Source organism: Molossus molossus, unplaced genomic scaffold, assembly GCF_014108415.1.
Source record: "Molossus molossus isolate mMolMol1 unplaced genomic scaffold, mMolMol1.p scaffold_m16_p_1, whole genome shotgun sequence".
Taxonomy (NCBI): Eukaryota; Metazoa; Chordata; class Mammalia; order Chiroptera; family Molossidae; genus Molossus; species Molossus molossus.
This window is the reverse complement of record NW_023425344.1, coordinates 57,081,466-57,225,644: the sequence shown is the minus strand read 5'-3', so window position 1 is coordinate 57,225,644 and position 144,179 is coordinate 57,081,466. Positions and strand designations below refer to the sequence as shown.

The 144,179-nt window shown below is 36.1% G+C and overlaps 2 protein-coding genes across 9 annotated transcripts; both read left to right on the top strand.

Moving 5' to 3' along the window:
• Positions 1-29,964: 29,964 nt before the first annotated feature.
• Positions 29,965-31,735, top strand: LOC118626965 (basic proline-rich protein-like). The gene is made up of 2 exons (XM_036257066.1): positions 29,965-30,072; positions 31,232-31,735. The coding sequence occupies exons 1-2, from the start codon at positions 29,965-29,967 to the stop codon at positions 31,733-31,735; spliced, it is 612 nt and encodes a 203-aa protein (XP_036112959.1).
• CNOT6L (CCR4-NOT transcription complex subunit 6 like) lies at positions 31,709-134,882 on the top strand. 8 transcript variants are annotated; one of them, XM_036251562.1, is made up of 13 exons: positions 33,816-33,830; positions 48,479-48,666; positions 66,894-67,015; positions 69,389-69,575; positions 71,307-71,392; positions 86,820-86,909; positions 103,163-103,231; positions 106,398-106,555; positions 109,843-109,997; positions 116,946-117,097; positions 120,401-120,628; positions 123,092-123,294; positions 128,269-134,877. In XM_036251562.1, exons 2-13 carry the CDS (start codon positions 48,596-48,598, stop codon positions 128,479-128,481), a joined length of 1,734 nt encoding a protein of 577 aa, XP_036107455.1. In that variant the 5' UTR covers positions 33,816-33,830; positions 48,479-48,595; the 3' UTR covers positions 128,482-134,877. The 8 variants fall into 8 exon arrangements, with proteins under 8 accessions (XP_036107476.1, XP_036107461.1, XP_036107455.1 ...); XM_036251583.1 differs by lacking the exons at positions 33,816-33,830; positions 48,479-48,666 and adding an exon at positions 31,709-31,731; XM_036251568.1 differs by lacking the exons at positions 33,816-33,830; positions 48,479-48,666 and adding an exon at positions 31,934-32,067.
• The last annotated feature ends 9,297 nt before the right edge of the window (positions 134,883-144,179 follow it).

Sequence of the window (144,179 nt, the reverse complement as noted above, 5' to 3'; positions counted from 1 at the left end):
ACCCGCACAACCCAACCAGGGCTGGGGACAAACTGCAGCCAAGGTACATGCCCTTAGCAGGAACCGAACCTGGGTCTCTCTGGACTGCAGGCCGATGCTTTAACTGCTGAGCCAAACTGGCCAGGGCCCAACATCATACTCAATGGGCAAAAACTAAAAGCATTCCCCTTAAGAATGGGAACAATACAGGGATGTCCACTTTTGTCACTCTTATTTAACATAGTACTGGAAGTCTTACCCACAGCGATTAGACATGAAGAAAAACTAAAGGGGATCCAAATTGGAAAGGAAGAAATGAAACTGTCATTATTTGCAGATGATATGATATTGCACATAGAGAACCCTAAAGACTCCATCAAAAATCTACTAGATTTAATAAATGAATTTGGCAAAGTAGCAGGATACAAAATTAACGTCAAGAAATCAATGGCATTCTTATATACCAATGATGAAATCACAGAAAGAGAAACTAAAAAGACAATCTTATTTACCATCGCAGCAAAAAAAATTAAGATACCTAGGAATAAACTTAACCAAAGAAGTAAAGGACCTCTTCACAGAAAACTACAGGTCATTGAAAAAAGAAATAGAGGAAGATATAAAAAAGGGGAAGCACATACCTTGTTCATGGATTGGAAGAATTAACATCATTAAAATCTCCATACTACCCAAAGCAATCTACAGATTCAAGGCAATCCCCATCAAAATACCAATGACATACTTCACAGAACTAGAACAAACACTCTAAAAGTTTATATGGAACCAAAAAAGACCCCGAATAGCCACAGCCATATTGAAAAAGAAGAACAAAGTAGGAGGGATCATAATACCAGATTTCAGGTTATACTACAAAGCTACTGTAATCAAAACAGCCTGGTACTGGCACAAGAACAGGCAGATAGATCAAGGGAACAGAATAGAGAACCCAGAAATTGACCCAAGACAATATGCTGAATTAATATTTGACAAAAGTGGCAAGAACCTACAGTAGAGTAAAGACAGCCTCTTTAATAAATGATGTTGGGAAAATTGGACAGCTACTTGCAAAAAAAAAATGAAGCTAGACTATCAACTTACACCATACATGAGAATAAACTCCAAATGGATCAAAGACTTAAATGTGATTCATGAATCCATAAAAATCCTAAAAGAAACCGTAGGCAACAAAATTTCAGACATCATGCGCAGCAGAATTTTCACTGATACATCACCTAAGGCAACAGAAACAAATGAAAAAACGAACAAACAGGACTACATCAAACTTAAAACTTTCTGCACAGCAAAAGAAACAACCATCAAAACCGAAAGGGATCCCACTATATGGGAGACCATAATCGCCAATGATGCATCAGATAAGGGGCTAATTTCCAAAATATATAGAGGGCTCATACAACTCAACAAAAGGAAGACAAAGAACCCAATTAAAAAATGGGCAGAAGACACTTCTCCAAACAGGACATATAAATGGCCAAGACACATATGAAGAAATGCTCAACATCATTAATCATCAGAGAGATGCAAATTAAAACAATTATGAGGTATGACCTCACAACTGTCAGAATGGCCGCCATTAACAAATCATCAAACAACAAGTGTTGGTGAGGGTGTGGAGAAAATGGGACTCTAGTACACTGCTGGTGGGAATGCAGACTGGTGCAGCCACTGTGGAAAACACTATGGTGTTACCTCAAAAAGTTAAAATTGAACTGCCATTTGACCCAGTGATCCCACTTCTAGGAATATACCCTAAGAAGCCTGAAACACCAATCAGAAAGAATATATGTACAGCTATGTTCATAGCAGCACTATTTACAATAGCTAAGATCTGGAAACAACCCAAGTGTCCATCAGTAGATGAGTGGATTAAAAGGCTGTGGTAAATGTACACATTGGAATACCATGCAGCTGTAAGAAAGAAAGATCTCTTATCCTTTGAGATGGCATGGAAGGACCTGGAGAGTATTATGCGAAATAAGCGAAGCAGAGAAAAACAAATATCACATGATCTCACTTATTTGTAGAATACAATGAACAAACTGCTGAACAAAATTAACCCAGAGACATAGAGGTGGGGTACAGACTGACAAGCCTCAGAGGAGGGAGGGTTGGGGGAGGAAGAGATAAACCACAGAACTTGCATGCATGTATGCATGACCAATGAACATAGACAACAAAGCTGGGGACGGGGTGGGTGGGGGGGTTGTCAATGGGGGGAAAATTAGAAACATCTGTAACAAAAACAAATTAATAAATAAAAAATAAATAAATTTAAAAAATTAGTCTGTTATATTTGGTCAAGCTAATTTGGTGAGTGTGTGATGTTAGCTGGTATTGATTTCAAAGGCCTTGTAAGGCCCGAGGGCCAGACATTTCCCAACTCTGCATGACTTCTAAGAAATTACTACTGAAAGCAGAAAAATAGAGCAACATACAAGAAACATCATGATCAACAATTTAGTCTATTTTCTGACTATAAAACTCTATATGCCCATGTAAATTGTTCCCGTTTTAGATCAGAAGACTTTCCAACAGGCAGAACAAAACCCAGAGCAAAATTCTAGAGGTATATGAAAGACCTGTTGCATTTATTAAGTGTCTTGGATCAGGCTTTCTTCTCAGTTATATAAATGATTAAATTGATGTTGATATTTCTATTCTAATGCTCTCTTTATGGCACATCTTAGTCTGAAAATGCATAATCTTAAGGATAAAAATATGATAGAATAAGATAGAGATTTTAATTTATATCTTAAATGATCTTACTGAAATTTCTTACTTGATTTTGACATTGTCATACTCCCTGAGTGACAAATATCCTATTCACAAATACCTAGGACATAAAAACAGACTGTTACAGAAATATTTTTTAAAATAAACTTTTGGAAAGAATTTTTTTTGGGGTTACTTAGGGTCTGGTTTCATGTGAAAGGCATAAAACAGAGTTTTTAAACATTTTCTAATTTTCAGTTTGCCTTTCAGTATGGCAGGCTTAAGAGACTCATGCACTTATGAGATTTATGAGACTTAGTCTTATGTGACTTAGACATATGTGAGACTAGTGAAGACTTTTGGAGGAAATACATTATAAAGTCTTTAATGTTTTTTCTTTATTTTTAGTCACTTACATCTAATCCTTCTATTAGAAAACTGTTTCTTTTTTTTTCAATCCTCACCCGAGGACATGTTTACACTTATCTTTATAGCGGGAGGAAGAGAGAGAGAGAGAGAAACATCGATGTGGGAGTGACACATCGATTGGCTGCCACCTGCATGACTCCAACTGGAGCCAGGGACTAATCTCAACCAAGATACATGCCCTTGGCTGGAATCGAACCCATGAGTCCTTGGTCCACAGGCTGACACTCTAACTGCTGAACCAAACCAGCCAGGGCTAGAAAACTCTTTCCGACAAGGGGTTAATATCCCACATATATAAAGAATGCATACAACTCAAAAGAAAAAACAACAACAAACTGATTTAAAAGTGGGCACAGAATCCAAATAGACATTTTTCCCCCAAAGAAAACATAACAGATGGCCAACAGGTACACAAAGGGGCTCAACATCACTACTCATCAAGGAAATGTAAATTCAATACACAAAGAGATATCACTTTACATCTGTTAGAATGGCAATTACCAAAAAAGATGAGAAATAACAAGTGTTGTGGAGGACGTGGAGAAAAGAAAACCCTTGTACACCGTAGGTGGGGATGTAAATTGGTGTAGCCACTGTATAAAACAATATGGAGGTTCCTCAAAACATTAAAAGTAGAACTACCACATTAAAAGTAGCAAAACCACTTCTGAAGAAAACAAAACACCAGCTTGAAAAAATATCTGCACACCCTTGTTGTTGCAGCATTATTTACAGTATCCAAGATATATAGACAACCTACATGTCCATCAATGGATAAATGGGTAAGGAAGTGGTGGTACATATATACAATGAGATGTTACTCAGGCATAAAAAAGAGGAAACCTTACTATTTGTCACAACATGGATGGACCTTGAAGGCATTGTACTACGTGCAATTAAGTCACACAGAGAAAAACAAAAACCATGTGATCTCACTTATATGTGGAATCTAAGAAAACAGAAAAATGAAGCTCATAGATACAGAGGACAGATTGGTGGTTGACAGAGGCAGGGGGCTGCGGAGAGCGAAATGGGTAAAGGTAGTTAAAGAAACAAACTTCTGCCCTGGGTGGTTTGGCTCCGCGATTAGAGTGTCGGCCTGCGGACCAGAGGCCTGGGATCAATTCCCGCTAAGGGCATGTACCTCAGTTGCAGTTTGTCCCCAACCTCTCTCACGTGGATGTCTCTCTCTCTCTCTCTTCCTCCCTCTCTCCCTACTGCTCTATCTGAAGATAAGTGCAAAAATGTCCTCAGGGGAGGATAAATATATATATATATATATATGCATACACACACACATATATATACATATATATATATATACGCATATATATACATACACATACACATATATACACACACAAACTTCCAGTTCTAAAATAAATAAGTCCTGGGGATGTGATGTACAGTATGGTGATTAAAATTAATAACACTCTATCATATATTTATTTTTATTTTTTTTCTATCCTCACCCGAGGACATTTTTTTTGTTCAGGTAGAGTGGGAGGGAGAGAGAGGAACAGAGAGAGAGAGAGAGAGAAACATCAACGTGAAAGGAACACATCGAGTGGCTGCCACCCGCACGACCGACCAGGGCCGGGGACAAAGTGCAACCGAGGTACGTGCCCTTAGCAGGAACAGAACCCGGGTCTCTCAGGACTGCAGGCCGACACTCTAACCGCTGAGCCAAACTGGCCAGGGCTCTATCATATATTTAAAAGTTGCTAAGAAAATAGATTTTAAAAGTTTTTATGACAAGAAAAAGAAAAATGTGTAACTATGTGCAGTAATGGATATTAACTAGACTTATTGTAGTTATCATATTCCAAAATATACATATATCGACTCATTATGTTATACACCTAAAACTAATAAAATGTTATATGTCAGTTATATCACAATAAAAAACTCTAATGATTTCTATTTGTTTACCTTGACTTCAAGAAAGTGTAGCTGCCTCGTGTTTTAATGAGACAATCTTACAAAATTTCATTTGAATAAAGAGATCCTTGTTGCCTGGCTGGTGTGGCTCAGTGGTTGAGCATCAACCCATACGCAAAGAGGTCACTGGTTCAATTCCTGGTCAGGGCACATGCCCAGGTTGTGGGCCCAATCCCCAGTGGGGGGCATGCAGGAGGTGGCTAATCGATGTTCTCTCTCATCGATGTCTCTCTCTCTCTCTCTCTCTCTCTCTCCTTTTTCCTTCCTCTCTCTCAAAAATCAACAAAAAAAATTAAAAACAGAGATCATTGTTATATTCATTTAATAATATAATAACCCCTTAACTCTCTGATATTTTGATAACTGATGTTAATTCATTGACATAGACAATTGGGTTAAGTGTTCTCACTCTAATGCAGTCTCTGAAAAAGAACTCACTAGAGAGCTGTCTTTGGATTCAGTAAAATTATTCGGATCTATAGAATCCATCTCCTGGGTTTCTCCAGCTCCTTCAAGCAGCACCATCTGCATTAGATTTTGCTAAGTCTAAATTCTATATGGTGAAAGTTTAGTGCTACTAGATAACTACATAGATAATCTATACTAATTTTCTACACAAGAGTTTAGTGAATATTATTTCTACAATAAAGACTGTGGTTTAGAAATTTCAGGATAATTAAAACCATATTTAACTGTAAATATAAATAGCCTGATGAAATAATGTATATCATGAAGAGGCAGAATGATTATGTCCTAAAGGTAAGAATGCCTGAATTGGAGTCCTATGCCTGCCATGCATAAGCAGATCTTGTAAATTTGGAGATTTCTTTGGGCATTTTTGAGTTTTTTTATCTGCTAAAAATGATAGTTATAATTTGATTTCTTCAAAACAATGTTGTAAAGATCAAATGAGCTGATTATACATCAAAAAGTTTCATAAAGTGTTATACAAAATCAGAAATATAGTAATAAAATGTTTGTAACAAATTCAAAGTAATATTTCATTGTCTTTCTTTCACCCAAACTGGAGAAAACTGGAGAGGTTTAGAATAGAGATATGATATTATATATATATATATATATATATATATATATATATATATATATGTAAAATATCATATGTGTATATATATATGTGTGTGTGTGTGTTTCATAGCTTGCTGGTATAGTACAGGTAGTCTTGGTTGAGGTTATATATAATAGAGATAAGATATTTTATATATATATATAAAATCTCCTTAGTTAATTAATTTATTTTACTGAAACTTTGCTACATAACTCAGATTTCAGATAACTATATTTATTGTCTCATCTGGTTTTAATAAGGCAATATTGTTCATAGGACAGCATGCACACCTACAAAACTGAAAATGCTTACAAAAAGAGAGAAAGGTAATGAGCTAGGGAACTTCAGACATCCCTGAGATTACACATTAAAGAAAGAGATATTTCTGTCCAGGTCTATCTCTGCCACTAGATTTTTAACTCCTTAAAACAAGATGCCATACCTTATTCATACTTGTATCCCCCAGAGCAACTAGCTAAGTTCCTTGTTCATAGAAGGTACTCAGTGAGTATTGAGTTGAACCTCAACCAAGGCTGCCTATACTATACCAGCAAGCTATGAAATACAGTGATAGGAACAAAACAAGACAAATCTCAGTAAGCATATAGTGGCTAATTTATTCATTCTACAAATTCTTAGTGAGCACTGTGTGCGAGGAAGGCTCTGAGGAGATAGCAATGAATCATGTGTGGTAGGATTCTGTTTTTCTTTACAAAAAGATAATGCAGATCTTCCAAGTTTGGCATTAGGAAAATTTATTGATAATCAGGAGATAGTTGGACCACATGGCCCTGCCTTTCCCCCATGGCTTTTCCTAACCATTGGGATCTTTACATTTAAACTGTCTGACATTGAGACAAACATACTGGGGGGGGAGGGGGGGGGGGGTGCAGCTGGAGGAGGTGCAGATCCTCCTTTTGGCACTGCCCTTGCTTCCTGTAATACAGCTAAAATCGTTTAATATTGGGGGATAAATAAAGGTAAATAAACCTAAATAATAGTATGCATCTGGATAATCTGGGTTGAAGTTATGCTTTGTCTCCAAAGCTCATGTGCTAGGGGGGAAAAACAAAACAAAACAAAACAAAGAGTTCTTGTCTATGTCCTTCCTTCCTGGCTCCCCATTTGCTACCATATGGTGGATCATGGGAGTCATCTAGTCATCTTTAATAGTCATTATTCAAGAGTACATTTTCAAACATTCTGACTTGATCTTTGAAGATCAAATCTCATTTTATATGTATCTTGAACCCACCCACTCAGTAAAACTTTCTTATCCGAGGACTAGCCTCTTTCCTTGGCAATTATCAACAGCAAAGACCTAGTCTTTTACACTGTGTAAGCTTCATGTTCTTTGAAGACATACACACATGTAGCAACAGAATAGATGAGAAAGTTAGTCTATACCATGATGGTACTATACTCCCTAGTTTCTTTTCATTCCTCATAAGGGAAATGGGCTCTGTATCTATTACAATAATCGGAATAACATAAGACAAAGTTTGTTAATTGTATCCAGCTATCTCACCAACCTCCATATATATGTCATGGAGGACCCTATATATACACAAGTTCAAAATTTGAATCTTCAACACTTTGACTCAAAGCTCTCTATGAAGGAAATGGGGTTGTGGGGAAAAGAGTAGGAAGAGAAGCTACTCTTTTCAAATGTCTCCTATGTGCTAGTTCTAGCAATACTGTGAATTTATTATGTAAAAGCATTACAATATATCATAGAGGAAGCAAATTACTTCCACTCTAGTAATGGAGAAAAAAAATATTCCAATAGTGAGAAGGTCTTTCATATCTACTAAAATCATATTTTCAGATGACAAGAGTAGGGGTGAAGGCAACCACCCAGTGGTTTAAAAAGTGAATGTCTGGTGAGGAAGAAGAGGTAATAAACATGTAATAGTATACTCCCTGAACATGCTGGTTCAGGTTAAAAATTCTCAAGCTCCTTTAAAAATTGAATTTGCTCAGTTATATTGAGTCATTCATTCAGAAATAGCCTGAGGGCTGGGACATTAATTAGAACCAACTAAGCAGATCCAAACCTAACACAGATCTCCACTTTAAAAAGCAGGGGGAGGAGGGTGTGGGTAACAGCCTCCTGTTTCTAGAAGAGAATTATTTTAGAAAGATCAAAAAGAAAAGGCAACGATGAATGGAAGCAGCATCAGAAGGTAGGAAAAGAATTAAACAGAAAGAGAATAACTACTCTAAGAAATAATGAAAACTTTATCTGTCAATATTGTTCTGGCTAAGCACATGGACTAAACATCAATAAGACCTGGCTTTGGATCATGATTCCCTTGAAGAAAACCATTTGACATCTTTGAGCCTCAGGTTTCTCATCTGTAATGGGGGAAAATAATAATAATAATACTTACATTTGGTTGGTTATTGTAAAGGTTATATAAGAAAATACAATAAAGTGTCATAGGGACATTGAGAGCTCTTAGTAAAGTGATTCCTATTATGATTATTAAGTGATTTAAGGAGACTGTATCCTTAAATTTAGTGAATAGTTAGTAACCCACTGGTGCCATATTAATTCAATGAAATGCTAAGCAACCTTTAAAATGTATTTTACAACAGTAGTTCTTAACTGTTTTCTGCTCATGGATGAGGGGTGCATTTTGAAAGTTTATAGGGAAGGTTTTTAGACATCAGTTATTCAGAGTGGGAAGTGATACTTGAGATTAATGGACAGAAGTTGGGGACACTAGATATATTAGGATGCTCAGGAAAGTTCTCAACATAAAAGAATGCATACCCATGCTTTCTACATGATTTTCAAGTGTCCCTCTACACATTCATATAGTTTTACATACATGAATGTCTAGAATGTCTAGAAAAACCTGTATAAAAATGATCTGAACCTAGAGCTCAACTCCATTTTACTTAAAACACAATTTTTTTCATGGTTTTAATATAAATTTCCTAGGAATGCAGCTATTACATAAAAAAAAGAAAATAATTTTATTTTGCTTGGAATTTTACTAAAAGTAGTTCACCATTTTGGTAAAATTATGTGACTCGTGGCAATGTCACTTCTATGACAAAGCAACACATCTGTAAATAGGTCTGCTTTTGTAGACATGGCATTTGCATTAAAGTTACAAACACCTAACTTCTTCATCCTGTCCTCTAACAAAGTCATGCCTGAGCATTTTCAGATATTATTTCATTATAAATTGTTTTGCTTTTAATGATTCCATATACTATAGTTAAGGCATTATATTGCTTTTTTTTTTTTTTCCTCACCCGAGGACATTTTTCCATTTTTTTGTCCAGGTAGAGTGGGAGGGAGAGAGAGGAACAGAGAGAGAGAGAAACATCGACGTGAAAGGGACACATCGAGTGGCTGCCACCCACACAACAGACCAGGGCCGGGGACAAACTGCAACAGGGTACGCGCCTTTAGCGGGAACCGAACCAGGGTCTCTCCAGACCGCAGGCCAACGCTCTAACCGCTGAGCCAAACCGGCCAGGGCTATATTGCTTTTTAATAAGTGTTTATATACATACAATATGTTATCTATGCATTTCATGTCAGGATAATAAAGAAAGCATTACAAAATATTTGCTATAAAGGGGAGTGTTGGGTCTGATGGGTTTGAAAACCGTGCTCTAGAATTATATATAATGTCATGGAAATATATTAGCAATATAAGGTCAAGTGGAAAAAGTAAATTTCAAGAATTATCTATTAATCTCATTTTTATAAATATAAACAAAAACCTCAAGAACTCACATTCTTTCCCTTATAATATCTTATGGGATTGCAGTAACCCGACTTAATCCTCTTCTTATGTGCTCTATAGTTGTATGGCTTTTTGTTCAAAGAATTTGTGTGTTTTATTTCAGTTGGAGAATTATGGAAGTGTATTGTTTGAATTCCCAGGAATCAGATGAGAAATGAAATATGGATTCTCATCTTGGCTTTATTATTTAAGCCAAGTCACTTTATTTATTTTAATGGTCTATTTCTTTATCCAAAAAACCTGAAGCTTAACACACATTATCATTAACACAAGATTGACAGCTTTCTGGCTCTCTGATTTGAAAGCGAGACTTTGCTGATTATAGGTACAGGCGATGCTTCCCCAAGCATGCTTCATAGAGCACTGACATGATAGGACATTTATGGGTGTTAGGAGAATAGGGTTCTGTGATCAATGTATCTGAGGAAAGACTGGGTTAAGTTAAATATGTTTCTTTAGGTAAGACATTTCAATTTCCTTGTTAAGCTTAAGAATATTGTGAGTTTTCAAGAGAAGTACAGTGGATAGCATTTCCTGAACGTATTTGACCACAGAATCCCCCCTTTTCCTATAACTGAAAACCTCATGGAAATAGCTTTCTGCATGGCAGGTGTTGGGACACACTGATTTAACAGGATATACATTTACTACAGTGTTTTAGAAAAGCTTTTTTTCCCAAAGGACTGAATCCCCAGGCTTAGTTTTCAGACGTTATAACAAGCAATGGGGACAACAGTTCTGTGTAGTGATTCTCTTGAGTTACCTCATGCAGTGGAATCCTAACTTTTAAGTTCAGGTTGACAGAAAGAAGGAATTGAAAGGTTAACAAAAGAACACACATTAACATGTGTAATGAACATGAGTCATTTTAAAACTAAAGAATGAAAGAGAGGATCTCTTCACAACAAAAGGTCGCTCTACTTTTAAAATTCTGTCCCAAAACACCATGTTTGGTTGGTCTAGTCAATTAAAATAGTTAAATCTGAAATCTGTTTTTACTTGTGCCTGCCTGTATTTTTTACAATACAAATTCATTAGTAATGGGCTATTCAGAATAACAACAAAATATATAACCTTCAAGGAAATGACAGTTTCCCTGTGATTTACCAGGCTGTATATTAGGAAGGGTATATGACAAAAGCCAAGTTTGCCAGGTTTTGATTCTACGAGTGAGTGCTGAACCTCCAGTGTCCTGCAAAATGCTTTCACCCCACACCATCCCTATCTCCTTAGAAAAACAGCACAGTATAGGTACAGAAGAAATGTAATATTGCATAGGGAAAATAAATAGGAAGAAATTAGATGATTTAAAATATTAGAAATATTGTGTTTTCTTGATTATTTTGTGGGTTTATGCCACCAATGTAGATGCACTAAATAAAAAATAAGTACAGTATAATTTTAGAAAGAACACAGATAACATTATTTCTGTTGTAGAATAGAGCATAATTTCTTTAACTACTGATTATTTTAAAGGTCAGCTGATAGAAATTCACCAAATTTGTTTTGTGTGGGTGTATCAGCAGTTGGTATTAGTTTTTTTTTTTTTAAGTGAAAATTTGACATTTAAAAAGTTATTTTAGATTATATAAGTCCCACATTTCAAAATGCAAATTATTTAGTGAGTGGAATATCCAGAAAGAATTTTAATATCTAATTTATTTGCCTTGCCATACAGTGTGTATCTGGGCCAGTTTCCTACACAAGATGGTTTTTTTTTTTTTTTAATCCTCACCCGAGGACATTTTTCCATTTTTTGTTCAGATAGAGAGGGAGGGAGAGAGAGGAAGAGAGAGAGAGAGAGAAACATCGACATGAAAGGGACACATCGAGTGTCTGCCACCCGCGCGACCAACCAGGGCTGGGGACAAACTTCAACCGAGGTACATGCCCTTAGTGGGAACCAAACCCAGGTCTCTCTGGACCACAGGCCAACGCTCTAACTGCTGAGCCAAACCGGCCAGGGCCCTACACAAGATGGTATATAAAAACTAATTGTAGTAACAAAATCGGTAAAAGTTAATCTACTATCAAAATAAAAACCAAACAGCCAAATAATGGGTTCCAAAACAAAGTTAAGGCTTAACAATCATATAAAGTCCTTAAGGGCATAAACAATACTAAAGTCTATATTTTACTAAATAGTTGCTAAGTCTTTTTTTTTTTTTAATTATTTTCATTAATTTATTTTTGTTACAAATTTTTCTCCTTTTTCCCCCATAGACACCCTCCTAAGTCTTTACATGCACAAGTCATTGAGCTAGATTTCTGGAGAGAAAACTGTTATCACTCTAATCCAGGGTCCAAATTCAGTATCATTTACTGTGAGTCAACCCAATATTATTGTGTCTTCTAGTGAGAGGCAACATGACATGTAGAATATACCTATGATGTATTCTAGCCAAAAATGTTTAATTTGAATCCAACAAACCTTTGGATATAACATCCGGTTTATAGAAAGCACAGGGGATTGTGGAACAAACCAAATAATAACACAAGGAAGCAATTAAATCAGAGAATGTGACATTCTCTAGAAAAATTGTTCTGGTTTCTTCAGCAAGTCAGGGTCATAAAATGTATAGTGTTAGAAAATGAAGAGAAACTTAGCCTTGTTAACTGGATGCAATATGTGATCCTGAATGGGAAACTGGCTCAGACAAACCAGCTTTAAAGGACATTTTTGTGTCACTAAGGAATTTTTAAAACTATATTCTGCATTAAGTAAAACAAACATTTACTAAAGTAGATAGATGGACATTATTGGCTAATAAAAGCAAGTTACAAAATGGCATATACAGTATGAGTTCATTTAGTTTAACAAATAGAGAGAGAACCAGAAAGATTACACCACTAGGTGTTAAATACAATGGATACATAATGTTTTTATTTTTGCTTGCTTGTAGTTTCTACAGTGTACAGTCATCCCTCGCCACTTCCCACTTCGACTTGTGTGGCTTCACTCTATCGTGTTTTTTTCAAATATATTCATTAAAAAGTTGATCGAGACAGTAAAAATGATACAGCGCGTGCTCAGTTGTCTGAGTCAATTATACACCCTTGTATTACAATTACAATTAAAATTAAAATTACTGTACGTATGGACTGTAGGTTTATGTATTTGAGCACCCCAGGAATCCTTCAATGCCAGGTGCAACCGCAAGAGTCTGGAATGGATTAACCACAATAAACAAGGGACGACTGTAAATTCATAAATAAAGGACTATTAAGAACAACAACAAAAAAATGGCCTTCAAGGAAATGACAGTTTCTCTGTGACTTACCAGGCTGTATATTAGCAAGGGTATATGACAAAATCCAAGTTTTGCCAGGTCTTGATTCTACTAGTGAATGCTGAACCTCCAGTTTCTAGCAAATGCTTCCACTCCTGTCCTCCTATTCCTCCAGCAGTTATACATTTCTGGGAGTCTTTCACAAGAGTAAACTCTTCTCCTTGTCTCCAAAAGACAGAGAAAAACACTTCAGCTTCTCTCCATAGGGTAGGAAGTGTTGGATGTAACTCTTTCTCTCTTGGGCCCCTTACTCACTAGTGCCCCAGGAAGGAAGAGTGGCTAACCAGATGGGCTAGAGTTTAACATTTACTACAGCACAATTTACCCATGGGTAGGTTGTTTGGTCTCAAATGCAACTCTGCATGCACTTTATTTTTTCACCCCAGATGGAGTAGACTGTGTGTGTAGCTTCAATATGTTAGCTGGATGTTCAATATGTTAGCAGAACCTCCCTAGTGCCTCCCACAATAAGGACATGAACTACCATCCTCTCTGTTTGACCTACAGCTGTCTGTCCACCATTCTCTCTCTTGCTGTTCAAGCTCTTCGCAAGTGAGGGGATAAGCCAGCCAACAGCCATCTTCATTTCTGTGGGAAAAAATCCCTCACTTTGACCTCAGTTCATTAGTGTGCCTAATTTAACAGTCTCTTCAGCATAGCATAGGACATATTTTTAGGGTCTATATACTAAATATCCTTTGTTGATAGGGGAAAATCCCATAAAGATGTACTTGGTTTCTGAACGAAACATAAAAATGCTTCAAATAGAAATTTTAGAGTACATGAAATAACAATTTCTCATGAAGTTGCCAAAATTATGTTACAATGCCTGCTTTCAAAATAACATACCAGGTAGTGAAATCTTGATAAAATGTACTATGTCTTTGCACCTCTTTGCCTCTGTAGGCGCTCCTGTTTCTCTATTGAATGTGCTGATATTTTAATTAAAAAGCATATAATAAAAATAAAAACAAAAAGAAATCCAAAGGTTGAACATCTATATTTTTTGCAAATTTGGAATTTCATGGAAATTTCTCATCTAAAAAATCATCCCCAGAGCAACTAATTATAAGTTTACTAACCGATTTACATATTAGTGTGAGGCCTGGGATAATGTTATATAATATTTCTACGATGTCAATCTCTAGTTCATCCTTGCTACACAGAATTTTAGGTTGCCCTGAAAAACAAGAACCAGAAAAACAAAAGCATATCCTTCTTCAGTGCTTGTAGTATGAAAACACAGTGACATTTGGTATTTTTGGTAGAGCAGTGATGTGGGTCAATCCGTGCATTAACATATAATCTTCTCCTATCCACCAAAAGGATTGGTCAGGTAAAAACATTAATTTAGTTGATCAGACAATTATAGATCCTGCATATAAAGGAAGAAAGAAAAAAGTAAGGTAGGTGGATAGGTTGTTTCTGGGGACTGGATTAGGTTGTGCCATCTGAAAACAAGGCATTGTAGCTGATAATAAAGAAATTCATTAGAGAAAGAGAACCAAAAGAGATATACTTCTTTTGACCATTTTTGTGTCTTATTATAATAACATAATTACGAAACTTAGAGTAACATATAACATTTTCAGTTGTTTATTATTTCTCATAATATTTTCACTTGATTACATTCATCTTTAAGTTGTATAGGGTATGTAATATCCTGTTTTTGATAGATCAGGAAGCTGAGAAATGAAAATCCTGGAAAATTGTCAAAGGTAGCTAATTATTTAATGACTGAATTGATCGTAGAAAACATAATTTCTGCCTCCTTATCCAGTACGAACAGATCTGTGTATTTCCACAGTTTTTTAGGCTATGGCGACCTGGAGATTATTTGTAAAGAGATTACTTAAACACATGCTTTGAGTATTTTCTACTTGTGGTCATGTCTTTTCCTCATGTCATTGTATTTTGTTTTTATCATTTTTTTGCTTGATAAAATATTACAGAAGAAAGCACAGTAGCTGCTCTTTGAAGGTAGCTTTGAAAAAATTGTAATATTAATATAAATCGGCATAAACCTGTATACTTTATTTATTAATTTAATTTAGACAAGAAACATTATCTACTATTGTCAGACTTAACATTTAGTATTTCATTTATTTTTCATGCCAACCCTGGAAGTACACATTATACTTATGTTTCAGATGAATGAAGCCGTTTGCCTGGGGTCATGTAGTAGTGGGTAGTAAGTGGCAGAGCCAGAATTTGTATCCAGATGTCTTACTTGAAAAGCCATAGGATTTCTACTACACAAAGTTTGCGTGTCAGAGTCACTTCTCCCAACGTGCTGTGGGTGCTCAGATGGCCAAGAACATATATCTGATGGGGAAGGGGATCAAGCAAGCCTTCATGAAAGAACAAACATTGGAGCTAGTGCTTGAATGTGCTTGTTTTGATCATGTGGGAATGGAAGGTCAAGTGGAAACCAAAAACAATGTGAACAAAGGTACAGAGAGGGAAAGTCAGTACATGTAGGGAACAAGTTTGGATGACACCTAAGGTGAAAGAAAAAGAAATGTGCTAAGTTTAGCAAGCTGTTTGAGGTTACAGAGATCCTAGAACAAAAGGCAGTAAGAGCCTTTACTAACTACCATTGGCCTATAAGAGGTATAACTATAACACACACACTCCTAAAATTTCAGTGGTATCTGGGATAGAACAATAACTCTCTTCTTAAGTGGAGTTTTTTTCCCCACCTTCAATTTATAAAGAGTAAGGGAACTGTTCTACTCAACAACTCAGATTTTAAATATAGATGGTGTCTGAGATATCTACAAAAACTCTACTGACATTCATTAAGATAGAAAAATACAGTAGATAGACAGAGACATTAAATATTGTTTTTCTAAAAACAGACCATGAAAATTTTATTGAAAGTGTCTTGCTTAGCCCTGGCCAGTTTGGCTCAGCGGTTAGAGCGTCGGCCTGTGGTCCGGAGAGACCTGGGTTCGGTTCCCGCTAAGGGCACGTACTTCCGTTGCAGTTTGTCCCCGGCCCTGGTTGGTCGTGCGGGTGGCAGCCACTCAATGTGTCCCTTCACGTCGATGTTTCTCTCTCTCTCTCCCTCTCCCTTCCTCTCTCTCCCTCCCACTCTATCTGTACAAAAAATGGAAAAATATCCTCGGGTGAGGATAAAAAAAAAAAAATAGAGTGTCTTGCTTAAATTTAGATAAACATAATTATAAGTTTGCTTTGCTAGAGTAAAACTTTTTAAAAAATTTATTTTATTGTTGAGAGTATTATAGATATCCTCCACTTTTTCCCCTTTGCCCCCCGCCACCCATCTCCCACCCCTCCCCAGGTCTTCACTATTATCTGTCCATGTATATATTCATATAAACTCTTTGGTTAATCTCTTCCCCCACTTGCTCCCTTCCCTCTGAGATCTGTCAGTCTGTTTTCATGCTTCCAAGCCTCTGGACCTATTTTGTTCATGAGTTAATTTTGTTTACAAGATTTCACATATAAATGAGATCATATGACATTTGTCGTTCTCTGACTGGTTTATTTTGCTTAGCATAATAATCTCCAGGTCCATCCTTACAGTATCAAAGAATAAGAAATCCTTTTTTTTTTTAAATCTTTATTGTTGAATATATTACAGATGTGTCTCATTTTTCCCCCATTGACCCCCTCCTCCCCAATCCAGCCCCCCTCCCACCATTTCCCACACTGTTGTCTCTGTCCATTGGTTATGCATATAAGTTCTTTGGTTTATTTCTTCTCACCCCCCAACCCCATTCCCTTTGAGGTTTGTCAGTCTAGCAATGAATTTGTACTTCTTAATCCCTTCACCTTTTTCACCTATTCCCCCAACCTCCCTCCCATGTGGCAACCAACAAAATGTTCTCTGTATCTATGAGAATGTTTCTGTTCTACCTGTTCATTTTGTTTGTAGATTCCATTGTCGATAGATATGTATTCATTGCCATTTTGTTTGTTCATACATTTTATCTTTTTCTTCAAAAAGACCCTTCATCATTTCATATAATAACGGTTTGGTGGTGATGAACTCCTTTAACTTTTTCTTGTCTGGGAAACTCTTTGTATGGCCACCAATTCTAAATGACAGCTTTGCAGGATAGAGTAATCTTGGTTGTAGGTTCTTGCTTTTCATCACTCTGAATATTTCTTGTCACTCCCTTCTGGCCTGTAAAGTTTCTTTCGAGAAATCAATTAACAGCCTATGGGAACTAACTGCTTTTCTCTTGCTGCTTTTAAGATTCTCTCTTTGTCTAGAACCTTTTGCATTTTGATGATGATGTGTCTTAGTGTGGGCCTCTTGGGGTTCATCTTGTTTGGGACTGTCTGTGCTTCCTGGACTTGTATATCTGTTTCCTTCACCAAGTTAGGAAAGTTTTCTGCCATTATTGTTTCAAACAGGTTTTCAATTTCTTGTTCTCTCTCTTCTCCTTCTGGCACCCCCAAGATGTGAATGTTGGCACGCTTGAAGTTGTCCCAGAGGCTCCTTACACTATCCTCATTTTTTTTGGATTCTTTTTTCTTTTTGCTGTTCTGATTGGGTGTTTTTTGCTTCCTTGTATTCCAAATCAATGGTTTGCTTCTTGGATTTACGTACTCTACTATTGAATCAGTATAAATTATTCTTTATTTCAGTTAATGCCTCCTTCATTTCTGACTGTGCATCCATCATTTCTGACTGGTCCTTTTTTATGCTCTTGAGGCCCTCACTAAGTTCATTGAGCATCCTTATAAGCAGTATTTTGAACTCAGCATCTGTTAGGTTGCTTATCTCCATTTCCCTTAGTTCCTTTCTTTGGGGTTTTGTTCTGTTCTTTCATTTGGGACCTGTTTCTTTATCTTCTCATTTTGGCTGCCTCCCTGTGTTTGTTTCTGTGTATTACTTAACAAGAGGTATGGGGCTATCTGAGACCAGATGCTGCTTGTTTAAAAGAATTGAGGAAAACCTGAAGCAGGATCCAAGACAGGCCAATCCTATGCTTAAGCAACTGGCAACAGCTTGGGTGGGCCTGAAAATTGGGTGGGGCGGGGCCTCAGGGAATCACCAGGGCAGGGCTACCAGTGTGAGCCAGATATGGCGACTGTCTGCCGCCCCAGGGAAGGGCTCACCAAAAGAACAAAGGCCTCTGACAGCACGTTTGTCCCAGAGAAAGCCCCCTCTCCAGCCCTCGCTCCAGTGCCAAATAGTTAGTTATTCCCTGTATGTCTCTGGTGCCCCTCGAGCTGCCTCCCCTCCAAGCTTAGAGAGAATGAGTCCGATAAGTCCGTGCACGGGCCCTTTAAGGAGCTGCCTGTGGCTCCAGCCGTGTCAGCTTTCCTGAGCTTCAGTTCCTGCTGGTTTTTCCAGCCAGAAGTTATGGGGACTTCTCTTCCTGGCACTGGAACCCTGAGTGGGGCACCGGGTGTGGGACGGGGACCCCTCAGTCCTCAAGGAGGACCTTCCCGGTCGAGGTGTCCTCCTGATTTTTATCTGCCACACGTGGGTGTGGGACCAGCCCATCCTCCTCTGCCCTTCCTACCAGTCTGGATGTGGCTGCTGCTTTAATTCCGTAGTTGTAGGACTTCCATTCAGCTTGATTTCAGGCGGTTTTGAATGATGGTTGTTCTGTAGTTTAGTTGTAACTTTGATGTGGTTGTGGGAGGACGCGATATCGCATTTACCTACTCCGCCATCTTGACTGGAAGTCAGAAATCCTTTTTTTTTTACAGCCACATAGTATTCCATTGTGTAAATGTACCACAGCTTTTTTTCCCACTCAACTACTGATGAGCATTTGCTAGGGTTTAACTTTTGTTAGGAAACTCAATACAATGGCTTCACTCTATTTCTTTAAACTCATCAGCCATCCTATGTTGAAGTACTGGATCATATCTATGCTGCAACTATTCTGAGGCTGCCCAATAGTTTGTGGTGGCAGTGTGTTTAACTAAAACACTATTTTCAGCTTCCCTTTCAGCTAGTTGTATCCTGTCATTAAGTATTGGCCAGTGAAATCTAAGCAAGTATTTTTTTGTGTGTGGGCCTTCCAGTTAAGTGCTTAGTGGTAGTGGTCATTTTTCTTCTGTCAGGAAAATGGATGTGATAGCTGGAATCCATTGGCCCTAATATCTCTGTTAACCTCTTTGGTGCATTTGAACAGACTACAAAGAGCACTCATTCTTGCAGATGGATTAAAAAAAGTTCCTCCTCTGGGCAGATGCAATATATTACACTATACAGATCCCACTCACTTCTTGATCTGGTGCCTTTTTCGGTAAACAAACTGCACAACCATATGAGGTGGCCTGACAGCCATATTGGACGATGAGTCAGGAGAGGAAGCCATGTTCTAAAGATAGCTAAGCTAAAGAGAGAGGAGACAGGTCCCTGCTGACCATGAATGTGCCATATCAGCCCTGAATGGACTATTTCCAGGCTTCTTTCGTGTGAGGGAGAAAGAAAAATATTTTGTCACTGTTATTTCTGATTTCTTTTACAAGCAGCTAATTGCTAGTAAAATAAGAACACATGGTATGTTTTGAAAAGTGCCACTATTAATTACTTAATTAAACAAATATTCATTGAGCATTATGTATCAGATACTCTGAGATATGCCAGGGATAAAGATAGAACTTACAATTTAGGATGTGAAAGACAGATGTGTACTTACATAGATAATTATAGTATACTGTGATATGGTTGTTCAGTTTGCATATTGCACAAAGACATGTGGCCAAGAGCTGAGTGGGGGTTGTGCTTTGACAGACTGTATTCACCCAGAGCAGGGCACTTTTCTAGTACATCACCACAAACAGGATGCCCTTTTTTTTAATCCTCACTCGACATTTTTCCATTTTTTGTTCAGATAGAGTGGGAGGGAAAGAGAGGAAGAGAGAAAGAGAGAGAGAGAGAGAGAAACATCGACGTGAAAGGGACACATCGAGCAGCTGCCACCGCACAACCAACCAGGGCTGGGGACCAACTGCAACTGAGGTACGCGCCACTAGCGGGAACCAAACCTGGGTCTGTCTGGAACGCAGGCTGATGCTCCAACCACTGAGCCAAACTGGCCAGGGCTAGGATGCCCTTTTTTAAAGACTATGATTTGCCCTGACCGGTTTGGTTCAGCGGTTAGAGTGTTGGCCCACGGACCAGAGAGACTTGGGTTCGGTTCCTGCCAAGGGCATGTACCTCGGTTGCAGTTTGTCCCCGGCTCTGGTTGGGGTTGTGTGGGCCACAACCAGCCGATGTGTCTCTCTCACTCACATCACTGTTTCTCTCTCTCTCTTCTTCCCTCTCTCCCTTCTGCTCTATCTGAAGATAAATGCTAAATAAATAAATAAATACTATGTTCAACCAATAATAATGATTTATTGTTGTTTAGTTCAGTAATTTCCAAACTTATTTTATAACAGTTAGCCTTCTTTGAAAAAACCCTCATGTGGTAATTATTCATCTGAATGCTTTGGTTTTAGTGGTCTAATTCAAATTAATTTAGATGTAGGAGAATTTACTAGTTAATTTATTTATACTTATTGTAATAAAGGTGGGTACAGTGTGCTAAGGAAATACACAGGAGGCCTTTTAGGGAAGGCTTCACAAAGGAAGTGATGCTTGAGCTAAATCTTGAAGGATGATTTCAAGAGGACAAAATGGGAAAGAGCATACCATGCTGAGGAAAGAGCATGTACAAAGATATCTAAGAGAGCATGTTATGTTTCATAAATGAGGAGTAGAGAGAAAGGCTGATAGTGAAGTGGCTGCAGGTGGTGATGGTAAGAAAGGCAAATTATTAAAGGACATATATGCTTGTGAAATTAGGTTTTAATTTATAAATTATGGAAAATCATTGAACAATTTTAAAGAGTAGAGTAATATGCATAGAATATGTTTTAGGAGGATGTTGGGATTACACTTTGTAGGGATACATTGATAGACAAAATGCAAGAGTTCAGGCAAGAGGTGACAGGCTAACTTAAGACAGCGCTACATTGAAATGGAGAGAATCAATTAATGAAAATAGTAGGTCAAATTGGTAGATTGTGGTGAGGATGGGAGAGAAAAGTTAAAGATGATTCCTACAATTCTACATTGGGTGATCAGTCATATAACTGCATGACCATTAGCATGGTGGTACAATTTTTAATGAGAGAAAGTTACACAAGGTCAGGAATAGATTGTGGAGGAAAGACAATCAGCTCTGTTTTAGATATACTGATATTGAAATTTATGCAGAATGTCTAGGTGGAGATACCCAGGAGGAAATTGACAATATAGACCTGAATGTGTGGCAAGTGCTCTGAATTGGAGGTGTAGATTTGGAAGTTATAAGCATAAAGATAGTACAAGTATACCTTGGAGATACTGCGAATTCAGTTCCAGACAACTTCAATAAAGTGAGTATCGCAATAAAGCAAGTTGTAATCTTTTTGTTGGTGGAGGGTCTTTCCTTCAATTTGTATCTGTGAAGTGCAATAAAATGGAGTACAATCAAGTAAGGTATGCCTATAGTTGAAATTTGTATATCTGACCATTTAAGACTCAAAGAGTGTGTTAGGGATCAATAAGAAAAACAATGACAGGCTCAAAAAGGAAAAGAGATCTACTACGGCCTCCATGCCATCAAATATCTTCCCACTAAGCAGCCAGTGTCTGAAATTGCCATTGTTGTGATTTATTCCTCTAGGTTAAGGTTGTATCTCTAAGTAATTGCCTCTTAAAAATACCTTTGGGAGAAATAAAATAGACCACATGGTAGTTTAATGAAAAGAACTGAGCTAGGTACCCAGAGATCAATTTCTAACACTGACTTAGCCATTCACTGCCTGGATGATGTTCAGCAAGTCACTTTGCCTTAGGTTCCTCATGCGGAAAATGAGGAAGTAAAACCAGGTGACCTTCAATGTTTGGTAGACTGTGATTCAACCAATATTATCTTACTGGAGTTTAGTTCAGTGATTTTCAAACTTATTTAGCAGCAATTAGCCTTCTTTGAAAGAAGTTTCATGCAGATATACAATGTATTAGGATGTTTGGTTGCAGGTGTCTAACTCCAGTTAGTTTAGATGTAGAAGAGAATTTACTGGTTAATTTACACTGTGTGAAAAGGTGCAGCTAGATCCCATGATGACTAGAATCTGAGACTGGTACATCACCAGAACTTGCTCTCCACGCTTCTCACCTCTGCGTGATAGCTTCATTCTACACAAGGCAGTATGTGGCCACTGACCACTCTCAAGACTTCCTTTTTCCTTCCTTCTTGTCTCAGACTACCACGACGATGGAATAGCCCTTTTCCCCTTTCTTCCCTGAAATCATTCTGGGGAAGAACTCCTCTTGCTTTGGCTTGTGTCATACCACCCACCCTGCAGCCAAGAAGTTGAGGGACTCTCTTGAATTGTAGCTGGCACTAAAATCACATGTTTATAGTACAGGCAGAAATAGTTTCCCCAAAGAAAAGGAAACTTGTACACAGAAAAATGAAAGTTACCAGGCAAACAGATGGTCAATATGTAAAACATGAGGTCCCACCTACATGGTCCCCTCTGTGTACCCTAGGTGGCTTCCGAAGCATACCTTTGAAGGCCCCATGAGGATCCTTGGAATATAGCATTAAAATAATCTATTTTACTGATTGGATAGCATGCCAAGTGCCTGCAAGTCCTTGACAAATGGAAGCACTAGATATTTATTCATGATGGTGGTGCATTAACCTAGTAGAAAATTTCTGGAATACAGGGAAGTGCTAGAAAGAGTGGTGCTGATATTGCTGGAGTCGAGGTGGAGATTCTGAATATTCAGGGATTAAGAGACTAGAGACAGAGAGTGTAGAAAGAGTAGGGCACCAAGATGAACTTTGACTACTTTGCCATTTTATCTAGGACAAACATATCATATGGCACACTATTAATAATGGTGAAAAATGTTTAGATAGTGAGATGACCCTTGTGTCACTCAGTCATTCTAGAGAATGGAACAAAGGGGAGGTTGATGGAAAGAGACTGGATGGACCTGGAAAGGCACAGAGGCAATGAGCAAAGCCACTTTTCTTGGACAAATATACCCATAGTAGGTGGTACCTCAAAAAATATTAGAGCCCAGCTGGTGTGGCTCAGTGGATTGAGGCATCCTATGGGCTGAGAGGTCCCAGTTTGATTCCCAGTCAGGGCACATACCCGGGTTTCGGACTCGATCCCCAGTAGTGGGCATGCAGGAGGTAGCCGATCTATGGTTTTTTTTTATTTATTTATTTATTTATTTATTTAATTTTATCCTCACCCAAGGACATTTTTCCTTTTTTTTTTTTCAGATAGAGCGGGAGGGAGAGAGAGGAAGAGAGAGAGAGAGAAACATCGACGTGAAGGGACACATCGAGTGGCTGCCACCCACACGACCAACCAGGGCCGGGGACAAACTGCAACCGAGGTACGTGCCCTTAGCGGGAACCGAACCCGGGTCTCTCTGTACCGCAGGCCGACGCTCCAACCACTGAGCCAAACCGGCCAGGGCTATGGTTCTTTCTTACATTGATGTTTCTATCTCTCTCTTTTCCTCTCTCCCTAAAAAAATAAATAAAAATACATTTAAAAAATATTAGAAATAAAATAATGGGGATATATATATATAGAGAGAGAGAGGAAGAAGAGTAAGATGAGTAAAAAGTGAGAAGATGGGAAGAAGTGTAGTTCAGTAAAAGGTAGAATATCATTTGGAAGCCTTATTGGGAAGTCTGGGATATAAAAATTCAAGATTATTTTGATTAATACTTAATCAAAAGTTGTACTAATAAATTTCACATAAATTAAATTTAATTATTTTACTAATTATGCCTTACTGAGTAATTTAAATGTGACACTTTTCTTGAAAAGTTACGTACTACTATTATAAAAGTGTATATCAAAATCAGTAAAATAAAATTTTATTCAAATCTTGTCAAATAGTAATAACGTTCTTAAATTTTTAAAAATCTTTGCTTTTTGAGCAAGTTTTTCAAAGGAATTTCAGAAGACAGACAAAGGAAGATAATTATAGGGATCTTATATATCCAGCTACCTGTGCTACCAACAGAAAAAACATGGAGAGATCAGATTTACAAAGATCAAATATTAATTCCTAATCTGGAAAAGACACAGGTTGCTAGAATGTGAAGTATTTTTTTTTTTTAATTCAAAGGGAACCAACCAATTCTGTAATAATACAAATAAACATAAGTGTTGTTTCAGAACAAGTTGTACCTATGTGATCGTGCTATTAAACCAATTAAGTCAAAAAGGCCTTCCTTAAGCCAGAAGTCTTCACTTGGATAAACCACTTCTTTAAAAAGATATTTTCATATTATGTCTTTATTTTTAATCTTAATTAAAAATTGCAATATCGGCCCTGGCTGGTTTGGCTCAGCAGTGGAGTGTTGGCCTGTGGACCAATGAGTCATGGGTTCAATTCTGGCTAAGGGCACATATCTCGGTTGTGGTTCCTCCCTGGCACTGGTCAGGGTCCGGAGGGAGGAAATCCGTCGATGTGTCCCTTTCATGTCGATGTTTCTTTCTCTCCCTCCCACTCTATCTGAAGATAAATAGAAAAACATCTTCAGGTGAGGATTAAAAAAATATTAAAAAACAATCGCAATATCTGACAAACATAAAAAATTTCTATGAAATATGAAAAGCAGGTTAAAATTTTGTTGCTAACATTGATCTACTATAAAACTGCTTTTAAGAAATGGCTTAACTAGAAAGCAAACAAACAAAAACACCCCAGAGCAAGTAGAAGGAAGGAAATAGTAAAGATCAGAGCAGAAATAAATGACATAGAGACCAAAAAATAAAAAAATGAAAAAACTCAAAGGATCAATGGAACAAAGAGCTGGTTTTTCGAAATGATAAATAAGATTGATGGACCCTTAGGTAGACTCACCAAGAAACAAAAAGAGAGAACCCAAAAAAACAAAATCAGAAATGAAAGAGTCTAACAACTGGCACTATAGAAATACAGAAGATCCTTAAAAACTATTATGAATAATTATATGGCAACAAATTCGACAATCTAAGCAAAATGGACCAATTTTTGGAAACACAGTCTCCCAAAACTGGACCAGGAAGAGACAGAAAATTTGAACAGACCAATAACAACTAAGGAAATTGAAGAGGTAATCAAGACTCTCCCAGCAAATAAAAGCCCAGGCCCAGATGGCTTCATGGGGAGTTTTACCAAACATTCAAAAAAGAACTAACACCCATTCTCCTCAAACTATTTCAAAAAATTCAAGAAGAAGGAAGACTTCCAATCTCGTTTTATGCGGCCAGCATAATTCTAATTACAAAACCACAAAAAGAGACTACAAAGAAAGAAAACCACAGGCCATTATCCCTGATGAGCATAGATACCAAAATCTTGAACAAAATACTAGCAAATCGGATCCAGCAACACATCAAAAAAATTATTCACCATGACCAAGTGGGATTCATCCCAGGGATGCAAGGCTGGTACAATATTCGCAAATCAATAGATGTGATACACCAAATAAATAAAATGAAGAATAAAAACCACATAATCATATCAATAGATGCCGAAAAAGCCTTCGATAAAATCCAGCATCCATGTCTGATAAAAACGCTCAGCAATGTGGGATTTGAGGGATCATATTTCGACATAATAAAGGCCGTATATGAAAGACCTACAGCCAACATCATACTCAATGGGCAGAAACTAAAAGCATTTCCTTGCCCTGGCCGGTTTGGTTCAGTGGTTAGAGTGTCAGCCTGCGGTCCAGAGAGACCCTGGTTTGGTTCCCGCTAAAGGGCCCGTACTTTGTTGCAGTTTGTCCCCGGCCCTGGTTGGTCATGTGGGTGGCAGCCACTCGATGTGTCCCTTTCACGTTGATGTTTCTCTCTCCTGTTGATGTTTCTCTCTCCTGTTGATGTTTCTCTCTCCTTCTCTCTTCCTCTCTCTCCCTCCCACTCTATCTGAACAAAAAATGGAAAAATGTCCTTGGGTGAGGATAAAAATAAATAAATAAAAGCATTTCCCTTATGAACAGGAACAAGACAGGAATGCCCACTTTCACCACTCTTATTTAACATAGCACTGGTGGAAGTCGTAGCCATGGCAATCAGACATGAACTAAAAATAAGAGGGATCCAAATTGGAAAGGAGAAAGTGAAACTGTCATTATTTGCAGATGACATGATAGTATACATAGAAAACCCTAAACACTCCATCAAAAACCTACTAGACAATAAATGAATTTGGCAAAGTAGCCCAATACAAAATTAACGTCAAGAAATTTGACGGCATTCCTATACACCAATGATGAACTGACAGAAAGAGAAACTGAAAGAATAATCCCATTTATAATCACGGCAAAAAAATTAAGATACCTAGGAATAAACTTAGCCAAAGAAGTAAAGGACCTCTTCCCAAAAAACTACAGGTCATTGAAAAAAGAAATAGAGGAAGATCTAAAAATGTGGAAGCACATACCTTGTTCATGGATTGGAAGAATTAACATCATTAAAATGTCCATACTACCCAAAGCAATCTATAGATTCAGTGCAATCCCCATCAAAATACCAACGACATATTTCACAGAATTAGAACAAATAATTCAAAAGTTTATAGGGAACCCAAAAAGACCCCGAATAGCCATAGCAATTTTGAAAAAGAAGGACAAAGTAGGTGGGATCACAATACCAGATATCAGGTTATACTACAAAGCTACTGTAATCAAGACAGCCTGGTACTGGCACAAGAACAGGCATAAAGACCAGTGGAACAGAACAGAGAACCCAGAAATGGACCCAAAACATTATGCTCAATTAATATTTGACAAAGGTGGCAAGAGCATACAATGGAGTAAAGACAGCCTCTTTAATAAATGGTGTTGGGAAAATTAGACAGCTACATGCAAAAAAATGAAACTAGGCCATCAACTTAAACCATACACACACAAAAAACTCAAAATGGATAAAAGACTTAAATGTGACCCGTAAATCAATAAAAATCCTAGAAGAAAATGTAGGCAACAAAATTTCAGACATCATACACAGCAGAATTTTCACTGAGACATCACCTAAGGCAACAGAAACAAAGGGAAAAATGAACACGTGGGACTACATCAAACTAAAAAGCTCTGCACAGCAAAAGAAACAACCACCAAAATGAAAAGGCAATCCACTGTATGGGAGAACATCATTGCCAATGATACATCAGATAAGGGGTTAATTTCCCAAATATATAGAGTGCTCATACAACTCCACAAAAGGAAGACAAAGAACCGAATTAAAAAATGGGCAGAGGAGCTGAATAGACACCTCTCCAAACAGGACATACAAATGGCCAAGAGACATATGAAACAAAGCTCAACATCACTAATTATCAGAGAGATGCAAATTAAAACAACAATGAGGTATCACCTCACACCTGTCAGAATGGCTGCCATCAACAAATCATAAAACAACAAGTGTTGGCGAGGGTGTGGAGAAAAGGGGACTCTAGTGTACTGCTGGTGGGAATGCAGACTGGTGCAGCCACTATCGTGTTACCTCAAAAAATTAAAAATTGAATTGCCATTTGACCCAGTGATCCCACTTCTAGAAATATATCCTAAGAAGCCTGAAACACCAATCAGAAAGAATATATGTGCCCCCATGTTCATAGCAGCACTATTTACAATAGCTAAGATTTGGAAACAGCCCAAGTGTCCATTAGTAGACGAATGGATAAAAAAGCTGTGCTATATGTACATAATGGAGTACTATGCAGCTGTCAGGAAGAAAGATCTCTTATCCTTTGAGATGACATGGAGGGACCTGGAAAGTATTATCCTAAGTGAAACAAGCCAAGCAAAAAAAGACAAACACCACATGATCTCACTTATTTGTGAATATAATGAGCATAACAGTCTGAGGAATACGGTAGACCCAGAGATGTGGAAGTAGGGTACAGACTGACAACCCTCAGAAGAGAGGGTGGTGGGGGGAGGGAAGAGATAAACCACAGAACTTATGTGCATGTACGCATAACCAATGGACATGGACCATAAAGCCAGGGATGGGGTGGAGGGGATGGGGATGAGGTCGTCAATGGGGTAAAAAAAGAGAAACATCTGTAACAACAACAACAAAAAGAAATGGCTTTAGTGTTACTCTTTTGTTCAATGTCTTTTGAATTTAGTCTTAGGAGAGAGGTTTTGTTTTTACATCAGTAAAGATTTATTTTTTCAGCATTTGTACAGCACCAAAAACTATTTGAAAATTATTTCTCTAATCTCAATCTCATTGCAAATGTGATATAGTTATAATATGTAAAAGGAATGTTTTCCTTTTGTTTTAGTGAGTCAATTCATTTGCTATTTATTGCATAGAAAACATCCCTGAGAGTAGAGATTAATTAAATTTAACATGTATTTGGCCTAGCTGGTGTGGGTCAGTGGCTGTGCATCAACCCATGCACCAAAAGGTCGCCAGTTCAATTCCCAGTCAGGGGACGAGCCCTGGTTAGGGGCCCAATCCCAAGTGGGGGGCATCAATGTTTCTATCTTTCCCTTTCTCTCTCTGGAATCAATAAAGAAGAAAAAATTTTAAATAATAAATAAATTTAACCTGTATTTGATTGGGCTTTTTAAATTATTATTTATTTTATTTTATTTATTTATTTAATCCTCATCTGAGGACATTTTTGCATTTATCTTCATATAGAGAGGGAGGGAGAGAGGGAGGAAGAGAGAAATATCAATGTGAGAGACACACAGGGGTGGATGCCACTGACATGACACCAACCGGGGCTGGGGACAAACTGCAACAGAGGTATGTTCCCTTAGCGGGAACCGAATCCGGTACTCTCCAGTCCACGGGCCGATGCTCTAACCGCTGAGCCAAAAAAACTGGCCAGGGCTGATTGAACTTTTAATAATAAAATCCTCTATTCTTAACTCTGAATGTCACAATTGCAATTCTTCAACGGATGGTGACTCATTTAGTATTTAAAACTTAAAGGTCAACAATTAATATCCCCTATATAAACCTGAGTTTCAGGAACAGCAAACCTCACCATTTGTTATTACTTAACATCCACAAAGGCTCCCCCTTTTTTTCCTCACCACAGTCACTACTGCTGTAAGTGGTAGGTATTGTACTGTTCAAGTGAAAATGCCAGTGCCATCAGCTTTATCCTCCTGGGCATTATTTTGACTATTAATTTTGTGTTACTTTTATACTTTCTCATCTCTGGTTTGTCCTGTGAATTCCCTTTTTATGTGTCTGCTTCCCCTATGAGTTATTTAGGAATAGGGACTACATTTGCTTATCTTTGTATCTCTGAGGCTAAATACAATGTCTGGAACATAATATACCGTCCATAGATGTTTGTTTATTGTATATAAATGGATAGGAATCTATATAGTTTATAGGTACTTGAAGAAACTTCAATCTGTGAGAATATTCCATCGTCTGACTCATATTTTCCAGGTGTTTATTTCCCTCTTTTCTTCAACATTTGGTAGTATTTCTCCTTGGGAAAGAGTGTTTGTGTGCCAAGGAGAAATGCTGTAGCAAGATGCTGTTGAGGCAGGTTTACTATTCTGGGCTCCTGAAGTGACTTGTTTGGCTTTGTTGCTTACAAAGCCAAAGATAATTATTCACTATATGTCAGCCTAGACTCAAGATAGTTGGGAACGGGTGGGACTTCTTTCAGGATTAATGCCATTTCGCCGCCTATTACGTATGGGGGTGGTGTTGCTAGGGAGATAAATGGAAATTTAACCCAGGTGAAAAACAAACCAGCCTGAGGTCTTTCATGCCCTTAAGGGGCTTCTTCAGCTCCTTCACTCACACTTCCTGTAACAAAGATGAAAGTGGTGCAATTGTTCGTCTGCAGTGGCGAACTCTTTTAACAGCTGATCAGGTTTGTCTAAATGATGATTTGCATTTTTACCGCACCATTTTCCCCAGGAGATGAAGATCTTTTGCATTCAATAATAGGGCCTAAGATTAATTGCAACCCTACACAACGTGCTTAGTGTGCTAAATAACACCCCTGTAGGAAAAAAAGAACTCAAACTGAACACTGCTAATATATCCGTGAGCAACACTGGTAAGTACATAAGCCTGGAGCATGCATTGAGAAATAGATTGTGCAAAATTGCAACAGCAGTATTCTGCCTCTAGAGCTGGTATGATTTGCTTTTGGACTGCTGGTGCTAACAGCTGAATGAAGCTGACCCACAAAAACAAAATTAAACTCTAGAAACTTAAAATGTCTAGGTCATATTCATCAAGTAAACATTAATATGTCTAGTTTACATTTTGATGTTTCTATTCCGCAACCAAAGAAACGTGATTCTAACACGAGAAGGGAGCAATCAGAACACAAACAGGACGTGATTATCGCAGTCACTGGTTCTTTTATTTACCTTTCGCTGTGCCACCTACAAATATTACACGTAAAAAACAAAATACAAAAAAACAAAAACCACTGTAGATGTCAGGAAACATTTCCTTCGGTCCCTTCACCTCACCTGGCTTCTCAGCCACCCAGACCGGCGTTCAGCTTTGCTGTCAGCCTCCGGCGAACGCGCAGTCAACAGTGCCGAGTACAAGCACGAACACCGGGTGGGACCATTCGCCAGTCTCTCCCTCCCGCCCCCGCCCCATCACGCATTTGTGGATGTGGGTTTTTGATACCCTACCCGTCTTTCCAGCTCTGCTCGACACTCAAGCCAAGAAAAACTAATAAGAAAACAGCAAGAGCAACGGAGAAAAAGGAAAAGACCCCTGGCCGCCGCGCGCGCACGCGCACAGGACCAACTACGGCGCCCAGGAGGCGGGGCCCAGGCGCGGCAAACGAGCTCCGCCTCCTTCCCCTCACCCCACCCCTCCGCTCAGGGGAGTGACTGACTACCGCCAGCCCCTCCACGTCAATCAACCCTTCTTCTCGCACTCTCTGCACCTTGTTATTAATTTCAATACCGATATCGCCCGGACGCCTCTCCCCCGGCTCCCGGGGGTGTGAACGTGTGTGACCGAGAGCGAAGGCACCGAAAGCTGGCGTTTCTGTGCGGCAGCCTCGGCCCCGGCAGCAGCAAGCGCAGCAGCAACCCCCGCAGCGGCGGCAGCCCCAGCACCAGAAGGCCAAGGCCAAGGCCAGGCTTTGCGCGGCTCTCGCAGTAGTAGCCGCGGCTCCGGCGGCTGCGGGGGCGCAGCTTCCTCCGGCGGGGGCCTTCTCGTCTGCGGCCGCGGGACCTCGCCTGAGCGCCCAGGGTCACCGTCCCCGGAGCCCGGCAGTGCGGCCCTCGTCCCCCTCCCCCCGTCCGTCTCCTCGCTCCCTTCAGCCGCCCTCCTCACCGCCGCCTCTGCCGTTCCTCAGGCGGCCCGGCCCGGCCCGCCCGCCCCGCGTCCCCTCCGGCCGGTGCCTCTCCCCCCCGGCGGGCTGCCTGCATGTCTTTGCTGCCCTCAGCCCCGCCGCCACCGCCGCCACCGCCTCCCCCGCCGCCGCAGCACCAGCACCAGTCTCCCCGCCGCCGCCGCCGCCGCCGCCGCCCGGACCCCGGCGCGCTGAATGCAGGTGAGGAGGGGGCGCAGGCCCTTCGCGACCCCGGGCCCCCGCCTCGCGCGCCCGCGAGCCCGGGCCCGGGCCCTGCCGGCCGCGGCAGCCTCCCTTCGGGGCGGGCGGGAGCGAGGCCCGCCCGTGGGTGTTTGTGTTTGCGTCTGCGGCCGCGGAGGGGAAGCATCCGTGGGGGCCTGGCGCGCGCGCGTGTTTGTGTGTGTGTTTCCTCTGTCGCGGGGAAATGGCTGCTGTTGCTCCTCCCGGGCCAGAGGAAGAGGAGGAGGTGGAGGGTTTCTGTGCCTCCGAGTAGGATCGGGAGTGTTGGGAAGAGCAGCGCGTCCCCGGGGAGATGAGGTGGGAGAAGACTGTGTGTGGGTTGCGAGTCGGGACTTCGGCGGGCGGGGAGGCGGCCCGAGGAGCCGCCGCGAGTGGGTGTGTGTGGGGTGTGGGGCCGACCCGGTCTCTGTCAAAGGTTCCGGGTGTGTGGAGGGGGTGGGGTGGGGGCGGTGGTCTTCGCTCCGGGCCCAGGACTCTGGGGATCCGTGCGTCCGGGACCCTCAAGTGGCGTGTCCCTCCTCCTTTGTGGCCGGGGCCCCGGGGCCTCGCCGGTGAGAGCTGCTCCGGGCGCCGGCGGGCGAGGGTGTGCGCTCACGTACAGCAGCCGGGCCCGGAGGGCTGCGGGTCGGGGCCGCGCCTCTGCTCTCGCGGCCGCGGCAGGAAGCGCGCCGGCCTGCAGCGCGGCCTAACCGCCTCGGCGCCCGCCCGCCGGCCCGCCCGCCTCCCGGGACGCCGGGCTGCGCGGGCCCGGAGCGCCGGCTCGGGCCTGGCAGGTGAGGGGCGGAGGCGGGACGTACTGACTGATGTCGCCTCCGCCGCCTCCGCGGCTCCCGAGGAGCGAAGGCACATTTCCGCGTCGGAACTGCAGGCTCTCCCCGTGGCCGGCGGTGGGACGGGAGGGAAAGTGAATCACAGCAGCTGATCTCGGGGATACGCGGGGTCGAGATCCCTCTTTTCATTCTTTTCTCAGGGCTGTGTGAAGGGACTCCGGAGATATGTTCGTTTTTCGCATGCATTTTTATTGAGGATACAATTTTTCCTGGAGGGGCGGGGGCAGAAATGGAAGCTGGCCTCCCCGTCCCGTGGGGCTGGCGGGCTGGATCGATCCTGTGCGTTTGAAATGGTTTTATCCTGCCCCCTGGGGGGAGGCGTGCGCGCGCCGCGGTCTGGGGAAGAGGAAGTTCCTGGAGCTGTCATCCTCAACTCCGCCGGCTCTTCTCTTCGGTGTGGCTCCGTCGAGGCGTTTGTGTCCCGGCAGTTCAGCCGAGCCCTGTGGACACCCTGGAAGCACTGTACTGCTTTTTAGGAGATACCACCTCGTTCCCTCTCGTTGTCTTAATGGTCAGTCAAGATAGTTGTGCACAAACCACTTTCCTAGATCCAGCAGCCTCTATTGTCTATTCAGAGTGTCCTCCTGGAAAGCTATTTTGAGAGTAGTCTAAGTAAAACGCATCTCTAAAGAGAAATCTGCCCATAGGGGTGCAGTGCCTTTCAGCATTAAGTGTAAATGGTATTTGGATAATTATTTGCTTATTTACTTGACTCCACCCTCTTTCCATCAATATCTAGTTAGCCCGACTATGTAAAATCCTCTGGGTAAAATCATGATATAGACTCGACCCTTGCAGACCATGCCCTTATTATGGCCAGAGATCGGTCCTTTCTGAACCTGGTCTCACAAAGAAATGTTCCATGGTGTTCACTGGGAAACTGGGGTAAGAATGTGTGTGTGTGTGTGTGTGTGTGTGTGTGTGTGTGTGTAGGAAGGTGTGTGTGGAGAGTTGTTTTCTGTAACCACTACTGGAAAAACAACACACACAGTTTAGTGGAACAAGTATTTGTTTTACAGACCTCAGAACTCCACCTGTGCCATTTTTCTTAGCTGTTTGATCTCAGGAAAGGCACTTAATGTCTATAAACCTCTGTTTTCTTATCTGCAAGAAGAGAATACATTTATAATGTTGTCTGAGGATAGAAGAAGAAAACATGTTTGACACATAGTAGATGCTTAGTTAAATATTAGTTCCTCCACCTGCAGTCCTGACTGGGCATTGAAAAACGTAAGTACAAATACACATTTAATTACTGAGAGCAATGTTATACAACTAGATTAAAAATCAAGGCAATAGAACATCTCAGAGTCCTTTGCTATACATATGGTATATATAAACAACTTTTAAAAATGTATTTACAATTATTTTCTTTCTAGAAGTAAGACTGTCCCTAAAATACTTGAGTATATTAGTTTATAGAGACTATATAGTCATACTTAATATTTTTTCATATTTTCAAATGGGCCATTTCTCAGTTTCGTTACTCTTTTTCTGAGTTCTTGTTATGTAGCCTTGGGGAAAAAAAATAAGCTATTTGTAAAATACACATGTTCCAATGCAACCAAGCATTAAAAAGATCCAAGAACTAGATTTTACTTTATATAGGCCCACAAAGTATAAGTGCCACAAAAATTGCTATGTAATTCTTTTAGTTTATGTTGACTGAATCTGGTAAACAAAACCTCTTGGAATATATTCCTGAGTGGAAGCAAAAATCCTCTATCAACTTTCAATAATTTTCCATTTTTATTACTCCGTGTGGAGTAGTAAATGTGCTGTCCATTTAATTTTAATTGTATTGTGGAAAAAATAATGACATGGAGTGTAAGGCAAAGTTAACAGAGGTTAAATATGTGATTGAATTCTTTCTTTCTTTCTTTCTTTCTTTCTTTCTTTCTTTCTTTCTTTCTTTTTGGTTTTCTTCTTTTTTTGGTGAAGGCAGAGTGAAGAGAATATGGGAGAAGTTTCATTGGTTTAAGTTTGTAATGTCTTTATTTACTAATACCAAGTTAATCAGTTAGGCTTTTAAAAAAACCTAGTAGCACTAAAATTTCAATAAATTTGTGAAGGGTAGTAGGGACAACTTTATTAGAATGCATAATATCATGGTTTTGTTAAAGTGAGTATATTATGGGTATATTTGCGTTTACAACAAATATAATTATCTACCATATAATTCTATTTATTAGGAAGAGGTCTTAAAAATTATAAATGGTAATTTTTAATATTTTAAAAACAATAAAATATTATTTTGCTGTTAACTAGGTATTTGGTGGTTTTCACTAGATAGTATGAATTATATAGTATTTTCAAACTAGTATTTTCAAACTTTTTTAATTTGGGAGAATTGAGGAAAAATTTATCTGTATATGGAAATAGATGATACTGAACTGATATATTAAGATATGTGGATAGTGAAATTTATTTTTAACTGGAACTGCTTATGGTATCATTGTTTAAACTAAAGGAATTACATCAAAATCAAAGTGGCAAATTGTTTAGATTTTAAAATGTAATGTTACTTAAATGGGCTTTTAAACAGTCCTTCCAAAATATCCCTTATAAATAGCTTTAATTAGAGGGTATTGAAATACTTAAGAATTTGTGCATGTATTACTTTGGGTAATGCTAATTTAGGTAATAAACACACTCCAAAATTTCAGTGGCTTAATACATCTAAGTTTATATTTTACATAACACTATAGTCCAGGTGATCCTAGTTAGCAGGCTTGCAGCTTTCCTTCATGTAGTAATTGAGGGATCCAGACTCCTTATATCTTACTGTTCCACCATACCCTAAGGCCTCCAAACCCTGCTTATTACCTACAGACCATTTCTTAAAAATCCCCAGACTTAAAGTGACAAACATCTGCCCACATTTCATTGGTGAGAATTTGTCACAGAGTCTTATTTGAATGTTAGGGGGATGGGAATGTGGTCTCTGGATAGTGGACAGCTTTGGGCTTCTAATAATGTTATTTTAGATGGTAGCATATATTTATGAAATTATGTCTAAAATGAATTATAATACTTAAAAATTGCTTTTTTCCACCTTCATAATAAAATTGGGGGACAGGGAAGAAAATGGAAGAAATAGAGCCACAGGAGGAGAAGGAGGGAATAGGAGCTTTCTTCTTTGAGTAGTTTGAATGACAAGTGAATTTCAGCTATTTAAATATACAAATAGCTGAGAGAACATTACAATTATATTTAATAATCTTTAGTGGGTTTCTTCTTTACTACCCAGTTATTGATTGCCACTGTGTACTGGGTTTTGGCTGTTTGAGTTGTTTCTCTTTGTGTTTTGAAATCAGTTGACTTTGAATTTTAATTTCTGGAGTGTAGTTTCATGGGAAACACATTTTTGAATTTTTTTTCTGTTGAGAGAGAGCATTATAATGATTGTTACTTTATATTTTAAAGACGTATCATTTAGGTTGACCTTACTATGTTTTATTGTTTGCTGCTGCTGTTTTTGTAATTCTAAAGTCATTGTAATTGTAAGATATATCAATCCTAACCCATAAAGAACAATGAAATCATCAAGTAAACAACAGAGGCTTAATTATTAGCGTGTGTTTGTGTTTCATGATGAAAATTCTACAACTTTCTTTTACTGGACTGACATTGAACCTCTAATACATTAAATGCATTTTTATTTCTGCACAAATTCCTTTTTAATTGAATCACAACTTGTTCTTTTACTGCCTGGGATACTTATACAGTGAAACCTCAGCTTTGTAGTACACCTATAGTTTGGTTAGGGATCTGGGGAATATATTAAATATATATGTATTTCATCTGTATATATCCCCAAAGAAAAAGTTTTGAGTAGTCTGGTTAACTTCTCCATGGTAAATATTTCTAATATTTTGTATTTTGAGAATTAAAAACCTTATTTGAGGGCCCATTCTACACTATTAGTATATTCAATTCTAAAGAGAAGTATGAAGGAAGCAGAAGAAACCCCTGTGAAGCTTACACCTTGTGAGTAAGGGAGATAAAACAACTTAGTTATTTCACAACAAAAGAACAAGTACAAGTCACTATAGTATAAGCTGTTTACAGATATTCTAAGAGGGAGTAATAAAATGGAATGATGGATAGGTCAGGGACTACTTAAGAAAGTTTTTTTGGTAAGAGCTTTTTTGAGATATAATTCACTTACCACAGAAGTGCATTTAAAATATGTAACTCAGTAGTGTTTAAGATACTCATATTTGTGCAGCCATCACCACAACTTAGAACATTTTTTAATCACCTGAAATATAAATCCTGTATTCTTTAAGAGTTACCCCTCATTCTCCAAAACCCTTATTTCTGAGCAATCAATGATTTATTTTCTGACTGTATATTTACCTCTTCTGGACATTTCATACAAATGGAATCTTAATGTAATATGTAGTCTTTTATCACAGGCTTCTTTTACTGATTCTTTTTTCAAGGTTCGTTTGTTTAATGTAGTTCATTCTTTATATGCCTATATAATATGCCATTGTATGGATATACCACATTTTATCAGCTGATGGACATTTGAGTTGTTTCTACTTTTTGAACATTCATGTGTAAGTTTCTGAGTGTATAATTTTCAGTTCTCTTGGGGATATGCTGGATCATCTGGTGCCTTGATGTTTAAACTCTTGACAAACTTCCAGACTGTTTTCCAAAGCAGTCTCACCATTTCACAACTCCACCAAACTGTATAAGGGCTCCAGTTTCTCTACATCCTTGCCAACATTTGTTATCTGTCTTTTTGATCATAGCTCTCCTAGTGGGTCTTAAGTAGTATCTCATTGTGATTTGATTTGCATTTCCCTAATGATTCAGAGTGTCTTTTCATTTCCTTATTAGCCATTTGTGTATCTTTTTTTTGAGAGATGTGTATTCAGATCTTTTGACTATTTTAAAATTGTTTTTTTAACTTTTTATGATTGAGTTGTAAGAGTCCTTTGTATATTAATAGATGCAAGTCTTTTTGTTTTTGTTTTTGGTACATGCCCCTAGCGGGAACCAAACCCCAGACTCGCTGGTCTGTAGGCCGAAGCTCCAACCGCTGAGACAAACTGGCCAGGGCTAGATACAAGTCTCTTATCACATATATGGTTGGCAAATATTTCCCTCAATTCAGTGAGTTGTCTTTTTGACTTTTCCTAATAGTGTCCTTTAAGAACAAAAGTTTTTAATTTTAATGAAGTCTAATTTATTCTTTTGGCTTTTGGTGTCATATTTAAGAAACCCTTTACTAATGATTTACCCTTCTGTTTTGTTCTAAGTGTTTTATAGTTTTAGCTCTTAAATTTAGATCTTGAATCTATAAATTGATTTCTATATGTGATCTGATGTAGAGAGTCTAACATTATCCCTTTGCATGTGGATATTCATTTGTCCCAGTACCATTTGTTGAAAAGACTGTTCTTTCCCTATAGCATTGTCTTGTCACTCTTGTTGAAAATCAATTAACCATAAATGTGAGCGTTTATTTCTGGACTTTCAATTTTATTTCATTGAACGGTATGATTTTACTTATGCCAGCACTGTCTTGACTACTGTAGTTTTGTACTTGAGAAGTGTGAGTCCTCTAACATTGTTTTTTTTCGAGATTCCATATGAATTTTAGAATTAGTTTGTCAATTCTGCAAAGAAGCCAGCTGGGATTTTGATAGGAATTATGCTAACCTGTAGATCAATTTGAGGGGCATTGCCATCTTAGCATTACATCTTCCTATTCACGAATATGGGATCTTTACATTTATTTTTACCTTTATTTCAACAATATTTTATAGTTTTCAGAGTACGTTTTACAATTCTTTTGTTGCATTTATTTTTAAATATTTTTATTGTTTTGATGCTATTATAAATATAATTTTATTTTTGGCTTCTTAATTTTATTTTTGAGTTCATTGCAAATGTATAAAAATACAATTGATTTTTGTGTATTGATTTTGTATTTTGCAGGCTTGTTGAACTTGTTCATTAGTTCTAGTGGATTCTGTATGATTTGCTGTATAACAAGGATCATGCCACCTGTAAATAAATATAGTTTTACTTTTCCAATCTGGATGCATTTTATTTAATATTCTTGCGTAATTGCCCTGGCTAAAACCTCTAGTACATTGTTGGAAGAAGTGTCCAGAGCAGATAATCTTTGTCTTGTGTTCCTGACCTTGGGGGTGGGGTGGGGAGGAGTCTTCAGTATTCAACTGTTTAAGTATGTTAGCTGTGGAGTTTCATAGATGCCTCTTACCATGTTGAGGAAGTTCCCTTCTATTTTTGGTTTGTTGAGTGTTTTATCATGAAGGGGTGTTAGAGTTGAGTTTCGATGAAAGTATGAAATATAGATTAGAAAAGTGAAGATGCTATGTTCAGTAATGAGTAGCAATAATAATACTTAATTTGTTTGGAAAAGAGGAACTGGCTCTCCCACCTCCATCTCTTTTACCCTTTCTTGGTTCTTCCTTCCCTCCTTCCTTCTTTAATGCTTTTTAATTGTTTTCTCATTGATCTATACACAGATATGGATGGCTCTTAATCCTATACTGAAGATTTTCTGAATACTTAAGATTTCTTGATCAGTGGAAGAGATTGCTTATTTTGAAAAACCTTAAAAAAAACAACAACTCTGTGTAGAATTTTGTTCTGATTAGTTTGATAGCTAGGTTGGAAGGGGGAACTCACGAACCAGAGAGAATACTAAATTAAAAAAATGAAGTGCTAATTTAAAAGAAGGGAACACATCTTTGTAATATTGAGGGTATGGTTAATGAAGAATTCCATGTTTTACTTTGAACCTGCCTGAATTCTGACTTTTTCCCCCAGTCATTTTAGCATCAATGTTTTTGTTTTCTGAAAAATTTAACAGCTTTCTTCTTAGGAAATTTAGCTTGTACAAGGTAAGGTTTTGTTTCATTAGATGTGGCTATTACCCTTTGTTTAATTTTTGAAACTTTGTGTTTCCATGTAGCTACATTCTGATTAGATATATACTTTTAAAAAATTTTATTTCTTTCACATTATAAGTCTCAGAAGTTAAATAACTTTGGGTTTAGTTATGAATCTTCCTAGTAAGGCAGAGTTGGAAAGAGGTAATAGAATTTTGTTTTGTATTCTCTTGTGTAGTAGGATTTTTACTTTTCATTAGTTTTTTATTTTTTGGTCATTTTAAAAGTCTCATTGCAGATAAAAATTTCTCCCCCCCCCCCCCCCCAAGAAATAAGTAGTTTGCTTTGCTGTGTGAGAGACTCATTCATATTGAATAGACACCTGGTAATTTTAAATTTTTATTTATTTACAATAGAAATCGGTGACACAAAAAAGAAGTCATAACATTTTACCTTTTTTATATTCATCTTTTGCAGAGAGAACCTCTCTCTCTGTAATGTTACAGTTTAGAATCTTATTTTTCTCTTCCCAGAATACTGAAATTTCCTAAATGAGTAACACAGATCAGAGTTATATAATATCAGCTACAAATACTGCTAAGAGTGTAGGACTAAACTTAGTGTATACCAACTTTAATGTCTATACAAAGACTTTGTTGGGATCTTTACATATATATTCATTGCTGTCTAATTTTAATATTTACATTTAAACAAAACAAAACCAAAAAACTGACAGGATATGTTCTGTTGTAGGATCATATTTAGTGCAATCTTCAGCATCTATATGTAAATTTATGAAATAATATATTGTGAATTATGTAGAATGATAACCTTGAAACATTATAAGAATTTTAATTACCAAAAGCATATCTATCATATTAATATTTATTTATTAAGTGTTTATTAACTATAAGCTATTCAGAATTCTGGGGACTAAAAAGAAGTTTAGAATATGGTCTTCTCTACTAACATTTATTGGACTACTGAGTACTAAGGACTGTGAAAAGCCATGGCCTTTGCTTTAACTATGTAATGTAAATTCACCTTCCAAGAAAAGGAAAAGACTTAAGAAGTGAGAGAGAGTATGATATCTATGAAGAACTAAAAATTACAGTTATGGTTAGAGTGTAGTGATCAAAGGAAGAGTGGTGTGAGATGTGGCTGCAGAGGAAGCAAAGTAGAGTTGACCAGCTACACCTACAAGTCATGTAAATGCCTTTGTGTGGGTGTCTGTAGTCACAGGTATTTCCTTTTGTGTTCAGTAAGAGTTATTGATAACAAAATCTATGAATACTGCTGAGGGTTGGGTTCTAAGCCCCCAAGACCCACCATTGTGGAGTCTCCTCTAACTCAGTGGGTACAGTCTTATGGACCTACTAATGTCTGGGTCCAAAAAGAGATAGCTGGAAGACTTCATCTACCTATATCATTCATGAGTGCATCTTTATGTGATAAGGAAATTCTATATATTTTTGAAAAATTAACTTCTCATTGTAGAGGAATTTTAGACTTAAAAACAGTTGAAAATACAAAGTAAGAGTTTCCACATACCTCCCACACAATTTACCCTTTTGTTTAAAATCTTACCTTAGTATGGTGCATTTGTCAACATTGATACATAATTTAAAAAATAAATTTTTCTTTGTGAAAATTATGTAATTTAGACAGTATGATTCTCATTCTGTATCTGAATAAGAACGTGAGCTTTGGATACTCTCTAGCTCTTGGGAAACTCATATAACTTCTCTATGCCTCAGTGTCTTCATTTGTAATAGAGATAATAGTCCTTATCTTACAGGATTGTTATGAGGATTAAATGAAACAATACCTATAAAGTGCTTAGAACAGTATGTGGAACATTGTAGTAAAAAATTAAACTAAAACACTCTATATATGTTAGCTATTACTGTTTCATTGTATTAAGAGATATACAAGTTAAATAGACAATTCTTAAATGTTGGTAAAGCAAATATTTAAAACAGGATGTTTGACTCCAAAATACTCTTACACTACTTACACTTAGAGGGTATTTAACCCTGGGCAAATAGGAAACAAGTGAAGGCAGAATATGATAAGCAACAAAGAACATTAAATGCTGTAACATACAGAGTACATATGGATTTGTAAACTTACAGGGATGAGTAAAGAGGAGGTGTAGAAGTTGATCTCACCTTGATTGTTAGAAGCAAAAAAAGGATCAGTTAGTGGATTATTGCAATTTTCTCCTTGCTTAGAACCCAGAATCCATTATTGCTCCTTTTAACTTCTTTTCCTTTGTGTGCATTGTCACCAGAGAATCCGTAAAAGTAATTGGACATTACTTAAATTCCCTATGTAAAACCCTTTAATGATAAGTTACTATTTTTTAGTTGCCTAAAGGCCGGAATTGGTAAGTTGTTTTTTTTATATATAAATATTTTGACTTTTTGATTACATAAGATCTCTGTCCTATAATCTCCTTTATGTTTTTCTTGCAGTTTTTTTCTTTCTTATTTATAGTATTTTTTTTTAAAATTGATTTTAGAAAGAGAGCGAGAAAAACATTGATTTGCTGTTCTACTCATTTATGCATTCATTGGTTGATTCTTGTATGTGCCCTGACCAGGAATCCAACCCCCAACCTTGGCATAAAGGGTCGACTTTCTAACCAATGGAGCTATCCAGCCAGGGTCTTTGTTTTTTTGTTTGTTTTTTAATTTTTCTTTTAATGACCTGTTAAGGATGTAAAACCATTAATTGCTGGCAAACCAATCTGTAGTTTGCTGACCTCTGTGCTAGGAGATTTACATGAATTAACTTATTAGAATTTTGGCAATATTGTTATTAATTCCTATTTTATAGTTGAGGAAATTGAAGCTTACAGAGGCAGATTTGTTGAAAGTCATATAGCAAGTAAATGTCAGATCTTGAATTCAGATTTAGGATATTGGAATTCCTAAGCTTGTGTACTTTCCAAGATATCCCACTGCTGCTTTTAGAATAAAATGGAGATTTCATAGCATTATAAGTAAAACTCCTCATGATCATGTCCTTGTGTACCTCTCCAGTTTTATCATTTATTACTCCTCTCTCTTGAACATATTCCCTAGTATAGCCACACTGAGTGACTTATAGTCTGGTCTGTGCTTTATATGTGCCTACAATTCCTGATATTTTATGACCTCGCTGACTTTAATAATTCACCGGTGGTGCTCCTTACTCCAGGAAACCTTGCTGACACTTCCAGTGTTTGCTTTATGCTCCTTCTTTGTACTCCCCTAGCATCCTGTACATTCCTCTTTCATAACGTTTACCACATTGTCTTGTGTTTACCTGATTTATATCTCCACTTTTCCATTAGACTTCCAGTTTTTAAGGGCAGAGATACCTCACCTTTATAACTCAAGTGTTTTGATACATAGTAGGGGTTAAGCCCCTACTATGTATCAAAACACTTGAGTTATAAAGGTGTTTTGATACATAGTAGGGGCTTAACCCCTACTATGTACTAAGTGTTTGGTATGTATTATGGGCGAAATAACTGTTTATTAAATGAATGAATGATCAATGGCATTGCAAGCAGTAGAAACTACATTAACAATGTGTAGTAGCAGAAAGGCAACAGTCTAGGTTCAAGGATCAGAGGGAAATTGAGTGAATTTCTGGTTAACTTCCAGAGCTTCAGTGGGAACAAGGCTGACCAGCAACATTGAAACATGATTAATATGGAGGGGTTTGAATGCCTGGGTAAGGAATTAAAATTTCTTACTAGGTTCAGCTAGGTTCAACTCTAGAGCAATGTTTTTTTACATCTATAAATTGAAGTTCTCTTAATACCTGAGTTTTATGTTATAATATTGTTTTAGATGATATTTTGTAGGGCTTACCTATATGATAGTTTTAATAGTTACTGCAAACATGTCTCTGCAATCTCATAATTATCAATATTACATTTGAAGACATTGGCAACATTGAGTGATTTGAGCGTGTTGGTAGTTTGAAAACAATTATTTAAGAGGAATCTGGTTGAGGTATGCAGAATGAGTTGAGGAGACCAGAATGGAAGGAGGGAGGTTCTTTTTTTTTTTTTTTAAAGAGGTAAATTAAAACATGAAGTGATAAGGCAAGATATAGATTTGTGTCAATTGGGATAGAAAAGAAAGCTTTTAACTGACATTGCTGATTGTGAAGGAAGAAGTCAGAGATGATTGAGAAATCAGAAGGAGACAATTTGGGAAAGAAAATTAGAAATTTTGTATTAGATACATTGATTAAAATTGGAATGATTTCTATTTTTTGCTTGAATTCAGCCCCTAATTACTTATTGCCTGAATAATTAGAATATCCTCATGATTTGGTTTACCTTCCTGCCTTTAAAGAATGGGCAGATGTGGATGTATGGATTGTCTGGCAGTCTGGAGAAGGCTGTAGAGCCTTTTTATTTTTATTTTTAAAATCATTTATTTATTTATTTTTTGGTACGTGCCCCTAGCAGGAACCGAACCTGGGACTCTCTGGTCCGCAGGCCGACACTCCAACTGCTGAGCCAAACCGGCCAGGGCTAGAGCCTTTTCAGAATAATAAATTTAAGTTAATGAAGGAAAACAGATGTTACATTGAAATACTAGAATATATAAAAACAAGTTTGTGATATATTAATATATGTGACTCTTTATCAATGTATTTAAATAACAAGATCTAGGAGTGAATCTAATAACTACCATGATTTTGAAGTAGTGATGCATGTAGATAATATATAGTGAGATATATATCTATATGAAGTAGTGATATAGATAGATATTTTGAGATATCTATAACAGCTATAATGTAATATGAAGATATTTGTGTTAGTGACAAAAATCACAGTTACTGTTAATATTATGGTAGGTTGTCTAGGTCTATTTTAAAGAAGGACTAAATTTTAATTAGAGGTTAGTGAAAATAGTTATGTAATTTTTTCTGTACAAATTTATAGATTTTTCTGAGGTTTATGGACCCCAGGTTAAAAACTCTGCTTGTATTGTCTCCTGGTTTCAGTCTATTCTGTATATATTTTTTTTATAGTACTCTACTTTTCTTTGCAGATGGTAATTTTTTCGTTTGTTTTTGGAAATAATATGTGTTCTCTGTAAGAAAAATAAAATGATACTGAAGAGCGTAATTTCTGGTTGTTATCAAGACTAGTAGTAGTATAATATATATAGTACCATTATCTGTTTCTGGGCAATATGTACTTATTTAACTACATAAACATACATAAATAGAATCATACTGTTTGCTGTTTTTAAACTTGCTTTAAAAAAAATCTTCGCTTGAGGATGTTTATAGAGAGGGAGGGAGGGAGGGAGAGAGAAAGAAGAGACAAGAGAGAAACATTGATGTGAGAGAGAAACATCGATCAGTTGCCTCCTATTCATGCCCTTACCTGGGATTGAACCCACAACCTAGGTATGTGCCCTGACCAGGAACCTAACCCTAGCCTTTCGGTGTACGGAATAATGCTTCAACCAACTGAGCCACCTGTCTAGGGCTAAACTTGATTTTTTAAAGTATGTTTTAATTGATTTTTTTAGAGAGAGAGAGAAACATCCATGTTAGAGAGAGATACCTATCAGCTTCCTCTTGCACGCCTTAACACAAAATTCATCTTTTGAAAGTATTTTCTGTATTGTAAACACCATGAGTATCCAATTACAGAATATTTCCTCACCCTCAAAAGATACTTCATACCTATTAGCAGTTCCCGTTGGCATCTGTTGGCAGCCATCATTTTACTTTCTGTTACTGTGGATTTTCTTATTCTAGGCATTCATATAAATGGAATCATACAATATGTGACCTTTTGTATCTGGCTTCTTTCACTTAACCACAGTGTTTTGAAGATTATTTCATGTTGAAGCTTGTAACACTACTTCATTCCTTTTTGTGGTTGAATAATATGCCATTGTGTGAATATGCCATATTTTATTCACTTGCTCACCAGCTGATGGATATTTGGCTTGTTTTATTTTTTGGCTATTATAAATAATTTTGCTGTGAACATTCATGTATAAGTTTTTGTGTAAACATATGTTTTCACTTCTCTGGGGTATATAACTAGGATTAGAATTACTAAATTATATGGTAATTCTTATTTAACTTTGAAAAATTGACAAACTTTTCCATAGTAGCTGCATCACTTTGCATCTTCACACAATATGCTTTTTAATGGCTGAATTGTCATCCATTTTATTGATGTGCTATAATTCAGTGCTTTATTGATTAACAGTTGATTTCCTTGGTTTCAGCATTTGTCAACACTAATGAAGTTGAAAAGTATATACACCGTTGTACACAATTTTAAAGGATAAACTTCTAGAAGTAGACTTGCTGGGTTAAAAATATTGCACATTAAACATTTTTTTAGCCCTGGCCAGTTTGACTCAGTGGTTTAGCATCGGCCTGCAGACCAGAGAGTCCTGGGTTCGGTTCCTGCTAGGGGCACATACCACACACACACACACACAAAACAAACAAAAAACCCCACATTTTTTAAAACTTCTTTTCTGAAGATATGTGTCTATTGATTTTAGAGAGAGAGGAAGGGAGAGGGAAAAAGAGAAAGAGAGAGAAACATCGATCCTGTACATACTCTGAACAGGGATCAAACCCGAAACCTGGGTATGTGTCCTAACTTGGAATCATACCTACAACCTTTCGGTGTATTGGACAACACTCCAACCAACTGAGCCACACTAGCCAGGGTTGCACATTTAAAATTTTGATACATCCTGTCATGTTGCCCTTTCGAAATACTGTGTAAAATTATATCCCCACCAGTTGTGTAATGGATGCTTTTTCCCCGAAACTCTTATTTTATTAATCTTTGCCATTCTGATTTTATTATCAGAATATATAAATATAAATATAAATATATAAATTTGTAATTTGATTAATAGTGAGGTTATATTTTTTTCACTTTTTTTTTTTTGTCACTATTCTTTTGTGATTTGCCTCATCATGCCCTTTACCCAAAATTTTTCTCTGTACCGCAGGCCAACTCTCTAACCGCTGAGCCAAACTGGCCAGGGCTACCCAAAATTTTTCTATTGGAGTGTTTACATTTTCCTTTTTATTGATTTGTAAGAGCTGTTTATATTTTAGAAACATTACCTATTGTCTATTGTAAATATTAGAGATGTTTTGCTTCAGTTTCTTCTTTATCTTTAGGCTTTCTGACTTTATCCTTACGGACATTAAAAAACTTTTTAGCCCTGGCCGGTTTGGCTCAGCGGTTAGAGCATCAGCCTGTGGTCTGGAGAGACCCGGGTTCAGTTTCCGCTAAGGGCATGTGCCTCAGTTGCAGTTTGTCCCCGGCCCTGGTTGGTTGTGCGGGTGGCAACCACTCGATGTGTCCCTTTCACATTGATGTTTCTCTCTCTCTGTTCTTCTCTCTCCCTCCCACTCTACCTGAACAAAAAAATGGAAAAATGTCCTCAGGTGAGGATGATAAAAAAAAACACTTTTTAATATTATTTAGTCTGTTATTCCTTTTCTTTAGGTCTTTACCTTGCTTAGAAAAGTTTTCTGCACTTCATCATTATGAGATGATTATTCTGCATTATCTTCTAGCAATGTCTAAAATTAAACATGTCATGGTTTAGTAGAAGAAGCTTCAGTTTTTAGTTGGACTTACCCATGTTAAAATTCCATTCCAGTCACTTACTGGCTATGAGATGTTGGATGTTTCATAACTTCTCTGTATTTGAACTTTCTCATCAGTAAAATGGCAATTACTAATAGGTAGTTTATAATTTTAGAGAAATTAAATGTGATACTGCATGCAAATCATCTAGCACTTTACCTGGTTTCTTCTCTTCCAGTCATAAACTCTCTCTTCCTTCAGCTGACTTAAATCTGATTAAGAAGATAACAGAGGGGAAAGTTTCAAGGAATAGAGGGTGATACTAGTTTTCAGAACCAGAGAAGCAATCCAGGATGAATACTGACTGAAAAAGGGTTTGAAAATCAATTTAGTAACTTGAAGTCATTTATTTTTAATGAGAACATTTTTTATTAGAGTGATAAAAGGAAGCATATTTTAATAGGATAAGGACTAAATAAAGCCATATATATAGGAAGGATAATATGTGCATATATAACATGTATCCATCATTATAGTATATTTGAGAAATAGTTGTAATTCTTTTTCTTTTTCTCTCATTGTTAGAATGTTAGTAAGAGGATAGGGATAGCAAAAGTAACACACATATAGTATATTTATATTTTGTGTATAAATTGTACACAGACTTAGGTCATTTTTACTATTATTAGTAATAAATTACAGTACTTATAGCACATTTTACAGTTCATCATGAACCTAGTCAAGAACTGCTCCAATTGAATTTTATTCTTCCCAGTAGCTCTTTATGGAATTTACACACATTTTTAAAAAATACAATTATTTGTAAGCAGTGTTACATATCCTTTGTGGAAAATAACTTTAAATACATTTTAGAAAGATGGGAAATACATAAATGTTTACAATATAGTCTTTGTTTACATTTTTCTCATCTTTCATATACTGTAAAGTTTTTAGGTCAGGGAATATAGTTCCAAAAATGAAAAATAATGGATTTTTGATAAATGCTTATAAATAATTACATTTTCTTTTTCTAAAATAACCTCAAAATTAAGTTTTTAAAAATTGTTAATTACAAATATTTATTTAGCTCTTAAATGAAGAAATACTAAACATAGATTATGTGCAACTTGGTTTTAGGAAATCATGTCAAATTCTATTCCTTGATTCTGGTTATAGTCCTAGTATGTTGTAAATATACTGTCCTCATTTTGTCAGCCTCAAAACAAGAAGGAAATTCTGTATTGGTTAGCTAAGGAGGAAGGTAATGAGTTTAAGTAACAAAAAAGGACATTTGTTCCTCTGTGACCTTTGATGAGTTAGTCAAGTTGGCATTTTGACTGCAGGATTGAAATTCACAAGAGTTTTATATTTAGTTTGCTTTGTTGCTTTTGCAGAGTATCTACCTGCCAGGAAAAAATAGGAATCCAAGTTAAAGCCTCTGCTACCTTTGTGGGAAATGATGAACAATACTCTTCCTTCTGCTGACAAAATCTGGGTATCTGTATTTTACAATGGTTCGTTTTTGCTTTCACATGGAGCCAAAGTATCCTTTTCCTGGAACCAAGCTTGATTCAAAGCCTTTGTAAGTTCTCTTATTCTTTATCCTTGTAAGCAACTATTTTAGGAACTATTTTAAAGCTGACACCCCTTCCCTTCAAACCTTTTCTGCTCAGTACAAAGCACCACCTTCTTGGCAGTCATTTGTATGAGTAGTGTGGGTACTCTCAGGCATTTATTCATGCCAAAAATTTAAGGATTATCTCTGTTGTTTAATGCTATCTGCTTCGGATCAATGTGAGTTAGCACTGGCCCTACCTTTTAAATTCTTTCATAATTAAGTTGCTGGCACCTTAGAACCTTTTCCTGGATGGTGGTTTTCTTTGTGCCTTATCAAGTTTTACCCCAGAGAGGGATTGGTTACTAAGGGTTTTTTTTGTTTTACGCCACTGTTTTTAACAGAGCCTTACAGATTTAGATATGGCTTTTCCAAATTCTAAACCTTGGTTCTCAGATAAAGAAAAACTAGTTTTAACACCTTTTTGTGTATATTTTGCTGTGTATATCTAACACTGAAGCATTGTATTATTTGGTTCAGGTCAAAAATATGGGACAGCCCTGGCCGGTTTGGCTCAGCAGTTGGAGTGTCGGCCTGTGGACCAGAGAGTCCTAGGGGCATGTACCAAATATATATATATATATATATATATATATATATATAAAAGCTATGGTTACTCAGACTTTCATAATCAGTTAACTCTGTATTAAAGATTTAATGCAGTTACTTTCCAAAAAATAGAAAAGCTAAAATAATTAGAAAAACTATTCATTATGAAAATGATTAATTAATTAAATCCTTGGTTTTTGATATTATCAAGTTTTATTTTTTTGTGACAAAAACCAAATGATTTCTTGAATTAGTGTTTATATTTTCTTAATGCAATACAAGATTTTTAGTTTATACACAGGTGATATTTTGCTTATATAAACAAACTTAAGACATATTTGTGAAATATTACTCAATTCTTTGATTGTTATTTACCACTTGAGATGCAGAGCCTGACATTGGAAGGTAGGAAAAAGGAAAAGATTGAAGTATTTTATTTTGTATGAAATATTAGAATATAACTTTACTTTTTCACATTTAAACACGTTGGACTGAATACAGTTTTTTTGGTGGATTTGTTATTTTGAGTGATAGAAATTCTCATACTCTTAATATGATTACTTTTTAACAATGTGGTTTATCTAGATAATCTGTTACCCTTTTACACCTGCCCCTTGCAACTTGTCTCAGTTTGGGTCTGAACATATTTACTCTTGAATTTATAGCTGCAGAGGTGTTTTCATTTCTGGTGGGTTTGAGGAAAGACTGTTGTGGATTCTTGTTTACTCATCCTTTAGATTGAACAGCCAACTGATCTAGGAGAATGCTTTTCTTTGAGCAGTACTTGTTACTGGTTAGTAATTTTAGGAGAATACTTGCAGTAAACTTTCTGATCTGAAATTGTTGACATCTTTGCTTTTGTCTTTTCCCCCCTCATTTAACTTTAGTAGGCTATTTATAGTGGAAAAGAGGAATTCAATGGAGAATTTGCAGCAGTCAGATACAGTGACTTTGATGGTCTGTATGTTAGGGAGAATGCTGGAGAATAGACGAATGACTGCATGTTCATCCTTGAACACACACATGCCAGATGTATTGGATATATCCTTCTTCATTGCATGATAGCATCTTGGGTACATAACAGGGTGGAAACTTTGTTCACATTCTGTGGCTTTTTTCCTTGCTTACCTTCATATCTTACAACTGTCCTTTTCAGAGGGATATGAACTCTGTTGGAGTTAGGCTGACAGAACTTTTGCAAGACAAGAGTACAAATTAAGAAATTCAACCATTTTTCTTATTTTGTTAGTGTCTATATTCGTGACTAAAGTAGGAAATGAAGAGAGGAACTGCTTGTGTGGGAATTCATTAGAGAAATGGGAACATGATTTCCCCTGTGTTATCTCTGAGTTTGTTGAATAGTAAGCTGCATTGTAATGGGGGTTACCTTTGTTGTTCCTGTGTCAGAAAAATGAACTGTTTCTGAGTCACTATGTACCCATTCAGGTTACTTGGACTCAGGGTATTAGGGGTATAATATGAGGATTTGGGTATTCCTGGGTCTGTAGACAAACTAACCATATATCCTGCTAGTTTGGGTTGTACTTGCCTTCTTGGGCTTTCTAAGGGGACTACACATATGAAGGAAAAATGAGAATTGTATTACCAACTTATTAATATATAGGACTTGTGTTAAAAAGTGTGGACCTTTTACTCTTCATCCCCTCCTTCTAGATAGTTTTCTTGAAAGTCAATTTGCTTATGAATCACTTTGCTGAAATTATCAAAATGGTTTTCTTATACTCAGCAAAATTATTTTGAATTTTTTATGTTGTCATGTGTATCAATAGGTCATTCCTTTTTATTGCCGAGTAATATTTTATCGTTTGTATTTACTACATCTTATTACCTATTAATCTGTTGTTAAGCATTTGGGTTGTTTCTTGTTTTGGGCTATTACAGAGGAAACTATGAACATTTGGGATCAATTGAATCTTTGAGTGTGGTATGTTTTCCTTTTTCTTGGGTAAATGTCTAGGAGTAGAATATCTGGGTTATATCATAGTTATGTATTTAACTTTTTAAGAAACTGTGAAACTGTTTTTTGAAATTTTACTGTTTTTTATTCTTATCTACAGTGTGTGAAAGTTCTAGTTATTCCACATTCTTACCTGGTCAGTCTTTAAAATTTTTGTAATTGTAGTATGTGTGTAGTGTTATCTTACTGTACTTCAATTTAATGACATTGAGAATCTTATGTGCTTATTTGCATATATCCTTTTTGGAGAAGTATAAAAATGTTTTGTTCATTAAAAATTCTTGAGTTTTGAGAGTTCTTTGTTTATGCTGTATACACATTCTTTATTGTATGATTTGCAAATATTTTATCCTAGTTTGCAAATTGTTTTTTTTCTTAATGTCTTTAAAAGAACGAAGTTCTTAATTTTGATGAAGTTAAACTTAGCAATTTTTTTTTATGGATCATGCTTTTGTTCTGTTATTTTTGATCTTTGTCAAACTCATAATCACTAAGATTTTCTTCTGTGTATTCTTCTAGATGTTTTATAATTTTAGCTTTTACATTTGCAGTTTCCTGTGTCTCTAAAATAGAGATAATGGAAGCACCTACAACTTAGAGTAGTTGTGATTAATAACTGATTTAATTATACATGTAAATTAATACATGTTACTGATTTTGAATTAATTTTATGTATGGTGTGAGGTAAAGGTTGAGGTTCATTTGTTTGAATATGGGCAATCTAATCGCTATAGCACTATTTGTTAGAGATTATCATTAAGCTATTGAATTACCTTGGCATCTCTGTTGAAAATTAACTGATCACATACATATATGTGTGAATTTACTTCTAGACTCTTTGTTCTGTTCTTTTGATCTATTTGCTTATCTTTATGCTAATATCTCATTGCCATGATTAGTGTAGCTTAATAACTCTTGAAATCAGGCTGTACGTTCTCTGAAAGTTTATATGGAATCATAAAAGACTCTGAATAGCCACAGCACTCTTCAAAAAGAAGAACAAAGTGGGAGGGGTCACAAACTAGATACCAAGTTATACTACAAAGCAATCATAATCAAAACAGCATGGTACTGCCATAAGAACAGGCATGTAGATCAATGGAACAGAACAGAGAACCCAGAAATCGACCCAAGACAGTATGCACAGTTAATATTTGACAAAGGAGACAAGAGCATACAATGGAGAAAAGACAGTCTCTTCAAGAAATTGTGTTGGGAAAATTAGACAGCTACATGTAAAAAAAATTAAACTGGGCCACCAACTTACACCATACACAAGAATAAACTCCAAATGGATAAAAGGCTTAAATGTAACTCGTGAAACTAAAAATCCTAGAAGAAAATGTAGGCAGATAAATCTCACACATCATATGTAGCAGAATTGCCTAGGGCAAGAGAAGTAAAGGAAAAAATTAATAATGGGACTACATCCAACTAAAAAGCTTCTGCACAGTAAAAGAAACTAGCATCAAAATGAAAAGGGAACCCACTCTCTGGGAGAACATATTTGCCAATGATACATCAGATAAGGGATTAATATCCAAAATATATAGAGTATTTATGCAAGTCAACAAAAGGAAGACAATCCGATTAAAAATTGGGCAGAAGTCCTGAATAGACCCTTCTCCAAACAGGACATACAAATGCCAGGAGACCTATGAAAAAATGCTTAACATCTCTAATCATCAGAGAGATAAAAATTAAAGCAACTGTGATATATCACCTCACACCTACCAGAATGGCAGCCATCAACAAATCCTCAAACAAGTTCTGGCAAGGATGTGGAGAAAAGGGTACTCTAGCATACTGTTGGTGGGAATGCAGACTGGTGCAGCCACTATGAAAACAATATGGTATTTCCTCAAAAAATTAAAAATGGAGCTGCCATTTGACCCAGTGATTCCACTTCTTTGAATATATCCTAAGAAGCCTGAAACACCAATCAGGAAGGATATATACACCTCTAGGTTCATAGAAGCACTATTTATAATATCTAAGATCTGGAAACAGCTCAGGTGCCCATCAGTAGATGAGTGGATAAAAAAGCTGTGGTACATTTACACCATGGAATACTATGCAGCTGTAAGAAAGAGAGATGTCTTACCCTTTGGGATGACGTGGAGGGACCTGGAGAGTATTATGCTAAGTGAAATAAGCCAGTCAGAGAAAGACAAATACCACATGATCTAACTTATTAATAGAACATCATGAACAAAATAAGCTGTTGACCAAAAGAGATCCAGAGTCATGGAGATAGGGAACATACTAATAAACCTTAGAGGAATGGGGGATGGGATGGGTGGGAAGAGATAAACCAAAGAAAGTATATGCATATATGCACAAACAGTGGACAGAGACATTAGTTTGGGGAAAGCAAGAGCAGGGAGAAAGCGGGGAGGAGGGGGTCAATCGGGGAAAAAGAGGGACATCTGCAATACTTTCAACAATGAAAGGTAATCTAATTTTTTTTTCCTTTTCAAAGTTGTTTTGGCTGTTCTAGGTTTTTTGTATTTTCATATAAATTTTAGAATAAGCTTGTCAAATTCTGTGGAAACTACCTTCTTGGATTTGATTGGGATTGCATTGAATCTATAACTCAATTTAGGGAGATTTAACATCTTAACATTGTTGAGTCTTCTGTTCTATGACTGTGATGTATGTTTCTATTTATTTAGCTCTTTAATTTTGATCATCATTGTGTTATAGTTTTCAGTGTACAGGTCTTGCACATCTTTTTTTCATATTATCTCCTAAGAATTGTGTAAGTTTTGATGCTATTGTAAATGGTATTTTAAAATTTTCCATTTCTGATTGCTTATTACTTGTGTATAGAAATACATTAGATTTTGGGGGTATATGTATCTTGTATTTTGCAACCTTGCTATACTTATTTATTAGATCTACTAGCTTTTGTAGATTTTGTAGGATTTTCTACATATATACAACCTTGTGATCCGAGAATAAAGATGGGTTTTGTTCTTCCTTCCAATCTTAATGTCTCTTATATATATTTTCTTGTTGGATTGCATGGGCTAGAACCATCAGTGCCTTGCTTTGTTCCTGATCTCAGCAGGAAAGCATTCAGAATTTAATTATTAAATATCATGTTAGCTATAGATTTTTCACAGATACCATTTTTTAGGCTGACTATATTCCCTTTTATTTATTTATTATTGTATTTATTAAATTTATTTTTTATTTAAGTATAGTTTCTATACAATCTTATACTGGTTATATTAGTTTCAAGTATACAGTGTAGTGATTTAACATTTTTATGCCTTAGCTATTGCAAATAATTCTGCTGTAATGAACATATGGGTGCATGTATCTTTTCAAATTGGTGTTCTTGTTTTCTTTGGATAAATCCCTAGAAGTGGAATTGCTGAGTGGTATGGTTTTTTTGTGGTTGTTGTTTTGAGGAATCTCCATACTGTTTTCCATATGGGTTGCAGCAGTTTGAGTCCCACTAACAGTGCACAAGTGTTTCCTTTTCTCTACATCCTTCCCAAAGCATGTTATTTGTTGACTTTTTGATAATAGCCATTCTGATTGGTGTGAGGTGGTATCTCATTGTGGCATTGGTTTGCATTGAATGGGTTTTATTCTTTTTAAATAGGAAAGACTGTTGGTTTTTTTCCAGATACTTTTTATGCATCACTGATGATTTCACTTATGTTCAGAGGTGGTTGGGAAAACAAATATTTTCTACCCCAAGAAAGGAAATTATTGCTTGGAGGTAGTCTGTTGTCCTTAGTCATAAGTGATCTGTAGGCTCTTCAGAAAAAAAGAAATAGTAACCCATGATACTTTATTTGAATTGAAATTATTGAAAAACTAAAGAACAAATACAATGTAAAGTGTTACAGTAAGTTCTTAAAACATGCTTTTGAATATAATCTTTATACTTCAGATATATGTATGTATATTTTTTGGGAAGAATATGGGTGTTAATCCATAAATTAAAAACATCTCTTAGTTATGGTTTGCCTTATCAGAGTATTCTTATACCAGTTGATTTTTAAAATATTGTTATGTGTACATGAGTGATTTATAGAGGAAAAATATACTATATTTATAGCTTAAATTAACACCCCGGCAAAATAAGTTTACTTTTCTTAATAACAATATGGAAAATATTTCAGAAAAATATTATAGGTGCAACAGATGAATAAACTTTTGATAAATTATATGCCATAGTATACTTCTGTGGTCTTAAACTTATAATAACTAAACATTCCACAGAAATGCTTAAATATATTGCTTTTGATCAAAGAAAATATAAAAGTTTAAATGGACCCTAATCTCTTTATATAACTCATTAATTTTGTGACTCTCTAAGTTTTTTTAAATTACCTTTCTTGGCAGAATTTTATTTATAATTTTCTTAAATTTTTTTATATTTTACAGTACACAGTTGTTATTTATATTGATGATTTTCAGATGTCTGTAAGTAATACATAACTTTCTCAGTATTGATAATATGTCAGGTTATTATCAGAATATGTCAAATACCTTTAAAATGTTTAATTTAAAATTAAAATTTTAATTGTAAAATAATAACAAAATACTACATATCTATTAGAATGGCCAAAAATTTAAAATATCAACAATACCAAATGCTGGCAAGGATGTAGAGCAGCAGGACTCCTTCATTGCTAATGGGAATGCAAAATGGTACAGCCACTTTAGAAGACTGTCAATTTTTTATAAAACTAAACATATTCTTACCATATGATCCAACCATTAATCATCTTCCTTGGTATTTACTCAAATTAATTGAAACCTTATATCATACAAAAACTAGTACATGGATGTTTATAGCAGTTTTATTCAATTGCCAAAACTTGGAAGCAAACAAGATGAACTTTGTTTTAGCTTAATGCATTTGACATTTATCCATGTTGTGTGTATCAGTAGTTCAGTCTTTTTTATTGCTGCATAGTATTTCATTGTATGGCTGTACCATAGTTTATCTAGTCATCAGCTGGAGAACATTTGGATTGTTTCCAGTTTGGGGTGATTACGAATAAAGTTGCTATAAACATTTATGTACAGGTTTGTGTGTGAACCTAAGTTATTATTTTGCTAGGGTAAAGATCTAGAAATGGGATTGCTAGCTTTTATGCATGTATGTTTAACTTTATGAGAAACTATCAAACTGTTTTCCAAAGTGGTGGTACCATTTTGCTTTACCACCAGAAAAATAGGAGGATGTGTGTAAACATACACACAAGGATGTTGGGGGGTTCTATGCAATATCCTTGTCAGTCCTAGGTATTATAAGATCACTGGGTGTAAGCTACACAAGGGCAAAGGTGTTGTTCCTCTTGTTCACTGTTGAAGTCTTAGTGTTTGGTATAATATTGATAGTGTGCCTGCAATAGATATTTGTTGACTAAATATTAAACTGATCAGAAACATGAAATTCCAAAATTCTGAATATTTTTTTTATAATGATCTGTAACTTTATCATCATAAAACATAGGTTTTGTTTAGAGTGGTGACAAAGCAGCAGATACCATAAAAACTTTGGGGTTCTTTTTGAATGTTTGCATTATTTTAATTTATGGACTTTAGTTGACCATGCTGTTAAAGACAAATGCCATCCAGAGGCTCTTGGTATAGAATTAGAGTGGGAATACTAATGAAATTGTTATTTATCTCAGCAAGTTTTCTAAGCTTTTTTGATTGCCATTAATCTTTATTTTTATCAATGTGATCTTACTATATGCAGTGTGATTTGCTTGGTGCAGGTTTCTTGTTAATCTTCACCTGAGGTTATTTTTTCCATTGATTTTTTTTTTTTTTTTTTAGAGTGTAAGGGAGGTGGGGGTGGGGGGAGAGAGAAACATTGATGCAAGAGAGACTCATTGATTGGTTGCCTCCTGAACACACCCTGACCAGGACTGGGGTTCAAACCTGCAACCAGGAATCAAACCCAAGAAAGGCCCTTTGGTGCGTGGGTTGATGCTCTAAACCACTGAGCCACTTCAGCCAGGGGAAAGATGCTGTTTTTCTTTCTTTTTTTTTAATCCTCATCGGAGGATATTTTTACATTTACCTTTAGACAGAGTGGCGGGGGCGGGAGATATTGACTAGTTGCCACCTGCAAGACCCAAACCGGGGCAGGAGGTATGTGCCCTTGGCCAGAATAGAACCTGGGACTCTGTTCCACAGGTTGATGCTCTGCACTTAGCCAAACCAGCCAGAGCAGGTGCTGTTTTTTTAGTTATCAACTGGTAAGCTCATTCAGGGAAGTAAGACATTTTATGTGACATTTGTGATGATTAATAGTTGTATATAGTTAAACCTACATATTGATGAGCAAATAGAAACTTCAGAAATCTGTAGTGCAAACTTATTTTGCTTTATTAAAGGAGGCAAACTTAGACATATTTTCTCATAAAGGAAAATGTTTTTAATGGTTAAGACCAAATGGGAAGAATGGACGTTAGTCAAGGTAGGCATAACAAATAATGGGTTCCATAAACTTTGGGAATAAATGTCAATAGAAGACAGATTTATCTGAGAATGTGTAAATATATAATGTCATTGACCTCTTGCTCTAAAATGTAAGCAGAAATATCTAACTAAGGCTTAATTTTGTCTTCCGGTTTTGAGAACTCTGGCAGCAGAGATTTTGCATCTCTGCTTAAGATTGCTTTGCAGACTAATGTTGAGGTGATCAGTTAATATATCTATGGAAATAAATCCATGTCTAATGATTTGTATTTTTGGGTTGGATTCATTGAGTTAGAAGTCTCTGATTATGAAACACTCTTTGATGGTTGTAGCATTCTCTCTCTCTTAGTCTGAATTCAAAATGAAGTAATATGCACTCCTATGTTCATTGTAGCACTATTTACAATAGCCAAAATATGGAAGCAACCCAAATGCCCATCAATAGATGAACAGATAAAAAAGTTGTACTTATATACAATGGAATATTACTTGACCATAAAAAAGAATGAAATCTTACCATTTGCAACAATATGGACGGCCTAGAGGTTGGTTATTTTGCTAAATGAAATAAGTTAGGGAAGGACAAACACCAAATGATTTAACTTATTGTAGAATCTAAAGAACAACATAAACAAAATTGAACAGACTCATAGATATAGAGAACAGACTGCTGGTTGCCAGAGAGGGGAGGGTGTTGGGGGACTGGGTGAAAAAAGGTAAAGGGATTAAGAAGTACAAATTGGTAGTTACAAAATAGTCATGGGGATGTAAAGTACAGCACAGTAAATATAGTCAATAATACTGTAATAACTGTGTATAGTGGGTACTGGAAATAGTGGGGGAAATACTTTGTCAAGTATATGATTACCTAACCACTGTGGTGTATACTTGAAACTAATAACAAAATAATATTGACTGTAAACTGTAATTAAAAATAACAATAGATCCAGCTAGTATGGCTCAGTGCTTGAATGTTGACCCATGCACCAGGAGGTTGCCGATTCGATTCCCAGTCAGGGCACATGCCCAAGTTGTGGGCCAAATCCCCAGTGCGGGGCATGCAAGAGGCAGCCAATAGATGGTCTCTCTCATTGATGTTTCTCTCCCTTCCTCTCCCTTCCTCTCCCTTCCTCTCTCTCTAAAATCAATAAAGAAAAAAATACTTAAAAAAATAAAAATAGTAAAATGGTGAAATGATAGTAATTGTGCTCAATTATAGATTGAGATAAAATGACCTTAAATTTAGATAGGGTGCTAAGAGGGAAACTGTGGTTTAACATCATAAGGACTTCTATCTTTATATTATCAGTGCCTACTGTATTTTTCAGTAAGCTGCTTCAGATAACCAATATTAAAAGTTTAGTTCTAGCCTTTAACTGTTTGCTGTGATTTGGCCCAGATTATTATTATTATTATTATTATTATTATTTTATCCTCACCTGAGGACATTTTTCCATTTTTTGTTCAGATAGAGCGGGAGGGAGAGAGAGGAAGAGAGAGAGAGAGAGAGAGAAACATCGATGTGAAGGGACACATCGAGTGGCTGCCACCCGCACGACCAACCAGGGCCGGGGACAAACTGCAACCGAGGTACATGCCCTTAGCGGGAACCGAACCCGGGTCTCTCTGTACCGCAGGCCGACGCTCTAACCGCTGAGCCAAACCGGCCAGGGTCCAGATTATTATATTTTTGGTGGAGGAGGGGGATAGTTATGTTGCATTATTTTCCTAGCCCCAGATACAAAACCTGAGATTTGAGATTTCTTACCAACAGTATACTTGGGTGTATTTCATATATATTTTGTAATATGATATTCATTGAAATAGCATATTAGGTACTTATGTTGTATTCTATTTGGGTTTAGAAAACTCCCGATTTAAAATTTTCAGGGCTCCTTCAGTGATGGAAATTAAAACTTGTTTAATTTCAGGATAGTTTATGTAGGAACTAAGAAGTAGAAGGTAATCAGGTATTTTGTCTAAGACTGATGGTTACTCAGAAATTTTGCACTAGAATCTAGGAGGGCTGTGCAAGTGATAGGTTAAGGTTCAGGGAATGAAGGAGAGTAGATTCAAAGAAGCTTATGTGTTTAGTATTTAGAGAGCTTTGTGGAGTAGTTTTCATAGTGTCGAAGTGAGGTTAAAGACTGGGAAGTTTAAAAGGTTGACACTATCATATGATCTCACTTACATGTGGAATCTAATGAAAAAAAATCAACTGACGAACAAAATAGAAATAGAGACATGGATACATGGAACAGACTCATAGCTGTCAGAGGGGAGGGGTGCTGGGGGGCTGGATGAAATAAGGTGAAGGGATCAAGCAAAAAAAAAAAAGACCCAAAATACATATATAATATATAGACAGTCAATAGCGTGGTGATAGCCAGATGGAAAGAAGAGGGGGGTGGAAAGTAGATGGAGTTGGGAAAGTGAGGGAAAATGGGGACAGAAAGAGACCTTGTTTTGCTTGGGGCGATGGGTGCATGATGCACTGTGCAGATGAAGTTTTGCTGAGGTGTATACTTGAAACCTGTATGGTTTTATGAACTGATGTCACCCCAATAAGTTCAATTTTAAAAACTACAAAAAAGTAAACGGTTATGTCGAGAAAGGGCTTTTAGTTACATGATCAGGATCCCCAGTATAAATTTGGTTAATGTGATGGAGGGGTCCTTTGGGAACTGATGTAAGATATTGTAGAAATTAGAAACTCTTGGGAAAACTAATTTAAAAACTGTCTCTTTCAAATAAACAAACAAAATAGAAACAGACTCATCGATAGAGATCTTTGATGGTGGTTCCTCAAAGAGGAGATGGGTTGGTGGGATGGGTGTAAAAGGTGAAGGGAGTATCAATTGGTAGTCACAGAACAGTCATGGGGATGTAAAGTACAGCATAGGGAATATAGTCAATAATGTTGTAATAACTAAGTACCATGCCAGGTGGGTACTTGAAATATTAGGGACTACTTTATAAAGAATACAGTTGTCTAACCCTATGCTGTATACCTGAAACTAATACAAAATAATATTGAATGTAAACTGTAATTCAAAAGTAAAAGAAATTGCTCTGTCCGGTTTGGCTCAGTGGTTAGAGCATTGGCCCACGAACCAAAGAGTTGTGGGTTTGATCTCTGGCCCTAGTGGGGTCGTGCAGGAGGCAACCAATGGATGTGTCTTTCTCACATAGATGTTCCTCCCTCCCTCCCTCCCTCCCTCCCTCCCTCCCTCCCTCCCTATCTGAAAAAAAATCAATGGAAAAATATCCTCAGGTGAGGATTTTTAAAGAAGTAAAAGAAATAATAATAAAAAAAGAATAATATTTCTCATCCTGGAAAGCAAAGGGGAAAGGAAATGCTTTGAAGCCCTTTTGAATTATTTTTTTTTACAAGTAAGGCAGTATATTTTTATCCAGTAATACTATATTTTTTTAAATGGTAAAGAAACAAAACCTGCCTTTGTCATCAATTTGAAAAAGAAGATAGAAAATGAAGTAGCTGTTATGCTTTCCAAAATAAAAAATTTCTATTTCTTGGATAAAAAGTGTCTATCACTCAGTATTTAAGCATTGAATGACCTATATATGAGAAACCACATTATCAGTGTCACATTTAGAGATTGAAATTAGCTTGAATTATTATTTTATATTTTAAGTTATTTTAAAATAGGTTTTTGTGGTATGTCTCCAAGATGGTTGATGCTGAGGAATTGAGAGGGAAAACAAAGCTAAATAGGAGGATTCAATAATACCAATTTTCTAAACTTGAGTTTTCCAGGTTTTTAGTAGCACATTTGAAAACCTATGTTTGAGACAGTAGTAATTGCTGTAACTATAGATTCTACTAAATTACTTAGTTAATCCAAATGAAGAATGTTTTAGCTCCAATCAGACTATCCAAATCTAGAGTCACTTTGAAGAATTAAGTAACTTGTATTAAAAAAAATTTTTTTTTCTTTATTGATTTTTAGGGAGAGAAATAGAAACATCGATGAGAGGGAACATTTATTGGGTGCCTCCTGCATGCCCCCTACTGGGGATTGGGCCCACAATGTGGATATGTGCACTGACTGGGAATTGAACTGGTGACCTCTTGGTGCATGGCTTTACGCTCAACCACTGAACCACACTGGCTGGGCATAACTTGTATTTTTATTGGTTCCTAATTAAATCCAAAAGAGACCTCTGACCAGCCCTTATATGACAGTATTAATATTGCTTTGGTTTTTACATATTATAGACATTGGTACACATTTTGTGGATCTGTTTTTGCAGAAACAGATTTTATAAGTTTTAATGGACTTACAAAGTTGGAAACTTGGTGAAATATTTATATACTTTTTAAGATGAGAATTAGAGGGCTAGAAGAGATTTCTTTAAATATTTAGAGAAATGGAACATGTGGATTTATTACCATTTCTTGAGATTAATTTTTAGAAAAGCATTGACTGTTAATTGGCTGTGAGATGGGAAGGGTGGGCGGAAGGTGGTAGATTTTCAGATTATATTCCATAAATACACATTAAATGCCTACTATGTGGTAGGAACTGTATATAGATATAAAAAGGATATGCTTCCACACAGAAATAACTCACAGTCCCCTTAAGAAACATACCATCTAGATCATTCAGAACTGCCTGACATCCAGCTGAATGGAAATCCTACATCTACGATATTAAAGCAGCAGCCACATGGAGAGTGGTAGGAGGGCAGAGGCAGACAGGCTGTTCCCACACCCACATGTGGCAGATAAAAATCAGGAGGGAAACCTCAGCTGTGAAGGTCCTTCCTGAGGAGCAAGGGGTCCCTGTCCCATACCAGGCTGCCAGCTCAGGGTGCCAGGCCAGGAAGAGAATCCCCATCATTTCTGGCTGTAAAACCAGTGGAAACTGCAGCTGAGGAAGGCTGAGGCTTCTGGAGCCCCAAGCAGCTCCTTTTAAATGGCCCGCCCATGGATTTACACAAACTTGCTCCTTCTGGGTTCCAGCTTGGGGCAGGAAGCTCGAAACGCACCAGAGACACAGGGGGAAGAACTGAGTTGTTTGGCACTGGGACAAGTGCTGGAGAGGCAGCTTTCTTCTGGACAAACGTGCTATTGGAGGCCTTTGTTCCTTTGGTGAACACTTCCCCCACGAGGCCTGCAGACAGCCACTATATCTGGGTCTCCAGCAACCTGGCTTACACTGTTTGCCCCACCCTGGTGATACCCCGAGGCCCTGCCCCATCCAACTTTCAGGCCCACCCAAGCTTTTCCCAGTAGCTTTACCATAGGAATGGCCTGTCTTGGATGCTGCTTCAGATTTCCCTAAATTCTCTCAAACAAGCAGCATCTGGTCTCAGTGAGCCCCTATACCTCTCGTTAAGTGGCCCCAGACCCAGCACTAGAAGCAGCCAGCCTTGGTTCACAACTTGGCTTTGCCTGAGCTCCTCCAAGCCCAGCACAAGTAGCAGTCATCTGCAGACTGCTTTATAGCTTCTGCCTGGTGGCCCCGGTTAGAACACAGGCAGTGGCTGACCTTGTCCCAGAGCCAGCTCACCCAGAACACTGAGAAGCACCACCACCCACCCACCTCCAGAAGTGACACACTCAAGGAATGGACTCAGTGGGTACCAGAGCCTTGCTGAAGTAAGTCTTGCTCTGGGTGGTGGGCTCTTTCCTGCACAGCTAATCATCCAAACTAGTCAGAGGTTGGTGGACAGTGGGCACAGCCAGTTCTTGCCGCTGATCAGCCTACGTAAAACCCTCTCATTGATGTGCCAACAACAATCAGAACTCAATTACAACAGCAGGGTCTAAAGTCCACATGAGGGATGCATCTTGAGGGCCCAGCTGGGAGACCAGGGAGGCTGTGCCACTGGACCCTACAGGACACCTACTACAATAGGCCACCCTCGGAAGCCCGGGAGACATAGCAACTCTACCTAATACATAAAAACAAACACAGGGAGGCTGCCAAAATGAGGAGACAAAGAAACATGTCCCAAGTGAAAGAACAGAACAAAACTCCAGGAAAAGAAATAAATGAAATGGAGATAAGCAGTCTAACAGATACAGAGTTCAAAACAGTGCTTATAAGAATAAGTGAACTTAGTGAGAACTTCGGTGAACTCAGTGAAGACCTCAAGAGCATAAAAAAGAACCAGTCAGAAATGAAGGAGAGACTAACTGAAGTAAAGAATAATTTACAGAGATTCAATAGTAGAGTAGGTAAAGCCAAGAAGCAAACTATTGGTTTGGAATATAAGGAAGCAAAAAACACCCAATCAGAACAGCAAAAAAAAAAAAAAAAAAAAAGTCCAAAAAAACGAGGATAGTGTAAGGAAACTTTGGGACAACTTCAAGCATGCCAACGTTCGCATCATAGGGTGCCAGAAAGAGAAGAGAGCACACAAGAAATTGAAGACCTATTTGAAAAAATGACAGGAAACTTTCCTAACTTGGTGAAGTCCAGGAAGCACAGAGAGTCCCAAACAAGATGAACCCTAAGAGGCCCACATCAAGACACATCATCATCAAAATGCAAAAGGTTCAAGACAGAGAGAATCTTAAAAGCAGCAAGAGAAAAGCAGTTAGTACCTACAAGGGAGTTCCCATAAGACTGTCAGCTGATTTTTCAAAAGAAACTTTGCAGGCCAGAAGGGAGTGGCAAGAAATATTCAGAGTGATGAAAAGCAAGAACCTACAACCAAGATTACTCTATTCTGCAAAGCTATCATTTAGAATTGATGGACATATAGTTTCCCAGACAAGAAAAAGCTAAAGGAGTTCATCACCACCAAACTAGTATATGAAATGTTGAAGGGTCTTCTTGAAGAAGAAGATCAAATATATGAACAATAAAATGGCAATAAATACATATCTATCGATGATTGAATCTATGAACAAAATGAGCAAGCAGAACAGAAACATTCTCATGAATACAGCGAAGGTTTTGTTGGTTGCCAGATAGGAGGGTTGGGGGAATGTATGAAAAAGGGTGAAGGGATTAAGCAGTACAAATTGGTGGTTAGACTGACAAACCTCAAAGGGAAGGGGGGTGGGGTGGGTGGGAAGAAATAAACCAAAGAACTTATATGCATATATGCATAACCAATGGACACAAACAACAGTTTGGGGAAAGGCAGGGGCAGGGAGGAGGGGCTTAATAGGGGAAAACGGAGGAACATCTGTAATACATTCAACAATAAAGATAAGTTTAAAAATTTAAAAAAATAGAAACATATCATCTAGCCCAGCCGATGTGGTTCAGTGGTTGGCATCAATCCATGCACCAAGCGGTCACTGGTTTGATTCTCAGTCAGGACACATGCCCAGGGTGTGGGCCAAATCCCCATGAGGGGCATGCAGGAGACAGACAGTGTTCTCTCTCATTGATGCTTCTATCTCTTTCTCCCTCTCACTTCCTCTCTCTCCAAAATCAATAAAGGACCTCTGGCCAGTTTGGCTCAGTCATTAGAGCATGGGCCTGCAGATCAGGGAGTCCCAGGTTCGATTCCAGCCAAGGGCACATACCTTGATTGTGGTTTGTCCCACCCCTGGTTGGGGTTGTGTGGGTAGCAACCAATCGAAGTGTCTCTCTCACATTGATGTTTCTCTCTCTCTCTCTCTCTCTCTCTCTCTCTCTCTTTCTCTCTCTTTCTCTCTCTCCCCCACACTGCCTGAAGATTAATATAAAAAAATATATATATATCTCCTTGGATGAGGATTAAAAATAATAATAATAATAATAATAAAAACTAAAGGAAAAAAATTTTAACAACAAAAAAGAAACATACCATCTAGTGGGATCTGCTGATTAAAATAGCCAAATTAAATTATGGTACGGGAAACTTTGTACACTTGTAAGATAGCTTTTATTTCTTGAAACATAATTTAATACCTGTAATTTTTTTTCTCTATGTGTAACAAATTTCAGACCACCTGAAAGTAACTCTTCTATGGAGATATAAATTCTGAGCTCTACTTAAGAACACTCCCAGATTTAGACACTTGGTTTTGGTGTGTATGTGTTTTTGTATGTTAAAGTATGAACAAAGAATCAACTATAAATACTGTGAGGCAACTTACTAATAGCATGTGAGAGTTTAATTAGGTTCAGGACTTCGTTATTTACTATTCTTGTTAGATCTGAGCTGGGGTTTTTTTCCCCTACCAATTACCAAGTGGTAATTTTGGTATTGGATCCCTGGAATGGGTGTTTTTAGGGCCATTTGTCATCTATTTCATACATGCACACTAGAGGAGTTTTATGTCTAGTTGATCATCACTTTTGATAGTTCAGTGATTATTGTGTTAATTACATGAAGACTGTATGATACTCATTTCAATTAGTGTGGTGATTTAACTCGGTGTTCAAATTGAGAGTGAAAAGGACTGATATTAATAATTATCTAAGAACAACAGATATAAACCAGGACTGGCCCATGCAAACCAAGATATATGATCATCCTAATTAGTAAGCTTTTGATTGCAAGTAACAGAACACACAACTCAAACTAGTTCAGACAATAAGTGAAATCTATTGGCTTGCGTATCCAAAAAAAAACCAAAACTGTTTGGGAGTGATACAGGTATGGATTGGTGAGGAAGCTGGCTTTTCTCTATTTTCTAGACTCCAGCTTCTATGGCTGGCTTCCCTTATAGTTGTTGAATGGCTGCCAACAGCAATTTGGGCTATGTTTTCCTTCATTTATGATCAGCAGGAGAGGGACCTGCTTCTCCCATAAACATATGAGTGTTAAGCCTCATGATTGTTAGATACTTCTGAATTAATCTATGTGACTATGGGAATGTAATGTGCTGATTATCTTAGATATGGGATATCTGAATATCCCTGAGGCAAGGATGATAGGATTACCTCTATTCTCTTAGTCTAGTAAGAATCCATTCAGAAAACTGGTGTAGAATTCAGTCTTTCTTGGAAAGCAGGGCATCTAAATGAAGGGGAATGGGTGGAATGAATGTTTGGGGAGCAAACATAATGTTCACTCTGAAGTCCAGTGTTATTTCTTGTTTGAATTTTTCCCTATGTACCTTTTACTGAATTCCTACAAGAGCCTAGCATACTGCTGTGATATTTTTCTTCTGGTGAGAATTTGTAGTACAAAACGACTTAGCCTGGCAAGAGCTTTTTTTCTGTAAGAATTAGGCTGGCAAGGGCCTTTTTTCCTGTAAGACTAATGATTTTTTTTTTTTTTTATACAGACTAATAGGGATGCCAAAGGAAAAATATGATCCTCCAGATCCTCGCAAAATTTATACCATCATGTCAGCAGAGGAGGTAGCCAATGGGAAAAAATCTCACTGGGCAGAATTAGAAATCTCGGGTGAGTGGAATCTGTACCTTTCATTCAGGGTATAATAGCAATAATGAACAAGAGTTGGGTATTCTTATATTTATTTATTTGTTGTACATTTTTAATTAGATGCACTAATCAAGAAAATATACACTGAGATACTAATGTTTAATTTATCTTTTTTTTTTTTTTATCTATAATTAAGTATATTTGTTCATATCCTTTCTTTTGAGATTAGTACCTTGAGCCAGAGTTAGCATCTGGAATTGAAGACATTGGGAGTTTAGTTTCTAAGTAAAATGAGGTTTTTTGATATAATAGATTTTGTTTTCACTATTGTAATTATTTTTACAAATTGAAATCTTGGCCATCTCCCAGTCTTGGCAGAGTAGGAAATCTAGAAGCTATCTGTTTATTCCAACAAATGTGATAACTGTGTTAAATGTCTTTATATAGTTAAGATTTGGTAAAATTGAATATGATTTCCAGAAACTCATACCCCAGTCTAATAGTGAGAAACATGAGACAAACTCAACTGAAGGACTTCTACAAAATACCTAATTAGTAGTCCTCAAAATTGTCAAGGTGAGAAAAACAGGGAAAGACTGAGAAACTGTCATAGACCAGAAGAGACTAAGGAGACAGAATGACTAAATGCAAAATGGTATCTTGAATTGAATCTTGGAACACAAAAGTGTAAAAATGGCTGAAATCAAATTAAATTAGTTAGTAATAATGTATCAATATTAGTTCCTAGTTTTGACAATGTACCATGGTAATATAAGATGCTAATATTAGGGAAGATTGGATGAGGGGTATACAGGAACTCAGTATTATCTTGTTATCTTTTCTGTATATCTAAAATTATTACAGAGTTAAAATTTTATTAAAACTAGAATATGAGTTCTATTTTTCTTTTATGAAGTGATACAATACAGATTTTATACACACACACATATAAATAAATATAAAATGTAGTTTTTCCCCCATAGGCTTGGAAGAGTTAAACCCATAGTATAGTGTCAATAGAAGAATTACCTGTACATGTAGCTGAAAAGGTAACTGGATGGATAAGTGATAGGTGAACGAATGAGCAAATCCTATTAGTTTAACCTAGGGTTTCTCAAGTTGGCACTGCCTACACTTATGGCCAGATAATCCTTTGTGATTGGGGGCTGTTGTTGTGCACTGTAGGATGTTTAGCAGCATTCCTGGCTTCTACTCACTAGATACCAGTAACATTCCTCTAGTTTTGACAACCAACAGTGTCTCCAGATTGCCAAAGTCCCTTGGGGAGCAAAATTGCAACTGATTGAGAACCACTCCATTAAACCCTGGGTAAAACTGAAATATGTCTCTCTTGAAAACTTTGTTTTCCTATTAAAACTCAAAATCCTAGTTGGCATTTTAAGCCTGAGTATAGATAGCATGAAAGAACCTGTGGTAGAAAGAACCCTGGACACGAAAATCTAAGTTTGAATTTACTGCTCATTAGCTATATGAAAAGTAACATTTCCCTTTTGAGATTTTGTTCCATCTTCCACTGCTTTTTAAATCAAAATCAATTGTTTGAAAAATGATATGTAATTAAAATACCATTTTACTTTTGTAGAGTTTATAAAATAATCTTCATATAAATTATTAAGATAATACCACATTTTGTAGAAGCTGAGGCTAGGTGATTTGCCCAGGCTTATGTAGCTAATAAATGGGAAAAATTGTGGATCTGGACCATGTCTTCTGACTTTCTGTATGTGTTCCACCATAGCTATAAGATACAGACTGATTTGTAAAACTTAATGTGTGACTATTCCCTTACGTATGTTTACTTAGTGGAAATATTAAACCAGCGTTAATGTATAATTAATAGAAAGCTAGGGAAGATGTCTCTTTTAGGGATAAAATGGTTTTCCTGGTGACTAAGGTTGGTTCTATATCATAGTAATTACTTTTGTCTATTTAAGTTTGTAGACTAATCCAGACCCTAGGTATGGAGAAACCACTGTTAATTTTTATGGAGTATATGAGAAATACTTTTGTTAGGACTATGACTCAAAAAAAAAAAAAAAAAAATTGTGATTGTTCTAACGCAAAAGCTCAATTAAACCCAGTCTTTCTCCTTGAGACCAATGATCACCCAGATTCCAAGCGTCTTCTCATTATTCCACATCTCATTTAATATATGGAAGGTCTGTGAGAAAGAATGGTTGTCATGTGAAAGGGGCCTGAAATTAAAGAAGGGCCAAGTGTGTTTGGAAGCAGTCAAATGGAATTAAATACAAAATTAAAGTGTCAAAGATACACTAACTATATATTTTCAGGCTCTTCTACCACTTTTTAGTTCTTGTAGTTTAGTCTTTGTTTTGGGCCTAGAGTTGAATGCTTCAATATTTTGTCTTTTAGGTAGAGTGCGGAGCTTAAGTACATCACTTTGGTCATTGACACACTTGACAGCACTGCACCTAAATGACAATTACCTTAGTCGCATTCCACCTGATATTGCCAAGCTTCATAATCTGGTTTACCTGGATCTGTCATCCAATAAACTCAGAAGTTTACCAGCAGAACTAGGAAACATGGTGTCTCTCAGGTGAGTGAATATTATAGATATGACTCACTCTATGGAAGTCTAAATTTACCAAACAAGAAAATTATGGGATGTTACTTATCTTACAATAGGATTTCCATATATGTTTCCAATTGTTTAAGCATAGTGCTTGAGTTGACCTCCTTGAATGTTTCTTTTCTTTCCTTTACATTTTGGAGGTTTCTGGGTAGAAGGGTACTTGTATTGCCAAGTTCTTTTAATGGACTTGAGGTAGGGTGGAACTGCAACACTAAGTCTGTCTTTGGGCTCAAGTGTATGATCATAAGACTAATCAGAAATAATTGGGAAAATATGTTCTTATTAATAATACTTTTAGGAACATATCTCTGTTTTATAGCATACTCATATATTATGACTCTTTAAGGAAATCTTAAAACATAAATGGATTTATTTCTAGTCCTTCAGGGTTCTTTAAGAATTTCTTAATAGGAGAGAATTTTGTAGAAATCTTAAGACCTTGTGATAAATAGTCCTCATACAAACAAGGATTAGTTTTCTGTATTGCTTATATGCTGGTAGTAATTAAAAATTTTTTTGTCATATATTTAAAATTAAATATAATTGTTTTAAACTCATTTCTTGCCATCCTCTTACTATATGTTTTTGTTTTCTGTTTTTTAAAAATAAGTTTTAGTAAAAAGTAAAAGATCTGTTTATTTTTCTATCGCCTTTGCAAAATTTTACAATCATAAACTCAGATCTTATCTATGCTGTCATATATACTATCCTGATGTTTTATTTTTTGACTTTTACTTTAAAATTTCATTTATTGTTTTTTTTTAGAGAGAGAGAGAGAGAGAAAGAAAGAAACATTGATTTGTTGTTCCACTTATTTATGCATTCATTGGTTGATTCTTACATGTGCCCTTACCGGGGATTGAACCTGTAGCCTTGGCATATTGGGACAATACTCTAACCAACTGACCTACTGGCCAGGGCTTCTATCTTTTATTTTTAATATTTATGTTCTGTGTCAGTAATTGTTCATCATAGTATCTTGACGTGATTGTAGTTGTAATCAGTTATAAAAATTGATGCAGGTGAGCCCTGGCCAGTGTGGCTCAGCGGCTAGAGCATCTGCCCACACACTTAAGAATCTCGAGTTCGATTTCTGGTCAAGGGCACATACCTGGGTTGCAGGTTCAATCCCCAGCCTCAGTCAGGGGCAGCAATCGATGTGTCTCACATCGATGTTTCTCTCTCTTCCTCTCTCCCTCCCTCCCTGCCTCCATGGAAAAAATATCCTGGGGTGAAGATTAACCTCCACCCCCCAATTGATAACAGGTGATTGGCTATTAACTATAGTTAAATCCTGGACTTTGTAAAAAAAATTTACTTTTTCCTATGAATTAGACTAGGTTCAGGGATATCTACTGTCTTTGGATCCTAAGAATGTCTATCATTCTGAGAGAAAAAAGGGGGTTGATTTAGCCCCCCAGTTTCAATAGGAACTGAAAATGATATACAGTTCCTACATCTTTAATAATCTGTGCTAGAGAATGAGTAAGTTACAGAAATACTATTAACAGTTTATGGCAGTTACACATTTTGTAGTACTTTAATATTACACAACAATTTTAGATAAACAATTTTAGATAGCCTTGAATGTATACATCACTCATAGTGTGTCAGAGGGAAGGGTAAGAAAATAATTGTAGATATTAATAAAGCTTGATAAATTTAACTAAAACAATATATATTTTTTTAAAACAGGGAATTGCTTTTAAATAACAATCTGTTACGGGTTTTGCCTTATGAACTTGGTCGGCTCTTCCAGCTACAAACTCTAGGTTTGAAAGGTGAGTGATTTTTTTTTTTTTTTAATGTAGCATTAACATTCAGTATTGAGGTATTCTGAGCGTTTTAAAGACGAATTTAAGTTACAATATAGGTCAGGTTTTAGCGTAATTATGAAAATGTGACTATACTTTCTCTTGAAAGAAAACTGGTTCTTTGGTATTGAATTGAGCTTTAGCATTTTAACATGCTGCCATCACTTTAACAGACTTTTGTGGGGGAATGTTTTGTTTTGTTTTTATATTTTACCTTTAATTTTCTCTGAAACTAAAATTTCTTATAAGAGGCTTTTCAAATTAACACTAGTATTTTTCTGTTGTCTTTTTTTTAAAGAATGACTTAATAGAGTAAACCTTAACCTTAGCTGGAATATCCCATGCCAGCTATTGATAGAGTAGATAAAATAGCATTGACATATTGTATGATTATAAGAGGGAAAACATTGTAACAGTAAAAATGAACTATACCTAGTGAGTACAATTATTCTAAATAAAATATATTAATCCAAAATGCATGCTCCACTGATAATCTTACCTCAGTTAATTTGGAGTGAAAGTTATATTCAATTTCTATAAATATCGAACATAGCATAAGAGGGTTTTTTTTTTTTAATTCAGAGGACTAAATACAGATGTACTGTATTGGTTAAACATTTGATTCTATGTTCTTGAGGAATGAACATTAATCAAAGCCATATAAAGTATACACTTTTATGTATTTTGTTTTCCTTCAAAGACTATTTGAGTGTCCATGAACATTTTTTGTTTGCATTTGCTTATGGTATATAATGGAGCATTAAAAAAGAAACTTGAATGAGAGTGAAAAGGAATGCTGACATTATTGGTTGAAATGACAGAAATGGCATTAGACTTCCTTATACAGTTAACCCTTTGTAAATTAGATAATTATATGAATGGTTAAGTCTTAGTTTTCAGTTTCTCTATAGCATTTTTTATTTTTATTTTTAAAATTAGGTATGAAGTGGAAAAATATTTTCCTGAGAATTAACCTAAGTCATGTAAAATTTAACTGTTTTGGGATATTTTACCTAATTCTATATATGCTATATTTTACTTTTATAAAATAGTTGAAACAATCATTCATTTAGAGTTGGAGTGGAGGCAGGTCTGTTTCTTACTAAAAATAATTATGGAATGGTTGTCATTTTTATAATCTTAGATTCACAAAGTATGAAATTCACACCTTTATACTTATTATAATAAATTATTTTTGTCTCTGAAATAATCATTGTTTCTTTTAACATCTATCAGAACAGACGTTTTCCTCCTTCTAATATCAGTAGAGAACACATTAGTGATAAATGACTAATTTACTATTGAACCCAGTGGACTTACCCTTTGTACTGCATTTAGCATTCTTGAAAAGGCACATATTACATATCTTACTGTTCATAACTCTGTTTCATGCTATCTCACATATAGACATATTCCCAGAAAATTTATATTAAGTATCACCTGAATGAATCATTCTGAATATCTGTTATCTTCTTAGTCCTTCATTCTATTTTACTGGTTAAAATGTTAGTCTTCTAAATTACAGTAGCCCTTATTCATGGGGGATACGTTCCAAGACCCCCTCAATGGATGCCTGAAACCAGTGATAATACCAAACTCTGTATATTACTGTTTTGTCCTATACATGCATACCTGTGATAAAGTTTAATTTATAAATTGGCACAGTAAGAAATTAACAACTAATAGTAAAATAGAACAACTGTACTGCAATAAAAGTTATGGAAGGAAGCACTTTATGGCTTCTCTTGGGCAAGTGAATTGCAAAGAGCACAACTTGTGTGTGTTGGACCATTTTTAAGTGAAATAAGGGTTACTTGAACACAAGCACTATGATACGTCTACAGTTGCTATTAACAGGCAAGTAGTGCATACACCTACCTTGGATACACTGGACAAAGGGATGATTCATGATCTGGACAGGATGGCACGAGATTGCATCACACTACTTAGAGAATGGCGTCCAATTTAAAACTTAGGAATTATTTCTACAATTTCCATTTCATAATTTTGGACCTTGGTTGACCAGCATGTCACTGAAACTGTAATAAGGGGGGACTACTATACTCTCTTTGTCTGGCCTTTGATCCTAGTGCCTTTAGTCTACTGATTCACAGTTAATAAAACCTCTTCTTAGACCTCTAGTCTTTTAGATGAGGCACCAGCCTGCCTTGCCAACTTTAACTCAGCTTTGTTCATGCCTATAGATAAATTCCTTTTCATTAAAGTTTAGCTTGTTCTATGGTAAGTACCTGTATGCTGCCCTTTTCTGTGAGAGTCTGTTTTTCTGGCAGTGCCACTTTTTGTACAGGTGATTTAGTATAGAAGAGCAAAGACCTTTTAGAAGTGAAAGAAAACCAGAGCCCTTTCTGCCTTCTTTCAAAAGCTAAAGGGGATAAAAATAGGATTGGTTGTTGTTGTTTTTTAATTTTTTTTTTCTTTATTGATTTTAGAGAGAGAGGAAGGGAGAGGGAGAGGAGAGATAGGAACATCGATGAGAGAGAACATCCATCAGGTGCCTCCTGCATGTCCCCCACTGGGGATTTGGCTCACAACCTGGGCATGTGCCCTGACTGGGAATCGAACTGGAGATCTCTTGATACATGGGTCAACGCTTAACCACTGAGCCACACTGGCTGGGCAAAACAGGACTGGTTTTATAAAGCAGTTGAGGGAATAAAATGTTCTGAATGAATGGTAGCTTTATATTCTTAGGAAGGTAAAACTTGAAATAATTTCTTAATTAGTTTTAATAGCCACATAATGGTACTTTGTGTTAAAAAAGGGGAGGGAGCCCTGGCCGGTTTGGCTCAGCGGTTAGAGCGTCGGCCTGCGGTCCTGAGAGACCCGGGTTCGGTTCCTGCTAAGGGCATGTACCTCGGTTGCGGTTTGTCCCCGGCTCTGGTCAGTCGTGTGGGTAGCAGCCACTCGATGTGTTCCTTTCACATCGATGTTTCTCTCTCTCTCTCTGTTCCTCTCTCCCTCCCACTCTACCTGAACAAAAAATGGAAAAATGTCCTCGGGTGAGGATTAAAAAAAAAAGGGGGGGGGGAGGGAGTGGAATGGAGTATTTAAAATAGCACTGATATATGTAAACAAAGCAGTGAGAGTGAACTGCCTCTGAGATTCCATTTTGTTTTTGTTTTATTCCATTTTGTCTTGAAACTGGTAAAAGGAGTGCCTTTTTTTTTCTGTTTCCTTGTCTATCTCTGAAACACAGATACTGAAGTTTTGATAATGATTTTGATTAACTTGGTTCAATAAGCTAATTTTTAGAAGTTCTATTTTGAGATTTAAGGAATGTGTATGAAGGGTAGGGTATTTGAGGAATTAGGATAAAAAGGCCAATTTAAAAACTACAGACATTGCTAGTCCAGTAAATTGGAAGTGTTCTCTTAAGTCACTTAAAAGAAAAATCTAAAGTGTATTAATTTTATGGAAGAAAAGGTGTAAGAACAGATCTCACAGTTATTTTATTTTATTTTATTTATTTTATTTTATATTTTATTTTATTATTTTTAATTCTTACCCGAGGACATTTTTCCATTTTTTGTTCAGATAGAGTGGGAGGGAGAGAGAGAGAGAGAGAGAGAGAGAGAAACATCGACGTGAAAGGGATACATCGAGTGGTTGGCTCCCGCACAACCCAACCAGAGCCGGGGACAAACTGCAGCCGAGGTACGTACCCTTAGCAGGAACCAAACCCTGGTCTCTCTGGACCATAGGCTGACGCTCTAACCACTGAGCCAAACCGGCCAGGGCTCACAGTTATTTTAAATAATTTAGAATTCATGTTCTAATTTATTGGGCAATACTTTTTCTGACATATGGTTGAAAGAGTTGTCCTCAGGCATTGATGTCCCAGTTCATTAAAAAAAAAAACACTTCAATAATTGTGAAAAATTTAGGTTTTTTCCAAGAATTACTTATCTCTCTTAAAATAAAATGGACTGTGGCAATAAATTCTTTTACTTGTAAAATGTTTTATTCATGAAATATATAAAAGATTAACAGCAAACATTTCCTTTATTGATTTTAGAGAGGAAGTGAGAAGGGAGAGAGATAGAAACATCAATGAGAGAGAACATCGATTGGCCACCTCCTGCCTGCCCCCCCCCCACTGGGGATCGGGCCCACAACCTGGGCATGTGTCCTGACCAAGAATTGAACTGGTGACCTCTTGGTGCATGGGTCAACACTGAACCGCTGAGCCACATCGGCCGGACAACAGCATAAATTTTAAAAGGAAATAATAAAATGAATAACTATATACCTATTATCTAACATTTTCAGTACCTTTTTAAAACAGCATTTTGAAAATCTGTCATTCATAGCCAGAGTACTTATTTATGTGTTAAATAAGTAAGTGAGAAAATATCTAGTGCAGAGCATGTTAATAGTTCATATAAGAGGATACACAAATAGCTATAAAATACAGAAAGTTGGTAACCTTATGCATAATAACAATGCAAATTGAAAGTATACTTAGTTTTCACCTATCAGTTTGGAAGAATTTGAAAAGTTTTGTCAAATAACTTTTGGTGAGATTATTGGGAAATAGGCACAATCTCACATCTTGTTGGTAAACCTTCTGTACATTTTAAGTTTCCTCTGTTCCTTTTCATGATTACATCTTCATCTCTTCTCCCAGAAGTTATTACTGTCCTGAATGTTGTGTTAGCTATTTCTTTACTTTTCTTTTAGTCATTTAACAGGTATTGATGAGCCAGATACTGGGTTTTTATATATGTATCTGTTATGGTTTTTTTAACCTTTATATACATTGATATACTGACTATAATTTTCTATGACTAGCATTTTTTCAGCTTTATGTTTTTGTGATTCAGCCATATTCATGTGTGCATGTAATTATAGTTTGTTTTCATTGTTGTGTTGTATTCTTTTTTTTTTTTTAAGAATAGTTTATTGCTTTTTAGAGAGAGAAGAAGGGAGAGGGAAAGAGAGCAAGAGAAACATCGATGTGAGAGTACAACATCCATTGGCTGCCTCCTGCATGACCCTACTGGGGATCAAGCCCCCAACCTGGGCATGTGCCCTTGACCTGGAATCGAACCGGAACCTCCTAGTGCACTGGACAGTGCCCGAACAACTGAGCCACACCAGCCAGGGCTATTGTGTTGTATTCTGATATATAAATATACTGTAATTTATTCATTCTATGGTAGATTCTTAGTTCCCTCTACCCACCATTTTTTTTTTCTGCTATAAACAATGCAGCCATGAACATTCTTGTGCATGTGTCCTATTGCGTTCCTAATGGTATAATTGTTGGGTTGTAGAGGGCTATACATCCATTGCTTTATTAGGTAATGCCATAGTGTTTTACAAAGTGGTTGTGCTAAAATAAACTCCCCAAAGTAATATAGTTTCCATTTTTCTTCTTTTTAACACTTAATATTGTCAGATATAATATTATGCCCATGAAATAATTTCTAGTTATACTTTTAATTTGTATATCCATATTTGCTAATAATATTGAACATCTTTTCATATGTTTATTGGCCATGTTTTTTTTCTGTGACACTGCTATTGATGTATTTTGCTCATTTTCACTTGGAATATTTGTTTTTTTTATTGATTTGTAGGGGTTCTTAACTTTTGTCTTTTTTTTGTATTATGAATGTCTTCCAGTCTGTAGCTTTTCTTTTTGTTTTCTTTATTGGTATCTTTTAATGGATAGAGTAGATATTTTTATTATAGTTGAATTTTAAAACCTTTCATAGTTAGTGCACATTATGTCTTGTTAAATAAATCTTGCCCTACCCCAGGTCAGGAATACATTTTCCTATATTACCTCCTAAAAGTTTTGTAAAGGTTTGCTCTTCATAGTTAATTTTTTCATTCATTTGGAATTGATTTTTAATATGGTATGAAGGTTCTAATTTTGGGAGGGATCTAATGTTTTTTTCCTATGAACTAATTGTCTGAACACCATTTAATGAAGAATTTTCCCTTTCTCACTGATCAGCAAAGTAACCTCTCATATATCAGCCATGTTTAGGTCTGTTTCTAGGATCCTCTGTATATCCAATAGTCAATATGTCTAACCCTATACTAATTACTACATCATCATAATTATTATCATGGCTTTATATTAAGACTTGATATCTGGTTTGGGAATTTCCCTTACATGTTTCTTTTGCATTGTCTTGGCACTTCGGGTGTCTTAGATCTTCCTCATACATAAGAAAGAGCTTGTTACCTTTCATAAAAGATGTGACTTCAGAATTGTATTGAATGTCTGAATTAATTTAGGAAGAATTTACATCTTAATTATATTGAGTCTTCCTATCTGAATTTGTGCATTCTCTCCATTTATTTAGATCTTATTTAATGTTTTTGAATAAAATTTTATAACCTCCTGCACACTGGTCAAGCATATCTTTTGTTGGTTCTGTTTCTAGGTACTTTATAAGGTTTTGTCCAATTATAAACCACGTCTTTTTTATTTTAAAAGTTGCCTCTTCAGCTTATTTGCTCTTGTGGTAATACAAATACAATTTTTTGAAAAATTGGTTTTATAGTAAGTCTGTTTGGCTAAATTTTCATTCTTTCTTAAAATTTGTCTGCAAGTTCTTTTAGGTTTTGTATGCAGGTAATAATTTCATCTGCTAATAGTGACAATTTTGTATTTTCCTTTCAAATTATTATATATTTTATTTCTTATTTTAATGAATTGACTAAGGTGTTCAGTACAGTGTTGAATAGAAGCATTAATACTGGGCATGTTTCTGTTCCCAATTTTAAAGGGAATGCTTTTAATATTTTTCCGTTAAGAATGACATTTGCTCTGTATTTTTTGTTAAAAATTTTTTTTTGTTTTAGAAGTTTTATTCCTACTTTGTTAATCCTTAGTCAAATGCTGACTTTTATTAAATGCTTGCTTTATCTATTGAGATAGGATTTGTATTTATTTAATAGGATTTGTATTTATAAGAACTATTAAGGCTTTCTAATTGTTAATGAGTCCATTTTGTTGGACTGTATCTGTACTATTAGAATTTGTCAGCTTTTTAACTTTTCAAAGTTATTTGCATAAAAATGTTCATAATATTTTCTTGATACAGTTTTAGACTCTGTTCTATATATAGCTATATTACCTCCTTTTTATTTTTAAGATTAGTTATTTGTACCTTTTATTTTTCTTTCTGACAGTCTCCTCAGGGCCTTGCCAGTTAGGTTTTTTTCAGTGACTTCTTAATGTTGGCTTTTATTTTAAAAAACTGGTTTGTTTCTGCTTTCCTTCATTTTGTTTTAGTTGAATTTATTATGTATTTTCCCTTTTCTATCTTTTAAGGTGTATATATGATTTATTGAGATTTATATTTACTACTGTTTTTGCCTAAGTATTATTATTATTTTTTTATCCTCACGCAAGGACATTTTTCCATTTTTTTGTTCAGATAGAGTGGGAGGGAGAGAGAGAGAGAGAGAGAAACATCGACGTGAAAGGGACACATCGAGTGGCTGCCACTGCACAACCCAACCAGGGCTGGGGACAAACTGCAATTGAGGCACATGCCCTTAGCGGAAACCGGACCCGGGCCTCTCAGGACCACAGGCCAACGCTCTTACCGCTGAGCCAAACCAGCCAGGGCTTGCCTAAGTATTTTTAATATAAGTTAACATATCTTCTTTGACTCATCCATTATTTAAAATATTCATACACATGTGATTTTAAATTTAGCTCTTTTATTGTTAGCTTTAACCTTAATTGCATTACAGGCAGTTACGGTAGCCTGTATGAACCATTTCTTTGACATGTTTTGACTGTTGCTTTATGGCCTGTATGTGATCAATTCTTGTAAATATTTTAGTGTATCTAAAAAAAAATATTGTTTCTCTCACTGTTGGGCACAGGTCTATATATTTTTCCATTAGATCAAATTTGTTAGTTTTATGATCCAATTTTCTGTATCTTTAGAAACTTTTGACACTTTTTCTTTGTAATAATTAAGATATTTATGTCAAAGCTAAAATAGTGGATTTGTTCATTTCCCTATGTAATTCAGTCATCATTTGCTTAGTATCCTTTGAGATTATTTTATTAAGTGTACCAACTATATGTATATATTACTGTATATTGTTTATCTTGCTATACCTGCTGATGAATTAAACCTGATATTAGGTAGTGAGCCTCTATTTCCCTTGTTAGGCTTTTCGTCTTACAGTCTATACAAATATAATTGCTATCCAAGTTTCTTTTGGTTAATATTTATCTAATATATCTTTTCTCATCTGTTTACTTTCAACCTTTCTGTGTACTTATGCTTAGGTGTATCTTTTACAAATAGTATATAGCTGGACTTTGTTTTTAATCCAGTCTGACTTTATTTTGTTTTTAATATGTGGGTTCAGACCCAGTTGCCTTACCTATATTGTAATTATTGGTATTTTTTCTCCTTTTTTGCCCTTCTAAAAATGGGGTTATTTTCTTTCTCAATCTATATACTTTCTTTTATTGGTTTGGAATTTGTACTTTTTATTTCTAGACTCTTAAGTGATGATTTTGAAATTTTACCTTGAATATATTTTTGGAAGAAATAAAATTTTTAGCAATCTTTTTATGGAGCTATAATTTACATAGAGTGAAATGACCCCCTTGGTGAATATTGACAGTTGTGTGCAGTTGCATAACTACTACCACAATTGAAAGGTAGAAGTGTTCTATCACCCCTTAAAATTCTTGTGTTCATTGAATTTAGCACCTTTCCCTAATCTCAGCCCTTGACAACTACTTTTCCAGAATGTCATATATATGCTATGTGTAGTCTTTTGAGTCTGGATTCTTTCCTTTAGCATAATGCACTGGAAGTTTATTCATGTTTTTGTATATATTGTAGTTAATTTCTATTGCTGAGAAGTATTTTATTGCATGGATGTCCCACAGGCATTATCTGTTCACAGATCAAAGGGAATTTGGGTTGTTTCCAGTTACAGGTGATTAGGAATAAAAGCACTATAAATATTTGAACACACATTTCTGTGTGAAATAAGTTTTAATTTTTATTTTAAAAAATATTTTTATTGCATTTTAGAGAGAGAGGAAGGCAGAGGGAGGGGGAGAGAGAGAGAGAAACACCAAAGTGAAAGCAGAACATTCATTGGCTGCCTCCTGCACACCCCCTACTGGGGATCCAGCCCACAACCCAGACGTGTGCCCTGACTGGGAATCAAACCAGCAACCTTTTGGTGTCCAGGCCAATGGCCAACCAACTGAACCACACGATCCAGGGCAGTTTTTATTTTTCTTAAATCAGCTTATGATTTCTGCAAAATATCCTGGTGGAATTTTTATTGGGATTGTGTCGAATATGTAGATAATTTGGGAGAAACTCAGTATGTTAATCTTGAGACTTAATATTGCATCTTCCAATCTATAAGTACAGTATATCACTCCACTTATGCAGGCCTTCTTTATTTCATTAATGTTTTGTAGTTTCCAGCATGTAGATCTTCAAATATTTTGCTAGATTTATACTTATTTGATATTTTTTATGCTATTGTAAGCGATACTGGTTTTTAAATTCCAATTCATTGATAATTGTATAGAATTGAAATACCATTGATTTTTGAATGAATTGACCTTGTGTCTTGCAACATTGTTATTTATTTCTTGTTTATTACTTCTGGGAGCTTCAGTTTTAATCTGTGAATGGAGATCATTTCATTTTTTCCTTTCTGATATGTATTTTTTTAATTTCTTATCTCACTGGCTAGGACAATATTAAACAGAAGTGACGACAGTGCACATACTTGCCTTGTTCTTGTTTTTAGAAGGAAGGTACTCAGTCTTTCACCATTGATTTTATCAGTTGCAGTTTTTTTGGGGAGATGCTCTTTCAGGTTTAATAAGTTCCTGCTTCACACTTGCTAAATGTCTTTGTCATTTATGCAAGTTGAATTTAGTCAAATTACCTTCTCTTTAAGTGTTGAGATGACCTTTCTTTTGTAGTTTGTTTATATGCTAAATTACCTTGATGGATTTTCAAATATTAAACCAACCTTCTACTCCCATTTTAAATACTACTTGGTCATTATGTAGTTTCTCTTTAATTTACTGTTAGATTTGATTTGATTTGTTAATATTTTCTTGAGGATTTATACATTTATGATTGTAAGACATATTTTTCTCTAACGTTTTGCTTGCAATGTCTGGTTTGATTTCAGGATACTGCTGACCTCATAAAATGAGTTGGATAGTGTTACTAACACTTCTATTTTCTGGAAGAGTTTGTATAACATTTGTATTATTGTGTTTTAAAATGATCTTGGTGGATAGTTTTCTTTTTCTTTCAGCACTTTGAATATGTCATTCTACTGTCTTTTGGCCTCTATGGTTTTAATCTTATTGAGGATTTATACATGATGAGTTACCGCTTTCCCTTTGCTTTCAAGATTCTCTTTTTGTCTTTGACTTTCCACAGTTTTATTAGTTTGTCTAGGTGTGGGTCTCTTTCACTTTAACCTACTTGGAATTTGTTCACCTTTCAGGATGTGTCTATTGTTTTCATCAATTTGGGATGTTTTTGGTTGCTTTTTACTAAAAAATTTTTTCTGTACTTTTCTTTCTTCTTCTTCTGGAACTCCCATTAGGTTTATGTTGGTACATTTGTTATTGTCTGACAGATCTCTGAGCTCTGTTCATTTTTCTTCATTTTTCTTTCTGTTCCTCAGACTGTATAATCTCACCTGACCCATCTTAAGGTTCACAGATCCTTTTTTTTCGCCAAATTCTACCCTTGAGCCCTTTTGTTGTACTTTTTAATGTCATAATTTTTATTTTGTGTTTTTTTTTAATAATTTTTATTTTTAATATTCTCTATTTGGTGAGCCATTATTCTTATACTTTTAATTCTTTAGACATGATTTTCTCTAGCTCTTCGAACACATTAAAATAGTGGAATTTAAAAGTATTTTCTAGTAAATTCTTTCTATGGTTTTTATTGTCCTTGGGGACAATTTATATTGATTGTGTTTTTCCCTCTGTGTATGGGACATACTTTCTTGTTTCTTTGCATGCTTCATAATTTTTTTGTTAAGAACTGGACATTTTAAGTAATCAGAATCTCTCCCCTTCCCAGGGTTGTTTATTGTTGCTACTTTGTTGTTTGTTGCTTTAAGTGACCTTATAACTAATTCTTTGAAGTCCATATTCTTTATCATGTATGACCATTTAAGCCTTTATTCAATTTCGTATTCAAAGATTTCCTTAAATGCCTGAAACAAATAAATTTTCCACTCTTGGCCAAGTGGCTCTGTGTGTGTTTTGGGGCATACTTTCAGTACTCAGCCAGGAAGTTTATAATTCTGCCTTAGCCATCACTTTATACTTGTGCAAAGCTGGAAGGTCAGACAGAGGTGAGAACTTGGGCTGTTTTGAGATTTTTTCCTAAACATGTGCATAGTGCTCCATAAACATGTGACTTTCTAGGTTCCCCAGAATATGACAGGGCTTTTCAAAACCCCTATTGACATCATATTCCTAAGCTTCTCCTTTTAAGTTTTTTTGGGAAGCTTATTATTTGCTTCAGTTGTTTCTATGACCTAAGGCAGCCACAAAGTTAAAAAAATTTTCTAGTAATGAACATGCTCCCAAACCCTCTTCCTCCTCCATGTAGAAGTCTTTTCTTTTTTTAATTTTCACCCGAGGACATTTTTCCATTTATCTTCAGATTGTGTGTGTGGGGTGGGGGGAGAAAGAGAGAGAGAGAAAATCATTGATGTGAGAGAGACACATCAACTGGTTGCCTCCTGCACAACCCCAACCAGGGCTGGGGATTGCACCACAACTGAAGTATGTGCTCTTGACTGGAATCAAGCCATGGTTCTTTGGTCTGTGGACCGACACTCTAACCACTGAGCCAAACTGGCCAGGGCCACGTAGTAGTCTTTTTTAGCACTAGCAAGAGTCAGGGAACTACCACCCAGGTCAGATAATGGCTAGTCTTTTGGAATAAGGCTTTGAAAGACTTCACCTCAGTTTTGGTTGCTCTAGTGGTTGCCAAGCTGCCTTGGCAATGAAGTGACCAAGAGAAGTTAAAACTCCACAAATCACTGTTCTTACCCTACATCGTGTCTTTTTTCCTGAGTAAATACTTCTTGGGTTGTTGCAGTCATTTGGTTAATTTCCAGAGTTCTAAAGTAGTTGACTAACAATTTTCACTAGTATTATTTTGTTATGGTCAGGTAGTATGTTTTATTATTTTATTTCTTTTAAATATGTTACAGTTTATTTTATGACCTAGAATATGGTCTCTCTTGGTGAATGTTCATGTACACCTGAAAAGAATATATGTTTGTCTGTTTTTGAGTAGATATTGGACGAAGTGGGGGGGTGTGTGTCTGCTCCTCCACTCAGTACTGCTGGGGTTGGAGTTTTTATGACATCCTGAGAAAAATAATTTTCTGAGACTCCCACAGGAGAATGAGTGATTTTTGTTTGTGTAGAATTAAATTCCTGCATTTCCAAAGTTCCATTTTTCTTAGTTCAGTTATAGAAAAAGTATAGCCGGAGTTTCAGCAAGGCTGGAAGCAACGCCAGTGTCCAGAATTTCCTTTCCATGTTGGAGCCATGTCCATCCAGTTCAGCATCAGGCTAGCTAGAGTCCATTAGTTCATTGCATGTGGGAAAATGCAGATGAGCAGAAGCGAAAGAGCCCCACTAACCAGGAGTCAAGAGCAACATATCAAAAGCACAAGAGAATGAGTTTCTTTGTTAAGGGAATTAAGTGTCCCAAATCTTCACAGGCTTGTAGTGGCCATGCCCATTCTGGCCAACCACCTCTGTCTCCAGGTGTGATTGACAGGCAAGTATCTATCACCCCAGTTTTACTGGGCATGCGGCTATCTTCCTTTTTTCCAGCCCCCTTCCCCTGGTGTTTTGCAGGAAACATGTCTATAATGTCTGGTCTTCCCTTTGATCCTTTCCTATTATTAATAATTAGCTCATTACAGTGGTATCCGGATCAAGTTGGTTGACAGTGTTGTTTCGGTCTTCTCTATCTACTGATTTTCTGTTTACTTTTTCTGTCAGTAGCTGCTAGAGGAATGTTAAAGTCTCAAATACCATCATGCAACCTTTGGAGATACTCTCTCTATTTTAGCTTCTGTTGTTACTAATGAATTTTGTTGTCATTCTGTTTTTTCTTTTGAAGTAATTGATCTTTTTTCTCTATTTGGTGTTAAAGTCTTCTGCTTGCTATTGGCATTCTCTTGTTTGCAATACGATGTAAAATGAAATCCTTTTTTAAACTTACTTTTATACGCTGTGCTTCATGATCAGTTTATTCTTTTTATTTTTTTATTAGTGAGCTTTTGAAAGTTTGCAGTCCGCCTTCCTGTGGGCTCCCCCCACCCCAATATTGCCTTTTTTTTTATTTTATTTTTTTACTTCTCCTCTCTCTAAATTCTCTGCCTAGGAGTTAGGCTGTTTACTATTTACTGTAGTAGCTATATGTTAGAATCTAAAATTTCCTCTTGTGTCCTTGGTTTTATCTCCTCTGTTTTCTTTGGGCTTTCCCAGAGACTCTTTAAATAGGGTCCAAGGCTTGAGTTATTTGAGGTAGAGTCCTGTAGTCCTATGATTAGGTCTCAGTCTTTTAGTGAGCCTGAATTGGTTTCAACCTCAACCCCATTAGGTTATAGGAGCCTGGAGTCTGGGGTATTTCTCTTACCCCAGGTTGGTTAGGTTTTAGTTAAACCCTACTTTATCATATTCTGGTAAAATATTTAAGTTGTAAATTGGACTTGTTAAAGAGAACATTACATTCCCCCTCCTGATGCAAGAAGAGGCAACTTTTCTCCATAGTGAGAACATGGTGGGGCTCCTGGAGGGTAGGACTCAGGAAAGTGTAGATCCTCTCAGACTGGTTCCCCTCCAGTTTTTAATTCTCAAGCTAATCTTCTCTGAGCTACAGCAGTTTGTCAATTATTATATATAATGTTCAAACTCATACCAGTTTCAGTTCTCGGCTTTTATATCTGGGCTTCTGTTCCCACTAGGCTATGTATGATCTCTGTATCTGCCTGTTTGTGTTCAGGGCAGCAGTTTGCCCTATGACCTCATTTGTTAGGATGGGAGTGACATCTTCCAAGCTCTTTAGATGTTGGGCCAGAAATGAAAGTCCTGTTGTTTTTTTCTAAAGCTCCAATTAGTGTCTATTAAGATTTCTTATTCTGATTCTCATCATTTACTATCTCGTGTTTTACATCTTTTTGACTCTTAGTGATGCCTTTTGGGTAATTTCTTTGCTATTTTTTCTGTTCATTAATTTTGTTTTCAGCTGTATATAATCTATTGCCTAACTCATTCATCGTGTTTTTTTCCCCTAATACTTTATTGAGTTACATTATATTTAAGCATGAAGCTTGACTAATTTTGATAAAAGTGTACACACATGTAACTACTGCCTAGCTCAAGATATAGAGCATTTCTGTCATCCCAGAACAATTCTTTTTCCTACTTTCAAGGCTGTTGGAAACTGCCAACAAGATTTTCACCATAGTTGTACCATTTTAAACTCCCACCAGCAATTCATGAGAGTTCCAAGTTCTCCACATTTCTCCACATTTCATTTGGTGGTTAATATATTTTAATTTTAGCCTTTTGGTGAGTGAGTGTTGCATTGAAGATTTTGTTTAATAGTTAAAACCTTCATTTCTGAAATTTCCATGGTTTTTGTTTTTTCAAATCTGTGCCAGACTGTTGTTGCGTGCTTGTCTTAATAAATACCTCCTTTATTTCTTAAGGAAATATAGAGACTGTAAACAATAGCTTGCTTTTTGGTATTTGTTAAGTCTGTACTCTTAGTACTCAGATATTCCTGATCAGTATCATAAAAAAATTACTTTCCTGTCACATTTTACTAACTCATCTTGGTAACAAGTTTTCTTTTTCACATGAGATAGCTTTTTTTCCTCATACATAATATAAATATTCCAACTAGGATGACCCTCCCTCTTTTTTATATCACTAGTCTTTCTCATACAAGGCTTTTTGTCTTTCAGTTAAAATATTGTCTTCAAAGATAAATGTAGAACCTATAAGGGTTACTTCAAGTACCAAGTTGTGATATTACTTCAGAATTGACCAAGATTAGTATTTATATGCTTATGTATATATGTATACATGTGATTTTTGACAAACATATATTATAGGGATATGGTATAAATAGTGAAATGTGGAAAGAAATAACTCTTGAAGTTTTTTTTATGAATATAATAACAAAGAGTATTTCTTTAAATTCACATTTCTCTAAATTTGTTTAGATTAAATATCATAAAATTCATTATAAAAACCTATTATTTTTTATTGTGTACATTTGTCTGGTTTTATTATAAGTCTTACAGATTGTATTTTTGTCTTCTGCTTTAGGCAATCCTTTATCACAGGATATTCTCAGTTTATACCAGGACCCAGATGGAACCCGAAAGCTACTGAACTTCATGCTTGACAATCTTGCAGGTAACTATTAATGACAAAGCAGTAAACTCTACAGATATTACTGTTAACTAATATGTCACATGTTGCTTAAGAGCATCTGGTCATTTTTAAGGTTTTTTAAATCCTCACTCAAGGATATGTTCTTACTGATTTTTAGAGAGAGAGAGAGAAAGAGAGAGAGAGAGAGAGAGAGAGAGAGTTAAAGAAGCATTGATATGAGAGAGAAAAACATTGGTTGCTTTCATACGTGCTCCAACTAAGGATCAGACTCACAACCTGGGTATGTGCCCTGACCAGGAATCTAACCTGTGGCCCTTCGATGCACATGTTGATGCTCCAGCCAACAGAGGCACTCTGGCCAGGGCACATCTGACCATCTATTATAAGTGCTTATGGGTTTGGAATTCCTGCTATTAGTATATCCCAGGGTAGTGGACATTCTTCTTTTATTATACTGAGTGCTGTTTACCAAGCAACATGTAAGGAGCTGTAGTTACATTATCTCATTTAATCTTTTTAAGAACCTAGGAGGTAGGAATTTTTAGTATAATTGTACAGGCAATTTCTGAGATTCAAAGAATAAAGCAATTTACCCAAGTAAGCACAGTGAATTAATGACAGCTGTGAACCCAAGATTGTCTTGCTTTTAATCACAAAGATACATTGTTTGAATTTGATGCAGATTCTGTAGAACCAACACATTGTGCACGTGTTTGATGAATGAGATATGACTGGTTTGATTCACTGCACATTTGTGAACATTTTACTAGCAGGATTTGAATTAAGAACACTAGATTTATCTGACTAATATTGTTGTATTCCAAATAGAATTTTTTTTATATCAGAGGGCTATTAAGTATTTGACTTAATTGCTTAAGAATTCAAAATATGGGTAAAAATACAGAAATGCTACTAAATTTAGATTTTCAAAAAATAATATCTTTCTAAAATATAGAATCCTGAAACATAGCTAGAGAAATCTAGATGTCAGCATAGAGGCCATCATCACAATATTTTAGCTATACATTTTAAAGTTCTCTCCATGTTAGAGGACATTTACATACAAAATGTTTTAAAATAAGAACAATAAGGTAAAAGAATAAATTAATATCTAAAAAATTTTTGGCTATGAAGACTAAAGTTGATTGATGTTCAACCATGATGTTTACTGTAGTTTTTTAAAATAAACTCATTAGAGAGGTCCTTTTAGTGAAAAATTAAGAATATTTGGCAGTTTAATTAAACTGTATACATATTATGGTTATGCAATTTTTTTCTTGCTTTAAAGTGAAATATCTTTCATGTCTATGTATGTGGCCGGTTGATCCAGCCATATGGGATGTGTATGGTGTGCCTGTGTGTGTAATTTTTAAGTTTTTCATGTTTTAGATATAAACCATTTATTGTTCTCTATATTGCAAATACCTTCTCCCACGATGTTGTTTGCTTTTTCACTCTCTTAATTTGTCTTTTGATGAACAGAAAAACATTATAACACACTTAAATTTGTTGATCTTTTCTATTAAGAATTTTTCCCTACCTCAGTCTCATGAATGTATTCTCCTATGTTATTATCTAAAATCTCTATATTTTCCTTGTAACATTTGAAGCTGTAATCTTCCTAGCATTGAAGCTGGTGTAATACAAGAGCATTTTTATAACGTTTTCATGTGTAAATTAAGTTGACCCTGAGCTACTTATTGAAAAAAATGTCCTTTCATTACTGTTTTTTAGTGCCATTTTTGTCATATATCGGATCTGTTTCTAGATTCTGTATTCTCTTCCACTAGTTCTTATGATAGTATAACAGTGTCTTATATGGTAGCTATATAAAATATCTTAAGACCCAGTAGAGTAAGTCTTCCCCCTTGATTTGATTCTAGTCTTGTCTAGTTTTAGCCTCATGCTTCTTTTACCTTGAATTTTCATTAAAATCAGTTTTTCAAATTTCTCTTCTCCCAGAAATGTGAGGATTTTTATTAGGAATGTGTTGAATTTATAGATTGCTTTAGAAAGAATTGGCATGTTTACCACACTGGGTTTTATAATCTAACAATCTAGAATATTCTTTCAATTATTATGCCTTCTCTAATTTCTCTTAATATTGAGTTTTAGCTTTCTGTCTAGTGGTCTTTTGCATTTTTTATTACATTTATTCTAGATATTGACTTATTTGATGCTCTTATAAATAATCTTTTTGAAAATAAATCTTAATGGTTATTGCTGATTTATGGAATACAGTTGAGTTTTGTATATTTATTGGTATTCAGCCACCTTGCTGAGCACTTGCTAAATGCCTTTGGTAAGTACAAATTCAGCACTTTGCTAAACCTTTTTTAATCCTAATGTATTTTTATTTTAATTTATACAGTAGTATATAATTTGCAAGTAATGACACTTTTATTACTCTCTTACTAATTCTTATGTCTTTTATTTCTTCTTCTTGCTTCATTGCATTTGCTACCACCACCAGTAAAATGCTAACTAAAAGTGGTGATAATGAGCATCCATGTCTAATTTCATTATATATTAACTTTTAATAATTTATGATTAACTGTGATGTTCTTTGTAGTTTTTATATAGATAACTTATCAGAGTAAGGAAGTTTTCTTCTATTTCTAGTTTTCTAGGAGAGTATTTTATTTTTAATATGAATAAATATTGAATTTTATGAAATGCTTTTTCTCTGTTGAGCTGAGTATATAGCTTTTATTTTTTATTTCATTAATTTGGCAAATGCATTGATTGTTTTCTATGTCCTACCCCCTTGTATTCTTGGAATAAACACAAGTAGTTTATAATATATTATCGTTTTTATATATCCCTCTGTTCAGTTTGTTACTATTTTACCTAGGATTTTTTGCATGTGGGTTTGAGTGAAATTGGCCAATAATTTTTCTTTTTTCAGTATCGTTGCCAAGTTTTGTTATAAAGGTTAACTGGCCTCATAAAATTCATTGGGAGGGATTGTTTCATTTTCTGTTATTTGGAAAAATTTATATAAGGTAGATGTTCTTTTTTCTTAAATATATTGTAGAATACATCTGAGCCAGGGGTTTCTTTGTAGGAAGTTTTCAATTACTGATTACGTTCTTTAATAATTATTGTACTATTCTGATTCTTCATTTCTCTTTTTACCAATTTCTGAAACTTGTGTTTTTGGTAATTTTTCATGTTACCTAAATCTTCCAATTTATTGACATAAAGCTGTTCAGAATATCTTTTTATAATGTTTTAATATCTGTTTGATGTACAGTGATATCTCTTCCATTCCAGATATTAGTTATTTGTTTTGCTTCTATTTACTTCATGCATAGTCTTGCCCAGGGATTTATCAATACTTTCTTTGAAAATAGAACCAATTTTGGGCTTTTTTAGTTCTGTTATGTTTTTTTAGTATCAGTAATTTTTTAATCTTTATTTCTTCATTTTACTTTCGTTAAGTTTCATTTGCTGTTTCTTTTTAAACTTTCTAATACCTAAATTATTAACTTGTAGACTTACTATAAATCTCTTAGATTTACTTATAAATCTCCCTCTAAACATAGCTTTTAGCTGCATTCCACAAATTTTAATTTGTATTATTTTCATTATCATTCAGTTCAGCATATTTTCTAATAGCTCTCATCATTTCTTCTTTTACTGGTGAGTCATTTAGAAGTTTATTTCTAGGAAAGTTGTTCTAGTTTTCTTTGTCATTGATTTCTAGCTTAATTCCATTGTGATCAGAGAATGCAGGCTGAGTGATTATGATTTAAAATTTTAAAACGTATTGCTTATTACCCAGCACATGCTTAATTTTTATAAATGTCAAGTATGCACTTAAGAAGAATGTACATTCTGTAGTTGTTTGGTGCTGCATTCTGTACATATTAAATTGTTTGAATGCATTATGAATACTTAATGATTACTTTGTTTTTATTCATTATTAATAGAACTATGTTAAAATCTCTCCTTTTGATTGTAGATTTGTTTATTTCTTATTGTAGTTCTTACAGCCTTTTAATTACATATATTGAGGGTATATTTTCATGTGTTTAATCTTTCTGGTTATTTGAAGCTTTTATCATTATGGTCTTATTACTTTGATATTAATATAGCTACATTAAAACATATAGTTACAAGAGTTCTCTTTTGGTTAGAATGTTTTTTGAAAGACATTTCTTTTATTGCTAATCAGAAAAAAATGCTGCCAATTAAATTATGATATAAATGCTAAGATATCATACATTATAAAACATTTTCAGATTAGCAATGTTTAAAATATTTGCATTCAGATTGCTAAAATTAATTTTTTATAACTTCTATGTAATATTTATAATGACTATTTCCTTTTGTTGTGACTTTTCAAGATCAAAAAATGTTCAAAAACAAGGACACTGGCCATTTATTTTTGAGTGTTGATTTTTATTTATAATCTATTGGTATTTTATTTTTTTATACCTAGTTTATTTAATTTTTACCATATTCCCATTTTCCTTGAAATTTGTCATGACTATTAAATTTTATTAAAATCATTTGAGCATCTATTTATCTATTCTTATACTATCCACTCTTTAAAAATGGATTGATGTGATAAATATGTGGATAGATTTTACTTTTCTTTTTATTAACTTACTGCATTTCTTTTATTACTAGATTAAGCTCACCTTAGTCATAATCTAAATTCATTTTGATATGTTCCTAAGGTGTACTTATATTTTATACAGAACATTTCTGCTTCTATACTTAAATGAAATTATAATTTTTCTCTGTGGTTTGGAATGGTTTAATTTAGGATGAAATTACTTATAGTTTAATTTTTTTTTAATTAAATGTATTGGGGTGACATTGGTTAATAAGATTATATAGGTTTCAAGTGTAGATTTCTAATACATGATCTGTATATTGCATTGTGTGCCTACCATCCAAAGTCAAATCGTCTTTCATCACCATTTATTTGGCCCTCTTTACCCTTTAGTACCCCCCACCCCTCTCCCTCTAGTAACCACCATACTGTTGTCTGTGTCTGTGAGTTTCTCTTTTATGTCCCACATGTGAGTGAAATCATATGGTTCTTAGCTTTTTCTGTCTGACTTATTTTGTGTAGCATTCTAAAGGTCCATCCATGTTGTCTCAAATGGCAGTATTTCATCTTTTCTTACGGCTGAGTATTATTCTATAGTATATATATATATACACACACCACACACACACACACACACACACACACACACACACACACATCACATCTTTATCCAATCATCTATCAAAGGACACTGGTTCTTTCCATGTCTTGGCCACCATGAATAGTGTTGCCTTGAGAACTTTGTCATTAATTTTTTTGTTTTCTGGAAATTTTTCATTTTCTTTCTGAGCTGCCTCGCTACCTTGGTTATTCATGGTATTTGATGGATTCCTTCTTTGTCTAGGCATCTGTGGATAAGTGACAGTTTTCTAGCAGATTGATAAAGAAATCTTTATTGTTTTCCATTAGGCTGCGGTAAATCACAAAGTTTTATTTAGCTCTCTTGCACTTTTCTGGCTTTTTAGGTTTCTGCAGGGTGGTGGAAAATGGTCTGTGCTCACGGAGAAGGTGGGTGCCTATCCTGTGAACTGGTTGCCTGGATCAACCACCACATGGGAATGTGGTGGACAGTGTGGCTCCAAATCCTTGAAATCCCAGTTCTGTTCTTTGCAGCCAGATGCTGCTATCAGTGTAGCAGTGATGCATGGGGCAGGGGTGGGGTGGGGGAACCTGGCCCCCATTTTTGTTGCAGTAGACCAGTGGACCTCTGGCATCCCCCCTGTGCCTCCACCCTAACATGGGATTAGTCACAGAGTGCACCTGTTGCTCAGGGAAAAAGTGATTCTGTAGTGCCAATTCTCAGGTTTGCAGATAATGTGCTCTGCCAGGCGAACTCTGGGAGGTTAGAGGGTGACCAGACTCTGTAGCTTTTTTTCTCTCTCTGGAATGCTAATTGTCAGACAGTCGAGGCTGCACCTCTGTGCTTTGTCCCTGCCCAGGTTACTGGGCTTATGCACAGCTTGTAATGCCCACTCCTGCAGGAATGTTCAGTCCTGTAGGAATGCTCACTAAATCTCTTTGCTCCTCCCAGTTGAAGGGAGTGCCAGCCACAACCTGATTCCTCACCTCTCCTGGCTGAGCCCCCTGTGAGCTCCCTTCAGCCTCTCCAGTTTGCTCCTGGCTTGCCCACCTTTAGATGTTTCATTGTGCACATTCCTCAGACGTGTTTGTTCGTGTTCATACGTAGAGCGGGGAATCCTTTGTTGAATTATAGCTGGTCAAATAGTTGAAACTTCAAAAAGAGAGACCATGGGGATCTCTCATGCCTGTTACTCCTCTGACATGACTCATCTTTTGGTTAGAATTTGCACTGTATTTTTTCTGTTCTTTTACGTTTAACCTTCTATTTCCCTATGTTTTAGTATTTCCTTCTGCCTGCTTGCTTTGAGATTTTTTGCTCTCTTATTCAAAGTAAAAACTTAGATTGTTGATTTGAGACATTTTTTAATGTAAACATGTAGCATTATAAATTTACCTTGAAGATCTATTTTAATTGCATTCCACAAATTTTGATATGTTGTATTATTTCCATTCTGTTTAATGTATTTTTTAAAATTTTCTTTGAGACTTTCTCATTGACTCATAGATTATTTACAAATGTGTTGTTTAATTTCCCATTGTCTTTCTTGTAGTATTGTTTGAGTCTAGTTTGGGACCAGTTGGAAAACATATTCTGTATTATTTCAGTATTTTTTTTTTTTTTTTTTTAATCCTCACCCGAGGACACCCTTCCATCTTTTGTACAGATAGAGTGGGAGGGAGAGAGAGGAAGAGAGAGAGAGAGAGAGAACATCGATGTGAAAGGGACACATCGAGTGGCCGCCACCCACACGACCAACCAGGGCCGGGGACAAACTGCAACCGAAGTACGTGCCCCTAGCGGGAACCGAACCCGGGTCTCTCCGGACCGCAGGCCGACGCTCTAACCGCTGAGCCAAACTGGCCAGGGCTATTTCAGTATTTTTAAAATTGGCTGAGGTTTGTATTTTGAAGCTGTGTTATTTTGGTAGATACATATTTAGGATTGCTGTATCTTTTTGGTAGCTTGATCCTTCTGTCATTATGTAATGATTTTCTTTGCCCCTAGTATTTTCTTTGCTCTTAAGTATACTTTATCTGATATTAATATAACCACTCTGAAATTTTGTTTAATGTGTGGTCTGCCTTTTTCCATCCTTTTACTCTCAGCTTTACTATGTTGTTCTATTTGAAATGTTTCTTGTTGACAGTGTTTAGTTGAGTCATATTTTTTTTATTCTAATTTTTAATAATTCCAAATTATCTACTCTGATAATTTGTGTTTTGAAACCATTTACATTTAAATTAATTATAAATATGTAGAACTTAATTCCATCATTTTATTACTTGTTTCCTGAATTTTTCCTCTCTTTCTCCTTCTTTTGTTTATCTTTTCTTGGTTTCCTGTGGGTTACTTAAACATATTTCAGGATTCTATCTAGTTTTATTTTTGCTGGTTTTGTCTTTATAGCTTTCTTAGTGGTTGTTCTAGATATTACAATAGCCATACTTAGTAAAGTCTACTGATAATGGTGTTTTATCACTTAAATGGATTATTATTATTAGTGTTGTTGTTATTTTTAATCCTCATTTGAGGATATTTTTCTATTGATTTTTAGATAGAGTGAGAGGGAGAGAGCTTGAGAGAGAATCATCGATGTGAGAGGGACACATCGATTGGTTGTCTCTCACACAATCCCAACAGGGACCAGGGATCGAACCCCCAACCCAGGTACATGCTCTTGACCGGGAATTGAACCAACAACCTTTTGGTCTGTGGGCCGATGCTCTAACTGTTGAGCCAAACTAGCTAAGCCTTAATTGAATTTTTGATGCCTTACTTCCATTTATGTTTCTTTAACTTCCCCATTTTTAAATATAATGGTCTTTAGTGTTTTCTCTACCTGTACTGAGAACCACACAGATGTTGTTATTTTTGCTTCAACCATCAGATATGATTTAAGAAGCTCATGTGTGGGAGGATAATCTATTATATTTATCCTTAAATTTTCACTCATTCTTGTTTTTTTCTTTTTGACATTCCAGTTCTTCTTATTTTCTTTCTTTTAGAGAGCTTCCTTTAAGCCATTCTTCAAGGGCGGCAGCTATGCTAGCAACAAAATCTCTTCGTTTTCCTTTAATAACAACTTTATTTCATCTTAATTTCTGAAGGATGCTTTTATTGGATACAGAATTTGTGGTTGATACTTATTTTCTTTTGGCACTTGAAAAATGTGCAATTTCTCTGGCCTCCATGTTTTCAGAAAGGAAACCATTTGTTCCTTTATAAGTAATGTGTCATTTCTCTCTGAATGTTTTGAGAGTCTTCATCTTTAGTTTTCAGTAGTTTAATTATAATGTGTTTTGATGTGGATTTGTTTGGGTTTATTCTGCTTAAAGTTTGCTTACCTTCTTGAATTTGTAAGTATATGTTATTTACTAAATTGGGGAATTTTTAGTCATATTTCTTAAGAATACTGTTTAAATCTATATCCCTTCTCTCCTTCTGTACTCTGATGATATGAATCTTAGAGTTTTGTGATAGTCTCACAGGTCCCTCGAGCTCCATTCACTTTTTTTTTCCAGTTTATTTTCTTTTTATTCATTTTGAATAAATTCTATTGGGTTTTAAAGTCAGTCATTTTATCTCTTTAAATCTATATTATTGTGTCCTTCCTGTGAATTTTTATTTTGTTTATTGTATTTTTTTTTCAGTTCAATAATTTCAGTTTGGTCCTTTTTATTTTTAACTTTGAAAGACATTTTAATTTTTAAGTGAACAGAAGTAGAGCAGAACACATTAGAATATCTAGGACCTTGGAAGGGTCATGAATTAGAGGCATAGCATTTGGGGTGCATCCTTTCTTGTTCTGGGCACTGATGTGGCCTTTGTCCTTGGCCACGGAGAGAATACCTCTGCCCATCCAGGTGGCTGCTCTGGCTGCCCAAGACACAGTCATTTGAAAACACTCTGATTTTAGTGAGGCCAGTATCCCAGACGGCCAGGCTTATGGCCAAAGCACTGTTTCCTTTATAAATAATACTGAAAATTTGTATAGTTCCAGGGACCTGATGTCCAAGACCAAGGTGTCAACAGCCTTGTTTCCCTCCAGGAGGCTCAGGGAAGGATCTGTTGCAGACTTTGTTCTGAGCTTCTCAGAATGCCCCAAATTTTGCTGTTTGTTGGTTTGTGACTGCATTGCTCCAATCTCTGACCCTTTTGTTACATGGCTTCTTGAGTGCCCAATTTGTTCTTTTTAAAAATAAATCATTTATGCTTCTTTCCTGGGGTTTTCTATTTTTTCTTTTTTTTCAAGATAATTTATTATTGTTTTCTGAAGCAGCTTTATAATGGCTGCTCGGAAGTCTCTGTCAGATAATTTCAACATCTGTATTATCTCTGTTGATGTTTGTAGGAGTCTTTTCTTATGTAATTTGTGATTTTCCTGGTCTTTGTAATGACTAGTGATCGTCAGTTGTGCCCTGGATATTTGTGATGTTATTTAGGAGACTCTTGATTTTTATTTTAATTTTAATTTTTAATGTCAAGTTTAGCAGGCAGTTGCCCAGATTAGTTGTAGCATATAGGTTCTCTCAGCCCTTCCAGACTCAGGTAGGCAAACCGTGTCAACTTTGTTGACCACTGTGAGGTATGGGATGGGTTGACTCTCTTGGTCTTTGCTAGAGTGAGTGGTTGCCATCAGCAACATTGAATCACCCACATTGCCAAAGGAGAAAAGAATAGAGAGGAATACAAAAAGAGCTGGTAACAATTAAATGTCAATAAGTACATATCTAACAATAATTACATTAAAGGATCATAAGAAACTACTTTGAACAATTATGTAACAACAAATTGGACAACCTAGAAGAAATAGATAAATTCTCAGAAACATACAACCTCTGAGGCTGAATTATGATGAAATAGAAAATCCCAGCAGACTGATAACTAGTGATCAAAAACCTCCCAATAAATAAAAGTCCAGGACCAGAGCATGTCACTGTTGAATTCCACCACATACTCAAAGGAGGTTAACACCAGTCTTTCTCAAACTCTTCCAAATAATAGAAGAGGAGGGAACTCTTCCAAACTTATTTTATGATATCAGCATTCCCCTAATATCAAAACCAGACAGAGATGCTGCAAGAAGAAAACATTATAGGCCCATGTCCTTGATGAACAGAGATGCAAAAATCCTCAACTAAATATAAGCAAATGGCATTCAACAATACAGTAATGTATCATACATCATGATTAAGTGGGATTTATCCCAGGCATGTAAAGCTGATTCACCATCCACATTAACGCAATGAAAGATAAAAATCAATCAATCATCTCTATAGATACAGAAAAACATTAGACAAAATTCAACATGTTTTTTATGATAAAAACTCTTAAAGTGGGTATAGAGGGAATGTATCTAAACATAATAAAGGTCATAAATACAAGCTACAGCTAACATTATACTCAATGGTGAAAGTCTGAAAGCATTTTTCCTAAGTACAGCAACAAGTCAAGGATATCCACTCTCACCACTTCCATGTATCATAGTATTGGAAGTCTGAGCCAGAACAGTTAGGCAAGAAAAAGAAATGAAAGGCACCCAAATTGAAAAGGAAGAAGAAAAACTCATTATTTACAGATGACATGATATTATATCTAGAAAACCCTAAAGACTTTGTAAAAATACAAATAAGCCCTAGCTGGTTTTGCTCAGTGGTTAGAGCGTCGGCCTGCGGTCGCGTGAGATCCAGGTTCGGTTCCCGCTATGGGCATGTACCTCAGTTGCAGTTTGTCCCCAGCCCTGGTTGGGTCATGCAGGTGGCAGCCACTCGACACGTCCCTTTCACGTCGATGTTTCTCTCTCTCTCTTGTCCTACTCTCTCTCTCTCCCACTCTATCTGAACAAAAAAATGGAAAAATGTCCTCGGGTGAGGATAAAAACAACAAACAAACAAAAACTATTAGAATAAGTGAATTCTATGAAGACGAAGGACACAAAATCAATACATAAACTCTGTAGCTTTTCTATACACCAAAAATGAAGTATCATAAAGAGAAATAAAGAAAAAAATCCCATTTACAGTTGCCTCAAAAAAGAATAAAATACATAGGAATAAATTTAACCAAGAAGACGAAATACCTGTATATTGAAAACTAGAAGACATTAATGAAAGAAATTGAAGAAGACACAAGTAAATGAAAAGATATTTTATATTCATGGATTAGAAGAATCAATATTGTTAAAATGTCCATACTACTAAAAGCATTTACAGATTCAGTGCAAACCGTATTAAAATTACAATGGCATTTTTCAAAGAACTAGAACAGATAATCATATTATTTGTATGGAACCACACAAAAAAACCAATAGCTAAAGCAGTCTTGAGAAAGAACAAAGTTGAGGGTATCACGCCTTCTGACTTTAAACTTATATTGCAAAGCTGTAGCAATTGAAATAGTATGGTACTGTCATAAAACAGACACACAGATCAATGGAACAGAATAGAGAGCCCAGAAATCAATTCACACACATGTGGTCAATTAATTAACAATAAAGGAGCTAAGAATATACCATGGAAAAAGACAGTCTCTTCAATAAATGGTGTTGGGAAAATTGTGAAGCCACATGTAAAAGAATGAAACTCGACCACTGTCTTAAACCATACACAGAAATTAACTCTAAAATGATTAAAGACTTGAACATAAGACCCGAAACCATAAAACTAAAAGAAAACATAAACAGTAAGCTCCTTGACATAGGTCTTGCTGATAATTTTTGAATCGGACACCAAAAACAAATAAGTACTGCATCATTTCAAAAAGGTTCTACACAGCAAAAGAAATCAAGAAAATGAAAAGGTAACCTACTGAATGGGAGAAAATATTTGCAAATTATATATATGATAAGGGATTAATATCCAAAAATATATAAGAAACTCATAAAGTAACAACACAAAAAGCCCCCAAGCAGTCCAATTTAAAAATGATCTGAATAGACATTTTTCCAAAGAAGACATTTAGGTGGCCATACATAAAACGATGGTCAGTATCATTAATTATTAGGGAAATGTACATCAAAACCACAGTGAGCCCAGGCCGGTTTGGCTCAGCGGTTAGAGCATCAGCCTGCGGTCCAGAGAGACCCAGGGTTAGTTCCTGCTAAGGGCACATACCTCCGTTTCAGTTCTCCCTGGTCCTGGTTGGGTTGTGTGTGTGGGAGGCAGCCACTCGATGTGTCCCTTTCACATCGATGTGTCTCTCTCTCTCTCTCTCTCTCTCTCTCTCTCCCTCCCCCTCCCTCCCTCCCTCCCTCCCTCCCTCCCTCCCTCCCTCCCTCCCTCCCACTCTATCTAAACAAAAAATGGAAAAATGTCCTCGGGTGAGGATAAAAAAAAAAAAAAACCGCAGTGAGATATTACCTCACACCTGTTAAAATTGCTGTTATAAAAAAGACAAGAAATAACAAGGACTATGAGGGTGTGCAGAAAAGTCAATGCTTGTGCATTGTGGTGGGACTGAATATTGGTGCAGCCACTATGGAAAAAAAGTATGACAGTTCCTCAAAAATCAATCAATCAATAAATAAAAGTAGAACTACCGTATGTTCCAACAATTCCACTTTTGAGTATTTATCCAATGAAAATGAAAACAATAACTCTGAAAAATATCTGCTCTTTTATGTTCATGGATGCATAAATAAATGATATACATGTATATATTATATATGTATATTCATAAAAAGAATGAAATCTTGTCAATTTTCAACATGGATGGACCTTGAGGACATTATAGTCTGTGAAATAAGTCAGAGATAGAGAAATACCATATAATCTCTCATGTTGAGTCTAAAAAGGAAAACAACAACATGTTCATAGATACAGGAAACAGATTGGTGGTTGCCAGAGGTGGGAGTGGGTGGGTGGGTGGGGGGAGATATGAGTGATGGGGGGGGGACAAAGGTAAAAAGGAAAAAATATACGATGCATTATTGAGCAAAAACAACAACAACATAAAGAAATACTGGGGAATAGATAAAATATTCAATTAAAAAACAAATTTTAATAGAAACTGCAATGTATTTAGAATTAAACAACAGTGAGCTACATAAAGGAATATTATTATATGAGTAGCAAGGTGAGAATTGGAAAGAAAATGTATACCGTTGGACCTCCTCTTGATTTAGGAACAAATGTAATATTTTAGTGATTTAAAAAAAATTGAGACAGTAGAGAAAGTTTGAGTACTACCTAGAGTTCTGATCATATTCATTTATTTATATATTTATTTTTAATCCTCATCTGGGGATATTTTCCCATTGATATTTTAGATACAGTGGAAGGGAGGGAGGGAAAGAGAGAGAAACATCGATGTGAGAGAGAAAGACATCGATGAGAGAGACATTGACTGGTTTTCTCCCACACGACCTGACCAGGACCGACTGGGAATCGAACCTGCAACCCAGGTACGTGCCCTGGACTGAGAATTGAATCTGAGAACCTTCCATCTGTGGGCTGATGATCTAACCATTTAGCCAAACTGGCCAGGGTGAGATCTGATGATATTTAGAAGTCACTTAATTTTTTTTTTTCAGACATGATAATATCATCAGTAACTTTTAGAGATATATACTGAAACATTTATTAAAGACATGAAATGTCTGGGATCGGCTTCAAATAATCCAGGTATAGGGAATAGGGAGTGTGGAATAGGTGGAAGTATAGTTGAATCAGGATTGTCCAAGGGTTTATAATTATTGAAGCTGGGTAATGGATATTAGATATTTAGTACACGATGCTCTCTACACCTTTGTATATGTTAGAAATTTTCCATACTAAAATGTGGAATATACAAACAAGACCAAAGGCTTCCTAGTTACAAAACAAAACAAATTGTTTTTAAGTATATGTCACCCTTGAATATATTTTGTCATGATTTAAAAAACAAAAGTTAAAATTTCTGTTAAGACTAGAATTTTTCTTTCTTTTTTTTTTTTTTGGTACATGTCCCTAGCGGAACCAAACCCAGGACTCTCTGGTCTGCAGGCCGACACTCCAACCGCTGAGCCAAACCGGCCAGGGAAGACTATAATTTACTTTGACCACTATCTTTTTTTTTTTTTTTTTTATGAATTTTTATTTATTTTTTTGTTACAGATATTTTACCTTTTTACCCCATTGGCACCCCCCCCCCTCCACCCTGTCCCCGGCTTAGTTGTCCATGTCCATTGGTCATGCATACATGCATATAAGTTCTGTGGTTTATCTCTTCCCACCCACCCCCACCCCCCATCCCCCCTTCTGAGGGATGTCAGTCTGTGCCCTACTTCCATGTTTGACCACTATTTTTAATTTTAATTTTATCCCTGTGAATAAACATACTTCTAGGTTGAATATGTATATTTGTAGACATTTTTATGGACATTTACATTAAAAAATTATACCAGTAGAAATTTTATGGTATGTTTTTAAAACTTTTTCTAATAAATTATATTTTATCATTATATATTTTATCTTTTTTTGTACTCAACAGTATTTTTATATATCTTTCCACTTTAGTATACATGTATCTATTCTTTTTTTGCTTTTAATATTTTACAGACTTCTGTAAAATAGGTATTACCATTTATCATTGTTTTTGCTATTATAAACAGTGGTATAATGAATATCTATTTGAATACTACTTTAAGCAGATAGGGCTGATGCCAGGAAATCGAATTTTTGGTCACAAGGACATGGATGTTTTAAATTTTAAAAGATGATTCACTTAGTCTTCCCAGATAGCTGTAGCAGTTTAAGTATGCATTTCTTGTCACCATCACCCCTCATGGATATGTATAAAATTAAAATTTTTTGTTAACATTGATAAAAACATGCTATCTCATCTTTTTGTGCTTTCTGGTTACTGCTGAGATAGAATGTTTCTTCCTATGTTTTTGGCTCTTGGGATATTATTGGTGAATATTATGCATTTTTCTTACAGTGATGTATCAGTTAAAGTGTATTATTTTAAGACTTGGGGAGCACCAAAATGTTGACTTTACCTTGTTTAATTTTGAGAATTTTCTTGATGTATGAATTTTTAACCATTTGCTAATAAGGATCCCAATAGCTAGAAAGTGCCATGTTTTTACCCTCAGTGTGTTTGTATATTGGGCTTTCCACTTTTGAAATAATTGCTATGATTTTGACATGACACTTTTAGCAGGCATGATTATTTTTCACAATTCAGTGTGTTGAACTGGTGGTTTGTCATCTTATAAAAACCTCCATTTTTTTCCTGAATATATAGAATATATAAAGTAATGTTCATTCCATTTTTCTGAAATGTATAGATGCCAAAACAGGCATCCTTTAGGGTAGACCTTTGACATAAGAATGATTAGTAAACTAATACTTTTTTTTTAAGTTCTTGTATACTTGCATGAAAAATGTCTGTGGCTGGATGAAGATGGCATGTTTTTGTTTTAAAGGAATACGTTTCTCAGCCACTAAATACCCTGGATAAATAACTTGCATCAAATTGTTCTGTAGTTGAAAATGTTTTTAAAGGGAAGAAGAAAGGGGGATAGTTAAATCTTAACTTGCTGAATTTTCTTTCATCTGATGGTTAGGTAGCATTTAGTTCCATGGTATTGATAACCATATCCAAACAATTAATGTTTAACCAGTGCTTTTCTTTTTTCTGTACAATCTAGTTCTAATCTCTTGCTTTGCATGGACATTATGAAAGAGAGAAAGATTTTAATTAGGAAATGGAAGCCCCATTAGAACATTTATTAATTCTTATTATACATTCATATGTGTTGTTTTCTGTTTTAAAGATATTTGAGTATTGTAGTTCTTCAATATGTTGGATTTCCCAGAAGGGAACAAGGCTGAGTCAATGTGTAATTAAGACATAAGAACCTTCTTAAAGCTTTAAATAGGCTCTTTTCATAAATACTATGTAAGTGGAAGTGACATTGAGTTTCCTTCTTTTTTGTATATTAGTTACATGTTTTCTGCATAGCTCTTCTTAAATTTCCTTCGACTTCTAAATTTTTATTATATTTCAGTATATTTTTAAGTCAGTCTATGGGTCATTACAGCTGAAGAGAAAACAAGTTGATTTGACATTATAAAGTAAATGATACTGATTTTAGAAACACATGAAATTAACTTATGTTAAATTTTTATTTTATTTTAGTTCATCCAGAGCAGCTTCCTCCGAGGCCATGGATTACGTTAAAAGAACGAGACCAAATTCTGCCATCAGGTACATAGTTTTTATTCTTCCTTGACTTTTTTCAGAAATACTTGAAATGCCATTTTTGCATTGTGATATAATGAACCAGGTCTTCATTTTACCTCCCCTGGGTAGGTGACTATAAAAATACTGATGGATAGACTTTTAAAATTCACGTTAAGGCTTATGTACAAAAAATCTCCTACCTTTCACAATGATGCAGCTGTTTGTTTTAAAATCATGACTTCCAGTTGTCATCTTCACAGAGCATTGGTAGATGTAAGAAAAATGAGTAATAATGAATTGTCTTCTGAAAAATTTTAACCTACTTAGGTATTTAATCTTTCTTGAGCAAACAGAATAATAACACTTGTGAAAGAATAATTTAAACTGAGTCTGTATTTGCTATATTGGAAACAAAATATGATACCGTGCTTGCAATATAGAAATGGTACAAGGTAGCATTTGAGCAATTAAGTATATGGTTTAGCGCTGCTAATACTGTAGTAATATAGAAAATAAAAACCTTTGTCTCTTTGTGGAGACCAATAATGATTTGACACCATTTATAGTTTTTTGTTTTTTGTTTTTTTTTACTGCTTATTAGACATTTTGTGATTGGGAATTCTACTTTTTTTTCTTTATCCTTACCCGCGGACATTTTTTTCCATTTTTTGTTCAGATAGAGTTGGAGGGAGAGAGAGAGAGAGAGAAACATCGATGTGAAAGGGACACATCGAGTGGCTGCCACCCACACAACCAACCAGGGCCGGGGACAAACTGCAACTGAGGTACGGGCCCTTAGCAGGATCCGAACCTGGGTCTCTCCAGACCGCAGGCCAACGCTCCAAAGGCTGAGCCAGACCGGCCAGGGCTACTTAAAATACGTTGTTATGAATTAGTATTTCTCCAAATGCCTTCTTTTTCTTTTTTCTTTTTTAACCCTCACCTGAGGATATTTTTCCATTGATTTTTAGATAGAGTGGAAAGGAGGGAAGGAGAGAAAGAGAGAGAAACATTCATGTGAGAGAGACACATCGATTGGTTGCCTTCCGCACAAACCCTAATGAGGTAAGGATTGAACTGGGAATCCACCCCTACCCTTCAGTCCATGTGTCAATGCTCTAACCACTGTGCAAGACTAGCCAGGGTCAAATCCATTCTTTTTAATCACAAGAGTAGTAGTAGTTTTTATGGTATCTAATTTCATTATAAAATTAACAAAAATTTTACTGTTTTAATATGAAGATTAAACCAATCACTGAATATTGATACTTTAATCATTTTTAATGGGTAAATTATTTTACCTTGGTGCATGAGATGATGCTCAATCCACTGAGCCACACTGGCCAGGCTGTTGTGTACTTTTTAAGCCCATCTCTTTTTGATGTTTTTTTTTAGTTATGAAAAAAGAGAATTGAGAAAAAACCATTTGCTTTGGTATTGGGAAATGTGGTTAGTATAACATCTTCATGGTGCTATTTGCATTTTAATAATGCTGAGAAATATAATCATACACAATACATTTATTTCTTACAGAAGTGATCATTTTAAAACCACCATACTTTAGAGCCACAGTATCAGCCTGTCCTAAGAGGCACTGTGTCAATGTTATCACAAATAATATTTCTGTTATCAGGCTAGACATTGATGAAGAAAAGAATACCTAAGGTTTTCTACAAACCTTAAGTTAGGCAGAATTTATTTTATGATTAGCCTTCCCTAATGTGCAATTAATTTGTTGTTCTTTTCCAGTATTAAAAACACCATTTTCTGGTTATTCAAAGCAATTCCTTTTCGAAAACAAGTGAATGTAATCTTGAAGAAAAGCTTTCCTAATATTGCATACCTACATTTTCATTAAGAAAAGGAACAACAGAAACAAGTTTTCATTAGTTGTTCAACTCTCAGAGCAATTTGTTCTTAGGTTTTCCTTATTGAAAAACTAGTATGGTGTGTTTCTGAGTAGAATCTGAGGCTAAAAAAAGATGTTAAAAATGCCTTTTACTTCTTGTGCATAAGGAGATGTATATAATAACTAATGACAATTAAGGGTGATTTATAGCCACAAAATTATAATTATTAAACAATGTAAGAATAAATGCTGAATAGTAAAAAAGGTACCAGTATACAAAATTGCCACCAAACTCCCCAGGGGACTATTGAACAAAGTTTCTCTTCATTCTTTTACCATTATCTGAATCTGAACCAATTTCAATTAAGTGTTACTTTATTACTTAGATTTCTCACCTTTTATTTAAATATGTAATTTTCAATCACGTCTGCCCATTCTAATCACCTAGGATACTTTTGATAAATATAAATACCCAGACCCCAATATACAGACTTAATTGGTCTGGTGTAGGGCCCTGGGTATCAGCTTTTTTTGTTTGTTTTTAAAGCTGTACAGACTAATTCTAATGGGCAGCTAGGATAGAGAATTACTGGTAAAAATCAGGGTATTTCAAACTAATGTGCATGTCATATAAATCACATGAGCATTTTGTTATATTGCAGGTTCTGATTCAATAGGTTTTTGTGGAACTGAAGATCATTCATTTCTACAATAGCTGATACCTAGTCCTTAGAGCACACTTTTGAGTAGCAAGAACACAAACAATGTTCTCCCAGCTATTAGTCTGCTCACAGTCCTTTTATAGTTTAAGGGCATTTAAAAATGAGAATTTAATTTCAGCAGTGAACATTTTACTTAGCAAAAACGATTCTCTTAGAATTAAACTTTTTTATCCATATTCTTCTGTCAGTGAGAGCAGTAAGAAGTCTACAGAATTAAGTATTGATATTTTATTAATAAAAATTAATGACATTAGAGCCTTTTAATGAGAATGAAACTAAAATTTAGTATTGCTTTATTTATATAGAAAGGATTTACTCAACAAATTATATGCAAAAAATTAGCATTGTTATTTATAATTTGAATTTTTATTTATTAAAATAAATTTCCTAAATATCTCAGATATGAACTCTTAGTCTAATTCTAGTAAAATCGTTTTCTTGTGATGGACTACAGTGAAGCTTTAATGGATACTATTTAATACATTCTTGCCCAAAGCATTTCACAATGATGGTATTATGAGTGTGTTTGTGTGCCCTGCTTGTGCACATGATAATTGCTTCAGAAAAAGTTGCCTAATTTTCTCCCTTTTGTCTGTTGTTTTTTTCTTCCACTTCTTAGCATCATTCACGGTTATGTGTTACAATGTGTTATGTGATAAATACGCCACCCGGCAGCTATATGGCTATTGCCCATCCTGGGCATTAAACTGGGAATACAGGAAAAAGGGAATTATGGAAGAAATTGTTAACTGTGACGCAGATATCATTAGTCTTCAGGTAACACAATAGAAATTGAATTGTTTTTTAAGTTAAAGGTGAAATTAAAAATAAAAGATCTTACTGCTGGGAGAGATCCTGTGTTCAAAGCAAAACTCAAAGGGAATTGTTTTCTCTCCTCATAAAAAATGGACAATTTTAATAAGCACAGAGGAAATTTCCATAATGAAAGTATTTTGTTAAATACAACCATCCATTTACACTCATTTACTATTAAGTAAAAATTATCTTACTTATTATTCATGTTAACAATTCATCTCATCCATAAATTAGTGGTATTGTGAAAAGAGAAAACTGCAGAAGATTGTGTCTTTTGGGAATATAAATTTAACTTAATATTTAAAAAATATTGCTTGTCCACTGTTCTTTAATAATATTTTAAACATTTAAAAATATTGTACTATAAATCATGCAATTTTGCCTTATTTTAAAAACCATCTCTGATATTTAGGTTCTTCTGTTTTATAACACTTTAATATAAGAAATTTAACCGAAGAAGTACCTTTCATTGAAATAATGTTTTTAACTTCTTTTCAACAATCAGCTAATGAATAGCCAAGAAAGTTTTTGGGTAATTTCAATAGATTTTTTCTTAGCAGCTTTAAAAGAATATTAAATACTTTAAAAGTGTTTTAAATTTTAAGTGTTATAATTGCACACCTTCTTTTCATCATAGCTTTAGAAGAAATTATTACTTAAAAATTTTTTTTCTTTATTGATTTTTAGGGGGAGAGAGAGAGATAGAAAGAAACATCGATGAGAGAGAACATTGATTGGCCACCTCCTGCATGTCCCCCACTGGAGATTGGGCCCACAACCTGGGCTTTTGTGCCCTGACCCGGAATTGAACTGGCAATCTCTGGGTACATTGGTTGACACTCAACCACTGAGTCACACTGGCTGGGTAGAAATTATTACTTTAAAATTTTTTTTGTAGTACAGCTTGATAACTTTTATGTTGACCATGGCTTATATGGCTTCCTGGGAAACAATAAGAAATAAAAATCTTCAAAAATTAAATTTTCTTCTCAACACTAAAAACTGACCCAGAGTTGGAGGGAGGATGAGACAAAATCAGGCTTATTATTATCACTTAATTGTCTCCATTTTAATTTAATATTTGTAGTAATAACAGCCTTATACTCTTCTATGTAAAGTGTAGTTTGAAAGATAAAAATACTGTGATAAAAATTTTCCTTACCAATGTCACCCTAATAAATTTAATTAAAAAGTTCTTTTTTTAAAGCAAAAATGTTATATTATCAGAAAAAGTAATTTAAAAAATTAAAATCATTCTGAAATCTGCTCTGGGGAGTAGACATGGCTGAATATGTTAATAAGAATTTTTCAAATGTAGGTCATATACAACTATATACCAAAAATTACTTCTTATTATAAAAGTAATACTGCCTTATCAAGAGTTAATTCTAGAGAAGTTGAACATTTTTTTAAAAATATAAGTAATGATGGAAGAAAACACCCAATCTTATATCCCAAAAGGTAGTTGCTGTGTTGAAACTTCTGAAGTGTTTCTTGTACACATTTTTTTGTTTTGTTTTGTTTTGTTGTTTTATCCTCACCCGAGGACATTTTTTTTTTTCTTTGATATTTTGCTCAGATAGAGTGGGAGGGAGAGAGAGAGAGAGAAACATCGACATGAAAGGGACACATCGAGTGGTTGCCACCCGCATGACCAACCAGGGCCAGGGACAAACTGCAAACGAGGTGCGCGCCCTTAGTGGGAACCGAACCCAGGTCTCTCTGGACCATAGGCTGACGCTCCAACCGCTGAGCCAAACCGGCCAGGACTCTTGTACACATTTTAATGTGCTTATTTATTTATTTGCATATATATATATATATATATATATATATATATATATTTTTTTTTTTTAATACGTTTTTATTGATTTTTGAGAGAGAGAGGAAGGGGGAGAGAGAGAGAAATACTGATGTGAGAAACATCCATCGGCTGCCTCCTGCATGCCTCCTACTAGGGATTGATCCATAAACTTGGGCATGTTCCCTGACCAGAAATTAAGCTGGGACCTCTTAGCCAGTGGTTTTCAACCTTTCTAATGCCGCGACCCTTTAATATAGTTCCTCATGTTGTGGTGACCCCCAACATACTTCATAACTGTAATTTTGCAACTGTTATGAATCGCCATTGGAAATAAGTGTTTTCCGATGGTCTTAGGCGACCCCTGTGAAAGGGTCATTCAACCCCCAAAGGGGTCGCAATCCACAGGTTGAGAACCATTGTCTTAGTCCATTGAGAACCATTGTCTTAGTCCATGGGGGTGACGCTCAACCCCCAAAGGAGTCACGACCCACAGGTTGAGAACTGCTGTCGTAGTCAATGGGATGATGCTCAATCCAATGAGCCACACTGTCCAGCCTGCAGATATGTTTTAAAAATAAAGTTGAATCCACACTATTGACATATTTTGTTTCTTATTTATTGTACTTAATGCACTTTCTATATTACTAAAATTATTCAAGCTACTTAATGAATATATATTAATTGATTTATCATTTTCCCTAATTTTGGACGTTTAGGCATGTTATAAAATTATGTTGTTATGAGTTTTATCATACATACATCATTATCTTCACACTTGATTTTTTTCCTTTGGAAAGAGTTGTTAAAAACACTTTGTGCGTCAAAAATAAAGTAGTCTAGCCCTGGCCAGTTTGGCTCAGCAGTTGGAGCGTTAGCCTGTGGACCAGAGTCCCGGGTTCAGTTTCCGCTAGGGGCACGTACAAAAAAAAAAAAAAAAGTAGTCTAACTGGGTAATTACTAAATTAACAGAGACCATTGGATTTGGGTACCCAAAAATTCCTTAAAGTAGAATTTTTTGTTGGTCTTAAGGTTCTCACTCTGGTTATTGTTCCTTTCCGCCACAGTTGAGGAAGAATAAAAATTTTTAATTACCTTTTATATATAAAATATACTATTTCCTACCTCTTAATCTATACTATGACCACCTTTCTTTAATTACCAGTTGTGAGGAAGTGAAGTATGGTAAAATGAACTCTATATTGGGAGTCAAGAGACTTGGGACCCACTAGTTGTGTGAGCATGAGAAAATCATAGAATATCTGGTTCTTTCAGGTATAAAAAGTTGCCATTGTCAAATGGCAGCTGTTAGCAGTAAGGTAAGATAGATAATATTTGTTATATGAATTATTTTGACCTAGTCATATCTTACTCATAATGCTGAACATTTATATATCTTTAAAAGAGTTTTCCTGTCATGTCAATGATAACTTTTCTTTCATCTCAGGAAGTGGAAACAGAGCAATACTTCACTCTCTTTCTGCCAGCATTGAAGGATCGTGGATATGATGGATTTTTTTCTCCAAAGTCACGTGCCAAAATCATGTCTGAGCAGGAGAGAAAGCATGTGGACGGTTGTGCAGTATTCTTCAAAATAGAAAAGTGAGTTAAGGAAACAAAGCATAATAGTGTGTAATCTTCTTTAATTACTGCACATTTGAAATTGTCTTTGGTTTGACCCTATAAAATAAGCTAAGATCTAGAAAGCAAGTGATATAAAAATTAAATTTTAAGTAAATTCATATACTTGAATATAGTGTCATAATCATATTTCCTTATATATTTTCATAAAGTAAAATAGTAGTTTTGATGTAAAAAAAGTACTTAGTACCTTTTAAGGTTAGAAATAAGTTTTGAGTTTTCTGTAATTTTTTTAAAAAAATAGTTGGCCTTCTTCAGAATCAATCATTTTATAAACCTTTTCATCTTTTTAAATTAACATTTTATTTATTTATTTATTCATTCATTCATTCATTCATTCACTCATTCACTAAATGATTATTGAACATTTGTTTTGTGAAAAGTACTGTGCTAGTCACAGTTAATTCAAAGATAGATAAGACAGTTACTAATTCCACTCAGAGTCTAGTAGGAAAAGATAAGCATATAAAATCACAATATAATATGATGTTATAAGATAGAAATATACATTAAGTTAGATAAGGCAAGACAAAAGAGAGGCACAGAGATTATTGAGATGGAGAGTTAAAGGATTGACTGAGATGATATAGAAAACATGACCTGTGGGTTTTTTCTTTCAGACCTGTTAATATAGTTGGTTACAGTACAGTCAAAATGAGAATATTATGAATCTGCTTGTTAAAATACATAAATGATATTGTAGAGGCCTCTGTGCTTTAATATTCTTGGGTTTAAACTGGAAAACAGTATTCAGCCTGTATACTTCAGCAGTAGTTACAAGAATTAAATGAGGTAATGAATGGGTAGATACTTTGTAAATTATTAAGTGTCCTGGACATAATTTTATTATCATATTTTCTTGTTTCTGTAGTCCTTTGTAATATTAGTATTTCTCTCTTACTGAGTTTATTATGTTATATGCATTGGGTTTAGAACTGCATTTCCTACTTGAGAGTGCAGAGCTGTAACACCCTCAAAAGGTATCTCTTGAGTGTTGGCTGAGTGATTAGATGTTTAGAGGCTGATTCTTTGGGTTATCATCATGAGGAAAAGAAAGGAGAATATTTTTGCCTCATAAAGGCTGCCAATTTCACAGTGGAAAATTAGAAAGGACCTTCAGTAGAAGACTGAAATATGTGAAGTCTGATAGAGGTTGTTATCTCATGAATAATAATTTGGGTTTGATACATTAGATAGAGGATCTACTTAAAGGATAAGTATATACATGCTTATGACTATTTTCCTGTTTAATACCTATTAGAACAAAGCTAGTTAAATGTTTTTATTGCTATAGGCATTAACAGTATGTTATTTTAAGTAAATGAATTAAGGGAATTTGAAAGATATTTGGCCTACTTTCATTAATTTGAACCTACTTTCCTATGATATTTTAATAGAGATATTCTCATTTTACTTAATAATTAGTACACAGCCCTATAATATTTGAGGTCAGAATATACTAAATTATTCTAGGAGATTTTTTTACAAATTTTAGAATAACAATAGCAATTATTTTTGTACTATTTATATATCAGGCCTTTTATTTATATGGATTATGTTATTTAATTTTTAATTAACCCTCAGAGGTAGGAATAGAGGTATTTTTCCTCATTTTTATAGATAAGGAAAACAAGACACTGAAAGTAGTCTGGCTTCATAGTCAATGCTTTTACCACCATACTATACTGAATGTTTAGGCTTCTTATTTGAGCATCTGATATTACTTGTACCTCTTATAAGGTTACCTCATTTGGAAAAATTGCCTTGAACTTGGTATTTGTTACTTACACACAGATTTACTTGAAAAACCATAATATATAAGAAAAAGTACTGATAACATTGAGATATCTAATATCAAGCTCTTTTTTCATATGCCATGGTTTCTTTATGAAGAAAGATATACAGAAAATTTTTGTCATTCCCTTCATGGTTTTGACAGAAAAAGCTAAAATGCCTTGATAATTTACTATAGGTAGTTAAGATTTTGAACTAACAATTATACCTGCTATCTAGGAAACTTTAAACAACTGAATATTTGAAAATTGATGCTTGAAATTTTAAAAGAACTGTGAATTAGTTGAGAGATGAATTACATAGGAAACACTAAGATGCACCATTTGGATATCTTTCCTTCCCCAAATCTTTTTGCCTAAATAGGTACATGGATTCAGCAGTAGATAAATACTTTGGGTATGATGCATTATTACATTCTATCTCTTTTGAACAGTACCAAATATTGGTTGATGTCATTTTGGCTACGACTATACAATGCCATACGATTTGGAATTCAACACAAAGTGTACTGCCTTGCTTTTATTCTATTCTTTAAATTGGAGAGAGAACACTGTGCAAAGAAAAGACAGTTTTAAAGCCAGATCTCTCTTAACTTATGTAGGTGCATGATCTTGAATGATTCCTGTACCATTTCTGGGCTTATTTCCTCATTTGAATATATTTGTATGTTACCTTGTAAGAATTACTTTATATAGTTAACAAATCCAACAAAGTCAGAAATTAGCTGTAGAAGGGATTTACTCTCTGTATTTATTCTCAAAGTTCCATTCTTATAAAACCAAAGTACCTGATAATTCCTAATTTTCACTGATGACAGTTTTTCCCCCCTCCATTGAAGACAGTAGTACAAAGTAGGTAACAATAAATGGAAACTATAATAATTACTATTTCGGCAAAGTGCTATAAAAAAAATCACATCCATTGTGATTAAACGGTAGGATAGGGCCTAGTGAAGTCTAGGGAACAGATTAACAATATTCAGGGAATTAGAATACAATAAAATTTTCCTTGAATCATATTTATTCTAGTTTAATTTAGTCTTTGGGGATTCAGAAGTCAAAGATATGACAGTACCTTTTGGTCATCATTATAAACATCTCTTTTTTTTTGGTAGATGCACAGAGAAACCAGAAAATAAGTTTGGATTGACAGAATGCTTTTGCTTTATCCTTTACCTCAACTAGTATTATCTTCAGTCTAAAGTGCTTTATAAAATATATATGTATATGTACAGATATATGTATGTGTGTATGGAGAGACTGTTTTTATACATAAGTTGTTTAGACACAGAAATTTGCATTTCTTTTTGCATGTTTTGTCCCGTTGACTTAACAGTTAGTAGAAATGGGGTCTTGCATCCAGATACACAGTTTTCAGAAATCCTAAATGGAGATGAAACCAGACCAATACTAGACTTACTTGCTGTTAGCAGTCTGATCTGATTCTGCTTTGTTTCAAATCAATGAGAGAGGGAAAGATGAGAAGAGCAGTTTTAGGACACTGAAAAGGCAGTTCAAAATGAAGAAAATAGTAATTCATTTTTGTCCAGTTCTCGATAGTGCACCTTTGGGTAAACTTGACTTGTTCAAGTGAACAACTGTCTTATACCATATATCATATAAGGAATTGATCATTTATTTTCTAAAAAAGACTTGGTGGCATATATTTAAAATTCATTTGACCCTTGGACAACAGGGGTTTGAATTACACAGATCTAATTATACATGGATTTTTCTCAGTAAATGTGCAAAATGTGTATCCTCGGATTTTGCATCCATAGATTTAATCAGTGTTTTCAAACAATACTACCAGTATTTTTGATCCATGGTTGGAGTAATCTGCAGATGCAGAAGGCTGACTGTGTTCTATACCCTTTTAATAAGGGACTTGAGCACCCATGGATTTTGGTATTAATGGGGGTCCTGGAACCAATTCCCTGCAGATACTGAGGGACAACTAAAGTTTTTGGGGAATCAAAAGTTATACATGGATTTTCAATGGTGCTAGGGGTTGGTACCCCTAACCTCCATGTTGTTCTGTAGTGTCAAGTGAAAGAGAAATTAGATTTATTTTGAATTCCCTTAAAGACGAGATCTAGATTTTGGGGTATAATGGAAGGAAGGATACAGGAAAATAATTTTAGTTGAGAGATATTTCTAATAATTAGATAACACCTACCCCTGACCTAATAATGGCCTGATTTGGTAGAAGTACAGTATTCCAGTATAAAAATATTACTATTAAGAAAGATATCTAGACTTTCCCACAGAACCCTGAGTTTCTATAAATAAGCCTGAAGAGTTTTATAGGCCTGGCTGATGTGACTCAGTTGGTTGGACATTGTCCTATGTACCACAAGGTTGCCAGTTTGATTCCTGGTCAGGACACATGCCCAGGTTATGGGTTTGATCCCTGGTAGCAGCCTATCCATGTTTTATTCTCACACCCGTGTTTCTCTCTCTCTCCCTCTCCCTTCCTTTCTCTTTCAAAATTAGCAAAAATATTAAAAAAAAAAAAAAGTTTTGTAAATATAAGAAATTTCAAAAATTAAATACAAATAATTGAACTATAATTTAAAAATAACAGGTTCATGCAAATGTTTTAAATACCAAATTTTAACACTTTGGAAATTAGTAACATATTCCCGTTGTACTGCTTAGCTGACTTGTTTTTGTGCAGACCTCTGAATCGAGTTTTTGCCTACTTGCTTGTTTTTTCTCAGTTCAAGGCCACTTTTTTTTTTTTTTTTTACCACTGTATTTGTGTGACTATGTGAATCAGGATTTTTCTTAATATGTAACCAAAACAAAATGCATAAATAAATTGGATACTGAGACTGACTGATGTAAGACTAATTATCATCATACGCTCTGATTTCAAATTTTTATGTACATCAAAACAAATTCATTGTTTTTAGTGATTTAAAATTGTTGGAAAAAGGTATTTCACTGCTTAAATACATTTTAAGAAGTCTAATATGGAGGATGGTTGATTTTACCTATAGAATATATGAATCAGCATACTTCTCATTATTTATCTTGCCTTAGTTGAAGCCACATGAACTGTCTTCCAAACAACCTCAGAAACTTTCTAATTAATTTCATAATTACCACTTTGCCTCCTGTAATCCATTTTCCACAGAGCATCTGGAGTGATTTTAAAAATATATAAATTCAGTATCACATCCTTGCTTAGAACCTTGTTGTTCCTTTTTTTTTTTTTTAGATCCTCACTTGAGGATATGTTTATTGATGAGAGAAAGAGAGGCGGAGAGAGAGAGAGAGAGAGATGTGAGAAACATTGATCTCTTGCCTCCCATATGCACTCCTCCCCAACCAGGGATTGAACCTGTAACCTTTTTGGTATACAGGACAATGTTCCAACCAACCGAGCCACCTGGCTGGGGCTTGTTCCTCTTCCTGTCATCTCCAACATTATTTTATACCCCTCCATTCTTTTCCAACCTGTAAACATACAAAGTTCTTTGCTGGCTCAGGGCCTTTCACTACTTCTTCTATCTAGAATGCTTTTAATCCCATTATTCACCCAAGTAATTCCAAATCCTCATTTTTTTTTTAAAAGTCACCTCTTTAGAGTAGAGTGCAGAAAATATACTTTCTTTAATCACTGTAGGTTAGAATCAGGTACATGACCCAACCTTCTGTTCTTCTGAGCGCATCTGAGACATTCAGAATTGGAGCAGGGAGAACAGTATTGTTTCATTTACCACAGTCTCCTGCAGCATAATAAGATTTTAGTCAGTATTTATAGGTATGATTCTATTTCAAAGCTAGAAAGAAGATAGGGTGAGAGCCTATTACAAGAATAAAGAGCCCTGGATGGTTTGGCTCAGAAGTTAGAGTGTTGGCCCACTGACAAATGGTTCGATTCCAGTCTGCCTTGGTTGTGGTTCAGCCCCAGCCCTGATTGGGTCGTGTGGGAGGCAACCAGTCAATGTGTCTCTCTCACATTGATGTTTCTCTCTCTCTCTCCCTCCTACTCTATCTGAACAAAAATAGAAAAAGGTCCTCCAGTGAGGATTAAAAACAACAACAAAGAGATCTTTCTACTTAACACCTAGTGAAAAGTAGTATATTTAGTAGGGTTTGGCCGTTTATAAATATTTTCCAAACTTAATGAAAGTAGGTTGAACTAAGTTAAATAGCTTGACCAAGGTCATACTGCTGTTAAATACAGTACAAGACTGAGTTCTGTTAAGCGCTACAGCTCTACAATACTTAATTTGGCACTAAGAAAAGAAAATACTATTAGTACAGCTTTCCAGATGGAAAAATTGGCTTCTCCTTAGCTGACGTAAGTGTGCTTCCCTGCATCTTCTTGACAAATCTCTTGAAGTGGTGAGAATAAAACTGCACATAGGTTAGGTAGATTTTATTCTGTTATTTTTCATCAATTTGCTGACTTAGTTAAAGTTCTGTTCACCTTTAAATACCAGAAAATTCCAACAGTAGCTTAAAGAAATGGGGGAAGGGTAATTTTCTCACATAAGAATTCCAGAAATGGCCCTGGCTGGTTTGGCTCAGCGGTTAGAGCGACAGCCTGCGGTCCGGAGAGACCCGGGTTCGGTTCCCACTAAGGGCACGTACTTCGGTTGCAGTTTGTCCCCAGCCCTGGTTGGTCGTGCGGGTGGCAGCCACTCGATGTGTCCCTTCACATCGATGTTTCTCTCTCTCTCTCCCTTCCTCTCTCTCTCTCCCACTCTATCTGTACAAAAAATGGAAAAATATCCTCAGGTGAGGATAAAAAAAAAAAAAAAAAAAAAAGAATTCCAGAAATGGCAGTCCAGACGTGGTTCAGCTGCTTCCCCATCTATGGTGGTTTAGCTTTTGTGCTTCTGCTTCTTACCACATGGACAAAGGTATAAAAGGGCAAAGGGATCATTACTAGATGGTGCTTCCAAGAAAGTTTTTACGGTACATAATCAGACTTCTTACGTCTCATCGACCACACTTGTATTACATGGCCCCTTGCTGCTAGAAAATGATTAGGGAGACAGTGGATAGTGTCTGTATCATGTGCTCCTTTCATTTAATATCTTTTACCATGGTAGTCCAAGTACCTAATATCATAATAATAATGAATTGTACCTTGTAGATTTACATTGGTGCAGAAGCATACAGTGGAATTTAACCAAGTGGCAATGGCTAATTCAGATGGATCCGAAGCTATGCTGAACAGAGTGATGACAAAGGATAATATTGGTGTTGCTGTGGTATTAGAGGTCCACAAAGAACTATTTGGAGCAGGTGAGTGCAGTTTAAAATATTCTCACTAAAAATAAACACCATCCTTAGTTTTCCCGTCTTAAGTGCAGAGAGTCTTGCTATTATTTATTGCACGATTATTTTCTTGTCTTTTGTGGAAAATTGAGGGAGATTGCACTAATAGTATAAAGCATCATATATTTCTTGGTATATTACCAGGTAATCTGTAAAAAGGAGAGTCTTTGATATGCCATTAATTCCAAAGCTTATTTGAAATAGGAAATGTTTTAGTTAAGCTGAATTTGGAAATTATGATGAGTTGGTTCTCTTCTTAGTCATATTTTTAGCTTCTTGAGAATATAAGCTTTTATCTTTTAGGTTAAATACTTGGCAACATTTTCTCTTTCTTTGTTATATCTCAGTCATTGTCAGGGTAAGAGCCAGATCTTTTATCTACCTGCTACTTTTCCTTTGTACTTTAAATTTTTTTATAGCTTCCATCAAAGTCAGAAACTCATTATGTACTTGCATATCCAGACCCCTTCCTGCCCATCCCCTTTCTGCTGACTGCCTTTGAGTATTTTGTTGTTTATGTAACTTTATGTTAGGCAAGAGTATGGAGAAACTATAAGAACATATCAGGGCTTTTATGTATAATTTTTTTTTTATACTTGCTAGCTGTAGAAGAGAATATTTTTGCCTTGAGTATTTATTTGAATTGTTCACACCATGAATATCTGTCGAACTTCCTGTTTTTGCCATTATTCAGTTTATTCATCATCAAAGACAGTCTTTGATAGGATATTTTATTTTATTCATTTTTAAAAATATTTTTTTCTTTATTGACTTTTAGAGAGAGAGAAAGGGAGAAGGAGAAAGAGATAGAAACATTGATGAGAGAGACCATTGATTGGCTGCCTCCTGCATGCCCCCCACTGGAGATTGGGCCCACAACCTGGGCATGTGCCCTGACCAGGCAACCTCTTGGTACATGGGTTGAAGCTCAACCATGTTATAGATGTTTCTTCTTTTTCCCCCATTTACGCTCTCCCCCCCCCACCCCACAGTCTTGTTGTCTATGTCCATTGGTTATGTTTATATGCATAAGTTCTTCAGTTAAATTTTCTTCATTAGCCTCTCCATTTTTACCTGCTTTTATATCCGTCTGACCTATGTCACTCTTGTACTCCTAGAAAAGAGTTTAATATTACAGAAATTGCTTATGACCCATTTGAAGGGGCAAGTTTTTAATATTTAATACAGTGAATATTTAATCTACAGCCAAAAGTAACAGTATAAAATTTCTAGGAAAAGAAGAGAGTTTAGAGAATTTCAGCTACAGGTTTTATGCTATGATCAAATTGCTTTTAAAATGACTATAGTCAAACCTCGGTTCTTGAATGTCTCCCATCTTGAACAATTCAGTTCTCAACCAAGTTGTTCACAGAAAAAATGTTTTGTTTTGAGTTGTCGAACAAAACTTTGGTTCTCCATGGGAAAACCTATATGATCAGGCAACAAAGGAGAGAATACGTGAGTATGAGTTCATTTACCACTAAATCTCGAGTTAACATCTGAGGAAATTTTGCTGTGAATATTTTCATGTTTTTTTTTCTGCTTTTGATGCTGCTTATTATTATTAAATACATACAGTAAGTCACCGTTGGTCCTCAGAAAGTTAGTGATAGCAGCAAAGTGAAAAGGAAAGTTGTGAGAACAATGATAGAGCTTAAAAAAGACATAATTGCAAAGTATGATAAAAATGGTCATATGTCTGCTATGGCTACCGAGTATGGCATGATGAAATCGATGATTAGCACATTTTTAAAACAAAGAGGCCATCAAGAGTACTGATATTACGAAGGGTGTGAAAATGCTCACGAAACAATCACAAGCAATTGAGAAAGGTTAAAACAGAATCATTTGGGGGTCTGGAACGGATTAATTAAATTTACATTATCTCTAATAGAAAAAAAGATTCAGTTTTTGGGCAAATTGCTTCTTGAACAGCCTTCCTGAATGAATTAAGTTTGAGAACCAGGTTCCACTGTATTTCAGTTATTTGTTTATGCAACATCAAAGATAATTATAGCTTAGTAAGACGGAAGGGAACTTGACAAAAATAGTAGTAGAAAATTAGGTCTTTTCCTGCAGAGATTATTATAGAAAATTTCAATAGAAAAATTAATTTTGTATATTCACTTATTTTCCAACAGTACAAAAACATATAAAGGTAAGAGGTCCCTTATCTGTACTGTGTAGGAGTAGCTCTTGTTAATTTCTTTATACATTACTGACATAAAAGATATATATATAGTTTTATTTAAATTGCATCATACCATGCATATTGAGCTTTATGCCTTACATATTAACTAAGTTTAATTTTCACAATTTTTAATGTATTATTCTGTCCATCTTGAAAGTGCTATGTTAATATTTATTTTGAAAAAATTAAGGAATAGAATTTTAAGGATAAAAACAACCTTAGAGATTTTCTCATTGAATATCTTCATTTTCCAAATGAATCTAAACACCAAACAATAACTGGCCTAAGACCACACAAAATAGTTAATAATAAAGCCAGGTAGAAAACCCAACTGTCCAGACTTTAAGAGCACACTATTCCTTAACTTTCATTTTTAAAAGTACCTTGTTTGGGTATATGGTATGAATTTTTTGGTAGGAAATTTACTTCCTCATTTTATTTGCATTGTTTATATAATGTTATTGCTTTTCTACTACTGACCTATCACTGATGTGCTCAGGAAATGCATGGTGAATAAGTACTGAGCAATAGGAAGAATTTAAATTAAGGTTTAGGTAACTCAAATAACTGAAAACCTACCTCACTAGGTTATATTGATACTTAAATGACAGATATTTAAAGTGCTTCCTTACACCAAGAAGTCAGCAAATCAAGGTATTATAATCAAATATTGGTTACATCATGGGCATATAGAGCAGGAGTCAGTGAACTTTCTCTAAAGGTCCACATAGTATTTTGTATGGTCCCCAGCACAGTCTCTTTAAAAAAAAAATTTTTTTTGAACTCTTTTAAAATATAAAAGCAGCCTTTGCACATACAGGCTGTACAAAAACAGGCTGTGGGTCAGATTTAGCCCATGGGCTGCATTCATTTTGTCGACCCTGATCTAGAGGACTTAACACCTGTGTCAGGATTACCAGAATCTCAGCACTTAGCTTCTGAGAACTCCTTTATGAGATAAAAGGGAAGATATAAATTAGTGGACAAGTGGCTGTGGATCTGGGGAGAAAACCTTAGATACTGCTTTTTTGATACATAAAGCATAACTTTATCTTCCTTTTTCCAATGTTTAAATTTAGGTATGAAGCCTATTCATGCTGCAGACAAACAGCTGCTTATAGTGGCAAATGCCCATATGCATTGGGACCCAGAGTATTCTGATGTGAAACTCATCCAAACCATGATGTTTGTCTCAGAGGTTAAAAACATTCTGGAGAAAGCCTCTAGCAGGCCTGGCAGCCCAACTGCAGATCCTAATTCCATCCCGCTGGTGCTATGTGCAGATCTTAACTCATTGCCAGATTCAGGTATTTATTACATCATTTCCTTATTGCTTTCAGTTTTGCTTTCACTTCTACTTGAAAGGCCAGTTAGCTCTTAACTTTTGAGTAGAGAATTTCTCTTTTAAATTAGGGAGTACATCAGTAAGAGTCCTATGGGTGGGACATGAGGTAAATGAGGAGAGTTAACAAACTATTTTCAAAGGTGTGTGCAGGGTTAAGGGACACAAAACAATGAATATGCAGTACTCTGCCACTAGGGGACTTAGGGACCCTTTACCATCCCTCTCCCTGAAGGGAAAGTGGTAGAAACTGTTATCAGAAATTGGAAAAATAGTTATAAAAAGAGGGCCACATAATAGGGGTGATTGTGCCCTGGCCAGTTTGGCTCAGTGGTTAGAGCGTTGGCCTGCAGTCCGGAAAGACCCGGTTTCGGTTCCCTAAGGGCACGTACCTCGGTTACAGTTTGTCCCCGGCCCTGGTTGGGTTATGCGGGTGGCAGCCTCTCGATGTGTCCCTTTCACGTTGATGTCTCTCTCTCTCTCTCTCTCTCTCTTTCTCTCTCTCTCCCTCTCCCCCTCCCCCTCTCTTTCCCTCCCACTCTGTCTGAACAAAAAATGGAAAAATGTCCTCTGGTGAGGATAAAAAAAAAAATAGGGGTGATTGCTTAATTAAGTGATGTGGTCAATTCCTGGCAAACTGACCAAAAGGGAGCCATTGGACTATATATTCGTACCTCACTCTGATCCTGTCTTCTGCTCTCCTGCCACTGTCACCCATTGCGGGGTGGGGGGAGGGGTTTGCAGTTGACGCAAGTGAAGGTCAGCTTCTTGAGGCACAGAGTGTAGTGGAGACATGATTTGAAGAGGCAACCAGAAAATATTCAGCTCAGATAGCTATCTAGCTTAATAACACTGGCAACTTTTAAGTGATTTTACTAAATGATATTTGAATACTGTTTAATAGGTACAGAAGCATGATCAGAGTTCTTCTAGGATTTCATTCAACAATAAATACAAAACAACCCAAATGCCTACACTTGAACTATTTATAGAAGTCACAAATCTAGAAAACATCTTTACTTTTTCTCCTTAGCAAATAAATGCTGAAATCATCCTTTCACAAATGTTTGTTCTTACCCGCTAGCCCCATTGATTGGCACCTTAACCATGTTCTCCTTTACTAATCCTGTGGGTTTTTTTTAGTTCAGTTGCTCTCAAGTACAATTATCCCCCATTTCATTTGATTTGTTTAAGCCAGTGAACTGTTATTTGGCAGCATGACATAGCTAATTCTGGAGCCAGACTATCAGGATTGGATCTTGGTTCTACCACTTATGAGCTGTGTAGTCTCTGACTAAGTTCCTCATTTTATAATAAGGGGATACTTATTTTATCTACTTCATAAAGTTGTTTGTGAGGTTTAAGTGTGAAAGCTCTTAGAACAGTGCCTGGCATGTAGTAAATGGTAGATAAATGGTAGTTCTTTTAAGCTATTCACAATATGGATAATGTGCTCATTTCTGATCACAAATAGAAAGAGATGGCTAATAGTGTTCACTAATCATCATCATGAGAAGAAGGGTTGTGATATTTTTTTCATGTTTACTTATTCACTGGAAGCAGTGTACTTTCTTTTAATGCTGCTCTCTTTGGCTGTTTAGACACATCTAATATATATATATATATATATTTTTTTTTTAATATGATTTTAGTGATTTTTCTAGAGATAGAGGAAGGAAGAGAGGGAGAGATATTGACATGAGAGAGAGAAACGTTGATCAGCTGCCTCCTGCATGCCCCCTACTGGGGACATGTGCCCTGACTGGGAATTGAATTGGGACCTCTCAGTCAATGGGACAATGCTTAATCCACACTGAGCCACACTGGCTGGGCTCTAATATTTCTGACCAAGTATTATATCCTTAGCATATAATGTCATACTGAGAAAAAAATCACTGTAGTTCAAAATAAATGACGTCGTTGCCTAGCTGAAACTAGACATTGTAATGTTGAAAATGCAAAATCTATTTTTGTTATGATTTTTTATTTTTTTATTATCTGTGTTATATTTTACATATTTCCAAAGTTGTTGATTGACTACATAGGAGGTGAAATACTAATGAAATAGTGGTTGGGATAATATTTTAAAAACATTTAGGGTCCAGACCTTCCTGGTGAATGCCATCCTCTGCCCTCGGAATCATCTTTAGCCTCAAAAAAAACCATTAAAACTGAGACTATTTCTGGGTGAACCTGATACTTTGTGCTGAAATAGTCAAATACCTTTCAGGTTGATTGAACCATATGAGATTGATGAAAACGGATTTTTTTAAAAACAATCACAGCAACAAAAAGGCAGTTTTATATTGCTTTAACCTAACAAAGAACACTGAACCAGGTGCATCCCACATGGCAATGGATTCTGGCCATGAAATTTTGTGTACAGTCCGAATGCTAAATGGTATTGTTTATCCCTTTATTCTACTAGGTGTTGTAGAATACTTAAGCAATGGAGGAGTAGCTGACAACCATAAAGACTTCAAGGAACTAAGGTACAATGAGTGTCTTATGAACTTCAGCTGCAATGGAAAGAATGGAAGCTCAGAAGGGAGAATCACACATGGCTTCCAACTGAAGAGCGCCTATGAAAATAACTTGATGCCTTACACCAATTACACCTTTGATTTCAAAGTGAGTGGTTGCTCTGGGCTGCTGTAGAAGTTATTTTATATAGAAGTTATTTTAAATATAAATGTGACAAGAAAGGTTTATATTATGCTTAATTGCATAATCTTCAGGAATTTTTAGATTCTCAGAATGTCTTTACTAACTGTGTACCTAAATGTAAAGAGGTTTGTTAGGTTTTGATTGTTTTTGTTGACTTAAGAATTCTTTTTAAACCTTTATTTGTTCAAATTCTTTTTTTTTATCCTCACCCGAGGACATTTTTTTCCATTTTTTTGTTCAGATAGAGTGGGAGGGGAGAAAGAGGAAGAGAGAGAGAGAGAAACATTGACGTGAAAGGGACACATCGAGTGGCTGCCACCCACACGACCAACCAGGGCCAGGCACAAACTGCAACCGAGGTACGTGCCCTTAGTGGGAACCAAATCTGGGTCTCTCTGGACCGCAGGCTGACGTTCTAACCGCTGAACCAAACCAGCCAGGGCTATTTGTTCAAATTTTAAATAATATTTGATAATAGCAAAAACTCCCAAAATGCTTTCTATGTGCCAGGCACTGGAAGCACTTATATTTATTAATATAGTTAAATTTCATCTGTCCATACCATCCCTAACTTTCATTAAGGATCCAAATAATAAGCAACCTGATATAGCTAAATTCACTTTGAATGAATTTATATAGTATTCTCTCAAAATTTTCTTAGTACTTTCCATTGATATCTTATTTATCTTTAAGTTTTTTAGGTTTCTTTGGGGGACGGTTGTACTTAGGGTCTTTTTTACACCCATAAAGTCATGCTAAAGTATTCCCAGGCAGTGGAACACTCCAGCCTCATAAAAGGAGAGAGATTTCTGTCGAGGACCAATTGTGCAACACCATTTGTTCTTTAGAAAGATTCGCTGTAGTGGTTTTCTGTAATTAACCCTTTCCCCTTTGCTAATTTTCTGATCACTCTGTCTGCCTACAGCTCTTCTATTGTACCTCTGTTTGATTATCTGACATTTCAGGCATCTGTCCTAAAATCTTATATTGAAAAAAAAAATGCAAATGTTAGAAAGTGATTTGATGTAAGAAGCCTAGAGGAATTTTAATAAAATACCAAATAAAATTTATGAAATGGGCTCTTAACATCTCCAATAACCTTTTTCTGTTTTCAGTGCTTGTTAGCCCCTTTCCAAGAAACAAATAGTAGGAAAACATGGAAACTTATATACTGATATAATTATTAGTCTGCTTTTGTAATCATGAAGTGGAAAAAAATTGCTTACAAGTTGAATCTAATTTTTAGTACTTTTGCAGTTAGAGTAGATAATACTGTCCAATGATAGTTGGTTTTGTTCATATCACTCATATTCAGTGATGTGCTAGTAAATATTTAATAGCTAGCTTTCTGGAACAATGAAGCCCTGATTTGTAGTGTTTGCTGATTTCTGTGGTGTAAGTACTCCCACTGTAGTAGATTTCAAACTCCCAACATAATACCTTTGAACACAAAGTTGGAATGAAGTGCTAAGGTAGCTAGTACTAGCGCACTCCAGCACACTGTTATTCTTGTGTAAGCTTAAAGGGAAACCTCCAGGTTTAATTATACATAGTTTACTATAGGTTACTTCCTGTTTTTGTGATTATAGTCACTTATACTAAACACACATACACAGACACAGAGTGTAATACATCTCTGCCAGTACAATCCCAGTAAACCTAAAATAAAGTTCTCCAAAGTAAGTGTTAGTAATTCTACAACTTGTATTGTTGCTTTGACATTTTTGTAGGTAAAAAGACCAAGTCATTTCTGCCGCATCTAGGCTTTCATAAAGGTTACTTTTGCCTTGCTTATAGAGTTAAAATTAGAAACAAAATTTGGGATATTACTCTTCCTCAGTTATCTGAATTGTTTTAAAATCCTTTGTTAATGTTTTTCAAAAGATCGTACATGTGTTCTTAAATAAAAAACCTTATTGAACCGTTTACATTGCCCAAATAAGTGTAGTTAAAGAACCGAAAGTACATGGATCAGAGTGTTTGCTGTTTGGATATGTAGGATAGGATAAGAAAGAAGGACAGCTATAAATATCTGTGGGAAAGAGGCACGTGTGGGAAATAATTAGTGCTATACCAGTATTGAAAGCAATCAGTAAAAAAGGAGAGGTAAAGTCAAATATAAAAATGTTCTATGATTGGTATTAAATACAGATCCAAATGCAGTATCCTGCCATTGCGTCAGTGGAGTGTTAAGTTTTATTTACCTAGCATTTGTTTACTTTCTGAGTCCTTGAATAAGTTAGAAATGTAGAAAAGTGGTACTTATTACTCAGATTCATTTAATCTATAGAACTGAGTTAGAGGGAACCAATGGGTAAGCAGGAAAATTACTTGCAGGCCAAGCATCTTAGTGAGTTTGTGCTGCTATAACAGAATATACCATAGACTGTATGGCTTATACAACAACAGAAATTTCTTTTTCACAGTTTTGGAGGCTGGAGTATAAGATCGGGGTGCCAGCATGTTTAGGTTCTAATAAAGGCCCTCTTCTGGGTTGCACACAGCTTTATCTTGTATCCTCACATGGCAGAGAGGGCGAGAGTGTTCTCTGGGATCTCTTTTATAGAACACTCATCCCATTCATGTGGGTTCCAACTTCATGACCTTTCACCTCCCAAAGCCCCACCTCCTACAACTATCACACTAGTTAGGATTTCAACATATGGATTTTGGGGGTACACAAACATTCAATTCATAAGTTGAATAAACAGCTTAATTCAAAATGTCTGCTGCTGTTCTCCCCACTCTGCTCTAAGGGCGTGCCTGAACTATTTAATGAATAGAGGAAGGACAGGTTTCCTATGTCAAGCAGTAAATCTTCCTCTGTTAAATTATGAAATATATGGTATATAATTTTCTCACATTTTTTTTTTTTACAAAACAAAGCTTAGCATGATGCTAGCTCATAAACTATTTTTATTGTTTTTACTTTTTTCTCAAATATAGTTCTACAGACTTAATATAGCCTTTACCAATATAAAGGCTACTTTTTCATAGTATATATAGTCTTTTAAAAAAAGAAACAGTTTGAATCAAAAAAGGTTAAGAATCATTAGTCTTATAAACCTCCTTTACAAATATGATAGAGTGGACAAATGTACGTGCATATGTACAAATTTTGGGTAGGTTCACAGACATAACCTTGCTAAGTGTTTTGATAAGAGCTTTTCTAATGTTTCAAACAAAGAAAATAGTTGCAAGAGATGTCTCCAATTAAATACATCTTACTTTCTGGAGTGTCTGACATTTTTCTTGAAGCCTATGTTTACAAAGGATTCTAACTAGCAGCTGGTGTGCATAATGACAGTCTAATAAAGTGATAGAATATAGATTTTATTCAACATAAGTAATTGAGAATATTTTGTTTTGTTTACTTTATAGCTGAAGAAAAGTGTAGTCTCACAAAGAAAAGTAAGACCATTATGACCCTTGTTAACCTTTTTTTCTAAAATGTCACTGCAAAAGTAGGCATTAACCAAATGAAGGGATAATACTTTGTACTAATATCATTTCTTGACTATTTGGACTTGAAGTATTAGTGGCAGAAAGTCCTCTCCTGGATTCAAGTATGTTTCTTAATTTGTGGTAAATTAAAGTTAAGGAACTGTTTTGTTACTTTGGTCTTGGTCATGTCAAAATCCAAAAACTAAGGTAATTGTTTTCAGAATTTTGCGATACAATTTTTCAAATTAAAAGTTCTTTTTCTTTCTTTCTTTTTTTTGAAAAGTATCCCATTTTACTGTGATACCATAGAAAATATTAGCTGGAACTCGTTATTTATAGTATTTGTAAATAGGTACTTCCAGATCTGGAAGTATTTCTCCATGCTTGGGCTCAAGCTTTCTTGATGTGGGTAGGAAGAAAATTGGACTTTACTCTTGCATACACAACCTGGGGCAGTAAAAGCATATTAATTTTGAAACTTACTGATCAAACTCTGAGAGACACATATATATGGTCCCTGTTGAATATTTTTTGCTAAATTATTGTCAGGCAGGAAGTAATCTAGCATTTAGAGTATCCCAGGATTTGTTAAAATGAGGATTCGAACCTAAAGAACAGATTAGAACAATGAACTGTATGCAGTTTTCTGTATCTATGTAACAAACAGGGGAAGCTGAACTAGAATTAGCAAATCTGAAACTGTGCTTTACCATGGCTTCCTTCAGCAGTGTTTGGATATCTTGCTCTGGCCAGTTTGGCTAAGTGGATAGAGTGTCCTCCCACAGACGAAGGGTCTTGGGTTCAATTCCCAGTCCAAGGACATGTACCTGGGTTGCAGGTTCAGTCCCCAGCTGTGGTCAGGGTCATGTGGGAGGCAACCAATCGATATCTCTCTCTCACATCGATGTTTCTCTCTATATATCTCTCTCTACCTCCCTTCCTTCCACTCTATCTAAAAATCAATGGAAAAATATCCTCAGGTTAGGATTAACAAAAAAGAAAAAGGAAAAAAATGTTTGGATATCTTGATGTGCAAATAATTGAAAATAATTCCAATTATCATTAAAAGAATTAATTTGAGTGATACCTTTTCATTAATTTTGTATTTGTATAAATATCTTTATTTTCTACTTATTGTAACTGTTAAAATTATAATTTTCATAATGCTTATACTGATATATTTTACTAACCCAAGCAAGCAAATTCTAAAGATGACTAGATATAATTTGGTGTGCTTAGCTTCTCAGTTTGCTTATCATTTATACACAAGTATAAGATTTTGTGATTTCAGTAGGGGACTGTTTCCCTATTGAGCCACCTTTATTTTATGTAACACCCATTGAAGACTTGAGCCTTATTTTTTTACCCATTGTCAAGAAATACAAGTCACTCAGGTATTTGGCTTTTGCAAATTATGGATTGTTCTTTGTATATCTTAAGTTTTTCTAAGCATGTATTTTTCTTTTTTTCCCTTAACTCCCAATCTCTTTTCAGGGCGTGATTGACTACATTTTCTATTCCAAGACTCATATGAACGTGCTTGGTGTCCTGGGGCCTTTAGATCCTCAATGGCTGGTTGAGAACAACATCACTGGGTGTCCACACCCACACATCCCTTCAGACCACTTCTCACTGTTAACACAACTTGAACTCCACCCTCCACTTCTGCCTCTTGTCAATGGTGTTCACTTGCCTAATCGGAGGTAGTGGAGTACTGCCCCGCAAAGACGGGGATCTGTTGCTATGGACCTGTACAGTTGTAAATCAAAGTTATGTAGGAGTGAAGTATGGCCATCCTTAAGCTGCTTCTTCAGGTTCCTTTCATTATGTGTTTGCTATAAGATTTTGTACATTTTTGTGCATATTGGTATCATTTGGCACTAGGGCTGGAACCAAAGTAATACTCTTTCTAAATTTTTAATTTATAACATGTTTTTAATTAAATTGGACCTTCTTCATATTAGGAGTCAGCATTCATAATTGATAAATCATCAGTTTAAGGCCCAACAACAATATATTTGTTTTTCCAAAACAAATATTTTTCTTTAAATGCTTTCAAATAAGCCAACCATTTTTGTAAAAGGCAATTTTTAAAAACTATGTAAGATTTTAAACTTGATGGTATGCCTTGTAGGGAAAACTTTCTTGAATTTCTGTTTTCCATTATAACAAACTGAATTTTGGCTCCCAAAGTCACTTGCACATAAACAAAGCACTTAAGTTTACTAGATCTATACATAAACTATGATATAGCCTCTTGCCATAATAAAAATTGAGAAATTAAAGATGGTTGCACAATATGCTTTCAAAATCAAGCAATTAACGGCACATGACATTTTGTTGGGCAAACACTTGTTGGTTTTTTGTTTTTTGGTTCTTTTTTTTGAGGAATCACTCTGAATTTTGTTCCCCTTTTAGTTATAGCCTTATTAGAAGTATTAATTCTAAGCCTGTCTCTCCAGTTTATTTATAGGGAAACAGCAGGTAATTTTTACTGCAACACATTTTGAAAATAGAATTTTTGGTATATTTAGGAGGCCCACAAAATTAGTGTCCGGTATTTTTCATTCCCATCTACCCTTTTCTGCCTCATTGTGCTAGGAAAATGTATTATATGATCTATGCCATTTTTGCTGTTATAGTCAATGTTAAAAAAATAACTACTGAATAAAAAGGCCCTGATCAAAGTTTTAGAAGGGGGAAGCTATCCAAATACTTCATGCGTTTCCCAAAGTAGGTCAAGTGACTGTTGGTTTTGGCTTTTTGAGGTGACAATAGAAAAGATTTAGGGAGGAGAGAGAGGCAGGGGGTAGTTGAAAACCTTGGATCATTTTTCCTGACTCTAGTTGCCAAATGGCTATTATATGCTTTAAGTCTTTGTTTCTGTTGTCTGTCAGGGTTGAATTAAGAAGCTACTGGTTTATTCCCAACTGTTAATGCTCTTTAGATATGTTGGAATCCTTTTTTGCCCATGAGGGGCCAGTTGAAAATCTGTGACTCAAGAGGCAGTGAAGATAATATCGTTTTCTGGGGGGGAAATTGGTTGGGTACTTGATGTTAATTATGGCACAGTAACAGGAAAAGGTTGTGTCTGTGTTTTTAAGTTTTTCTTTATTCTGCTTTTTTGCTGCTATAAGAGTTTTCTGAATTATATTTTAAACTTTTCATGCACTTTACTGTTTCTAGTCTCAAAATGTGATATTTTTAATAAACAAGAAATTTTCCATTATGTGAATGAAATTTTAAAAGAAAATAGCCTATATTTGTGTCTCACTAATATATAAAGTACAAGTCAAATTTAAATTATTTAATTAGTTTTAAATATATACAATTAGTCTCCTCTTTCAAACCTGACATCTTAGGCTGTTTTATTAGTCTTAAATGATGCTTTTCCTTTGGTTATTTTATACTAATTTCTTCCATAGTAAATTAATCAGGCTATATAATATAATATTTCCCTAAAGGGTAATTTTAGTGGGATGAGGGTGGTGGGATGGTGTACTATCATATATGGGACTGCATCAGAAGGTTTCTGTAAAGCCTAAACTCCCCTTTAAAAGTGCCTAGTGATGAGGCATTGTTTGTCATCTATTAAAATTGGAATGTCATTGTAATTGAGTAAATTTTGATGTAAATAAAATATTCTTTTAAAAATATGAAAGCACCAGAATAAACAAACACACAAAGAGACAACCCTTAAGATGACAGATTTTCCTCAATGTGCAGGTATCCCTTCTTATATACCTCAAGCATTTAACATCTAGCCATGCAAATTGATTACCTGAAGCATAGTACTGGAAAGTAGAATAGCATGAAAAACTTAATTTTGTGGACATTACCTTTTTTTGTAATCAGCTACTGTATGTTTTATTTTAAGTCTTTTGTTTTGGGTAGGTTTTCTGCTCTGGAGGTATATGCACTAACAAAACATTTTCCTCCTTTCATATACGCATGTTAATTAGCAATGTGAGCAATATTTCCTACCATACTTCACTCCCAATATTTTTTGAGATGTTTGTATAAAATGGAATTTAAAGTTCACTTATGATTGTATATGAACCACAGAGGAGCCCATTTATTAATAAAAAACTTTTTTAATAGTTAAATGTAGAGGGAAAAATAAAAAAAATTTGGGAAACATTGTAAACAGCTTAAGTTTATTTTGTGTATGATCGAGGCACTCTGTTGCAGGAAGGTGTGTAATTGGGTTCTCTCTGCTTCCAAATGCACTCTTTCAGACCATTCATTATCCTGTGTATTTTTAATGTGGTTTTAGTAAATGTTGGTAGTAACTTTGTTGAAGTAGGTAATTGTGTTATGTTTTGGGTGGCACACTTACTTGGGGCATGGTGACCCAAATTTCATGTGCACGGTTTCCCCTTAGCCCACTGCCCAACTTTCACACACTCTTCACCCTTTGTTCCCTTTGTAAAAGGAGTGGTATCTGTTTTGAGCTGCCAATTCAGATGATCAGAAATGCTGCTCTCCTCAGTATTGTCTTGTTAAAACCCATGCCATTTGGAACTTTGGCAGTGACAAGCCAAAAGGAAGAGGTGAATGACATATGGTATATATTCAGTGCGAATGGAATATTTATGCTCATATACTTTCTAGTTGTCAGAATAAGTTAATAAGCTTTATGCCATTGGGCTGCTGCATATTTTATCTGAAGATAAAAGAAAATTGGGGCATTTTTAGATTGTACTATGGTATTTTTTAACTTAACTATGATTTCTGGTATTTATCTAAGAACTGTAGTGTTCTTTAAATTTATTAAAACAGTGTTGTTTGAGGAAGGGAAAACTGCACTGTTTGCCATTACAACAGTCATGCAAGTGCATGTCAAGTCACCCACTCTCTCAGGCATCAGTGTCCGCCTCATAGCTTTACACATTGTGATGAGGAAAACGCAGCATCCTCAGGACTGACATCTGGGAAAGGCTCAAATCCACTTACTGCTCCTTGCTTGTTGACTTTGTTTTAAAATATTGTGCCTGGTGTCAACTTTTAAGCAACAGCACTGCCTAAAAGCAAGCAGAGAACAGAATCCCAGCACCATTCTATAGGCAACTTTTTAGAATTCAGATATAGTAAATCTGTTCAAGATTTATGATGTTTTATGTAAAAAAAATTTTGTACAATGTAGCTGAATATTTTTGTTTCATTTCTTTGATGTAAGGCATGTGAACGATTGTTTGAATTATCACATGTTAAAGTCAGGTATGGCACAATGGGTTCTGAGACCAGCTTTCCCCCTCCCATTTGCCTTGTTCCAAGCTCTTTTCTTTCAAATTACTTTTCTGATATTCATAGGCAAATATTTAATTTTACTAATAAGCATCCTGTGTGAATGTATTAAAGAAGCCACTGTGTTTTAGTGTTGTAGTTTGCAGAAATATAAAGCTTCATTTCTAATTTGTCCCTTTTCTTTGGTGTCTTAAAGTTATATATTAAATCACGGAGAAGCAAGGGAGAAAGTTGAATGATATCTGAGGCTCATCACTTAATTCTATGGTGGGTTACATTGAGGATATGGTACATTAAAACTGGAACATGGGCAAATGTATTGTGCTCCATTTTAAAATTGTATCTGCTAAGTCTAGTTAAATGGGTGAAAAATTGTTTGTATTTGAATTCCCAAGAGTTTCTAAAAATCACTAATGCCATCTATACTTTCAAATCAAATAGCAAGGTGTAGAGAAAGCACAAGAAAAAATAGTTAAATGTGTTTGATAGAACCAAAGACACATGGTTCATGATTTCTAATTCAAGGCTAGATTTTCCAGCAATAAAAATTGACTGTCCCAATACTTGTACCTAAGGTCTTATATTCTGAGAGTGAGGGATTTTAATAGCTTTGTAAAACACATTGACTTATCAGTAGCTTCAGTCCCAGAAAACATCATCAGTGTCTGGTACTTTCTGGCAGGCCATAGGAATAATGGCTTATAGCAAGCAAGGACTTTATGGCACATTTTCAAAATAGCATTCATCCATGATTATATTTTGACTGAAATGTGAATTTTCACATTTGTAAGGTAGTCTCTTTTTCTCCCACCTACCCTCTTTAAAAATAAAATCACCTTTTTGAATGTGTGTAGAAGATTTAACCTTTCCCTTCTGAATTGTATCATTTTTGTAGAATTCTGAATTATAGCTAGACAAATTGACTAGGGAAATTAGGATGTTTTCTAAGCCAGGAACTTCAACTAAAGTTTTGAAATTGTATACAGATGAGAAATTTTATACTATGGTTGCTTTGGGTGATTTAAATTTTTTAATAGCATCATGATCACCAAATTTGAATTCAAGCATTAGTAAATTAGTACATCTATAACCTGGCTTATTTACCAAAGTCATACTATGTTTAAGGACAGGATGCCAAGAGCATCTTTCATTTACAGAATGATATGTAAATCTTTATTATGTAAATATCACCTTAAAGCTTAAGGGTAAAAAAGAAAAATCTTATACCTATACTGCAGGGTATTCTGAACAAGATCCATGGAAAGAAAGGAGAAAAAAACGAAACATTTCTTTTAAAGATGTTAAGTGGGGAGCGTGCATGTTTTTTGTTTTAATCAAATACCTTCTTCATGTAAGTTTTTCTGTTAAATCATACATCCTACATCAAGAAATAGGGAGACACCAGGAAAAGCAAGCTTTATTAACCTAGTTAGTAATTTATTTTGGCATAAGTTTGTTTGGTTAGACTTAGGTTATTCTTGGAACCAAAGGAAAACAAGCATGTTGAGGTTTTATTCAACAAACATCATGCCATTGAAGCAATGGAAGTTTTTACTTTCAAAGCATATGAAATAACATTTCTGCCTATTAAATGTTAATTTTTATGGCACATATTATAACCAGCGTTGTATTGAAATTAGAAGTGTCATCAGAAATAAATCACATTATGAAAAGGGTATGCAAATGCCACGTGGTATGATTCTTTTGGCATTGGTACATTAGGCTTGCAGAAACTTTCAAAAGGCATAGTTTGGCGCCTATTAGTAGTTATTTTTGTTACAACAATCTCCCCGAATTTAGATAATTTCCTCGTTGGTATGTATGTCTGTTACTTTTAACTCTGAAGCATAAGAAGTGGTCCTTTCTTGTTCATTTCAGTTTTGTGTTAATTTCTGATTACTGATATATGTTTTTTTTTCAAGCTATCAATGATTATATATATCACATTTGTTTAATTATCTTAACTCACACAAATTGGCTCAGTGTTGATGTGTCAAATAATGGCTTTGCTTCTTACTGAATAGGCTTAGTTTCCTGCTACTTGTTTCAGTCTTGATGCAGTAAGTGATACAATAGTCTGGGTGTGTATGCAGAAACTACTGTCCTTCCTCTGCTTTACTTGCTAAAAATATATTCCCTTACCTGTGAAATTCCTGAGCGGTGCTCTGCCAACTTTGCGGGGGAGGGTTTGGATGGCTGTGTTACTGCACAATGGGTCTGGGATTGTTCAGTGTCGTGAGTGGCAAATTTCTTAAACACCAGCAGCACTGAGAAGTGCACCGTGGGCATTCGTACAGTTGTCCAAATACACTCAATTCTTTGATCTAGGAGAAGCTGAGGATAGAGTTTATTGAAGTTTATGGAATATTTTGAGGAGGATGAACATTTAAACTTTGCTTTTTGTTATCTCGAGTGGAGTGGTATGAACAGAGTTTTTGTTTGTTTGTTTTGAGAAAGTGTGTTGTACCTTTTCTCTGAAAGTTCCAGGTGTTGGTCAAATTTACCACAGATTAATTTGTATATTCTATTGTCATTTCTTTCAACTATAAAACAAGTGCCAACTCATTGTCCATGAGGTGACCTCTTCTACTCAGTTTACCATTTGAATTGGGAAGGGTTCATTTATTTTTCATACTTGGCATTAAATTGATTGTTTTGCATACATTTGAGTGATTCTGTGGCCTATAAAGTGTTTTTGTAACTGATTTAATGGTTGAAAGCAAAGCACATCAGTTTAAAATTGATTAAGTTGCTTTGGTAATTTTTCCCTGAATACTTGGTAGTTTCTATTGATATTATTCCAAAAACAAATCTGTTTTACATTGTGTATTTATTTTGCTTTTGTCCTAAAAAAAAAGAAGTCTAGCACTCAATCAATTTGTTATTGTATTCTATAATCAGTTTAAAATTTAAGATTTTCTTTTTTTTTAATTAGAAGATTTAATGAAGTGCCATGTAATTGTAGCTTACTAGTATTTAATGTTTAATAGATTGGTTTTGTAGTGTTCTAATCATTTAACACTCTGTCATCCTTGGAGAAAGTGGCTCTACTCGTATTAAACACATTCTCTCTGACAAAATCACCAGCTGATTTATTTTTCTATTTATTACAGTTAAACAGTTGATGAGGTCTCTATCTTGACCAAGCTGCTCAGCTGAGATGTTTTTCACAATAGACACTGTACAAAATGTGTGTGCAAAAGGACACAGTTGGGTGGTAGTATTTTTTCATTAATGTGAACATTGACTGAACAAAGCAGTCCTGCCTTTCAAATCTGTGGCAGCTCAGAAGGGAGGTGCTTAAGAACCTTAACTATTATGTCAGATGACAAAATACTTTTTTCCATTTTGGAGATTGGGTACTGCTCACACATGATGTATAGGGCTAAATATATGCTTGTTTCCTTGCACCTGTGTACTTCCCCTTCTCTCCCTCACTTTTCTTTCCCTGTAGGCAATAAATGGCCATTTTGCAACTGCATACCTTTGTGTTGTTTTTTTACTCTTTATGTGTGCAGTGTAAGTGTCTGCGTTTAGGTTAGTACATCTCTTACAACGTGAAATAGGGAGAGCCAAGGTAATTCAGGCAAAATATTACAAATTCATGTTAGTTTTTTTTCTGGTGAAAACTACATTGCTACTTAATACCTTGTTTATAATAGATTCAGAAGTTAGTCATAGTTATGAGACTTACTTTGGCTGAAGAAATCTGAGTAGAAGGACATGTGTCACTTCTGGGTGGTGCTTTAAGAGCCAGTGTGCAGTTTGCCATATTCCTTTTCTTTGCCCTGGTGATCATAGACACACCTGTTGAGATCAAAGTTCTTATTCTAGATCCTTGAGTGACTTTTATGAGCAGAGCTCCCCTTCTGACCTACATAGGATGTGTAGTGTGAGTGAGAAACAACTGTTAAATCTCAGTGTCTTAATACAATAAAGGTTTGTTATTAAGGCTTAATCTAGCCCATCCTCAGACAGATCTGCTGAGTTACCAATACTGACAGATAGACCTGCCAAGACCTAGGGTAAGTTCATTCAACTTACTGTGAACAAGGGGTTCTGGGGACTATAAGATGGACAGGCTCCCTGTCCTCCAAGAATTCACATTCCAAACCTTCTATTTCTGACACGGGAGTAAATATTGAAGTGTTTTAGTCAAAGTAAAGGTATCTTAAATTTTAGGATGTTAGACAAGGGAAGGAAGGTTACAGTAAAATAGGAATTCTGAAAACTGTGTTTAAGGCTATCTAGTTGAAAAATTCTTTTAAGGTAAGGTATGATAGAGACCAAATTAATCTTGGAGAGAGTGAAATAACACACAGCTGTCAAGCTGAATGAATAGAGAAGATAATGGAAGCTTCTTTTGGAACAGATTGCTACCATTGACAGATCTCTAGGCTGAAAGCTCAGTGCCTACAGATTTGTTTTCTCTACCACGGAGTCTATGTGAGCCTGTCATTGGCCCCAAGGACCCTTTCTTTACAGAGACCTTGATGTCCAGCCTTTAGGAAGTTCTCCAAAAGTAGAATCACTCACCCCTTAAGTGGATCTTGAAGGAACCAAGTTTTAGAATACTGCCTTATAAAGAAGAGACTCCTAAGATGGGGGAGTTATGACATTCACCAAGGGTCCTTGCATTTCACCATGTGACCTTGGACAAAATGCATCCTATCCTCATTGGTAAAATGGATATAAGAAACTAAATGTCATGAAATGGTTCTCACAAAACGGACTCCAAGACAAGGGCTTTAATGCAGGTAGCTTATTTGGAGATTATCCTGTGTAAGCAGAGTAGGGGACTAGGAAGAATAAAATTGGGGAAGAGAGAAGGCCAAGTCAAGGCTGCATTATTGAGCTGGTCACCTCTGTAGACAACTGGGCCATAAATTGCCACAGACCCTTTGAGGAGCAGATAGAATGTTTTCATGAAGAATAGGAAAGGAGAGAATTTATTTACAGGCTTCATCTCCCATGAGGGAACAGTTACCTCATGCGTGTTAATTCCTTTTCCTATCCATGTTTGTACATCAATCAGATTCACTAAGCAGGTTCCTGTAGGTATCTCATACAATAAGAGAGGAGAAATGGGGTGGTGGGGTGCAGGAAACAAACTCATGAAGCCAAGGCAGTAGTGAGTAAGGAAATGCATTGAGAATTCATGTGAGGAAGCACAGAGGACTTCCACACAGTGTACCCCCATGTACCACTGAGATCTGTTTGGACCCACTGTTAAGTCCATTTAATCACCACTTCTAGGTCATGACAGGCTATAATCTCAACAAATGATAGAGGAGTGGTGGAACACGGTACAGTCCACTGCTGTAGCTGGTTCTGTGGCTAGGATTAATGTTTGTCATCTTTTCCATTAAGCATTTCAAATTTTACTCAGCTTTGCACCAACACATCAGTACATATAGGTTGCTTCCTAAAGAAAGGGTGACCCAACTCTTCACCCCAACAAAATTGTTATGCTTCTTGGGTCAAGGTTGCTGACGTTGCCCACTCATCCCTGGGCATGGAAGAACAACGAGGTGCCCAGTGAATCCCTTGAGTTCCAGTTATGCTTCCTGTCTCCTATTGTGCAGCTACGACCCTCCCTTCTCACACCAATGTGATGAATTTTTACTTGTATGCCATCATTGTGAGCCCCAAATGACCCCTTGCAGTGGGGCAGCCTACATCCAATGCCTGAGCAATGCATGGGTATGAAGGATCGGTTTTAGTCCACTTCAGTAACTCTGAAGCGCCAACCCATCTTCAGAGTTCCTCAAGGTGCCTTTGTTGAGGCTCCATTGTAGCCCACCTACCTCCATGATTTGGTTCTGATTCCTTTTACAGGGTTTGAATCTGAGAGCACTCACTAATACGTTTCCTGTATACTAATCTCCATCGTATGCATCCCGAGGCACACCACTTGCCACACCAAGTTTAAGGAGGATATCAGGACTGCCTCCTGAACTCCTTGCCAAGACTTGAAATCTTGAATCACTAGAGAGTGCTACTGTGTCAATAAATTGTTCTTTTTGCAAGTTTATTCAGGTCTCGCTGGTCCAATACTTTCGAGATCCACTTCCACTTGTTTCTTCCATTCCTGGTCATAATGTTAGCCCAGGTCTTAGAATTCTTTGGATGTGAGAGCCATTTTCTCCTGGTGTAGGTTCTGTATTCCTCTGCTCAGGCTGTGCTGTGCTGTACCCTAGTTATTGATCTGGTGTCCTGAGTTTAAAGAGAGGAGGCATGGGTGGCTCTTGAGGACAAGCGTCATCTTTTGAAGCACCTGCTACAAGTAAGAACTTTGCAAATTACTCTAAGGGAGGTTTCTTTTCTTTAGCAAGGGAGAAGGCTCTGAGGGGTCCAGCTTCTCTGACTTTTCTACCAAATGTTCTCGTCCCAGGTTTTAGAGTCTCACTTTGAATTCACAACCTTAAACACAGCCTCTATTTGTCGTGGCTCTGCCACTATTATACAAATACTGGGTCTGATCTTTAGCACTGTTTTTCCCATAGCTGCTGAAATAATGGTCATGACATACTACCCCGGATATTTCTGACTTTTGCATCGTGTTTTGAATTGTAGTTGGCTAATCTGAGACTGTCATTTTTCTCTTTTCATGGTGTCTAATATCAGTTTTGAGAACCAGACTACCGACAACCCTTATAATTACTAATGTGCCATACTGTTTTAAGTGCTGCTGCCTCCCACATATGCTGAAGCTTACCTTCCACCTGCACTTCAGAGCCACCACCAATAAAAACACAGGGTCATCAACTAGCAATGGAAGACCTGAGTCCAGAATGCTATCTAGAGCATTTGCTTTCTTGGGCTACTTCAGGTCATGATAGTGAGCCTATGTATCCCCAAAGAGCAGTGCCCCAGAGATCTTCCTTGCAGGTAGTTGGTTTTAGGATGTGATTTCAAGAAATAAGAGTAGGGACTGGAAGTCAAACAGGAAAAGAGGACAAGACAATTCAGTGGTGAATTGTTGAGCTCTGTGGGCAACAGAGGCAGGAACCATGTAAAACACCTGAGCATGTCCACCTGAGGTGTAGGAGAAAAGATTAAGCCAATGACTCTTAGACCGTCTTGGTCAACCTTTCCTGGATGTTAACTCATACATACAGGCTTAGATTTTATCTTCAAATATAACATGGTGTGGGATCTTGAACTTCTATTTAATCAAGGCAATATACTTAAAATTACAACAGCAAACAAGAAAGTTCTTATTAAAATAAATGTAAGCATAGTCCTGTGTTTTCTAAGTGTGTTATGTATACTTGTATTTCTTCCTTATTTGTGGATCATGGAAAATAATGTAGTTTAATACAAAAACTAGAATGTACTGTTATAGGGTTTATTATGTGCCAGGCACTATTTATGCAGGGTGGGGCAAAAGTAGGTTCATAAAGAAAATAATTCAATAATAATACAAGAATAAACTTACACATACAACTGCAAACCTACTTTTGCCCCACTTTGTATACTTTATATACATTAACTCATTTAATATTAACGGCAATCCAATAAAATATGAACTGTAATTCTCTTAATTCTCCCGGTGAGGAAACTGAGGCCCAGAAAGGTTAGTAACCCATATCTGTGGGCTTGAGTTGGTGCCGGAACCAGGAAAGGACTCTGCAGCAGGCTAGAGCACAAGTGGCCTTTCCCAGTGGGTCATGGGGCCCAGCAGACTAATGGTATTAGAGGTCTAACTGCTGTTACGTGGGAACAGGGAAGCATGTATTTGGCACCCAGGAGTACACTTGGATGACTTTTGGTATTCTCTTGCCCCATTTTACTATTACATTGACAAATGCAAGGATCATGGCCTGAAAAGGGCATTATGACTAGGTTCTAGGTTAACACACTAGATCAGTCATTAAGACCAGCAGAGGTACTAGTTGAGGATGAGAGAAAGCTGAGGAGGGAGGTGATGACTATCAATGGTAGCTCCAGAACAGGTTCAACAGAAAAGGCTTTTTTTTTTATCTTCATACGAGGACATTTTTCCATTTTTTGTTCAGATAGAGTGGGAGGGAGAGAGAGGAAGAGAGAGAGAAACATCGACGTGAAAGGGACACATTGAGTGGCTGCCTCCCGCACAACCCAACCAGGGCCGGGGACAAACTGCAACCGAGGTACGTGCCCTTAGCGGGAACCAAACCCGGGTCTCTCTGGACCACAGGCGGACCCTCTAACCGCTGAGGCAAACCAGCCAGGGCTCAACAGAAAGGGCTTTAATTCATCTCACTAACTTTTCTCTTTCAGTTTGGGGGTGTGGCGTTGATGGAGATGATTTCAGAATGTATTATACAAAGCAAGTGACTAAGTGACTCTGGTACTACTCTGAGGGCCTCCTTCAGGACTGAAACACTCATGCTCTCCTCTACTGGGAGTGGGATCTCCACTCCCAGGCTGAGGAGGGGCAGCTGCCTTGCTCAAGGCCATGCCCCGTTCTGGAGGGGACTCCTGTCTGCAACCAGTTACTGTGAATGTGGGATTAGCTCCCACACATCAGTGTGTGACAGTTCTGAAGGGACAGGCCAACTCCAGAGCCCCCATGGGAATGGCTGAGGCCTTTGTTGTGACCCCATTGCTTTCTTCACTTTCCAAGTTTGATCCTGAGCACTCCAAAACTTTCCCAAAGGCCAGTCTTCATCTCAAAATGTGTTTGCTGGAGATCTGCCTGGTAGGTAATTATATTAGTACTCCCTATAGGATTTCTAATTATATTAGAAATCTTACTACAGAAAACTGGAGTACTTGGCATTTAAGATAAATTCCTATCTTATGATAAATTCCTTGTATGTATGAATATATATGCATATATTTCATAAGTATATATACTAAACACTTAAAGCTGTGCAAAGCATAGAAATAAACACATAGGCCTTAGTCAAAAGGTCAATGTATATCAAATGGTGCAATTTATGGGGATGTGTGAACCTTTTCATGTAGATTCGGTTGAGACCTGTCTATAATAAAGGATTGCATTAGTTAGGATTCAGTTGAAAAAAACAAAAACAAAACAGAAGTTACTCTGTTTCAGTCCAGATGACTATGAGATGTAGAATGCATTAAATGAAGTCAAACAGTGGATAGTGAGGCAAACCAGAGATCAGCAACATCCTTCAGTCACAACAAACTTAAGGCCACTGGAAATCAGGAGGACACTCGGTGGCCAGATCAAAGAAAGTGGGTTTACCTCTGAGGAGCTAGAACCCTGGCAGGGTCTGCCTTTTGGGAGCTGGGATCAGAGAAGACCCAGAGTCTGCTGGAAATACGACCTGTAGCCTTAAGAAAAAGAATACCTTGGCTTTCTCTCCCCATCAAAAGTGATTGACGAAGACTAGAGAATGTTGCTTCCTATGGTACATTCAGAATAAAGAAATGGTGAGGATTGCATGTGGGAGCAAGCAAGCAAATCATTAACACACGCTGCTGTTTTACTACTTAGCATCTGTTCACACCCTTCTAAACACTCTTTTTAAGCACTTAATTCGCACCATCTTTTATTTTTTTAATCCTCAGCTGATGATATTCTTCCTTTTATCCTCATAGAGTGGGAGAGAGCCTTTTTTTGTCTGGGAAGCTCTTTATTTGACCTTCTATTTTGAATGATAGCCTTGCTGGGTAGAATAGTCTTGGATTCAGATTCTTGTTTTTCATGACTTTGATTACTTCATGCCATTCCCTTCTGGCCTGTAGTGTTTCTTATGAGAAGTCAGCTGAGAGCCTTATGGGGTTTCCTTTGTAGGTAACCTGTTGCTTATCTCTTGCTGCTTTTCGGATTCTCTCTTTGTCTTTAATTTGTGGCATTTTAATTACTATGTGTCTTGGTGTGGGCCTGTTTGGGTTCTTCTTACTTGGGACTCTCTGTGCTTCTTGAACTTGAATGCCTTCTTCCTTCACCAAATTAGGGAAGTTTTCTGTCACTATTTTTTTGAATATATTCTCTATCCCTTGCTCATTTTCTTCTTCTTCGGGGACTCCTATGATGTGAATATTATTACGTTTCCAGATGTCCCACAGCTCTCTTAAGCTGTCTTCCTGTTTTTTAATAGTTTTTTCCTTTTGTTTTTCTGATTGGTTGATTTTTTCTACCCTGTCTTCTAATTCACTGATCCGGTCCTCAGCTTCCTCTACTCTGCTTTTTAAACCTTCCAATGTGTTTTTCATTTCTGATATGTCATTTTTTATCTCTTCTTGTTGGTTTTTAATTTCCAATTGGCTTATTTTCAGTGTCTCTATGTCCTTACTCATGTTGTTCAGCTTCTTCAAGATCATGGCTCTGAATTCTAGCTCTGTTAACATGCCTAATTGCTCCACATTGATCTCATCTTCGGTGGAGGTGTCTTGCTCTTTCATTTGGCTTCTGTTTCTGTGTTTCACCATTTTGGCTATCACTGTGGGCTTTGGAGCCTGTCAAGTTTTCCCTGTGGGTGTTGGTGTTCTGCTATTTGTGGCTCCCTCTCCTGTGTTTAGATGAGCGAGGGAGGACCCACGTTAAACACCACTATCAAATCTTACTTTCCTGGTTAAAGTTGCTAGCCCAGGAAAGGTACTGTTTTCCTCTAGCTTTTTGCCTGGAGGCTAGCAGTCGAGGTTACTTGATGAGTTTTGGGTTGTCAGTTGATTGAAAAACTCCCTCTGGTGCTCAGCCAAGGGGCTTTCACGAGGGCGGGGCAGATGCTGGTTGTTAATGAGCTTCAATTAGCACTTCAATGGCCCACCGGGTGGGGTTGGATCTCCGAGGGAGGGGCTGATGCCTCTCCCCAGAGCCCTGGGAAGGAACAATATGGCCACCATCCTGCGTGGCTGCACTCAGCCAAAGCTCTGAGCGCCCTCCAAACCCCGAGTGTCCCGACACAGTTCCAGTCCAGTCTGCCCTCCCTCTGCCGGAGCCCAAGGTGAGTGGTTGTGGCTGTTTCAGCCTCTGTCCCGGCTGCGCTGCGGGGCCGCCTGGGAGTGTAACCCGAGGGCGCTGCTCCCAGCTGAGGCTGCTGCCGAGCTGCGGACCGTGGGCTCCCAGCCCCGTCTCGCGCCTTCGCAAGCCTACCGGGATGGAGTCAGTGTCCCTCATTATATCGTCCTCACAAGCTGCTTTTCTGTTGCTTTTTCCCGTCAATTTGTCTGTGTTTGGTTCTGGGAGACGGTCTGTGTAGCTTCCGTTCACTCCGCCGCCATTTTTTTCTCTTGGCTTGTTTCTTTTAGGATAATATTTCCACATCCCTCCATGTCATCTCAAAGAATAAGAGATCTTTCTTTCTTACAGCTGCATAGTACTCCATTGTGTATATGTACCACTGCTTTTTTATCCATTTGTCTACTGATGGACACTTGGGCTGTTTCCAGATCTTAGCTATTGTAAATAGTGCTGCTATGCACATGGGGTACATATATTCTTTCTGATTGGTGTTTCAGGCTTCTAAGGGCATATTCCTAGAAGTGGCATCACTGGATCAAATGGCAATTCCATTTTTAATTTTTTGAGGTAACACAATAGTGTTTTCCATAGTGGCTGCACCAGTCTGCATTCCCACGAGCAGTGTACTAGAGTCCCCTTTTCTCCACACCCTCGCCAACACTTGTTTGATGAGTTCTTGATGGCAGCCATTGTGACAGGTGTGAGCTGATACCTCATAGTTGTTTTAATTTGCATCTCTCTGATGATTACTGATGTTGAGCATTTCTTCATATGTCTCTTAGCTATTTGTATGTCCTCTTTGGAGAGGTGTCTATTTAGCTCCTCTGCCCATTTTTTAATTGGGTTCTTTGTCTTCCCTTTGTTGAGTTGTATGAGTACTCTATATATTTTGGAAATTAACCCCTTATCTGATGTATCATTGACATTTATGCTCTCCCATATAGTGTGTTGCCTTTCCATTTTGATGATTGTATCTTTTGCTGTGCAGAAGCTTTTTAGTTTGATGTAGTCCCATGTGTTCATTTTTTTCCTTTGTTTCTGTTGCCTTAGGTGATGTATCAGTGAAAATTCTGCTGCGTATGATGTCTGAAATTTTGTTGCCTTCATTTTCTTGTAGGATTTTTATGGATTCATGGGTCACATTTAAGTCTTTTATCCATTTTGAGTTTATTTTTGTGTATGGTGTAAGTTGATGGTCTAGTTTCGTTTTTTTTTGCATGTAGCTGTCCAATTT

Coding starts and splice junctions, on each gene's coding strand:
- CNOT6L (XM_036251562.1), top strand. CDS start 48,596: ATGGTTCGTTTTTGCTTTCACATGGAGCCAAAGTATCCTTTTCCTGGA. Junction 71,393..86,819: donor ACAAACTCTAGGTTTGAAAG/GTGAGTGATTTT, acceptor CTTCTGCTTTAG/GCAATCCTTTATCACAGGAT. Junction 109,998..116,945: donor GTATTCTTCAAAATAGAAAA/GTGAGTTAAGGA, acceptor TGTACCTTGTAG/ATTTACATTGGTGCAGAAGC.
- LOC118626965 (XM_036257066.1), top strand. CDS start 29,965: ATGCCCTTAAGGGGCTTCTTCAGCTCCTTCACTCACACTTCCTGTAAC. Junction 30,073..31,231: donor CTCTTTTAACAGCTGATCAG/GTTTGTCTAAAT, acceptor TCTGTGCGGCAG/CCTCGGCCCCGGCAGCAGCA.